The following is a 101232-nucleotide window of genomic DNA, read 5'->3' as shown; positions in this document are numbered from 1 at the left end:
CTGTGGCTGATGGAGAGACTGCAACAATTACTACCGCATTAGTTCCTACTTAACTACAACATATAGCACATTTAACTGTGGAACAAGGCAAAACAGTCTTCATTTAAATGTTGTGGAAGAAATGCAGAGATCTAAAGCCTCAAATTATAAGAAATGCTTATCTTACAACCTTTATTGACATTTTCTTCTGCGAACACACTGGCACGCATTAAAAATGAAATTCTGATACCCGCTCCCAAAAGAAAAGAAAATTCCAGAAGTCCCATTTTCCCCCTTCCCAGGCTCTGGAGGCTTTCCTGGAGCCAGCATAGGGGAAAGGGAAAAGCAAGTAGATATTGTAAATCCGAGGTCCCCAAACTTGGCAACCTGAAGACTTGTGGACTTCAACTCCCAGAATTCTCCAGCCAGCAAAGGGCAAAGGGGAAAGCAAGTAGATCAGAGGTTTTCAAACTTGGCAACTTGAAGACTTGTGGACTTCAACTCCCAGAATTCTCCAGCCAGCATAGGGCAAAGGGGAAAGCAAGTAGATCAGAGGTTTTCAAACGTTTGAAGACTTGTGAACTTCAACTCCCAGAATTCTCCAGCCAGCTTGCTGGAGAATTCTGGGAGTTGAAGTCCACAAGTCTTCAAATTGCCAAGTTTGGGGACCCCCTGGGCTGCACGCCTACTCGACCGTAAATCTGAGGGAATCTAGCCTGAATGCCCAACTGGCTAAAAAGGGATAATAGGACTGTGCAGAGCGCATGATTCCCAGGCCGCAGTTCCACAGGGGATGCTCTCAAGCAGTCGACGGAGCCAAGAGGCGAAAAATGAATGGGACTAGAGTAGGCGATACCATTTGCTTCCCCAGGAGGGTGTGGGAGAGACAAAGCGAGCTTCCTCCTCTCCCCCCCCCGGCTTCCCAGGTCAAGTGGTTCCGTCCAGGTGGCAGTCAGGAAACCGCTTCCAAAGCGGAGCTGAAACCGGGCGAGCCGAGCAGTTTCTCCGGCAGCTTAAAAGGTTGGGGGAGCACAGTTTATTATTATTATTATTATTTTCCCCCCCATCAATATCGTGAGCAGTTTCTCCCCCCCTTTCTCGAATGGTACCGGCTGTTTGCCGCAGGCAGAGCTTGCAGGGGGAATGAACCATTGTGCCCGGGGAGGAGGAATTGGATTAAGGCCACTTTTATTTCCTCTCCGAAAAGGGAAGGGATTACTAATCAATTAGAAGACTTTAAAAGAGAGAGTGGAACATAGGATGCATATCAAGGATTATATGTGATGGGGTGTGTGTGTGTGTATGTGTGCAATCCTCCGCGTCTCCCCCCCTCCCCTCTATGCTTTGATGCATTGATCCACTGCTGTCCGGGTTGATGGAATTGGTGCAAAGCTTTGTAATATAAAAACGCTGCAGAGAAACCTTCTTTCGCCGGGGTGGAAATCGGAATGGCTGACAGCTTCGCCGTTACCTCTCTAGCGCTATTAAAATAAAAAAAAAGACAGGCCTACAGGGGGTTGCAGAAGAATAGGTTTACGTTTCCCCCTTCTTTGAGGAATGGTACCGCCCAAGCTTTGTAAGGCGGAGGGGGGGAATGAATGGACGAAACCATTGGCGAGGGAGGAGCGGTGACTGGCACCGCCTGTATTGTTCCTGGACGAAGAAGTAGTAGTCCTTAGCGCTCTTCCTTAGTTTTAGCCCTCTGGATGCAGAGGGAGCCATCGGGGGTCCATTGTGGGATGTGCAGGGGAGGTGCGGGGCGGGATACCGAGTCCCTTGTTCTCTGCTTTGTCTCCCTAGGATCTGCAAGGGACCATGAGTGATGGTGACAAAAACCCCGCCAGCACCCCGACCCCGGTCATCGACGTCCAAGGGGATGGGCGATGGATGTCTTTGGTGAGCTGCCTGCTGAGCCGCAGGGATCTAGCTGAAAAGAGGGTCTTTGGGTGGAGGGATCCCCTCTCCGGAACGATCCCCTTTTATGCTGTTAAGTAACAATAGCAGTTAGACTTATATACCGCTTCATAGGGCTTTCAGCCCTCTCTAAGCGGTTTACAGAGTCAGCATATCGCCCCCAACAGTCTGGGTCCTCATTTCACCCACCTCGGAAGGATGGAAGGCTGAGTCAACCTTGAGCCGGTGAGATTTGAACCGCCGAACTGCAGATAGCAGTCAGTTGAAGTGGCCTGCAGTACTGCACTCTAACCACTGCGCCATCTCGGCTCGTTGGAAGGGACCTTAGCCACGATGTTTAAAAAGATGTGGAGACTCTAGATTACAGTGTTTCTCAACCTTGGCCACTTGAAGATGTCTGGACTTCAATTCCCAGAATTCCCCAGCCAGCGAATGCTGGCTGGGGAATTCTGGGAGTTGAAGTCCAGACATCTTCAAGTGGCCAAGGTTGAGAAACACTGTTCTAGAAAGAGTGCAGTGAAGAGCAACGAAGATGATTAGGGGACTGGAGGCTAAAACGTATGAAAAACGTTTGCAGGAACTGGGTATGTCTAGTTTAATGAAAAGAAGGACATGATGAAACTCAACTACTTTGGCCACCTAATGACAAGAAGGAAGGACTCCAGGGGTGGGTTTCAACCGGTTCGCGGCGGTCCCCGCGAACCAGTTGGTCGGCGAACCCTGAAGTAAGTAACCTCCAGGAATGGCGAAGGGCCCACACGCCCACCCGCGCTCCTTACCGGTCTTTGAAGGCTTCTACGCTTTCACGCAAGCACATGGCACCTACAGCGCCTTCGCGAGGCTCCGCGAGCAGCTGGATGGCACATACAGCACCTGCGCGAGGCTCCGCAAGCAGCTGGAGCATCGCGCAGGCACTAAGACGCATGCGCGAACTGCGCGCGTGCACGAGGACGCCGCCGGCCCCGTTCCAACCGAGCCGGTTGGAACGGGATTAGCAACCCACCCCTGAAGGACTCCCTGAGAAGAGCCTAATGTTGGGATTGATGGAGGGCAAAAGAAGAACGGGACAACAGAGAATGAGGTGGCTGGATGGAGTCACCGAAGAAGTCGGCGTGAGCTTCAATGGACTCCAGAGGATGGTAGAGGACAGGAAGGCCTCGAGGAACGTTGTCCATGGGGTCACGATGGATTGGACACGACTTCGCAACTAACAACAACAAAAAATATATATCTCAGGGGCTGCCACAAAGAAGAGGGAGTCAAGCTATTCTCCAAAGCACCAGAAGGCAGGACAAGAAGCAATGGGTGGAAACTAATCCAGGAGAGAAGCAACCTAGAACTTAGGAGAAATTTCCCGACAGTGAGAACAATTGGAACAGCTTGCTACCAGAACTTGTAAATGCTCCAGCAGTGGAAGTTTTTAAGAAGACTGTTTGTCTGAAATGGTATAGGGTTTCCTGCCTAAGCAGGGGGTTGGACTAGAAGACCTCCAACTCTGTTATTCTATTCTTTTCTTTGGAGGTCTTCTAGTCCAACCTGGCCTATACCATTTCATGCCACCCAATTGCTTCATAAAAACCTCCAGTAATGGAGCACCCTTCTGGGAGGCAAGTCGTTCCACCGATTTGTTTAACTCTGGGTGTACTCTCCCATGCTCGCTGGGGAATTCTGGGAGTGGAAGTCCACGAGTCTTAAAAGTTGCCAGGTTTGGAGACCTTTGATTTAAAGATTGAAAAAATGGTGGCCATTTTACCCTTGTAGACACAATTCACTAATTTCCACAAACAGCCAAAGGAGACTATCTCTATCTATCTATCTATCTATCTATCTATCTATCTATCTATCTATCTATCTATCTATCTATCTATCTATCTATCTATCTATCTATCTAATCTATATCTATCTAATCTATATCTATCTATCTATCTAATCTATCTATCTAATCTACATCTATCTATCTGTCTATCATCTATCTATCTATCTATCTATCTATCTATCTATCTATCTAATCTATCTAATCTATATCTATCTATCTAATCTGTCTGTCTATCATCTATCTATCTACCTACCTACCTACCTACCTACCTACCCATCTATCTATCTATCTATCTATCTATCTATCTATCTATCTATCTATCTATCTATCTATCTATCTATCTATCTATCTAATCTTTCTATCTATCTAATCTATCTATCTATCTAATCTATCTATCTAATCTATATCTATCTATCTAATCTATCTATCTAATCTATATCTATCTATCTATCTATCTGTCTATCTAATCTATATCTATCTATCTAATCTGTCTGTCTGTCTATCTATCTATCTATCTAATCTTTCTATCTATCTATCTATCTAATCTATCTATCTATCTAATCTATCTATCTAATCTATATCTATCTATCTATCTATCTATCTATCTAATCTATATCTATCTATCTATCTAATCTGTCTGTCTGTCTATCTATCTATCTATCTACCTACCTACCTACCTACCCATCTATCTATCTATCTATCTATCTATCTATCTATCTATCTATCTATCTATCTATCTATCTATCTATCTATCTATCTATCTATCTAACTATCTAACTATCTAACTATTTAACTATCTAACTATGTCTGTGTGTGTGTGTGAAATCTTGGGGTTAGCACTCGGAAATCTCCTGTCTCAATCCACTGAACTTTGCTTTGGATTCTAATTGTTGGGCTGTTCCTCTGCTGTCGCCCCCCCCCCCTTCCAGAAATGTAGCCTCTCATCAGCTTCCCCTCTAAAAAACTCACCAATTTTGTCTGCTTTCTGCAGCACCACCGTTTCATTGCCGACAGCAAAGACAAGGAACCTGAAGTCGTCTTCATTGGGGACTCCCTGGTGCAGCTGCTCCACCAGTTTGAGGTAAAATGTCTCGGAAAAAGAGTTTCTGGGGGGGGAAAAAATCACCAAATGGATCCCCCGGTTTTATCATCTGCTCATTGGCCTTTCTTTCTCTTCCCCCCCCCCCCCCCCAGATTTGGAGGGAGCTTTTCTCCCCGCTGCATGCCCTCAACTTTGGCATCGGGGGCGATGCCACCCAGCACGTGCTCTGGCGCCTGCAGAATGGAGAACTGCAGCACATCCGCCCAAAGGTAACAAGATGGCGGCTGACGAACTAGGCCGCAAGTTTAGTTTAGTTTATTGGTCTTGTATGCCGCCCACTCCCGAAGGACTCCGGGCGGCTTACAATAAACAGGGGCAGGGGATAAATAGACAAAAAAAAAATTTTTTTTTAAAACTTATATACCGCTTCATAGGCCTTTCAGCCCTCTCTAAGCGGTTTACAGAGAGTCAGCATATTGCCCCCAACAATCCGGGTCCTCATTTTACCCACCTCGGAAGGATGGAAGGCTGAGTCAACCCTGAGCCGGTGAGATTTGAACCGCTGAACTGCTGATCTAGCAGTAGCCTGCAGTGCTGCATTTAACCACTGCGCCACCTCGGCTCTTTAACAAAACAACAATTTAAAATACACAACATTCATAGTTACCGTGGGGCTGGATATTTCGACAGCCGCCTGGCCTGCCAGAGCAGCCAGGACTTAGTGGCTTTGTGGAAGGCCCGGAGAGTAGTAAGGGTCTGGATCTCCACGGGGAGCTCGTTCCAGAGGGCCGGAGCTGCAACAGAGAAGGCAAGCCCAGGATCGTCTCCCGAACCGTTCTGAAAAACGTTACTCGGGCCTGCTCCCCGTATATTTATTTATATACCGCCTTTATTGGTTTTATAGTTGAGGAGGGGAACATATTCAGCACACCTTCCTCTTTCTGTTTCCCCCCAACAATCCTGAGAGGTGGGTTGGGCCAAAGGTCCCCCTGTGGGCTTTCATGGGGAAGGCGGAACTAGAACTCACCATCTCCTGGTGATTGGCCCAAACTCACCCAGCCAGTTTTCATGGCAAAGGTGGAACTGGAACTCACCGTCTCCTGGTGATTGGCCCAAACTCACCCAGCTAGCTTTCATGGTGAAGGCGGAACTAGAATTCACCGTCTCCTGGTGATTGGCCCAAATTCACCCAGCTACCTTTCATGGTAAAGGTGGAACTAGAATTCACCGTCTCCTGGTGATTGGCCCAAATTCACCGAGCTAGTTTTCATGGCAAAGGTGGAACTAGAACTCACCATCTCCTGGTGATTGGTCCAAATTGACCCAGCTAGCTTTCATTGTGAAGGCGGAACTAGAACTCACCATCTCCTGGTGATAACTCATACAGCTAGCTTTCATGGCAAAGGTGGAACTGGAACTCACCGTCTCCTGGTGATTGGCCCAAATTCACCCAGCTACCTTTCATGGCGAAGGCGGAACTAGAACTCACCATCTCCTGGTGATTGGCCCAAATTCACCCAGCTACCTTTCATGGCGAAGGCGGAACTAGAACTCACCATCTCCTGGTGATTGGCCCAAAATCACCCAGCCAGAAATACAAAGAATGTATTCCATCAGAAAAGACTATTTTCTTAATGGAAGCATCAAATGGGAGTTAAAGAGAAGGGCAAGCTAAGGAACCCATGAGTTTATACAATCTGAAAAATATCCCAATTAAGGTTTCCCTCAGCCCCTTTAATTCTTCTGCTTAACAATTAGGGAAAACAAACTGCCTGAGATTGTCTGGGATTCATTGAACGTTTAAAGACCCGAAACTTATTTCTTAAAAACGTATTAGTTGTAAAAATGCTACACAGCACCTCTACCGCAGTGTGCTTCTCTATGGCTGGCTGCGGAATTCTGGGAATTGAAGTCCACACATCTTAAAAGTTGCCAAAGTTGGGAAAAGCTGCTCTCTCGGTTGTGCAGAGATTCTTCAAAATATACAAACCCCCCCAGAGCAGCATTCAATTTAGAATCGTTGAGGCTACTTTTCAAACTAAAGATCCAGAATGCCCACTTTTTATAGCACAGGTTTTTCCTGGGCACAAGAGATTTCCTGTGCTATGGTGCTAAATGGGTAGCTGTGCGTAAGCACCAACGTCATTCCTTACTTCCTTGACTGCCCAAGCAGTCAATACAATCAACAATGATTCTTTTCCCCCCATTTCTTCCAACGTTTTTTAGATTGTGGTACTCTGGGTGGGCACCAATAACCACGGACACACTGCGGAGCAAGTGGCTGCGGGCATAGAATCCATCGTGCGCGTCATCAATCAGCAACAACCGCAGGCCCGCGTGGTTGTATTGGTGAGTTCCGAGTCTGGCTCAGTCTGATGAAAACACCTTTTAAAAAAAAAAGCCACCTTCTCAACCAGGCTGGGTCCCTCTGCTGCTCTATAACATTAAGCCAGAATTTAATTAGCAATAGCAATAGCAGTTAGACTTCTATACCGCTTCATAGGGCTTTCAGCCCTCTCTAAGCGGTTTACAGAGTCAGCATATTGCCCCCACAGTCTGGGTCCTCATTTTACCCACCTCGGAAGGATGGAAGGCTGAGTCAACCTTGAGCCGGTGAGATTTGAACAGCCGAACTGCAGGACTGCAGTCAGCTGAAGTAGCCTGCAGTGCTGCATTTAACCACTGCGCCACCTCAGCTGTATTATAAGAGAGTTGGCAAAAGCAACTAGAATCATATGGCTTGCAAGATATGGCTGTCTTCATACACTATATTGCCAAAAGTATTCGCTCACCTGCCTTTGCTCGCATATGAACTTACTGTAGGTGACCTCCCATTCCTAATCCATAGGGTTCAGTATGACGTCAGTCCACCATTTGCAGCTATAACAGCTTCAACTCTTCTGGGAAGGCTGTCCACAAGGTTCAGGAGTGCGTTTATGGGACTTTTTGACCATTCTTCCAGAAGTGCATTTGTGAGGTCGCACACTGTTGTTGGAGGAGTTTACGTGGCCTACCATTTCGTGGCTGAGTTGCTGTCGTTCCCAAACACTTCCACGTTCTTATAATACAGCTGACAGTTGACGGTGGGATATTTAGGAGCGAGGGAATTTCACAACTGGATTTGTTGCATCCTGTCACAGTTCCACGCTGGGATTCCCTGAGCTCCTGAGAGCGACCCATCCTTTCACCAATGTTTGTAAAAACAGTCTGCATGCCTAGGTACTTGATTTTATACCCTTGTGGCCATGGAAGGGTGTGGAACACCTGATTCTGATTATTCGGATGGGTGAGCGAATACTTTTGGCAATATAGTGTTTTTATGAAGCTTATAGCTGTGGTCCTTGACTTATGGCCGTAATTGAGCCTGGTATTATAGTTCTAAGCCATGGCTGTCATTAAGTGGGTCACCATGCCACTTTTGCAGTGGTTATAAAGCAAACAACACAGTCGTTAAAATAAGCTATTTTCTTCAATGGGTGCATTTATTTATTTTTTGATGGGACATGGAATTAAATGCTAGAAACTGGCCAAAAAATTTGGAAAAAAATTGTAGCCACGCTGCAAACGGAAGCCAGTTGAGTATGTCTGTGTGTCTCCAGCAGAACTCCAAAATCAATTCTTTTAAGTAGTCCTGGGGAGAAGTGTCGAGACTTTGGTCGTTAAGCGAGGACGGTGTGGCCTAAATGAAGACTGCTTTCCCAGGTGCATGGAGCCCAGCTAGTGGCCGGTTCGCACATTGCATCAGTTTAGACACAAAACCCTTTGTGACTTTTAAGATTGTGGGGTTTTTTTTTCTGTATCCTGCACAGGGCTTGCTGCCACGGGGCAAAAACCCCAACCCGTTACGCGAAAAGAACAGGAGGGTGAACGAATTGCTGGAGAGTAAGATGCCGCTGCTACCCAACGCCTCCTTCCTCAATGTCGACCCGGGTTTTGTGCATTCAGACGGGACTATCAGTCACCATGATATGTACGACTACCTCCACCTGACCCGCAACGGCTATGCCAGACTCTGCCCCGGGCTGCACCGCTTGCTGCTCTGCCTTCTGGGAGAATGCCATGCTCAAACACCTTGAGGGATGCCCGTCAATCACACACACCCAAGAGGCTTGTTGTTGGTTTTGAGGGACTGCCGGAGGCTTAGAAGCTAAGATTGATGTTGGTTGCAGATTGGCTGTTTTCAACCATGCTGACTGTAAGGTAAGTGGACTCCAACTCCCAGAATTCCCCAGCCAGCACAGCTGGCTGGGGAATTCTGGGAATTGGAGTCCACCTGTCTTTAAAACTTGCCAAGGTTGAAAAAAAACCTCCTCCAGAGTGCCAAGTTTCCCACCCATCTGGCATTTGAAACTGGGTACTCCTTTACTAACTCCATAAGCCTCCGTGTGGGTCGTTTTCTTCCAAGGGGTTTGGGAAATGATTGGCACCGTGAGCTGCCCAAAAAATTTTTTTGGCACAAGTTAATGGGAACCTGTCTTTTTTTTTTTTAAGTAATAAAAATAACTTGAAGTTTCTGGGCAGAGGTTTGTGTTTCTTTTTACCTATTAGCTGAGTTTCAGACTAGGTAATTAATGCCCTTAATGGGGGGCGAGTCATTCGTCCCGTTTGGCTGGTCACCTGGCTTAAAGAAAAAAAAATAAGGTTTCCCGCGAAGACATTAGCAGCAATTTGCATGCAAAGTTCTTTACGTTTGTGGAGAAATCTGTTCTTGCTCTCTGCAAACGGCTTCCTGGCCTCTCCCTTTCTGAATTCCTTAAGTTTTATCTTCCTGAAGCTGAAAGAGAGGGACGGTGTATGGGGTTGGTTTTTTTTAGCCAGCTTTTATAGAGTACAAAGCTTATAGCTGTGCTGGGAGGACCTTGTAACATTTGCCTTCTCCTTCTCAGTTGAATTTTGGGGGAATAGAGGTAGTCCTCGGCTTACGAACACAACTGAGCTCATTTCTCTTGTTAAGTGAGACGTTTGTTCGTTCGTTTCAGGAGTGCGAAGATCTGTCCATGAATCTCAGAGACTCTGAGCCAAGGCTTTCCTTGCACAGCGCCTCATTTGGAAAATATTTCCATGGCAGCTTTCCAAGCTAGATAAGGCCTGTGGTCATAAATCCACCTTTGAAAGACTATTTTACCAGGCCTTGGCTGAATGTGAATGAGAGGAATTCACATTTAATAAAAGGGGTTTTGCTGGGACCACGACTCTGCTTTGTGCTTTTTGGGGAAGCCGAGGTCAGAACGGAAGAGTCACTGCGGAGAAAACGCAGGCAGAATGCCGAAGGAACTGAAATTCTCAGCACGAACTGAAATCCTACAACCAAACCAGATTGTTAAAGAGCTTTAATAGTATGTGAGGTGGGGCCACCCCAATACAGAAGGGGGTTACACATGGTCAACATGTGGCTGTGGCCACCAGGGCACTCGTACTCGGGAGGGGAGCCCGCCAGGCCAGCTCCCTCTCTCCCAAGACCCCACTTTTTAACTCCCGTCCCAGATTTAGGCTGTACCCACACACGAGAGTCCCTCTTCGTTCCTCTCTTTGCAAGGCGCTCTTGGCGAGACTCCGGAGAGCCCAGCCTTGCCCTGGATCGACTTTCCTCTCTCCTCCTTTTCTTTCCTTCTGGCTTCTCCAGTGACCCGAGCTTGCCGAAATGACCAAAGCGATCACCTGTCCCGGGAGGCCCAAGCCTCCATTCTTCCCACTGCAAGGATGGATGGAAAAGGCTCCTTTTTCCCCCTCCCCCCCCACCTCCCCTCCCCTCCCCCTGCCCCATGACTTGACACAGAAGCAACAAGTAGGTGGGATCTCCAAATACTTATAACATTATTCAAAGGAGATGACGTGTGTGTGTTGTGGGGAGGGAGGTGGGAGAGGAAATCAACACGAGGTCTGTCATTTTACAGGGGTGGGTTTGGTACGCCTGGGAGAGCCTTCTGGCGGAAGCCTCCCCCCTCCCTCTCCTCAGAGGTCTCCTGGCCTGTGTCCTGGAATGGTCAATAGGTCAGCACCACCGCTTGAGTTCTTTTGGGAGGAGGGAAGGTGCAGAGGGCCGCATCCATGTCGGATCCGAATGGCTGAAGAGGCCTGCAAGGAGCCCAGGCAGTGTCTACAGGTTGCGGAAGCTTCTCCCGTATAGTCACAGAAGAGAGCAGGTGAGGTTAGCAAAGGGAGGGGCACCGGTGAGGAGCAGGGCAAGGGGGTGGGGGGCTGGTAAAGCTCTGGGGCTCCCCCACCTTCCAGGCGGCGGCTTTTCTCGCTTGCTGTTGGGGGTGGCTCTTCATCTGCTGCTGGTGGGAGCAGCGGTGCTGCCGCCGGCCGTCCCTGGGGAAGACTGCTGGCTACAGTCCCAGCCAGCGGCTGTGGCGGAAGGGCTGGCTGCTGGGGGGGCAGCCTCTGTGCTCTGGGCGGAGTCTTGTGGGAGGCCCAGCTCCGCCAGCTGTCCCTCTGCGCTGCTGCCCCCCGCCACGCTGCCCGGGGTGCCTCCGGGTTCCGGCGTGCTGGGGGCTTGCTCCGTCGGAGTGGCTGCCTGCATAATCTTCTGCCTCACTTCCCGGATCTTCAGTTGTAAGCAGACCTTGGTGGGGAAAATGTCCGAGTAGCGGGCTTGGAAAGCTGCAGTGGCTTGGGCTGGAGAAAGGGGAGAGGGGGAAAAAGAAACAACAACTCAGGGAAGCGCAATAAAATTCAGAACAGGTGAGACAATGGCAAGGGAGCAGCTCCCTGCACAGAGGGTGCTCGACTTACGACAATTCAGTCCAATATTTCTGTTGCTAAGCAAGATGATAGTGGTTATGTGAGTTCTGCCCCATTTTACGACCTTTGTCACCACAGCAGTTAAGTGAATCACTGCAGTTGAGTTAGTTGAGTAACTAAATTAGTAACCCAGTTGTTAAATGAATCTGGCTTCCCCCACTGACAGATCCCAGCCCGCAGGTGCCACCAACACGAGTGACATCAAGCTGGTCATGCCTACCCCGCCCACACACACCATGGCCACAGCCACCTGCCCCCCACCCTACCCCGGTCAAACACAACCCAAATGCGGCCCTCAATGAAACTGAGTTTGATACTCCTGCTCTAGGAAATCCAGAGCCCATGGATGCTCAAGACAGCCATTCAGCTGGAAGTCAAAGAGGGCAAAGGCGGTGAATCGAGACTCAAAAGCCACAAAAATGACTCCTACCGGAAGGGAAGAAGCCATGATCCTGGAAGAGCTGCATGACTAAAGCTCTCCGCTGATCCAGGGTCCGTCGGAGTGAAGAGTAGGGCACCTTCTCATACTCCAGTTCCCCAAGGACGTCATCCGTATCTGTGCCTACAGAGAGATGGACGCTGCTAGGAGGAGGAGCCTGTAGAAACTGTACACTTGCCAATTCCTAAGGAACTCCATCCAGCAGCACCAAGGAGAAGGGCCTTCTCTGTGGGGGGACCCTCCCCGTGGAAATAACACTGCCCTCCCCACACCGCCCTTTGACACTCCTTCCAAAGGCCCTGAAGACAGGGCTCTGCCAATGGGCCTGGGGACCAGAGAATGGGATGGCCACTTGATGGGCTGTTTTGTTTGATTGTTGTTGTCAGAATATTCATGAACTGGAATAGGACACAGCAACAGGGCAGCCATTGGGGATTGGCTGGGACAGGACATGGTAACAAGGTCAGCCAGTGTATAGGCATGGCAACTGGGTCAGCCAATGGGAACTATTTGGTGACAAGAGAGCTGTGCCAGACGGCTCAGAGCCTGGGCGTGGCTTACCTATGTAGCTCGGAGTCTGTGCAAGAGAACTAATCTAGTCTGCTCTCTGAATTGAAGCTGGAAACCATGTTCTCTCCTCTGCCTGTGAACCAGCTCTTGGTATTGTATATTATTACTTCATGTGTTATTATGTACATAAAGAGAAGTTAATCAATCCTGCTGAATCAGTTATCTGTATGTGCTTTCTGGATTTGATTTCTGCAACAAACTCTTGACAATTGTAGCCAGGGGATGGGGGTGTTTTTTTATTGTTCTTATCTTGGGTTATTATCCTTGTAAGCTGCTGGGATCGCTTACACATTTTCTTAAATAAATTCCTTCATTGAGCGGAGACGGCCCTCCCTGGGCCGCCTTCTTCCCCCTTGGGCAGTGGATTCCCTCCAGCTTCCCTCTACCTGTTTTGTCAAAAGTAAAGATGTCCCCTTCACACTTGGCGCTCTTGGGAGTGTTGGGCTCCGAACTGCAACTGGAGCGACGCCGCATCTTCCGTTTGGGGGAGATGGGGTCTTCCGTGGAGGAGTCAAGATCTGGAAAAGGAACCCCAGGTTAGGCGGCAGAGACAGAGAGAGGCTCGCACTCCAGCAACCTACCCCATTCGCACGAAACTCAAGTTAAATCTGTCACGTCAGAAACATACTTTGGTGCTGCTTGTTTTTCACATTGCTGTACAAGAGGGATGGGGATAGTAAAGAAAGGGAGAATGATCCAGAAGCACGAGAGAGTATTTCCTGGTCCCAAATGCTGTGCCAAAAGCTACCCGAGACCCTCCCCATTCTCAGTGGAGAGCCAGTTTGATGAAGTGGTTAAGATGGTGGCCTAGAAATTAGTAGTAGATTGTGAGTTCTAGTCCTGGCTTAGGATAACTGGGTGGCTTTGGGCCAACCACCAGGAGGCAGTGAGTTCTAGACCAACCTCAGGCCTGGAAACTAACTGGGTGACCTTGTGCCAATCATTCCCTCTCTGCTCATCCAACCTCACAGAGTCATTGTTGTGGGGAAAATAGGGAGTAGGAAGGTGTGTTGGAGATGCTCACTGCCTTAAGGTATTTGTAAAAATAATAAAGGCAAGATACAAATACAATTAAGTGAACAAATTCCTGCACTACCCCAATCATGTGAACAAGAAACTTAGCCGTCTATTTCAGGTTAACTCAATCATTCCACTACGTTGTATTTTTTTTTAAAAAAAAAAACACTTTCAAATCACTTTGCAGTAAATCTAAGTCCTCGAGTTGTAGAGTTGCCTAGAACCTTGTCAGCCGCAGGACTAAAGACATCTGTCCTCTCTCCCAAGGCTCATCCACCTTCACGGGCTTCCCTGGCCGCCTCCTTCCCACTCACCGGTGGAGTTCTTGCGCTTCTTGCGGTAGCTACCCAGGATGGCCCGCGGAGAGGTGGCAAGGGACTGCAGCGTAGGGGAAGGCAAGACCTCTTCCGGCTTGAACTCGGGCAGCTCGGCGAAGCGCTCCTCAAAATCCACTTCGGAGAGAACCCTGCTGGGGCGAGAGGAGGAGGGGGGCAGGGAGGAGGTGTGGGTCAGGCAAGGCAAGGCAGATGGACGGCCTCCCCTCCCACAGAATCTCCCTTACTGCTTCCAAGCCAGCCTCCTGGGCATCCCTCCATGCGGCAGTGCTGCCCAATCACTCCAGGAATCCCTCTCGGGAAACGTCCTTTCTAAATAGAACTTATGAGCCGTGGTGGCGCAGTTGCAGGCTACTTCTGCTGGCTGCCGGCTGCCTGCAATCGGGCAGTTCGAATCTCACCCGGCTCAAGGTTGACTCAGCCTTCCGGGTCAAATGAGGACCTGAACTGTTAGGAGCAATAGGCTGACTCTGTAAACCGCTTAGAGAGGGCTATAAAGCGGTACTTGAGAGACCGCCTACTGCCAATTACCTCCACTAGGCCAATAAGATCCCATAGATTAGGCCTCCTCCGAATTCCATCAGCCGGCCAATGTCGACTGGCAACTACCCGGAGGAGAGCCTTCTCTGTGGCTGCTCCGACCCTCTGGAACGAACTCCCCGTGGAGATTCGTACCCTCACCACCCTCCAGACCTTCCGCAAGGCCCTCAGAACCTGGCTATCCCGACAGGCCTGGGGCTAAAGATTTCAACTCCACTCGAAGAGTATGACTGTTGTGCTCTTTTAATGATGTATTGTTTTCGTGTTTGTAACTTGTTTGTCCTCCCTCCCCCTGAATTGTGAGCCGCCCTGAGTCCCCTCAGGGAAAAGGGCGGCATACAAATAAAGTATCTATCTATCTATCTATCTTAAGTGCTATTGCTATTATACGGGTAACAGCCTCTATTCTGCAAGGAAATACGGCCCCTGGGACACAGTGGGGAGCTTGTTTCAGCGTGTTAAAAGGCGCTTCCAAGAAAGCCCGTGGATGCAGCCGAATTATGCGCCAATGTAAAAACTGCCCATGTTAGGGACCTTCCCAGTACTAGGTTGCTGCCCAGGCAATAATAGTCCAGTGGTTAAGGCACCAGGCTAGAGAGCGGAAGATTGTGACTTCTAGTCCGGCCTTCAGCCGTGAGAACCAGTCACTTTCTCAGTCCAACCCACCTCATAGGGTGGTGGTGGTGGTTGTGGGGAAAATTGGAGGAGGAGGAGGAGGAAGGAGTATTGTGTGTATTCATCACCTTGAGTTATTTACAAAAATACGAAAGTTGGTATACAAATCATAAAATAAATAAAAAATAAACAAAACAAAAATAAATAAATTAACATGTAGGAATGACTCTCTCTCTAAGTTTTTATATATCCCCCCCAGACTCTCTTCGCCTTTCCTCTGAGCCGACCTGGGCCTGTTCTCTGATGAAAAGGGATCATGTCTTGCAAATATTCTGTTGGTCTTGCACTGTGCAAGAGACTCGAAGCAGGGGTGTCTAAACTTGGGAACTTTTGAGACTTGTGGACTTCAACTCCCAGAATTCTGGGAGTTGAAGTCCACAAGTGTCAAAAGTTCCCAAGTTTGGGCACCCCTGCTTCTAAGGCTAGTGACGGAACTACGGACCATCCATAGAGGATTCGAGGAAGAGTTTTTAACAGGAGCTCACAGTTCATCCCCAAGGTCACTGTCATTTGAATTTAAGCAGAAGGCACTCTTAGAACCCCACCAAGCCTGGCCTGACTGGCCAATGAGGAGAGACGACACAGCTGGATGAGCTGCACCTTCTCTACAGCTGCAAATCACCACCAGGAGAAAATCACAAAGAAGCTCCCCCCCATAAGAAGAAGAAGAAGAAGAAGAAGAAGAAGAAGAAGAAGAAGAAGAAGAAGAAGAAGAAGAAGAAGAAGAAGAAGAAGAAGAAGAAGAAGAAGAAGAAGAAGAAGAAGAAGAAGAGGAGCAGCAGCACCGGGTGCTATTCCAAAAGCACCGGAATTACATTTAAAACAGTTAAAAATTGACAAAATCGCCATCAGTCAAATGCAAAAAGCCGCACTGCTTGGATCTGCACGCATATTACGAAAATACGTTACGACGTCCTAGGCCCCTGGGTGGGGCCCGACTAGTAACCAATGCCAAATCCGGCGAAACAACTGGCCGCTGTGATACAATTGTACAACAACAACAATAATAATAATAATAATGAAGTAATGGGAATCTTTAGGACTGTGGCCACAGACACTGTCCCCGCTCGCCTCCCCGTCACTCACTTGTCGACAGAATCGAAGGTTTTCTTCAGGGGGGGAGGCCGGACCTTCACTTTCTTCCCACCTGGACCCTCCTTAGGCTCCAGGGCGTCGGTCGTAGGGGCGGCTGCTGGGGGCAGAGTGGAAGCGCCGCTTCGGGAGCCCTCCCCGGCGTTTGACGGCATCGGACTCAGCGAAGAGGAGGAAGGGGGAGCGGCGGATGAAGCCGAAGCCTCAGGACGAGCCTCTGGGCCGGCTGTTCTCCAGTCAGGGGAGCCGGGGAATTTGGGGGCCTGGAAGAGGAGGACAAGGACAGAAGGTCTCGTGAGCGGCTTGGGAGAGAGGACTCCGGCTACGAGGAGGAACACAGCGGCAAGTGGGCGAGGCACAAACGGGAAGCGGATCCTCTTTTGATTCTTTTAAGAACCAGAGTATGACAGGATCCAATCCGGGTCTGCTACCGGGTTCCAGACTGGATCCTATATAACCTTGGGACATATATATTCGCCTTCGTTCATCGGGTAAAAGCAGGGGTGACATACACAAGGCCCATGCGCCAGATGCAGCCCACGATGGGGTCAGATCCAGCCAGCGGGGCCGCCTTAGAAAATGTAAGGGGTTGGCCTACGTGGCTTCAGCCCGGTCTACCCGATGCGAAGAGGCAACATCGGGCCAGCGTGGCTTCAGACCGGACTACCCAATGCAAAGAGGAAACATGCCAGCAGTTTGGGGAGTGGTGTCAAGCTCGCCACGCCCACCCAGTCAGCCACGCCCAGTGAGTGGTGTCAAGCTGGCCTGCCCACCCAGGCCCCCAAGGTCAACCACTGATGCAGCCCTCAATGAAATTGAGTTTGATGCCCCTGGGGTAAGATAATGCAGGAATTGGGAGGAGGCTTATTTGGACTGCAGCACATCACCCAAAATCAAACCCTCACCACCCTCCAGGCCTTCCGCAAAGCCCTTAAAACCTGGCTGTTCCGACAGGCCTGGGGCTAAAGAGTTTTTGCCCCCCTTCTCGAATGGTATGGTTGTTGTGTGTTTTTAAATTTTGTATTGTTACGTCTCGTCTTTTTATCCCCCCGTCTGTACCCCCTTCCCTGATTGAATTGTGAGCCACCCTGAGTCCCCTTCGGGGAAAAGGGCAGCATATAAATGAAATAAATCCAAATCCAATCCAAATCCAAAAGCCACCAATGTTCAAACGTGAAGGTAGACCTGGTTCCAGAGTTCCAATGGTGGCAAAGCATTCCCAGTGGTCACTTGATTGCATTTTGGGTGCCAGCAACTGGCTCCCCTGTGTGGTCAATTGTAGCATCGTAGGAGCCAGAAGTCGCAAAGATGACTTATGGAGAGAGGGGGAGAGGCCAGGCGGTGCCGGCCAGCTTCCTTACCGTTTCGGTCCCTTTGCTGCCTAACAGAGAGGCTGGTGGAGGCTCACGGGCAGCACCCTCTTCGCTGGACCCCACGGCCATCTCCCGCTGGCTCCAGGCAACTTCTGCAGCCGGGATCTCAGTTACTTGCGACGGCTGGGATGCCGGGGGTGATATTGGCTCCCAGCAATCGCGCTTCAACTCCTGAGCTTTGGCGGGACTCTTTTCGGCAGCACCCTGGCAGGCGGGGGAAGAGGGCGTGTCTTGGGGCCCTGCTTCCCGCGAAGGCCGTTCTAAGTGTTCGGTCTCCCGGTGATATCGCGCTGATGCTCCAGAGTCGTGCGGCTGCCCCGCAGGAGGCCGGACGGGGCCTGGTGAGGCAACGGCTTCGTAAGAACCAATGGGGATGTTCGCAATGGCAGCTTTGACTTTCTGGGGAGGCTTGAGTGGCGGGCGCTGGGGCCGAGTGGGCGTGGAAGGGATCACTTGTGGGGCTGGGAGGGAAGAACAGAAAAAGGTGATTGTGAGCAATGTAAGTTCAGTAGAGTCATCCTACTTACAATACAGGTAGTCCTGTGTTAGGAATATAATATAACGGTTGGGTTGGCAACATATAAATCATGTAACAATGCTATACCTGTTTCTTTAAATCATACTGTAAAATGTGATTGGTTGCTGTTTCCTCAATCGGCCATAAGAGGGAGCCAAAATGACTGTTAGCTCTCTCTGTTCGTTAGATGCTGGGCTGATCTGATCTGATCTGAGTGTTTTGGGGAGCTGGAATTGCCATGAGCTATTGTAAGTTTTGCAACTGTTAGCAAATTTTAAGTACTGAACTGATTATATGATACTGGACTATGTTATTTGGATTATCCCTTAACTGAAAGACATTGATGACTGGGTGTCTTATCCGTGTATGACTTGGCTGTTTGATGGACTCTGATACCTCTATTTTCACGAAAGTAAAAGCCTATTTAAACTCCGGTGTCTCTATATGTTGGTGTGTGTGTTCCCAACAACACTCTTATGCTTTTCTGAACATACTCGCTCTCCCAACGTTTCTGTCGCTAAGCAAGACACTTATTAGGGTGAGTTTTGCCCCATTTTAGCACCTTTCTTGCCACAGATGTTGTGAATCACTGCAGTTGCTAAGTTAGCAGTAGTAATAGCACTTAAGACTTACAAGCTGCTTCACAGTACAGCCCTCTCTAAGCGGTTTGCAGAGTCAGCCTCTTGCCCCCAACAATCTGGGTCCTCATTCTACCGACCTCGGAAGGACGGAAGGCTGAGTCAACCTTCAGACTGGTGAGATTCGAACTGCCAAATTGCAGGCAGAGGGCAGAAGTAGCCTGCAGGACGGCACTCTAACCACTGCGCAAGCTCAGCTCAGTGTTTACTTGAGAGTTGGTGTGATGTTAACCTTGGAGTTAGTAAGAACATGTCGTCCTTTTTCCTTTTCTTCATGACCAGCAAAAGCTAAAGGAGGGAGAGCTTCATCTGCCGTTTCAGAACAAGGTTCTTTTGGGTCGCTGTCTTCCTTTCCTCTCTTGAGAGACCGTGGCACGACAAAACCACAATCGACTAAAGGGCGCCTGATTAAACCGCGTCGCTGACGTCATCAACAGGGTGACAACAACGAGCGCGGAGAAAGAAGGGCGCTTTAAATAGCGCTTTGAAAGCAAGCCGATTCAAGTTAAGGTATGGGTTAGGTTTAGGGTTAGGTTAAGGGTTAGGATTAGGATTAGGTTTAGCGTTAGGTTAAGGGTTAGGTTTAGGGTTAGGTTTAGAGTTAGGTTAAGGTTTAGGTTTAGCATTTACAGCGTGCTTTTTTCTCCGCACTGTGATGACGTCAGCTACGCGGTTTCGTCGAGCGCCCTTTAGTCGAACGCGGTTTTGTGGTGGAACCCTGTGAGACGACCCCCCCCTCCCCACTGCTTCCTTTCCCCTTGTGACTCCGATCCCCATCGCGCACCCCATACCTGTGGAAATCAGGCTGTGGTTGGAAATCCCAGCGTTCTGGCTGGCGCTCCCCCCCTTGGGCAGAATGGCTGTGGGAGAAGAGACCGTGGTAGTGCCCGTGGCGGCCACTGAGTAGACCACGCTGTGACTAGCGGACTGGATAGGACTGGTCCCTGTGGGGGTGGGGTAGACAGCGGTGATGACCTGCCCTTGACCGGCACCGGAAACTGGGAGTTGAGGGCTCTGAAGTGGGGACACCCCCACTTGTCCCGAAGCCAGCACAGGATTATGACCTGAAGGAAACAGACCAAATGCAGGTTTCGGATCCTTGTCCTTGGAGGTTGGTTTCCTCCATGTTGTGTCTTCAGGCCTTTCCTCCAGTGTAGCCAAGCAGTCTGTGAGCTTGGCATTATGCTTGCTTTCCCCCCACAGCTGCCTCCCCGGCCTTACCTGAGAGCAGTGGCCCGATAGCTGTGAAACCCAGTGCCATGGGGGCAGGCCCCACTGGGGACTGGACGTAGGTGGCGGTAGGAGCAGCCGGGGGGATGCTGGGTTGAGAATGAGAAGTTGAGGTGCCCAGGGAGAGAGCATGCCCAGCTGCTGATTGCACATAGGTGATCCTGGAGGCAGAGGAAGAGAGAGGAAGGGAGGGAGAGGGAGAGAGACAGAGACAGAGAGACAGATAGAGATAGAGACAGAGACAGACAGAAAGACACAGAGAGAGAGACAGAGAGAGAGACAGAGAGAGACAGACAGAGAGAAAGACAGAGGGAGACAGACAGGAAGGGAGGGAGGCAGAGAGAGACAGAGGGAGAGAGACAGAGGGAGAGAGACAGAGAGAGACAGAGGCAGAGACACAGAGAGACAGGAAGGGAGGGTTATTTTATGACAGTGGCTTCAGGCACATATGTTCCCCATGCCTTGAAGATCCAGTGCTACAAACCAACACGGCATATTCCTACCTGGTCGAGGAGGAGGGCAACAGGACTTTCTGGGCCTGGCTCGGGGAACCAATGACAGCGGTGGCCATGGTGCCCTGGAGCGCAGCAGGGCTAAGTGGGGGCACCAAGGTGGCACTGCTCTGGGAAGAGGACTGAGGCTGGACAACTGGCACTGGAGTGAGCTGAATAATCTGAAAGGGCAGAAAGACTCTATTGGCATAGGGAGCCAAGAGGAACAGCAGGAGGTTTAGGCTGGAGGTGAAGCCCAGGTGCAAAATTATTATTATTGTTGTTGTTGCTATTCAGCAAAACCAGATTCAGACTCAACGTCATTTACCAAATCTGTCCTGTTGCGGTAAAGAAATTTAGCAAGCAATAGTATTCAAGTACAATTGGAAACAGACGACGGAGTCTGTTGCACGGGACACAACGTAGGATTTCAGGCTTTACTACAACAGGGAAGACAAGAGAGGAAGTATGCGCGGGCAGGAAATGGTGATCACCAGCAAAGAGGGACGGTGGTTCTCTTTAGCAATAGCACTTAAGACTTCTATACTGCTTCACGGTGGTTTAAGCGGTTTACAGAGTCAGGGTATATGGCCCCCAACAATCTGGGTCCTCATTCTACCGACCTCGGAAGGAAGGTTGAGTCAACCTTGAGCTGGTCAGAATTGAACTGCTGGCAGTCGGCAGAATTAGCCTGCAGAAGAGCATTCTAACCACTGTGCCACCAAGACTTCTTTAGGCATATGAAAGCCTTCACTGTTTCAGACCTGCTGAAGAATTGGGACTTTGGAGAAGCAAAACCTCCAAAACCTGATATAGGACCAAAGGGATGTTTTTGTTATTAAATCTCATTTTCCTCTGTTTCACAGTCCAGAGAGGCTGAGAGATTTGTTGCTAAAAAAGAAAGAAGCAAAACGAGGCACTCAGACTTCTAACAGCAGTCATGAAGAATACAGATTTTCCTATATGAGAAATTTCCAAATGTTTGTCGATTTGCAGGCTAATACATCTGGAGAACATCAGGCTGGGGGAGGAGACTCAACCTTGCTTTCTTTTCTTTCTTTTTTTCTGAGATCCCAGTTTTGCAGAATAGATGTGCAATATTTAACATTTACTAGCGGATAATCCGGCGTTGCCCAGGTATTTATAGACATCGAAGTTTTGTTTGACAGGGGGCCTTTCTTCCCCCTACTCCCATGCCCATCATTCCTGCCCTCTCCCTACCCCCTCCCATGCGCTCCTCTTTCCCGCCCTGTCTACAATCCTGGCACTTTGCCCCAAATCCATCAGGCACTTCCCCATTGGTCCACTGGAGGGCGAACGTCACGGCTAGCTTTCCAGAGGAAGCTTGCGAAGGAGCTGACATCACAAACAATTGCCACTCTAGGACGCAGCACTCGCTCTCCTTAACGGCCCAGGCGTTCCAGAGTTAGGCTGGAACACACACACACACACACACACACACACACACACACACACACACACAGGGATGCATTCCCCCCCACCCCCCAATATTTCTGGTTTCCACCAAAAAGCATCCACTGAGGAAAATGCACTTGTTTAATAACTGTGATATTCACTTAGCGACTGTCACAAAAAATACTGTAAATGGGTGTAGTTGTGCAGTGACCCAGTTAATGTTTATTACCTATGACTCTTAATTCCAGGATCAATTATGGTTGTAAGTTGAGAACTACATATATGTTTCTGAGGCTGCAGTTCTCTGTGTTTATCATTGAGAATTTCTTCTTCACTGCCCCTATGCTTTCTATTACCCTCATGAACCTGACCCTCGCCTACCTATTAGCACAGGGAATGTGCTTCAGATACTACCTGTCTAAAATGCAGCACAACAAACAATTTGTGCCCGCCCTGCACTTCCAACTTCTGTACTTTGCTGTATACAAAACTGTTTATTCGTGTTAGAAATTCTGTTTATATAAAGCACCCTAGAGCAAACAAAGTGTACAGTCACCATGTGTTTTACTGCTGAACTATTTTTACTGAAACAGGAAACTCTTCTTAGAACAAAAGAGCCTAGATTATATATCACAGATCCAAATCTGTAAACACTGCCATCCACTGGCTGAACGCTACTGTAGTTGCATAGAAATACATTTCCAAAAATGAAATTCAACAGCTCATCACTCCCTTTCTTCCACGCTGCCTCTTCTCCCTCCTTACCTCATCCTGTTTTGCAGATACTGACCTTGCTGGCTGGCTGACTTCCATTTTGCACCGGGACAGGGAAAGGCGGAGTAACCAGAGGCAGCTGGGCGGCTGAGGTGGTCCTTACTGTCACCTGGGAGGCTGCCATAGGCACCAAGACTTTGCCTTGCACCTGTAGCCCTGCGGGGGGCATCACCTGCCCAGACACCAGGTGGGCTGAATTGCTGGGAGACTGCGCCTGTACAGGGGACACGGACTGAACTGTGGGGAGAAGGGAGAAAGAGAGGGGGAAACATATTTATTTTACCGGATTTTTTTTCCTTTTAACGCACTCCAATTTGCGGGATACCACAGTGTAAAGACAAATTTAAACAAATTTAAAAATAAGATGGTTAAAAACAATACGCCACCCCAAAAAAAAAGTTAGTCCCAAGATGGACAAACTAAAAGATCTGGCAGAATGAAGTTATTTCACAGCCTTCAAGAGTTCAAAGCATTAAAATATTTTGCTTGGAAGGAACTCTGTGCGCAACCTTCGGTGGAGGCTGCCCGGGGTCAAAGAAATGTCACTGGACTCCATCTGGCCCATGAACCGCCAGTTACGTAATTGCAGCTGAAATGATGATGAGGCTACAGTTGTATGGGCAGTCCTCAACTTACAATTTCAAGTGAATCCCTTCTAAAAGTACAGGGGAAGGCCTGGACGTACCACAATTGGGCTGAAAATTCTTGTGGCTAAGCAGGGTATTTGTTAAGTGAATTCCGCCCCATTTTGTGGCTCTTTGAGTGTTTAAGGTTGCCGACCCTTGGTCTAGTCCCTAAAAAAAGCTGCCCAAGCTTTAGTTCCTTGAAAAGGTCCAGAATATTCAGGGGTGTCCAACTTGGCAATTTTAACACATATTTGATTTTGATTGATAGATTTTATTTCATTTATATGCCGCCCTTTTCCCCAAAGGGGACTCAGGGCGGCTCACAATTCAAATCAGGGAAGGGGGGTATAGACAGAAAATAAAAAGACAAAACATAATAATACATAATTTAAAAACACACAACAGTCATACCATTCGAGACGGGGGGCAACAGCTCTTTAGCCCCAGGCCTGTCGGAACAGCCAGGTTTTAAGGGCTTTGCGGAAGGCCTGGAGGGTGGTGAGGGTTCAAATCTCCACGGGGAGCTCGTTCCAGAGGGTCAGAGCAGCCACAGAGAAGGCTCTCCTCCGGGTAGTCGCCAGTCGGCATTGGCCGGCGGATGGAATTCGGAGGAGGCCTAATCTGTGGGATCTAATCGGTCTATTGGAGGCAATTGGCAGCAGGCGGTCTCTCAAGTACATATGGACTTCAATTCCCAGAATCCCCCAGCCAGCCATGGCTGGCGAATTCTGAGAACTGAAGTCCACAAGACTTGAAAGTCAGAGAGATTGGACCACCTCTGTTCTCAAGCTTACCTTTGGGTGCCGAGGACATGACGGTAACACTGTTGCTGTTGCTTCCCGGGGCGGGCTGGATGATGGGGATGGCTTGGGGGGCAGTGATGACTTTCCCGTTGGGGGGAGGCAGGGTGAAGTGAATGCTGGCGGCCGCGGGTGTGCCTGCTGCTGCTGGAATCTTCCCCCCGGCCACCTGAAGCTGCTGAGGCAAGGTAGGTAGGATGTACTGAACCTGAGTGATGCTCCCAGCTTTTCCTGCTGCGCCCGAAAAAATGCCTTGGGGCTGCAGGATGCTAAGTGGCACCGGCCCATTCTGTCCGGAGGGATTCTGGGTGATGAACTGGACAGAAGGCTGCTGGGCAATGGCCCCCGTTGGCAAAACAGTCACGGGGACGCCAGCTCCTCCGGCACCGCTGGCTTGGCTGTAACCTTGGGTTCCTACCAGGAGATTGGTCACGACACTTCCTTGGGTGGGAGGGCACTTCCCCACCGCAGCCAAGCTTTGGCCCAGAAGCGGTCCAGCGACTAAGTGAGGAGAGGTGGCTTGGATCCCAGCCATGGCAGAGGCCTGCGGCGTCTTTTTATCGGTGTAGAGCAAGCCGAGCCGGCCGACGGAAATCCCTTCGGCCTTCGCACTGCCGTCGGACGGCGGGGGGCTGACCAGCGGCAGCACCTCCCCCGTCGCCCGCAGGAAAGGTTTGCTGGCAATAGGTACAGGAGTGCTGCTAACGGGCTTGACCACGTTGGTGACCACGGTGGAGGCAGTCCGGACCAAGCTGGGCGATCCGCTGTAGCCGATCACCCCCATGCTCGGGGTGCTGAGGGATGGGGCGGTCACCAGCACGGTGCCAGTGGACAAGCGGGTCGAATCCGGAAGCACCAGCGTCTGCATCGCCCCGCTGGGCGGAGAGATGACGGAGTGGGCGGGGACAGAGAGGGGAGTTGTTCCGGCCTCAGGAGGCCCCTGGGGACCGCCCGCGCTGTCCACTCTCTTCCGCCTGTAGGGGGCAGCCGCTGGGTCAAAGCGGGCCTCCAAGCGCTTGGTTGGGGTGTTGTGGGGACGGAGCGCTCCGTGCGAGTCTTGGGACTTGAAGGTGCTGGGGGACATCTGGAAGGAACTGTAAGGTTTGGGTGGGGGCTGCTCCTCGTGACTGTGAGGGGGCGGTAGGGGTGGGGGCGGTGGGGGTGGCTCCAAGTCCAGAGGAGGGGGTGGGCGACATGGGGCGAAGGCGGCAGAAGAAGGAGGCAGGGCTGCTGACCGGATCACCGGGGCGAAGAGCTTCCGTCCAAAGTCCTACAAGCAAAGGGGAATGCTCTTAAAAACAGGGAAAATCCTTTCCATGATGTTCTGCCTGACAAAGACCAGCTTTGAAACTGATCAGGTCCCAGCTTGAGTCTCATCACGGCCCAGTGGTTAGAATGGAGTATTGCAAGCTAATTCTGCCGACTGCCGGCAGTTTGATTCTGACTGGCTCAATTTGACTCAGCCTTCCATCCTTCTGAGGTCGGTAAAAGGAGGACCCAGATTACTGGGGGACATAGGCTGACTTGGTAAACCGCTTAGAGAGGGCAGCAAAGCCCTGTGAAGTGGTATATAAGTCTAAGCGCTAGTGCTACCGAGATGAATTGGGGGCAAGACTTTCTCCCGCTTCAATCTATCAGATGCACGAGAACGACACGTGGGTTAATATAAGGTGATATGTTCCCAAACAGAGAGGCTCAAATAGAACTCCATAGTCAGAATGGCCTTTTCATGCCCCTGAGTTGTGATCCCTCCCCATTTCTGTATTACTGTTACTACTACATTCATGTGGGGCTCATCTCCCAATGCACTTTCGGGTTGAAAGGATTAGCCAGTGACATCACCGTTGCCCCCGGAAAATCCGAGGGGGGCTCCTTTCAAGTCCCTCTTATTTTCCCACCAAAGTGGTACCCGTTTATCTACTTGCATTTGCCTACTTTCAAAACTGCCCGGTGGGTAGGAGCTGGGATGGATTTCTGTACTTATCGGTGCACTTAAAAGCTTCTGCGCTAAGCCTGCCTCTTGCCACTCACACACCTTGGTGTCAGGTTCATCCCCTAAGGATCCTTCGCTATCGCTGTCCGTCACTCGCTCTTTGCACTTCAAGTCGACGTCAGCTGGGTTGAACCCATCTTCAGCTGCGGGAGGAAAGCAATGAGTCAGCAAGACACTGTCTCCCCAGCTCACTTCCCCTATGAAAACTCTCCAGGATGAGAGGCAGAGAGGGTGGCTGCCAGGAGATAGTGTTACTGCAGATCTGCTGACTGCAAAGGCAAGCTCAATAGAACAGGGATTCGGGAGGGAAGCATGCGTGTCCCAGGGCACATACCGTGTTTCCCGGAAAATAAGACCCTGTCTTATATATATTTTTTGCCACCAAAAAAGGCACTAGGTTTTATTTTCAGGAGGAGGGGGATGTCAGCCCCCGACTCACCTCACTTGCGTGCCTCGTCCCTGGCCTCCTTGTCGCTGTCAGATGCTTTCAGGAACTTCTTCAGCCAGCGAAGGCCTCTGCAGCCGATAACAGAGCTCCAGATGGAGCTGGAGATCTGTTATTGGCTTCAGAGGCCTGCAGGAAAGCCTTGCCGGCTGCAGAAGAAATGGGCCGAGGTACGAAAGGCCTTGCTACAACTGTTCGAAGGGCAGCTCCATCCCCCCCCCCCAAGCTTAATTTTTACCCGTGCACCCTGGAGTGGGCGGGGGTCTTAATTAGGGCTTATTTTGAGGGTAGGACTTATATGGGGTGCATGTCAGTGGTGGGTTCCTACCAGTTCGGCCCAGTTCGGCTGAACTGCTAGTGGTTTGGCGGCCTGGGTCACTAGAACTGGCAGCGACCCAGGCCTGCCACGCCCCTGAACTGGTTCTCCTCTGGCACCGCCACCTTGGTTTTTTTGCTTCTGCACATGCACAGAGGAATTTTAATTGCATTGCGCATGCACGGGGCGGTGCACCCACAAGTGAACCAGCAGTAGTGACTACCGGAACCCAGCCCTGGTGCACATTTAAACAAATCAAGCTAGGAGTTACTTTTGGGGTAGGACGGATTTTCAGGGAAACACGGTATTAGGAATCTTAGGTTTTTCTAAAGGAGGATTTCAGGTACTCAGCGGAACGGACTGGATCAAAGAACCGATTAAACGCAGGAAATGAAGGTGACAGTCGGCAAATAACTATGGGCAGAAGAAACCGTTGTAAAGGCAGAGGGGAAGCAGAAATGCCTGGTTCCTAACTGCCCAGCATCTAGCTTTGAAATGCTGCATTCAGACAGCTGTGGAGATTCTCAGTCATCCAGATCATGGTTAAAAAGTTGCTCAAGCAAACCAGCTCTTTAAAGTGGTTCACGTATTAAGAGTGTTAACAAGATGAAAATGTTCACAGAGGATCTTGGTGCTAAAAAAAAGAAGCACCTTTTAATTTCTAGCTATCGTTTGCAAATGTCAAAACTATGTAGCCAAGGCAATCCAAGGGGGCGCTAACATCTTCTATCCACCAGTATTTATTTTACCTCTCTCCCTGATCTCACCCTCTGTTCGTCTCTCTACTTGGCAGAATTAGATTTTTAGCTTCTGGAGAGCCATTTTTCAGAAATCAGCTACTCGTAATATAAAGCAGGCAAAGGGATTGAAGCCCTAAGAATCCCTTTAATTGCCCTCAGAGTCTCATCAGAATAGATAAAATTAAAAAGTACAGTTAAATCTTTGGATGAAAATAATCTTCAATTTATGACCATAATAAATCGCAAATCGTGTCAGTTAAGTGGATTTTATCATACAACCGACCCCGTTTGATGACATTTTTGCAGTGGTCATTCAATGAATCAACACGGTGGTGAAGTGAATTTGTGGTTGCTAAGGAAACCCATCATTCACAACGGCCCTCGGCACAAGAGCCGAGGTGGCGCAGTGGTTAGGGTGCAGTACTGCAGGCCACTTCAGCTGACTGCTATCTGCAGTTCGGCGGTTCAAATCTCACCGGCTCAAGATTTACTCAGCCTTCCATCCTTCCGAGGTGGGTGAAATGAGGACCACGACTGTGGGGGCAATATGCTGACTCTGTAAAACCGCTTAGAGAGGGCTGAAAGCCCTATGAAGCGGTATATAAGTCTAACTGCTATTGCTATTGTTGCCTTTTGCCAAAAATCAGAAATAAGCGCTAATTTCTGGTTAAAAAAAAAAACATTATAAATTGCAGCTACCTAGTTCTTTGAATCTGGATTGTACCCTTTTTGGGGTCTGTCGGAACTTCAGTCACTAAGTGAATGGTCGTAAGTTGTAGACTACCTGTATTGTGTATAGGGAATTTAAAGGGGCGTTTAAGAAATATTGAAGTCGTATTTCTTCAAACGATTGAAAGCCTCTCTCAAAATGTCCCCGGCTTCTGTTTCTTTCCTTTGACTCTCCTTGACCTGCAGGAGAGAGCTACCGGACTTCTGATTTAAGGTCAAAAGTGCAGGAGCAGTTCAGGTGTGTGGTCCTCACCAATGACATCATCGTCCCCTTCCTCCTCACAGATCACCATGCGCTCCTCGTCACTGGTCATGTCCTCACTGGTGGTGCGTTGAGAACGAGAGGCACGGGAGGAATGTGGGTGCAGGGAATGACGGGGACCCTCGCCTGGGGTTGCGAAGGGGGACCCTGAGGGGCCCAGCCCCCCATACTGACCCTTCCCGCTGGCATACGGAGACTGTCCCGAGCAAATCTGAAACACCAAGAGAGTCAACTGTTAAAGACACGGAGAGGCAACTTCTAATGGTCGGTGAAGACAATATCTTCGGGGGGGGGGGGGTGTTTGCACTCAGCGCACAGAACACCGATATGCCAAGCCCTATAAAGGGCTGCCAATTCGTTTCCAGGTACAATTGAAGTTCCAAGTAACAAGTAACGGGAGCTCACTCCATTACGCAGCGTCTCATCAGAATAGATAAAATTAAAAAATCGAACCACTGAACCACCAGATAGATCGATAGATCGATAGATCGATAGATCGATAGATCGATAGATCGATAGATCGATAGATCGATAGATCGATAGATCGATAGATCGATAGATCGATAGATAGATAGATGATGGATGGATAGATATAGATAGATAGATGAAAGATGGATGGATGGATGGATGGATGGATGGATGGATGGATGGATGGATGGATAGATAGATAGATAGATAGATAGATAGATAGATAGATAGATAGATAGATAGATAGATAGATAGATAGATAGATAGATAGATAGATAGATAGATGATGGATAGATATAGATAGATGAAAGATGGATGGATGGATGGATGATAGACAGATAGAAGAACAAAAGAAAGCCAACCTTTCTGATCGACAAGCAGAGAGAGAGAGAGAGAGAGAGAGAGGGAGAGAGAGAGAGAGGGATGGAGGAAGGGAGGGAGAGGATGCAATCTAAGGACATAATGGAAGACTGCAGATGGACAGAAATCTTAAATTATGATGGACAACCTGACATTCCAAGATCGCCTGCATTCCTTAAACCCCTTTTTTCTGAGCCTCCAGGAAACCCTCCAAAATAATGTTAGGTTTAATCAGTGAGGTTAAAGAGAAGAGTAGGCCAGTCTATATAATATCTAGGAAACCAATCCCAAATCATCCCAGAAGAATTTTCTTCGATTTCCCGTTGTGGTTCCTTTGCTGACTTACCTGGGTAAGCTCTTGCAACACCTGATTGTCCCGGTCACTGTCCATGCCATGCACACCACTGTGGGAAAAGGCCCGTGGGCGCTGAGCATCAGGTGCCGAGGACAGGATTCGCTCCCCGTGGCAGTGCCCAGATCCCATGACGCCTGCCTTAACATCTGGGCCCAGCAGCATTTCAGAAGCAACTGATGAAAGGAAAAGAGGAAAAAAGTAAGGAAAGTTTAGAGGCCACACACATGCCACAGGTGCCACTCAGAGCCCTCACGCCGGCCGTCGCCCCAGCCCAGCTCCACCGCACATGGGCACGCGCCACCCACGGGCCAGCTGGTCTGTGGGTGTCTGCCACGCATGCTTGTGGGGCGGGGCACATGCGGGGGGGATGCACACACACGTGTGGGTGGGGGAGGGGAACATGTGCAGGGGGTGCTTGCATTGCCTTTTGGGGCCTCGCACAGCATCCCCCGTGCCCCATTTTGACTTCCAGGTTGGTGCAGAGGTCCCTTCCAGGCCCAAAGCGATGTTGCAAAGGGAGTTGCGTGTGCATGCGCGGGGCAGGGCGCATGAGGAAGGTCGCATGCACATCCATGGGAGGGGGATGTCACAAGCACATTGCATTATGGGTGTAGGCGCGCATATGCGCTGTGTGTGCGTGTGTGCAGGCGTAATTTCTGCACACAACAACAAAAAGGATAGAGCAGGGGTAGTCAACCTTTTTATACCTACGGCCCACTTTTGTATCTCTGTTAGTTGTAAAATTTTCTAACCCTCCACCAGTTCCACAGTAATGGTGATTTTATGAAAACCTAATGAAAATGTTTTTAAATAATGCTATGATTTTTTTTTAAAGTCAATTAAATTTTAAAAAAGAAAAGTGCTTTAGTATCGGACAAAACCCCTACCGCCCACCATGAAAGCTGGAACGCCCACTAGTGGGTGGTAGGGACCAGGTTGACTACCACTGGTCTAGAGGAAGCCCACTAGCGCAGTGTTTTTCAACCTTGGCGACTTTAAGTCCTGTGGACTTCAACTCCCAGAATTCCCCAGCCAGCTCTGCTGGCTGGGGGATTCTGGGAGTTGAAGTCCACAGGACTTAAAGTCGCCAAGGTTGAAAAACACTGCACTAGCGGATGGCTGGTGGCATGAAAGGCGCTCACCTCCAGTAAGCGTTAACCGTACCTGTCTCCGACATGCTGCGTTCACGCATCTCCTTGGGGCAGCTGCCTGGCCCGGCAGTTTTGATATCCGAACTGGACTTCTTCCGATCTTTGTTACACCACTTCCAGTCGGGATGTGCTTTAAAATGGGCCTCCTTCACCTTGGGGTTGGGAGAAGACGAGGGAAGAAAACAGTGAGGAGAGAGAGAGAGAGAGAGGAAGACGGGGGAGAACGAGAGAGAGACTGCAAGTGGAGAGATTCCAGATGTTGGAGGGCTAAGCTGGGAAACCAGTCGTTGCTCCAGCTGCAGAGATTCCACACTGTGGAAGATTCTCAACCGCTGTGAAGCCACAACCTCCATAAATCCATATATCTGCGTAATTCCCATCAAGCTGCAAGGCTTCACCCAGTGTGAAGCCGGTTTCCTATCTAAACCGATGATGGTGTCAGGGTCCCAACTAAGACCCCCAAATGAAAGAAGACTCCGAGGCTTGAGGCTCCTCAAAGTTCCATTTGATTAGAGATATCATATTGGCACATCTGGGGAAACCCGAATCTGAAAGTTTCCAGGTTTTCCCCACTCAGTTGAAAGTTCCAGCACCCACACGGTCAAATCAGTCACTGTCCCAAAAGACATTCCTCCCAGTGGGGGTAAGTTGACCGTGACTCTCTGAGAAGGAATGTTATTTTGACTACAAAGCTCCCAGGCTCCATATAAACTCCCCCCCCCACCAGTCTCCCACAGTAAAATATTTGGCAGCCTTGAGGCCCACTGCAAAAGATGGGTTTCCAAGCGTGACAGACAGCCTTGCTGGCCAACATTGGGAGATCTCCTACGGCCAATTCTGAGATTTCACCGAAGCTTCATCTACACTCTGCCGTCGGAGATAAAAGTCATTGTTTAAAATTGCACAAAAGCCAGGATTTTCTGGGAACTGAGAAGTTCTGCTGAAATGCCGATATTGGATGATTCATTCAATCCGAGCTGTCATCGTATTTCCTGCCTTGCTTGGAAACGGGCTGCAGTCACTTCTCAGAGGCAGAACACCGGACAACACTGAGCCTGAATTACGCCAGCCTTGCCGGCTGAGCTAATAAGGCAATGGCACACGCCTAGCCAGGGCTCGGGACCCTTGACCTCACTTTCTGACCAAGGCTCGGTAGGAGGCCGTACCTGGAAGGCCAAGTCGTGATACTTCTGCTTCTCCTTGGGCCCCAAAGCGTACCACCACTCGCCCAGGATCTTGCTGACGGTACGGTTGTCTTGGTTGGGGTGCCGCTGGTGCACCAGGGCCCGGTGTCGTTTGCTGAATATCATGAAAGCATTCATTGGCCGCCGAATGTGGTCCTTTTCTCTCTGCCAAAAAAAGAGAAGAGAGGGAACGTAGGAAAAAGAGCCACGGTTACGTTACCCCCTGAAGGCGGACAAAATGAATATTTTTGATAGGACGCTTTCGCAAAGAAAAGCAAAGGGTGGCCGAAGACTCTTTTTTTTTTTCTTTCCTGGAATAGTTTCCCTACAAAGCGGGTGAAGGAGATGGAAAAGGAGAAGGGGGAAAAAGAAGAAAGCCCCCCCACCTTGTTTGGACTGCGGCCATCCTTCTCGGAAGAGGAATCGCGCTCTTTCGGCAGTGCGCTCAGAGATTGGGTGCGCCGCTTGCCTGGCAGTAGTGGGATTGAGATCTCAGAAGATGAAATGGATAGGAACCTAGGTATGAAAACATCAGGTGAAGGCCCAAAGGCAGCACCCCCATTTTCTGCCCCCCTATCCCAGAGACCTCCCAGCAGTCTTCAACACTTCTGGGCACCACACCCATTCCTTCCTTCCTTGATCCTTCCTTCCTTCTCTCTGATCCTTCCTTCTTTCTCTGATCCATCCTTCCTTTCCTAAGCCTTCCTTCCTTCTCTCTGATCCTTCCTTCTTCCTTCCTTCCCTGATCCTCCCTTCCTTCCTTCTTTCTCTGATCCATCCTTCCTTCCTTCCTTCTCTGATCCTTCCTTCTTTCTCTGATCCATCCTTCCTTCCCTGATCCTTCCTTCCTTCTCTCTGATCCTTCCTTCTTTCTCTGATCCATCCTTCCTTCCTTCCTTCTCTCTGATCCTTCCTTCTTTCTCTGATCCATCCTTCCTTCCCTGATCCTTCCTTCCTTCCTTCTCTCTGATCCTTCCTTCCCACATTACGAAGAAGGAGGCAGGGAAGGGGTCAATTTCTGTCGCAACCAGCACCTGGGCTTTTTTTGACCACACCCTCCATCCACTCCTGCTTCTATTTCCCCTGTGGCTTCCTTCCCGAGGTGTTCTCTCCTAGGCATGGCTCAATTTCATTCCCTCAAGGAGTTGCCTCTAGCGGCACGTCCAATTCCCACTACACTTCAAATCACAACCGGCAACCCTCCCGGAATCCAGCGGGAAAGGATCACCGTGAAAAACACGAACCGTGCGAAAAGGCTGCCAAATCGAACAGGAGAAAGTGCCGCTACGAAGGGTTGGTGTCCGAGCGGCCTAATGAGAGATGTTAACAACCCAAAAGAGGGACACTCACGCGTCGTCGTGGTCGCTCTCTGTCTCGCTGTCCAGGCGTGGGTGCCCTGGGAGGTCATCATCATGCTGAGGCGGACCTCCACTTCCCCCTGGAATCACCGTAGAAGGTTGGGCAACTGGAGTGGGGCTGTCCGGGTGCGAGGGGGTCGGCCTCCCTGCACTATCGGCCTCCGAAGACAACCCGGGGAGTTCGTGGGCCACCGCAGCCGATTCAGGAGGTTCTGAAAACATCAACGCCAAGGTTGGGATCAGGGAGCTGCTTCCACAGAGTTAGGGTTATCACAAAGCTTCCCTTGCTTGCTTGTGCAAGCAAAGGCGTCCCTTCACTCCCAGAGAGTCTGACGGTCCTCCTACTCAAAAGACTTTAGGGGGAAATCTGTGCAAACGCTCTCTTTGTTTTTTTCCCCCTTGGCCCACCTTACCTTTGTTCTGATTGGACGTGGACGGGTGACTGACAGGCTGCTGGCCTTCACTGGGCTGTACGGAGGAATCTGGCTGGCTGGGAGCCAGGAAGGGCACTAGTGAGTGCCATGGGAACACTGCCACAGATCGAGGCTCCACATTTGTCCACACTGGAGGGAAGTGGGGAGAAAAAAAACACACACACACACAAAGTTATTTCGTCAGGCCGGTAATTCGAAGAAAAGAGAGAATAGAAACAGAGCGAGGTTCGATGGCATGGCACAAACAGGAGGCCAGAACTGACGGGAGTTGGGTTACTAGGGAACTTGGACTAAGCTGCTTTCCCTTCCCTTTAAAACTTCCCCTCCTTTCCCTGGGCAGGGATGCCTTTGTTTTTCCTCTACAATTTTCGGTCCTGGTACTCGCAGTTTGTGCCATGCCTTATCACTAGTCACTTGAGTCCGTCCCCCCCATCCGTCCCCCCCAGGAAGGGGGCCAGGGGGAGATTTTCTTCTCCGCCTGCCAGGAAGCAACCATGGCCGTCCTCCGCCCTTCCCAGCTGGAAGCCAGGCAAAGGAATTTTACAGCTGCAGGAGGGGAAGGGGAGGGAGAGGCTGAGGGGCCCTGCTTGCTCAGACTCCCACGCTCACTTGGGGCAGCCAAGCCATTTGGCTTCCACCCAACTGGAAAGCTTGGGAGCATCCTCAGGAGATCACGCGGTGCTGGGCACAGATCGCCAAACACGACCGGACTCTATACGGGGGGGGGGGGCTTGGGGGAGTGGGCTCTTTTGTGCAGACAAGACAGGGGTGGTCAGATCCGACTTGCAGGCAATTTAGAGCCGAAATGAAGAACCTTGCCAATTCTCCTGCCCTCCCAGCGGTTCCTGCTGCCCCCATAATCAAGCCGAGCAACCCTTCCTTCTTGGGGTGTCCAGGAAAAGGCCAAGGCAAAGGGACAAATAAGACGGGCCTGAATACACATACACAAAAACACACACACACAGAGGTTACAACACCCTCAAAACCACATCTCACAACAGCCTCCCATTGCCAATAAGCAGCATTCCCTCGTCAATACAGACTTACTACGGTTCGTTTTAAGTGACCGTTCACAGTTACAACGGCCCCCGTGACCTTTTTTTTCCCCCAGAGTTACGGCCTTTGCAGCAAACCCCGCGGTCATGGGATCGAAACTCACGATACTTGGCCACCGGTTCATATTTTATGACCGTTGCTGTGTCCCGGGGATGATGGGATCCCCTTTTGCAACCTTCTGACCAGCAGTCAATGGGGAAGCCAGATTCATGCAACAACCCTGTTAGTAAGTTAACGGTTCCACCACAAAATCGCGGAGGACAAAATCGCGCTCGACGAAAGCGCGCATTTGACGTCATCACAGCGCGACAAAAACATGGCGCTGTGATCGAAAAATGTAAAAATAAAGCTAAAACGTTCCCCTAACCCCCCCAAACCTAACCCTAAACCTAACCCTAAACCTAATCCTAAATCTAACCCTAAATCTAACCCTAAACCTAACCGTTAATGTAACGAAAAACCTAACGCTAACCCTTAACCTAACGCTAAACCTAACGCTAACGCTCTAAACCTGACCCTAACCCTTAACCTAACCCTAACCCTTACCTTTATGTGAATCGGCTTGTTTTAATTTTAATTTTATTTCAATTTTTAATTGTTTTCGTCGCGCTGTGATGACGTCACATGCGCGCTTTCGTCGAGCGCGATTTTGTCCTCCACGCTTTTGACGGGTCACGAAGTTAACAACGGCAGTGAGTCACTTAAGAACGGTGGCTAGAGAGGTCACAAAAAATGGGGCAAAAACTCACTTTAACGGATGTCTTACGTAACACTTCAAACTCTGGGCTCCATTGTGGCTGTACGCCGAGGACTACCTGTGCTCTTAACTGTGAAACTACAGCTTAACACAGCAACAGGTGGGAACGGACCAGAGTTTTGCATGGGGGGGGGGGGGCAACAGACCATGACCGCAATGTTTACAAAACAACAACCCTTAACCCAACACTGATTGCACTGCAGCCTTTGCAGATCAGTCCTATTGATTTCAATCATCCAAAGCTATAAGAGCATTCAGTGTGATGGGCAGGAGCCACAAACTGGTCTCAATCATCCCAACGCAGGATTAACACAGGACTTGCCAGGAACACCCAGAGGTGGATAAAGGAAGATTCGGCAACCCTGAAACAACCACGTTTCGGCTACACTCTAGTCTAGGGAGTGAAGGGTGTCCCATTCCCAGAGACTGCACAAATGACTGAATGCACAACAACAAAAGAGAGAGAGAGAGAGAGAGAATAGTAAAAGGGATCGTTGGAAGGGTTAAAGGCCTCCCCAGCACAAGGACACCCCTGCCCTTAGCATTTCAGTCAATAGGAAGGTTAGGGACCGAACCCAAACCGCTTTGCGTGCGCAAAGAAGGCAGAGGTTCAGTCTTGGCATCCCCATTCAGAAGATGACGAAGAGAGATAATGGGGCAGATGATTTCTTAATTTGCCTGAGATATATACTAGTAAGCAGCTTGACGGCTGAAGGGGCTCAGATCACCTTTGCTACAGATCGCATCTGTAATTGGATTCCTGGGGAGGGGGGAAGGGTTAAAACCCCTTTGAAGTACTTTCAGAAGACTAAAACTTTGCTTTGGTGATTAAATGTGGGAGGGGGGAGAAGAAGGGGCTTGACTTTGCTCCCAGAGAGAAGCAGAAGACCTGCTCCAACAGGGCACACATTACCTACTAAACGAAATACCTCTTTTCCCCAACCTTCCTCTTCCCTCCCTTGTAGTCCCTAATGGATCGGCTGCACTGCTTCCCCCCCCCCTCCCCTCCCTGCACTTGCGAGTAAAGTTAACTCAATTATTAAAAGCACTGAGTGCATCGTGGTCGGGGACTCTGCCGGGAAGCGCTGGCTCAGTCGCTTCCTGTCCTCGGCTGGTGACCACATCCCTGTGCAGGAGGAGGAAGGATTAAAGGGGGAAGGAAGGAGGGGAGTAGAAACAAGGGCCAGAAACATTAAGAAACACCCCCACACACACACAACAAGATCTTAAATACAACAACCAGAGGCCATCAGCCGTCCTAGCACTACTCCCACCCACCCCAGCAAAGAATTAAGATTCAGCTTCCGAGATTGAAGCAGCATCAAACTACCAAAAACATGTGGCAAAAAATAACAATACTGCACACACTTGAAGCTATACAAGTTGAATACAAGATTTAAGAGTCTCTTCTACGTCTAGTCACCAGAAACAACTGCCCGAGTTTACAAACGCTGTGTTCACACACAAAGGAAGGGTCTAAAAAACGTGGATTCAAATCCCACTTATGTCACAATTTATATAACCGTTAACTCTATCCTGCAATCTACGGACACGTTTGATTTCTATAAAGAGGGGAAAAAAACAGCATCTAACACCGCATGTAAACAAACTGTACAAAATCAAAAGTACTGTGCGCTTTTGCGCTGGCCTTGTCCTGCCACTTCTCATCCCATCCACGAGGACGGACTATGAATGGCCATGTGCACAAACAGAACTGTCACTTCAGTTCACCCACTGCGCGTTTTAACAACATCCCGGACCACTGGAATTGAAGAACTTCTGTTAAATCAATCACATCTCCCACTCCAAAAAAACAAAAAAAAAAGTAAGTAAGTAAGTAAATCTGGGAAATTTCTGGGTAACAAGATCCCAATGTCCATCACGGGACAGCAAAAATAAGCCAAAACGTTACATCCAAAGCTCAAGTCTTTGTACCGAACGGATGAATTAGAAAAAACGGGAACCCCGGTGTAGGTTTATTAAGACTAGGATATTTTGAGGCTAATTCCCATTTCTTCTACTGCACGGGACTCAAACCCCAATCAGCACAAAATTAAATAGCAGACAAGCCAGGACCTGATACAACCAAGGTTAAAGGCCACCCCTTTTGGGGAGAGGGGGCTCTTACCACCGTCACATCACACCACTCATCGTTTCAACGGGATGCAGCTCAACTCAGGGATCGCCCTGCCCCTCTCGCCTCCCGCTCTCTCTCCATGCACAGACATATATATGTATATACATACACCCCACAAGGCACTAACCGAACATGCCTAACCCCCTGGATGGCAAAGGGGGCAACGTTGCCGGGGGTCTTTCGGTGGAGAACATCGCCAAGGCGCAAGATGACAGGGGGTGGTGGTCTCTCAGCGAGCCTGTCTGGAGACCATTCTCCCCACTCTCCCTCCCCAGGAATGAGGAGGAGGAGGCGTGGCCCAGGCAAATCACAGGCAGCTTCTGAGGTAGATTTGAAAGATGTGTGACGAGGTCAGCAGGTCGGTCCTCCTTCTCCTCGGGACCAGGGGCACGCTTTATCTGGATCCATGTGGAAAGCAGGCCCGTTGGAGGTCCACCTTTCTAAAGATCAGCCGCTGCTGCTGCTGCTACCATCACCACCACCACCACCACCATGCAATAAAAGAGCAGGAGGGGTGACCGCCGTCTTCTTCTTCTTCTCCTACGGCCTGTTCAGATGCTCCTGGCAGGTGCAGCGCCTCTGGGTCCCAGCCTGGCGGGCAGCGTGGGGTAAGTCAGAAGGCATATTTGGGGTGGGGAAGAAAAGGAGGCGACCAGGTGGTCGGGTGTGCAAGGGTGTGGGTGTGCAGGAGAGGAAGGTGTGTGCAAGCACAGGCAGCCCAAGTTTTCCAAAGGTCGGAAGAGGGGGGGGGCTGTGCCAAAGGACCGTCCAGCGGGGTGGGGAGGGCTTCCCTCTTCGTCCGCCCTCCCCAGGGGGGAAAAAAAGTGGGGGAAGGGGTAGTAAAAGGGAGCAGCGGCAGAGGGAAAAGCCGCCGCCGCCGCCGCTTCGCCTGTTCCGTCCCCCGCCAGCAGCAGCAGCAGAAGCAGCGACCGTAGCCGGGCAGGATTAAAGGGCGCGCGCAGGGAAAAGGGAGGAAAGCGCGCGGAGGGGTGGGGGGAAAGAGAGAGAGAGGGAGGAAGAGCGAGGGCTCCAAGTTGTCCGGCTGTTCCGTCCCTCCGCCGCCGCCCCTCCGCTTCCTCTTCTGGCTGGGCTGTCGGCTACAGGCGGGCGGTTGCTGGTGGCGGAGGGAGGGGGCGAGGAGGAGGAGGAGGAGGAGAGAGGAGGCTGTCGCTACCGCTCCGCCTGTCGCGCCGTCCCCTCCGGTTGTAACCAAACACCATTCACTGCCTTCTCCCGCCTTCCTTCCTCCTCCTCCTCCTCCTCCTTTCCTTTCCCCGCCGCTCTGGGCTACAAACAAGGGCGGCCCCCCGCCCTCACCCCTCCCTTCTCCTGGCTCGCCCTGCCTCATACACACACACACACACACATATACACAAACACACCAGGGCGCGCGCACCGCCAGCCCCGTCACGCATGCCCAATTAGCCCTCGGCAGGCCATTGGCTGCCTCCAACGTCGGGTCATTCACATGCAAATGAAGCACCCCCCCTTCCCCGTCCTCCCGGGTTTTTTTCTCTCTCTCCCCCCCCCGCCCGTCAACCCGCGCGCACCAGGCGGCCTCCCATTGGCCGCCGCTGGAATGTCAGTCATATGCAAAAAAAACCAGAGCGAGTCACGGGGACAAAGAGAAGCCTATTGGCTGCGGTTTACTCCAGCTCTTTCCCCCCCCTCCCCTTCGCTTTGGTCTTTTCTACTCTACCGCCTCGGGCTCGCTCGCTCGCTCCCTCGTCAGAACCCTGGGAGAGGGAGAGACCACGCCCGGCGGAGGGGGGGGAAGGAAAGGAATGGGCGAGGGAAAGATGACGCCTGAAAGAGGGGGGGGAAGAGGAGAAGAGGGAGGTGGCTAAGGGGAAAGGAGGGGCGGTGACAGCAAAAATAAAAAGGGGGGCAACGTGGGAAGGAGGGAGGCAGGGAGGGGGGTGCAGGAGGAGAGCAACGCGGGAGTGGCGAAGAAGGGGGGGCACAAGAGGAGGGGGACAAATTGGGGAGGGGGGGAGATTGGGGGGAAAACAGAGCAAGTTGCAGAAGAGAACAATTAACCGGAGTTTGCCTGCAGTAATTGTGCATCACTGGAGGCTTTGAAAGAAGCCACATCTGAAATTGCGTGGAGTTCTCCTGCTTGAGCAGGGGGTTGGACTAGAAGACCTCTAAGGTCCCTTCCAGCCCTATTCTGATTGGATTGGTTTGTAAAGCAGAACTGGGTGTGGGGGGGGTTGAATTGGAGTGAGGGTGGTTGTTTTTTTTTAAAGCCAGCCCTGGAAAAAGTTTCACACGGCTCCATCAACAATGGTGACTCGAAACAATACTTTTCTCTGGGCGGCCCAGAACGCTCGGACATTGAAGAATCCAGGAAGACCGGAGTTTGCGGGATATACGAAGCCGGCCTAAGATCGAGTCACAGTTTACACGAACCACCGAGACCACCTCGCCAACTTCCAAAACTTGACAGGTCGACATAATAGCAATAGCAATAGCAGTTAGACTTATATACCGCTTCATAGGGCTTTCAGCCCTCTCTAAGCGGTTTACAGAGTCAGCATATTGCCCCCAACAATCCGGGTCCTCATTTTACCCACCTCGGAAGGATGGAAGGTTGAGTCAACCCTGAGCCGGTGAGATTTGAACCGCCAAACTACAGAACTGCAGTCAGCTGAAGTAGCCTGCAGTGCTGCACTCTAACCACTGCGCCACCTCGGCTCTCTCACGACGAGCCCAACATTTCCTGTTGCTAAAGCAAGACAGCCCCCCGGCCATACGTTTTAACCCATTTTACGACCTTTGTTTCCACCGCTGTTAAGCAAATCACTGCGGCTTTTAAGTGCGTAACGGGGTGGTTAAACGAATCCGGCTTCCCCATTGACTTTGCTTGTCCGAAGGTCGCCAAAGGGGGTCGCCTCACCCCCATCTTGCAACAACCTCCGTGAACATGTGCGAGTTGTCTGAATTTTAAAGAGCCATCAGTGTGAAAAGTTCACTTTTTTTAGTGTCGTAACTTCAAACAGCCACTAAACGAAATGGTTGTAAGTTGAGGACTGCCTGTATCTGACCTGGGGGGGGGAAATATGCTTCCTGGGCCCCGTCCAGCTGAGGAAAATGCTAAGGGGAGGGAGGGGGGGAAGAGATGCATTCAATGGCATGGACAATATACACCACACATTCCTTCCTTTTCTCTTATGTGTTTCTGCATGTTAAAAGAATTTTCTGCCTCTCTTATCAGCTCATCACACATCTGAATAAAGGCTTGTTGAAGTTTACACACCTATGTTGAAGGTTGAGACCGGGGTCATCAGATCGGCTGACACCCAAGGCTGTCTGAACATGCTAAGGTGAGCGCCGGGCTGGCTGTCCACACACCCACACACCCCTGCAGGCCAGCCTCGTTATTTCACACCTGGCTTGGGCACAGATGTGTTCAGCCGGGCATGCAAAGGAAGGCAGAGACTCCGAAATGAGAAGCCCATTGTTGCGTGCACACCCGTAATGTGCCACTGAATGAGAGTCACTCCTGTTTCTCGCTGGCTGGTAGATACCGAAGCAGTTAGTGGCTGGCAGGCAGCCCAGCTGGGGATTAAAAGCTTGCAGCACAGCTGCATTCCTGGGATAATCTCCCTACCCTGGGGCAGGGTGGCGAGGAAGAGAAGTGCATGCAGGAGGGGAACGGGCGAATGTCTGAATGTCAGTGTGTCTGGACTGGGGTGTGTAGTTGTGTGATGCATGCCCCTCCCCGCCTCCTCCTCCTCCTCTTCCTCCACTTCGTGCTGCTCTCCCGATGACTCACCCTCGCCTCCTCCCTTAGCATCACAATCTCCTCCTGCACGAGGCCTGACTCAAAATACCGCTTCGGCTCATGTCTGGGGGTGGGTGGGATACAGCCAGTGTGTGTGTGTCCCCCCCCCATCCAGCGCCCAGCAGGCAGCCAATAGACAATGAGGTGAAGCGAGGAGACGCACAGGAACACCCCCACATACCCACTCGCTACATCTGGGCGCAAGGCCAGACTAGGCTGGGCCCTGGGCGAGAATCCCATTGTTAAAGGAGTGGGATGGAAGGGGGGGGGGGGAAGGGAGAGAGACACAAACACACCACTCCCAGCACGCACTGTACTATCTGCGGACACAATGAGGTAGAGTGGTCACGATTGTGGGGAGGGGAGGGGGGGGCAAGAGGACGACAACTATGCATAAAGGACAACGCCCACACTCGCTCACGCTCCACAAGGTACATCCACCCCACATGCTGGCAGCTCATGGAAACCTGAACTTCCTTCTCTTTCTTGCAAGATGGTCACACAATCAATCAACCCGTCGGTGGAGCAATCAGAATGCAGCTTGGGGGGACCTTGGAGGTCCTCCAGTCTAACCCCCTGGCTCAAGCAGGAGACCCTATATACATTTCAGACAAGGGCTTGTCCAGTCTTCCCTTAAAAACCCTCCAGTGACGAAGAAGCACCCACAACTTCTGGAGGCAAGCTGTTCCACTGGCTAATTATTCCCACCGCTAAGAAATTTCTCCTTAGTTCTCGGTTGCTTCTCCCCTTGATTCAACTCCTACCCTCAAAACGACGCTATAGGGCACTGCGCACCAGACACAAGAACAGGTTTCCCCCTGAACACAATCACTCTGCTAAACAACTAATTCCCTCAACACTGTCAAACTATGTACTGAGTCTGCATTATTACTATTAATCTTCTCATCCTCCCTATCACCCATCTCCTCCCACTTATGACTATGACTTTGTTGCTTGTATCCTTACAATTTCTATTGATCGTTTCCTAGTATGATTTGATTCGCTTATTTATACCCTATGACTATCATTCAGTGGTTAACCTTATGATTCTTGGCGAATGTATCTTGTCTTTTTAGGTACACTGAGAGCATCTGCACCAAAGACAAATTCCTTGTGTGTCCAGTCACTCTTGGCTAATAAAGAATTCTCTTCTCTATTATTCTATTCTATTCTATCCTATCCTATCCTATCCTGTCCTTTTCTATTCTATTCTATTCTATCCTATCCTATCCTATCCTGTCCTTTTCTTTTCTATTCTATCCTATCCTGTCCTTTTCTATTCTGTTCTATCCTATCCTGTCCTTTTCTATTCTGTTCTATCCTATCCTTTTCTATTCTATTCTATCCTATCCTTTTCTATTCTATTCTATTCTATCCTATCCTGTCCTTTTCTATTCTATTCTATCCTATCCTTTTCTATTCTATTCTATCCTATCCTGTCCTTTTCTATTCTATTCTATCCTATCCTATCCTGTCCTTTTCTGTTCTATTCTATCCTATCCTGTCCTTTTCTATTCTGTTCTATCCTATCCTGTCCTTTTCTATTCTGTTCTATCCTATCCTTTTCTATTCTATTCTATCCTATCCTTTTCTATTCTATTCTATCCTATCCTGTCCTTTTCTATTCTATTCTATCCTATCCTTTTCTATTCTATTCTATCCTATCCTGTCCTTTTCTATTCTATTCTATCCTATCCTTTTCTATCCTATCCTGTCCTTTTCTATTCTATTCTATCCTATCCTTTTCTATTCTATTCTATCCTATCCTTTTCTATTCTATTCTATTCTATCCTATCCTTTTCTATTCTATTCTATTCTATCCTATCCTTTTCTATTCTATTCTATCCTATCCTTTTCTATTCTATTCTATTCTATCCTATCCTTTTCTATTCTATTCTATCCTATCCTGTCCTTTTCTATTCTATTCTATCCTATCCTTTTCTATTCTATTCTATCCTATCCTGTCCTTTTCTATTCTATTCTATCCTATCCTTTTCTATTCTATTCTATCCTATCCTATCCTTTTCTATTCTATTCTATCCTATCCTGTCCTTTTCTATTCTATTCTATTCTATCCTATCCTGTCCTTTTCTATTCTATTCTATCCTATCCTGTCCTTTTCTATTCTATTCTATTCTATTCTATTCTATTCTATTCTATTCTATCCTATTCTAATTAGTTGCCACCCATTGCTTCTTGTCCTGCCTTCAGGTGCTTTGGAGAACAGGCTGTTTCTTCTTTGTGGCAGCCCTTCAAATATTGGAAGACTGCAATCATGTCACCCCCTCGTTCGTCTTTTCACACAACAGAGAAGCATACAGGTTAGCCTGCCTGTGTACGGCAAGATACCATAAACAGGTAGTCCTCAACCTATATCCATTCAGTTTTTGCAACACTGAAAAGTTACGATCGGTATTCGCATTTACAATTGTTGAGATATCGCCATGGTTGCATGATTAAAATTTGGACTTTTGGCAACTGGCATGTATTTATAACACTTGCAGTTCTTATGATTGCCACTTGCAGCCTTTCCCAAAAAGCAATGTCAAGGGGGGGAACCAGATGCGCTTAACGACTGCACGGTTCACTTAATGACTGCAGCGATTTGCTTAGCAACCAGGTCAAAAAGGTCTCATAGCACGACTCACATAGCAACCACGGCGTCGGAAATTCTGGTCGCAACTGTCACTGTAAATCGAGGACTACCTGTAAGTCGAGGGCAGAAATTCCACAGGGAATTTACAAGGGTCACCCGCACAATAAAACACACCAGACTTCCGTGATGCACAGAAACGCTTAACGTGTCTCCCGGGGAAGCTTCGTTTTGTTAGCCAAGTAGCATTTTCTAAATCAAAGGTACTCAGACTACGGCCCGCAGGCCGGATACGGCCCACCGAAGCCATTAATCCGCCCTACATGGAACCACCCCCATCATCCCACCTATCTGCCAGTTCTCCCCCCCCCCACACACACCTTCTGGAGACCAAAAAAACAGATAGGAAGGAGAGGAGAAAGGAGAGGAATAGGAGAAAGGGAAAGGCAGAGGAAGAATGGGAGGGAATGTAAGAGTAGGAAAGAGGGGAGGAATGGGAAGAAGAGGGGAAGGGTAAAGGGGAGGAAGGGGAAGGAGAGAAGGGAAAGGGGAGGAAGGAAGGAAGGAGAGAAGAAAGAGAAGAAAGGGGGGTAGGAAGGAGGGAGGGAAGGAGGGAAGGAAGGAGAGAAGAAAGGAGGGAAGGAAGGAGGGAAGGAGAAAAGAAGGAGAGAAGAAAGGAGAGAAGGAGAGAAGAAAGGAGGGAATGTAGGAGAGAAGGAAGGAGGAAAGGAAGGAGAGAAGGAGGGAAGGGGAAGGAGGGAGGGAAGGAAGGGGAGTAGGAGAGAAGAAACGAGGGAAGGAAAGAGGGAGGGAGGGAAGAAGAAGTAGGACCGTTGTAAGATAAGATGGATCTATGGGATGTTAAAAAAGCAATCTTCAAGTATATTGTCAACAGTAGGGAAAAATTGTTATAAATACATATTATTAATAACAAAAAAAAAACAGGCCCATTTTTGGCCACCCCAGCCTCCAAGGGGACACACACACACACACACACACACACACACACACACGTCCCTCACTCACGCACACCCAAGGCAGCTTTCCACCCCCAAGAGCATAACAAATTAAAGTTTAATTTGTGGGTATTTTTAATGGACTGCTAAATCGGCCACACCCACCCGGTCACATGCCACCTAGTCATGTCCACCCAGCCCGTCCAGCCCCCCCAATAGTCTGAGGGACCATGAATTGGCCCCCTGTTTAAAAAGTTTGAGGACCCCTGTTCTAAATGGTTCAAAGGAGGAGGATTTTCTGCCCCTCTCCGAGAAAAGCATTGCCCGAGGATAAGGAAGGGCCCTCCGTTGAGTTGTGTCCAGAGAGATGCTCGGGATGACAGATGGAGAAAGCAGCTAGGTGTGAATGAGCCAGAGCGAAGGCGGGAGGAACCAGTTTGGTCTTCTGGAGGATCTTTGCTAGAGAGCTATGTGCGAAGGCTGCCAAATTGCAGCTGGAGAAGTGTCACAGGCAAGTTGACACAACCTCATCCTCGGTCTCAGCAATGTGACCAAAAGTGGCTGGCTACGGTGTCCTCCTTCATTCATTATTTTAGTCTCAGGCCTGTTATTTATGTAACCTCTCCTCCCTCCACAGAAGTTCCAGGCCATCGAACTGGAATTATTCCAAGCTCTTCTGAATTTTAATCACATGAATACCATCTCCTTCCCTCTCTCTGTCTCGGTCTCTCTGTGTCTGTCTTCCTCTGTTTCTCTCTGTGTGTTTCTCTGTCTTTTCTCTCTGTCTTCCTGTCTCTGTCTCTGTCTTCTGTCTCTCTCTTGTGTCTTTGTCTTCTGTCTCTCTCTGTTTGTCTTCTCTCTCTTTGTCTTCCTCTCTCTGTCTTCTGTCTCTCTCGTGTCTTTGTCTTCTCTGTCTCTCTGTTTGTCTTCTGTCTCTCTCTCTCTTTCTCTCTATCTTCCTCTCTCTGCCTCTGTTTCTCTCTGTGTGTTTCTGTCTTCTCTCTCTCTGTGTCTTCCTCTCTCTGTCTTCTGTCTCTCTCTTGTGTCTTTGTCTTCTGTCTCTCTCACTCTGTCTCTCTCGCTCTGTCTCTCTCTGTTTGTCTTCTCTCTGTGTGTCTTCCTCTCTCTGTCTCTGTCTTCTGTCTCTCTCGTGTCTTTGTCTTCTCCGTCTCTCTCTGTTTGTCTTCTGTCTCTCCCTCTCTCTGTCTTCCTCTCTCTGTCTCTCTGTCTTCCTCTGTTTCGCTCTCTGTGTGTTCTTCTCTCCCTCTCTGTGCCTCCCTCTCTCTGTCTCTCTCTTCTGTCTCTCTCTCATGTCTTTGTCTTCTCTGTCTCTCTCGCTCTGTCTCTCTCTCTGTTTGTCTTCTCTCTCTGTCTGTTTCTCTGTCTTTCTCTGTGTCTTCCTCTCTCTGTGTCTCTCTGTGTGTGTCTTCCTGTCTCTGTCTGTTTCTCTCTCTCTGTCTCCCTCTGTCTGTTTCACTTTCTGTCTTCCTGTCTTCCTCTGTCTCTCTGTTTCTCTGTGTCTGTGTGTGTCTTACTTTGTCTCTCTCTGTCTCTGTTTCTGTCTTCCTCTCTCTGTCTCCTCACCCACACACATTTTCACTTTCTGAAGATGCAGGTAGGCCTCGACTTACAACTGAGCCCAACATTAATGTTCTTAAGTTGAGACCTCTGTTAAGTGAATTTTGCCCCAGTTTACAACCTTTCTTGCACCGGTTGTTCAGCGAACCAGTGCAATCGTTAAGTTAGTGACAAGATTGTTAAGTGAATCTGGCTTTGGTCATCAGAAGCAAAACTGATCACCTGACCCCAGGTCATTGCAACAGTTGTAAAGATGAGACAGTTGCCAAGCTTTTGACTTCTGATCACCTGACTATGGGGATGATGCAACGGTCGTTAAGTGTGAAAAATGTCTTCTGACCGACAAGCTCAGCGTCTTAGCCACTGAGCCACCGTGTCCCATGCTAGAAAAGTCATAACTGTGAAAAATGGTCATAAGTCACTTTTCTTCAGTGCTCGTAACTTCGAGCAGTCACTATAAATGAACTGTTGTAAGTCGAGAACTGCCTGTATTGTGATCAGGGACAGCAGAAGAACATTACCAAATACATAATCAAACTCTTTGATTAACTGGATTTAATGAAAAAGCAGTTCAACCCAGCTTTTCTCCTAGCCCCCCTCTGTTTTTGGGAGGGTGACCCCCCCTGGGCACGCCATTTAAAGATCAAGCGTGGCTATTGACCTTAATAATGTTGCCCAGGCTTGCTTTACAGTTACGACCGAACTGGGACTGATAACTTATTGCTCTCTTAACAACCCAGTGGCATAAAGAAGGATTTATTCTTGGCTTGTGATTTTTGACTTGCCAGGAAAGAACAAAACCAGAGACTTTTGATACAAGACCAAGTCAGAGGCTTCCAGCTGTCATCAAAGGCCAAGCCTCTTGTATTAATAATAATAGGTTTACATCGTCCCAAGAAGCCAGAATTCTAAAGAGGTTTGATTTAACATCACGTCCAAAGTATTTGTTACTTCGCTATTCGCTTTCTCCCTTCAGCCCCTCTGAATGCTGCCCCTGTTTTTATAGTCTCACATATTAATTAAATATGGAATCTTAATCACACGTTTCTTCCAAAATCATAGTCCTAATTCACTCCCAAGTTCTGAACCAGGAGAGAAAATTTAATGGGATGCATAAAAACAAAATAAGGCACTGGAGGAAACACAGGATGACATAGTTTTGGTGTCTTTTAATATTTTCAAATATCGCAAAATGGGATCGCTTGGCTACAGCTTTCTATAGTCGTCCTTGACTTACAACCGCAATGGGGGACCAAAGTTTCTCCGTTGCTAAGCAAGGGGATTACCAAGCGAGTCACACCCAATTTACTTTTTTGAGACGGTCATTAAGTGAATCGTGCAGTTGTTAAGCGAATCTGTATTCCCCCATTGACTGGGAAAGTCACAAACCATGATGCTATGAACCTGGGATGCTGTAACTGTCATATATATATACATATATACATATATAGCTGATAAAGGAGGAGAACCTTGTGGCTTAGTGGTTAACACATCTGCCTAAGATGTAATACAGCCCAGGTTCGAATCCCAGTAAGGGTATGGCTAGCTGATGAGAGCTAAATAGCTTGAAATAGATCTATACTAGTCTCCCTTTATTTATTTTTCAGCACAAATACAACACAAATGTAACAAAGGCAACAGTAAAAATATTGGGTTTCTGTCTGGATGGTCTCTTGTGACGAGCCGATAGAGAAAGGAAGCAGTAGGCTTCCTCCCATGTTTGGGCATACCAGGGGTTGTGACACTTACACACACACACACACACACACACACACACACACACACACACATATATATATATATATATACATACATACATACATACATATATACCGGTTGCTGGGTGCCCAAATGTTGGTCATATGACCGTGGGGCTGTTGTGACCCTTTTAAGTGGGAGGACCAGGGGAGAAATCCTCCCAGTTCAGCCCAGTTCAGCCAAACCAGTAGGGATGATTGTCATGGGTTCTGTGAACAGGTAGTAAAAAAAAAAAAAAAGCTTCCGAGGATTGCATGGATTGAACCTTCCCCCCCCCTTTTCTTTTTAAAAACTTTTTTAATCTGCTTATTCACCGGAACCAGCAGGAAAAAAAATGTTTTAAAAAGTTGGCCACACCCACAGTCACATGACCACCACCACCAAGCCACGCCCACAGAACCGGTGGCCAAAAAAAATTAGATTTCACCACTGGGAAGGACCAGCTGCAAGTCACTTTTTCCAGTGCTGCTGTTAATGTCAAATGGCCATTAAAGAAATCATTGTAAGTCGAGGACTACCTTTAACTGGGTGTTCTGAACCAGTTCCCTCAAACCCAACAAACCCTCGGAAGTGAACTCAAAAGATTCCTTTATTAGGAGTGTCGGCAAAAAGTTTCTCGATGCAGGCTAACAAGTCCATCTGGCAAGGGAGATGCATAGTTGCCTGCCACATCTATTCATCTCCGCCCCGTGCCTTTTATCCCCAGAGTTAGGGTGGGGCTTCACTAGCAGCGGTGGCTCTTCCGTCCCGAGGACCGGCCCATAGATTTCCACTGTTCTCCTCTCCTCTGCCTTCTAAGCATCCATGCATCAGGCACTGGACCCAGCTGTTCCTCCTCTTCCTCATCTTCCTCATCAGCCACCTCCTGACCTGGGGGCTGTTGTCTCTCCACCTAAGGGCTGACGGACAGCTCAGGCTCCACCTCTGCCTCTCTCTCTCTCTCTCTCTCTCTGCCAGCTCAATTCTTCCCCCTCAGAGCTCTCAGATTGCCTTGATGCTGACTCTGATCCTCACATCTTCTCCTCCTCTGATTCGGCTGCTGGAGGAAGTGGCAGCCAACAAGCCACAATACTGGGTTAGTCATACAAGGCATGGAACTCCATCCGGGGACATTAAATCAGGGTGCACAAGGGCCCCTAAATTGATTCCCAATTGCTACCCCTTGTGAGAAATAAACACAGGCAAAAATTGTGTGCAGCCCATATGCAGGAAACGCATCTTTGTTATGGACACTAAGTTGAGTCCATTCCACATGTGGATGTGGTAATGTCAGCTGGTACATTTGCAGTGTCTTTCCCAAAATCAAGCCCGCTCCCCTTGCGTTGGAAGCCACAGGCGACCATATAGAATGCCGCCCCCCCCCCTTCCCGACACAAAATCTGGATCAGATCCCTCCCATCAATGATAAAAATAGAGACGGGTCTCCGAGCAGCCGGGAGACGGTAGTCTTGGTTACCAGTTGCCGGGTGACAGCAACCTGCATATGTGATGCTTGAAGGGGGGGGGGACCAACCTTAGGAATCAGTAAAGCACACGCTGTACAATTCCTTCGCTTTTAAGCTTCTCCCCAACTATGTGCCCCCTTCCTGAGCACATCAGAGGCGTCCTCTGCACACACGCATGCACAACAGTGTGTAAAACCTGGATGTCCTTGGAGTAGTGTTTGTCAACCTTGGGCCGTTGGAAGATGTGTGGACTCCAACTCCCAGAATTCCCCAGCCAGCTCTGGGAGTTGAAGTCCACACATCTTTCAGCGGCCCAAGGTTGACAAACACTGCCTTAATAATTATATACAACCTTCTCGCTCCAAATAATCCACTAATTAAAGATCTGGATTCAGAGTTCCTGAAGAGCACGATTGAAGAAAGCCAGATAAATGGTGAACATGCTGTATCATATCCCATTCCAAATATCTATCTATCTATCATCTATCACTCTCTCTCTCTCTCTATCTTCTATATCTACCTACCTACCTACCTACTTACCTATCTATCTACTATCTATATACTGTATGTCTATCTATCTATCTCTATCTATCTACCTACTTACCTACCTACCGTATCTATCTCTCTATCTATCTATTGTATCTATCTATCTATTGTATCTCTATCTATCTATCTATCTTCTATACCTACCTACCTATCTACCTACCTACCTATCTACTATCTATCTACTGTATCTGACTATCTATCTATCTCTATCTATCTTCTATATCTACCTACCTACCTACCTACCTATCTGTCATCTATCTTCTATCTCTCTATTTTCTATATCGACCTACCTACCTACCTACCTATCTGTCATCTATCTTCTATCTCTCTATTTTCTATATCGACCTACCTACCTACCTACCAACCTACCTATCTACTATCTATTTATCTACTGTATCTGTCTATCTATCTCTGTCTATCTATCTATCTATCTACCTACCTTACCTACCTAACTACCTAACTACCTACCTACCTAATCTATCTATCTATCTATCTATCTATCTATCTATCTATCTATCTATCTATCTATCTATCTATCTATCTATCTATCTATCTATCTATCTATCTATCTATCTATCATCTCCTGATCTGGTGTGTTACACGTGAAGCTTGTTAAGAGGAATAGCTTTTGATAAGATTGGGGCCAAATCTAAGGACCCTCAACCCCTTGGGGGATTGCCAGATGACTGTTTGGAGAACAAGCTGTGGTCAACCTCACAGCATCGAACATCTGGAGGACATCAGTGGCTGGGCAAGCTTAAGCCAATGATCAACTCCCTGCAGAATTCTTGCCTTTTGGGGAGCATTTTATATGTGCAGGGAGGCAAGCCGCACCCGTTGTTAGAAAGGCTCCCCTTGTTTTTTATCATTGTTTTCGGTGGCTTATCCTGTTGGGCAAGCAATGGCCAGCTTTCCAAAACAAGCTCATGTATGAACAAATTCCGTTTTGCAGGTAGGTAGTCCTCAACTTAGGACCGTGATTGAGCCCCAAATTTCTGTGGCTAACTGATATGTTTGTTAAGTGAGTCCCCCCTCCCCTTTCTTGCTACGGCGGTGAAGTGAATCGCTGCAGTTGATAAGCAAGTAACCCAGTTGTTAAGTGAATCTGGTTTCCCAGTTGACTTTGCTGGTCAGTAGGTCGCAAAAGGGGACCACGTGACCCTGGGACACAGCAATGGTCATTAAGTATGAACCAGTGGCCGAGCCTCTGAATTTTGATCACATGGGGATGCTAAGTGTAAAGGTTCCCCTGCACATGCATGCTAGTCATTCCCGACTCTAGGGGGCGGTGCTCGTCTCCGTTTCAAAGCCGAAGAACCAGCGCTGTCCAAAGATGTCTCCGGGGGTCGTGTGGCCGACATGAGTAAACACCGAAAGCACACTAAACACTGTTCCCTTCCCACCAAAGGTGGTTCCTATTTTCCTACTTGCAATTTTTACGTGCTTTCGAACTGCTAGGTTGGCAGAAGCTGAGACAAGTAACGGAAGCTCACTCCGTTACGCGGCGCTAGGGATTCGAACCGCCGAACTGCCAACCTTTCTGATCGACAAGCTCAGCGTCTTCGCCACTTGAGCCAACGCGTCCCACGCTACAAAGATCATAATGGTGAAAAATGGCCACAAGTCACTTTTTTCCTGTGCTGTAACTTTGAACGGTCCGTCAAGGGTCTGTTATAAGTCGAGGATGACCTGTAGAGCTAAAATGTAGAACTGTGCACACACACACGCACAAATACACACACACACACACACACAGCTGGCAAACAGGTTTGGCTTTGTTTCAGCCACTGAAGTCAGAATAGGGAAAGCGGTTGTAAGTCCTGGAGCTGCACCAAGCGAAGGGGAGAATAGATAGGTGAGCTTGATCCTCCAGGAACCCTTAGCTACATAAACGCTTCCTCATGACTTCATTGCACCACTCTGGGCACAATCACGTGTCCTATGTGATGCTCCAGCTGGCTTAAACTCAAATGCAGCAGCCCACGTATACCAGGCTTATTTTTTTTTTCATTTTTAAAAAGAGGCAATACCAGAAAAGGTACTTTTATAATATCCAGCCCTTACAGGAAGCCAAACCTATCATGCTGCTGGCAAGACTCAAGCGTCATGTTGTTCCCGCAGGGGATTGAATAGATAAATGTACTGCAATCAACCCCTATGCCGCCCCCCCCCACCCGCCATCCACGCACCCCCAATACAGACAGATGGAAACGTCCCCTCCTTTTCCAATTAAAAAGAAGAAGACAGTATACATTCATTTCTCAGTTCTGGTCTTTTAACAGATCACTATCACAAGGTGGCGCAGTGGTTAAATGCAGCACTGCAGGCTACTGCTAGATCAGCAGTTCAGCGGTTCAAATCTCACCGGCTCAGGGTTGACTCAGCCTTCCATCCTTCCGAGGTGGGTAAAATGAGGACCCAGATTGTTGGGGGCAATATCCTGCCTCTCTGTAAACCGCTTAGAGAGGCCTGAAAGGCCTATGAAGCGGTATATAAGTCTACTGCTATTGCTATATTGCTATTGCTATTGCTATTGCTATTCCTTGATGCTTTCCCCCACCCCCCAGCCCACCCCCCAAAAAAGAGGGGCCAATGCAGAAGAGGGCAACCTTTTGATCTCCAGAAACCACATGAAAAGAGTTTGAAAACCGAAGGGCTGCAGCCGAATGTGGCTGTGTAACACATGTTGGCACGCCTGGGCTTTTATTTTATTTTTTGCTTTCTTCTTTTGCTTTAAAAAAAAAAACTTTTAAACTTTCAAGCCTGTCTGTTGGAATGTTTACATTATTTATTTCTGGCCTCAAAAAAAAAAGGGGGGGGGGAGGGAATTATGGCACTTTTTTTTTTTTTTTACAGCAGCGGTCAGAAAGGAGCTCCAGATGCTGCAAAAAAAAGGAGGGGAGGGGGGAGGGAATTGGGAACCCCCCCAGCAAAGGATACGATCGCTTTTCCTTGCTGGTTAACAGGAAGCAGATCAAAGCAGGGGTGGTTTTGGAGGGGGCTTTTATACTGCTCTCATCTGGTTCCCTTCAACATTGGAGATCACAGCTTTATATAAGTTCTAATAAGCATTAAAGAGTTGATGAGTACTGCTCATCTCTGGGGTATGTTTTCTCTCTCTCCCTTTTTTCCTTCTCTCTCTCTCTCTCTTCCTCCTTTCTCTCTCTGTGTCTTTCTTCTTTCCTTCCTTTCTTCCTTCTCTCTTTCTTCCTCCCTTTTTCTTTCTCTCTTTCTGTCTTTCTTGCTTCCTTCCTTTCTTCTCTCTTTCTGTGTCTTTCTTCCTTCCCTTCCTTCTTTCCTTCTCTCTTGCTCTGTCTTTCTTCCTTCTGGCTTCTGGCTTTCTCTCCCTCTCTCCTCCTTCCTTTTCTCTGTCTTTCTTCCTTCCTTCTCTCTCTCTTTCTGTGTCTTCCTTCTTTCTTTCTGTGTGTGTCTTTCTTTCCTTCCTTTCTTCCCTCTTTCTTTCTTGCTTCCTTTCTTCCTTCTCTTTCTTCCTCCCTTTTTCTTTCTGTCTCTCTTTCTGTCTTTCTTCTTCCTTCTTTCCTTCTCTCTTGCTCTGCCTTTCTTCCTTCTGGCTTCTGGCTTTCTCTCCCTCTCTCCTCCTTCCTTTTCTCTGTCTTCCTTCCTTCCTTCCTTCTCTCTCTCTCTCTTTCTGTGTATTTCTTCCTTCCTTCTTTCTCTGTCTTCCTTCCTTCTCTCTCTCTCTTTATTCCTTTCTTCTTCCTCTCTCTCTTTCTGTGTTTCTTCCTTTCTTTCTATCTTCTCTCTGTTTTTCTTTCTTCCTTTCTTCCTTTCATTTCCCTCCTCCCTCCTCCCTCCCCCCCCTCTCTCCCCCTGCTCTCTTGACTTTCCAGTCTCTGTTGACTTTTGGCAATTGCCTGGACTACTCCCTGCAATTATTTTGGCAAGATTTCAGAAGTGCCACTGACTCCTTCCTAGACTGAGAAAAGATAATTACCTTTCATGCCTAAGGCGGGACTAGAACTCAGTGTCTCCTGGCGACTGGCCCAAAGTTACCCTGATGGCTTTCATGCCTAAGGCAGGACTGGAACTCACCGTCTCCCGGTGATTGGGCCGAAGTCACCCTGCTGGCTGTGTGTTTAAGGTGGCACTAGAACTCACGGTTTCCCAGTTTCTAGTCTGGCACCTCAACCAAAGTGGCAGCATCATATTGCCCAAAGATTTTCTGTGCTGGATAAGACAAAGATATTGACTAGCCACCCTGTGAATGGCCTGGAAGAAAATTCTAAAAGATCCAAGCAGCTTCCACTTCATAAATACTTTTCCCGGGCAAAGAGAATTCAATTCCTCTTCACCTCTGGCAAAGGGCTATTTACAGGTTTTCCTTGTTCACCTATGGCAAATATTGAACCAAGTGGGTTTCCTTGGCCCTTCATTAACCAGCCAAGCATTAACCAGCATGGATGCCCTCTTCATTTTGCTGCCTAACTGGAACTATGCAAATGGATATGGGGTCACCCAGCATGTTCACTGCCACTCTGATCTCCTTCAAGCGTCCGTAGAGAAGCAAGGAAGTCAACCTGGGAAGCTAACAAAACCATCCCAAGACATTCGTTTCCAATATGATGTATGTATGTATGTGTGTGTGTATGTGTGTGTGTATGTGTGTATGTATGTATGTATGTATATGTATGTATGTATTTATCAGCACAAATAAAAAACACAAATATAACAAAGGCAGCAGTAAAAATATTGGGTTTCTGTCGTGATGGACTCTTGTGACGAGCCGATTGACAGATGATGGAAGCAGTTGGCTTCCTCCCATAATTGGGGCTTACCAGGGGTTGTGACTCTAAATATATACCTTCTTCCCTGGCTTCAGCTGATAAGGAGGAGACCTGTGGCTTAATGGCTAAATCATTTGCCTAAGATGCAATACAGCACAGGTTCGAATCCCAGTAAGGGTATGGCTAGCTGATGAGAGCTAAATAGCTTGAAATAGATCTATACTAGTCTCCCTTTATTTATTTATCAGCACAAATATAACATATATATACATACATACATACACACTGTATTTTCAAATCTTGGCATGAAAATTTTTGCCTCTGTCACCTCTGGAAGCCAGAAGGAGCCTGTTTGGTCCTGCTTCCAATCTGTTGTGGCCCGCCAGCAGAGCTGGCAGCAGATTCAGACAGTGAGGAGGTTGGGGAGGAACATGGGCCAGTCCTGGAGTCTGGGGAAGGCTAGGACGAGGGCTTTGTGTTGGAGGCAGAGAGGGGGCCAGAGCCATATGCCAGTTATCAGCTGCCTTCAGAGTCAGACATCAGTGAGGCAGAAGAACAGCTGGAGCCTGTTCCCAGTGTAGGCATGTGCAGAGTTGCCAGACAAAGAGAACAGCTAAGGAACAGGGGTCGACTTGGGAGTAAGGCCACAGGTGGATGATGAATGGCTCCTCCCAGAGGAAATAAAAGAGGAGCGAAAGGGGAGTGGAGTTTGCAGGAGATCATTTGTTCGCTTCATTGGTTGGTGACTCTCCGAGGCTCCTTGCCAAGTTTTGCAGAGATCGGCCTGGCAGCTCTCCAAGCCAGATAAGGTCTGTGACTGTAAATCCTCCCAAGCCAGATAAGGCCTGTGTCTGTAAATCCTCCCTCGAAAGACTTTGCTGGATGCGAAGGAGCAGAATCCCCAGTCAATTAATAAAAGGGTTTTTTTGTCGGGACCAGGAGTTTGCTTCATGCTCTTGGGAAGCCTCGGTCAGAACATAATCATAACTTAAAGAGCCAAAGATACAATTCCAACTTCAGCTCTGCAGACGCTGATACTACACCTATCAAATGGGTTTAGGGTATTATGGGAGACGGATAGGAGCCAGCTCAAGTCAAGAGTCCCCCTGACAGAAGAATTAAAACGCTCTCGCTAAACAGTAACATTAACAAAAAGTCCGTCCTGCTAAAAGCAAGCCAAGTGAGGGACTGGGAGCTATGAAATCATGAAGGAGAGGCCCATCAAAAGACCATTCTGCACACAACATATAGCTGGAATCTCCAGTGGGTAGAGCCACAGAGGGATGACTTCACACTCAGCTTCCCGGAACCATCTGGAAGCTATTCTCAGAAGCAGATGGATGATGGATGGCAAAGGCTTGTCATCAGAAGCACTCTCAAAAAGACAATGGAATTTGCCCCCATAAGCACCTTTCACAGCTAATATCAATATTCTCTCCTCTACCTGGCCTTCCCTTTTTCCACCAGACGGAGGAGGACAAAGCCAGGGAGGAAAAGAACTCCCAATAAATAACCCTAATATCACAACTTCTGCCAGTGTAGCAACCGTAGAGACCCAAGGTTTGGGGGTTTTTTTAAAAGGAAAAAACTGGGGTTTTTTCCCCCCGCAGCATTTTTCCTCTTGTCAATGTGCTTATTCTCACAATTTTATTTTATTTTCTTAGGGAAAAAAACGAGCCTTTTTTCAAACAGCTCTCCAAGATCAAATCCACTAAGGAAAACCAGACTTTTTTTTAAAAATAAAAAATAAAAAGGTTAATAGCCTGCCGAGACCAATAGAGAAGGAATGCAGAAGTGCAAATTCTATTTTGGTTCCAGAAAAAAAGAGAGGCTTCCCTCCCTTGGAGCAGATGGCTTCTCTTTCGGGCTTGTGCAAAGAAAAATCAGCCCAGCTTCTCCTGCCACTGGCACCAGCCCACTCATTTTGCCAGCATGGATTCCTGGTCACCTAGGACTACCCGAGCAAGGTTCGGTTTTGGACGAGTTCTTTAGACAAGCCTCGTGCCAAGAGGGAAAAAGAATAGCAATAGCAGACTTATATACCGCTTCATAGGGCTTTCAGCCCTCTCTAAGCGGTTTTACAGAGTCAGCATATTGCCCCCAACAACAATCCGGGTCCTCATTTTACCCACCTCGGAAGGATGGAAGGCTGAGTCAACCCTGAGCCGGTGAGATTTGAACAGCCGAACGGCAGAACTGCAGTCAGCTGAAGTAGCCTGCAGTGCTGCACTCTAACCACTGCGCCACCTCGGCTCTTAAAAGGGGGTTGTCAGAACTGCTCGGGATTCTGGACCTGGAAGACGGAAACTCAAAAACAGGCATTTGCGCTGGGACTCCTCCAAGTTCTCCTCCCCCCCTCCTTTACTCCTCCAGGCCCTGCCCCTCCCCTCGGAATGGGGCAATTTGCCCCGGCCAACTCACTACAGCCAACTTGCCATGGCCAACTCGTCGTGAGATAATTTAACAATTCAACTTAATGATAAATCCAAAATGTTTTTTTTCCATGTTTTAATTGCTGTCGTTCCCGTTTGATGTTCTTCCTCCTTTTTGCATCCTTTCTTTAATGATTTCCTTCCACCGTTTCTTTGATATTAACTGTAATGATATCTGTGTAATAATACTGTGATATTACTGCAACCTATGGTGAGTTGGCCAAGTCAAGTTGGCTGGTTGCAAATCGCCATAGAGCCCACCCACACGCACCCCTTGCCACAGAGCCACTAAGGCAGAGGTGTCCAAACTTGGGAACTTTTAAGACTTGTGGACTTCAACTCCCAGAATTCCCCAGCCAGATGGCTGGGGAATTCTGGGAGTTGAAGTCCACAAGTCTTAAAGTTCCCAAGTTTCGACACCCCTGCGCTAAGGCTAAGCAGCATGGGTTGAACACTGCTTCAGGGGTTGGGAAAAGTGAAATAAACACAGAGAGGCGAAAAAGCGACGATACCTGAAGACAGAACCAAAGAGAATCGAGAAAGCCCCAAAGCTTACCTGTGCCAGGTCTTCCCATGATGATCTCCTTCTTAGGGGTAGGATGGCTGGTGTACTCTCCGGGGACAAGGACAGGCAGGAGGGCAGCTGGGGAAGGATGGAAGGCCACAGGTTGAAATGGGGAGGACACGCTGAAGACGGGCGGGGCTTGTTCAGGGAGAGATACCACACTCGGCTGGCTGGATGGCAGAGTTCGGCCCACATTGATGGGCACCGGCATTTGCAACTGCCCTTTGCCCGACAGGTGTTCCTTGGAGCCGGCTTTCCCCATCCTTGGGCTGCCCCCTCGGCTCTCCAGCGGCTTCTCCGTGAACTTGGAAGGCAGCGGGACGTCGGGGTTGCGCACAATCACGGGGGAGTCTCTCTGCACCGCAGGAACCCTCCTCACGGTGGGACTTGGGTCGGAGGTCAGTCCAGTTGGCGGGGGCACCAGCAAGAGCGGAGAGGCCTGCTGGGAGCGCGAGGAAAAGGGCCCAGCGCCCGCAGGCGACACGGCCCGGAAGCCAGCCGGAGTGGAAGGGGTAGGGGTGTGGGAAATGGATTCCACGCCCGAGTCAAGACTGTCGTTCTTGTGGAAGTCAGCCGCCGAGCTGGTGCTGCTGTGGTGCGACTCGGCTTTCCGCTTACTGGGACTCATTGGCACGGTGAAGGTAAGGTTGGTCTGGAAGCTGATGCCCGAATGATGGCGCTCCCGGGAGGTGGCGTGGTGCAACATCTCAGGGCTCAGCACGGCACCCCCGAGTCCCTTTGGGGTGCTGGCACTCACGTGGCGGCTGCGAGCGGCAGCCCGCTGGATTACGGGTGAGGCGTTAATGGGGCTGAAATTGGCTGGACGGAAGCCAAAGAGAGGGGAAGGGGACGGAGAGGGGGCGGGGGAGAATGGGGACTGGTTGGAGACTGGCGAGAAAGATGGGGTGCCCGAACGGGAGCTGCCCAGGGACACCAGCATGACGGCAGCTTCGCACTCGTCAAACTCAAAGCGCGACAAATCGGCAGGAGCCACCAGCCGAGGCCGCGAGTCTCCTCGGGCGCTGCTGGCTTCACTGTCCCGCGACGTCTCGTCCCAGTCAAATTCGGCACTGCCTTCCCGCAGACCACTAGCTCGGCCTTCCGAGAGGCTTTCCATTTCCTTGGTGCGCATGGAGAGGTGACGTGAGCAGTAACCCCGTCGTTGGGACTCCTTCATGCAGCCGTCTCGTGAGCAGAGTCGCCGCCATTGTTTCCCGTTGAACTTCTTGCGGATGCCGTTGGGGGTGCACACCACGTCCCCTTTCTTGTACTTCTGCTGGGCGGCGGTGAGGGGCGTACGGGAGCGAGAGGACCCCGGCGTGCTGCACTTATCCACGGACATCACGCTGCTGCTGCGGCTTCCGCTCGCTTCCGGACTCAGCAAAGGCGATCGCTGCTCAGGAAGGCGAGGGAAGGCTGGCGACTTTGGGGGGGACAGGATCTGGGGTGGCACCACCACGGACTTCTCCTCTGCCCGGACCCCAGCACTGATCTTGGATACTTCAGCATCTTCGGGCTGCTTGGACTCGGGGCACGAGTGGGCCAGAGCAACTTCCTCTGGCTCTGGCAATGGAGGCATTGTTTCGGGTGGCTTGTTGTCTTCAGAAGGATTGTCACAATGCCACGGGGAGCGCAGGAGGCGCAGGGCCGAGCGGGGTACCCAGGCGAAGTCTTTGCGAGCGGCACTGGCAGTTCCCGGGAGAACCACTGGATGGGTGAATCGCACTTTGTAAGAAGCAGGTTTGACACTGACTTCCACCACCGTGCCTTCCTGGTACGCGGTCTCCTCGGGGTCCACACAAGCACAGACTGGGGTGCCCACAGCCAAAGCTCCAGGGGGAGGGGTAGCGTCCAGCACAATATCCACCGCAGCGGATCCCAGAGCCCTTTCGTAATACGCCGTGACCCGGTCCCCCACAAACTGCACCCCCAAGTCCTGCCCTCGTCTGACCTGCTTCACAATGGCTGGCTGGAAGAGCCCGTCCCGCTGAGCCAGCACCCGCTGGGAGCGCAGCTGGCGCAGGTCGTACACGCTGGAGGGTGTCGGCCACATGTTCCCCAACCCCTTGTCGTTCTCGTCTGCGGAATGTTCGCTGGCTGTGTCCGTGCTGGAAGAAGGGCAGCGCCGAGGCTCATCCACCAAGGTGGCGGCTACGTTCTCGTTGCCGTTCGATTCTTCACCCCCGGGGTACTTCCGGCATGGCGCCCGCGACTTAAAAGTAGCCGTCTTGCGGTTTAAGGAGGCTTCTGTCCCGCAGGCCTCGGGCCCCGCCTGTGTTTCCCCTTCGGGCAGTTTGTAAGGGTCATCGTGAACTCCGGCCAAGTCCCGCAAGCTGGGGTCCATCTGTACTTGCAGGCGCCGGGCACCCACAAATGCTGGGGGTTGATCGGGCGCCTCCTCTTCTGCTGCTTCTTCGAGCGCGGGGCTCTCGTCGATGGCAGTCTTGCGCTTCTGAGTTTTGGCCCGGGTGGAGGGTGGAGAGCGGCTGCCGCTGCTGTTACCGGAAGAGGAGGAAGAGGAGGAACTGGCAGCCTTTCTCACTGGTTTCATCTTCCTCCCAGGCTGGGCATAGATTCAGGGAGCTGAGAGGAAACAGACAAGAAGGAGGTTACCGGGCCATCCTCCCTTCTACCACTCCCCTGTAATCGGATTTCTCCAACCATCAACTTAATCCTCCGAGCTCAAGAAGTCTGAAATTTTGGTTTTAAAAGGGGACCGCCTATCACATGTTTTGAAATGTGAACGAAATAACTTTCCTGCTGGAGCCATGAACTACTCATTAATAAACACCTACCGTACTTTCTCGGCTGTTGCTCACTTCTGAGGACTCGAGGCCTGTTGGCGTTTTTGTCTGGGCTTCCCTTCCCCATTATTCTTGTCCAATTCCTTATCCTGAACTCTCTAACTCCAAACTGTAAGAAGGCCTCTCAATCCCAGCCTGGGAGCTGGAAATAAATAAGCCAGCAGATTTTTTAACAAGCTGCCCATTATATGTATGTACAAAAAGACATTATGCAAATATATCTATAGGTAGGTAGGCAAAGTGGTTTTTTAAAATGTAAACCCCCCTCCTAAGGGGGAGGAGGGGTATCTAGGCACTTGGCTGGAACAAGCGAAGAATTAATTTAAAATAAATATTGGATTTGTATATAAATCTTGGAGATCTATATATGCGCGCATACAACACACACATACACACACACACACACACACACACACACACACACACACACACCAGTTATATTTTGTTCAACATCAGGAGTTCCAGCACTTTTAATATTAGATCCCAATTCAGTGTCAATGTGATTCTAGGTGAGATTAGGTTGTTAGGTTCAAAATATCCCAATGATGTGGATTTAGTGTCTATTTAGCTTTTTCTGGGGACAAACCATGACTTATAGCTTAGCATGACATATGCACCCATCCACTGCAGCTTATTGCATCACGAGTAAAGCAAACCATGGCTTGGTTCGGTATGAGATATGAAGCCAGTCTTTAACCTGCATTTTGATTCGTGTGTGTGTAGGAACAAATGTGATCCTTAACACTGGTGATTCTGCTGAAGGACATTCCTGGACTTCAGTGAAGTCCGAGAGAGTGAATTGCTTTTTCAAACATTAATTATAATATACCTAAATATTATTAGAGGGTCTGTTTGGTCTAGTGGGTAAGGCACCAGGCTAGGAACTAGGAGGTGGTGAGTTCTAGTCTGACCTTAGGCATGAAAGCTGGCTGGGTGACTTTGGGCTAGTCCCCACTCTCTCAAGCCAACCCACCTCACAGGGTTGTTGTTGTCGTGGGGGAAATAGGAGGAGGAATAGGAGGATGTGTTCGTCGCCTTGATTTGTTCGTCAAGATAATCGAGGTGAGATGCCAATAAACCAACAGCTCAAAAACAAGCCATTTTCACCACCCTTTAATAAAGCTCCTTGACTTGAGGCTCTCTCATTCATTCCCCCACCAACCTTGGCCCGATTGAGAAGAGTCTAAATTTTATAGGTTTAAGCTCAGGCAGCATCGGAGGAAACTTAACTCAAATTCTGATAGTAAATGATGGCCGGGAAGTGAAAACGGAATTGTTTGGAGGGCTCCCAAAGAGTCCTCCTGAATTCCTATCTCCCTTTGCTGGCCAGAGAGAGGAGGAGGAGGAGGATGCAAAGGAATGCAGAATGGTCGCCACCCATCCGCTAACTTAGTCAAGAAGAGACGGGAGGCCAAATTTTTCTGTCTCCCCCTCCCCAGCCTACCAAAAGAAAGGGCCAAGGAGGGGAAGGGGGGGAGAGAAAGACACCAGTCTTCCTGGGAAAAGGCAATCTAAGCATCCCCTGTATAAGATCCATAATATAATCCCTTCCTCCTTCCAGGTTGCAAACATCAAACATTTAAGAAGAGGAAGGACCACCGATGTGGGGGCTAAGCTTCCAATCAGTTCACGGTCTCCTTGCCCCCCCCTCCTCTTCCTTGGGGTACCCAGCCTGAGCCTTGCCTTTCTTTAAAGCCACAGAATTCTGCGTATGCTTAGAGGCATTCTTTCTCCATGACATCACATCTTCTTGGCATCTACTTCAGATTCCTTGCAACTCAGCCCGGGAGGAGGTTTGCAAACAATCCAGCTCCGGCTACGTTCCTCATCACAGGACTCCCCCAGCCCCAAATACTATTCTCTACCCCACCCCCACCCCCCCGTTGGAAAACCTCTTCGAAAGGGATATTTCCCACAGAGTCCCCCTCTGATCCTTGCTCCCCAAGTTAGCTTGTGCCATCTTTCCTCCTTCCCTTCACCCCCTTCTCTTTGAAAAGCCAACCCTCCATCCCTTCCTCCTCCTCTTCCTCCTTCTCCTGCAGGTGACCTTGCTCACTTCCCCCATCCCCCCCCCACCCTTAATGCTCCCCAAAATCTGCGATCCTTCTCTTGGATCTTATGGATCTCTCCTCTTCCCCCCCACCCTCCCCATTCTGCACTTCGGGAAGACCCTCCCATATTATGCAACAACTCCTGTACTTACCAGCCTCTCCGTCCCACTCCTGCTTACAAGGCAGGCACCGGCCAAGCTTGCCTGTCAATCCCTCTCTCTCTCTCTTTCTCTATCCCATAATAACTGGTATTGGGTCTCAGCTTGGAACCTTGCCTCCTCGGTGGCATCCCATAATAAACATGCCTGCGCTCGCTCGCTTCCCCCCCCCTTCTCTCTCTCTCACGCACACACATACCAACAGACAGCAAGCCAGCCCCTGCATTCTGATTGGGGGGGGAGGCAAAGTTGGGGCGCTCCTGGATTCTCCCCCCCACCCCACTTTTCCCCCTGTCCCAGCTCTGCAGGTTCTCTCTGGGGCGAACCATTAAAACTTGGGGGGTGGGAAAGAAGTGGGGAATGCCACGGGTTCCAGAGTTGATACCTCCCCAACATAATTGGGAAGGGGATCAATAAAGTTGGCTCTTCCTACTTTGAAGGTTCCGGGGTGCAGATGTTTCCTTCTGCAGATCTTCCCCTTCTCCTCCCCCCGCTCCCCGCCTTGGGTGGGGGGGTGCTAAAGTTGGCACCTCCTAGCCCCCCCTTACCTGAACGATCCCCCTTTTTCCAGAATGCCTCTCCAGGAAATCTTGGAACAGTTCGATTTCTTTCCCTTTCCCCCCCCCTCTTTCCCCCCCCTCGATGGTCCAGCCCGAGCCCCTCTCGGCCCCTCCGAGCCCCTTTTACTCCAACAGACAAAATGGTGAATGAATCTGGACCAGCTGGAAGAGCCGTCCAATCAGAGGCCACAACTCCCTGACAGATTTTCGCCGTGGCCAACGGTTCCTCGGGGCAGGCTTCGCTTGCCCCGCCTCCCACAACAGGCAGCAAGCGCCGCCTATCAGCGCGGCAGAGGGAGGGCAGCATCGTTCAAAGGGCTCCTGCCCCTCCCTTGAGAGGAGCACTTACAGTAACCTGTGAAAAGGCGACTTCGGGAAGGAGGGGAAGGCACTTAACATACAGTAGCCAATAGGAATGAAGAAGGTGGAGCCAGAAGGCAAGACTTGTTTACCTGGCGCAAGGCGAACAGGAAGAAGGCGCCCTACTCTAAGCCTCATGGGACATGTAGTCCCTCCGAGGGCTCTCCTCTACCCGATTAAGCAGTCCTGCTCTCTCAGAAGAACTTTTAATTCCCAGAAAGTACCGCGAAACAAGGCTGGGCGAAGGGGAAAGAGAGAGCCCTGAGTCTGTGGGGCTTGTAATTATCCTTCCCTAGCGGCACTGAGGAAAGAAGAGACACCAAATCCCATGCCGCACCAGGACACAAAATCGCCCCGTCTTCGAAACCCTGGGCGCGCAAAGCCTCATGGCCTTAGTGGTCCCGGACCCCCATCAAGTGTTCAGAGAAGAAACCAGGAAGTTCTCCTAGACGGACGAACAACTCCCAAGGTGCAGCGCGCGCCGCCGCTCTTCCAAAGGCGGCGACGCCGGATTAGTTCAGGCGAGCGAACGCCTCCGGGAGCGGCGCCGAACAACAGGGGAAGTGGAAGAGTGCGAGAGCGAAAAGACTAGCACACCCGTCATGCTTTGAGGAAACGGAGCGCCTGGCGGACGTGCCCAAGACGCCGGCGCGCGGGCTCCATGGGAGTTGTAGTCCGCAGCGGCGACCCTTCCTTCCGATATCCTGGGGAGTCCCCTGTGGAAAAACTACCGCTCCCGTCAGGCTGTGCAGGTTAATTCGACGGCGCCCCCCTCCCCCCTGCAGGACTGCAAAGTACAACTCCTGAGGTGAAGGAAGGTAGACTTCGCTCCCCTCAGGAATCCCCTCACTGGAGGGCTCCTTTGAATCCGATTTGCATGTCATTAGCATATTCATCAACTTACCGGGGGTCCGCTCTGGGCCTGTCTTGTTGTCCCGGCCGGGCCTCTCGCGCTTCCTCTCAGCAACAGAGGAGCCACCGCCGACAACGCCGCGACCAATCAGCGGCCGGACCGGGAATTTCCCCCTTCCCCACGTGGGGATGGGAGGGGCGGGACCGAAAAGCAGCCAATCCTGACCTGGGGCGGCCGAAGAATGAAGTCATCACGGCGCGGTTCTATTGGTCGCCCTCGCGAAGGCTGGCCAACCAATCCGAAGACGCTTGCAACAGGACAAGAACGGGCGAGAATTCGGGAGTTGAGTGTATTTTGGCAACGTGGGAATCCGGCCGATCTTGGGAGTTGGGGAGGGGGGGGTGTTTCTCGCGCACGTGTGCATGCGTTGTATTTCTGCACCTCTTTTATTTTTCTTATTTGCCTAAAAAGTTAACGGGTGCAGTGCTCATATGTCGGTGTAACATCATGTTCTATGTTGTTGTTAGTTGCGAAGTCGTGTCCGATCCATCGCGACCCCATGGACCACGTTCCTCCAGGCCTTCCTGTCCTCCACCATCCTCTGGAGTCCATTGAAGCTCATGCCGACTGCTTCCCTGACTTCATCCAGCCATCTCCTTCCGTGTCGTTCTCAACCCACAGCCATTCATTTAGCGATAGTTCAAAGGTGCACTGAGTAATGTGATTTATGCCGGTCCCCCCGCTTGTGACCCTCGCGAAATCCCCGTGGTAGCATGATCCAAATTCAGGTGCTTGGCAACTGGCATGTACTTATGACAGTTGCAGAGTCCCAGGATCATGTGGTCACCAGGCCTTCCTGTCCTCTACCAATTTAAGTCAATTAAATCAATCAATTTAAGTTCATGCCGACTGCTTCAGTGACTCCATCCAGCCATCTCCTTCTCTGTCATCCCCTTCTTCTTTTGCCCTCAATCTTTCCCAGCATGAGGCTCTTCTCCAGGGAGTCCTTCTTCCTTCTCATTAGGTGGCCAAAGTACTTGAGTTTCCTCTTCAGGGTCTGGCCTTCTAAAGAGCAGTCAGGGTTGACCTCCTCTAGGACTGACCGGTTGGATGGCCTTGCAGTCCAAGGGACTCAATGCAGGAGTTTTCTCCAGCACCAGAGTTCAAAGGCTTCCATTCTTTGGTGCTCAGCCTCCCTTATGGTCCAACTTTCACAGCCATCCATTGCAACTGGGAAAACCATCGCCTGGACTATACGCACTTTTATTTATTGGCAGGATGGTTTTAAAAAAATGTATATAGTCAAGGCTATGGTTTTAATGTTACATACATATATAGAAATGTGTGCTAGTTATTATTTCTTTGGGTTTAGGGATTTCTTTATTATGTATTCTCTATTTTGGGGGGAGGGCTGCGCCCAGGGAGGCTCATCCAATTTCATCGTACACATGTTGTGCATTGACAATAAAGGTTTGATTTGATTCATTCAGTCCAGGGTTGTTCGCATAGGGCGATCAAGGTAAAAACGTTGCCCGAAAGATGGTATGTCCGGGCCATGCCCTGCCCCACCCTGCTCTGCCCTGTCCTGCTCTTACAGGAGTGGTGCCATGCGGGATTTTGGAAGACAACACAATTCCCACGGAGTTCTGGGACTTGCAGGAAGAGAGAGGGAAAGTCCCAGGCCTTGTATCTCTTTTAACGTTTGAGCTGCATTCAGATAGAGCAGGGGGGTCCCAACAACAGCAACTTTTAAGACTTGTTGACTTCAACTCCCAGAATTCTCCTTGCTAGCGGGTCTAAAAAGGTCTTAAAAGTCACCAAGGTTGGATACCCTGGTATAGAGGAATGGATGAATATGCCCCAGCCAATCTAAGTAAAATACTTACATTGGGTGCATTTATATCCCACCTTCAACTCCCAATAATTCTCTATGCCTCCTGGAGAATTCTGGGAGTTGAAGTCTACATGTCTTAAAGTCACCAAGGTTGGACAATTCTATAGAGAAATAGAATATATCCCAGCAATTATAATTAAAATACATTTATAGGTTGCATTTATATCCCAGCTTTCCGCTATCCTTCCCTCAGTCTGCCACCTATTATAAGTATCCACCCGTTTCCTCTGAGATCTGAGCACATGGCTTTGATCCTTTCGTTCCATCCTCACAACCACCCTGGGAGGTAGGTTAGGAGAGCAAGTGGGGACTATTTGCAGAGCTACCCTTGGGGGGTAGGGGTGGGATATGTGGCTTTCCTTCCATTACTGATCATCTTAAAATTCTAGCCATTAGTGGGAGGCACAGGTTTTTGCTAGAAATGTTGCAAGTGTGTATGTGTGTAATTGCAGTGCATCGTGGAAAAGGAAGCCATAGTCTGTTCGATCAAGGCATGGAATTAAGGTGTGGCACAGAGGTGCACAGAAGCCTGATCAGGAGACCTGGGATTTTTCCAAATGCTGGGGTGGGGTGGGGTGGGGGTGAGTTGTTGGTGCAGCCCTACAACTAGGATTTGAGGCTGCTTCTTTCAGGCATCGTAGCACAGTCCCTCTGAGCACATAGAGTGGCCTATTCCCACCACCACCACCACCTCCTCCTTGCCTTCAGGGATCCTGTGTAAAGCTTTTGCCAAATGACTGGAGGGCAAAATGCTACTTAGTATTTGTAGTGAATCCTCTTTGTTGCAAACAAAAGGCTTTGAAGTCGGGTACAAAGTTCTCAGCCAAGTTCTGAAAAACTGCGATTCCGCAGGTTGTTTTCTGCCCTGGGAAGCAACAGCAAAGGGACACAGCTCCACAGCTTTCGGCAGCTCCAAGGGGGCTCCAAGCACATTTGCACTACTTAGGTGACCCTGAGGACACAGGCGAACCTCCAAGCGGCCTCAACGACTCTCTCAAACAGGGATCGGCAACCTTAAACACTCAAAGAACCACAAAAGTCCTAACCGGAAGCTCCTCATTCAATTCCGGAGCCTACCGGAAGTCCGGTTCCCCCACCATAGAGTCTCCTCCTAGCATGGCATCCTTTTTCCTCTAACCGAAAGCCCTATCAATTGTGGAGCCGACCGGAAAACCCGCCCCTTGTCATAGGGCCGTGATGACGAACCCGTGGCATGCATGCCACAGGTGGCACGCATAGCCATATTTCCTGGCACGCCGGCCATCAGTTCCAGCTGATTTTTGCCCTTCTGGAGGGCCCAGCGAGGCCGTTTTCACCCTCCCCAGGCTTCAGGAAAGCCTCTGGAGCCTGGGAAGAGGTTGTGCATGCATGGGCGGGGAGGACGCATACCCGCGCAATTTTGGCATGCCGTAAGAAAAAGGGTCGTCATCACTGCCATAGAGTCTCCTCCTGGTGCATCCTGTTTCCTCTCCCCAATCGGAAGCTCCTCTCAAAATTGTGGTGCCAACTGGTGACAGGGAGCTGCAGCAGAGGGATGAAAAAGCCCACATGCGGCTCCAGAGCCACAGGTGGCTCTAAAAGGAAGCTGACCAGCTGTCTCCAAGGGATATAAATCCTTCCATTCCTCAACATCCAGTCAGAGCTGATGAAGCATCTTGGATGAGAAGCGAAACGTTTTCAAAGAGAAAAACGAAGTCTGATTGCCTCTTGAAAGCTTTGGGACAACCATGACCTGGAGGACTGAGAACCTCCATAGACCATGATCCCAGGAGTCAGCAAGGCGGGGAAACATACTCCCTGTAGTAAATTTCTTTGTGGGTTAAGGTGCGGTGTATGTAGAACCCGTCTGGAAACAGCTAGATGTGGCCATTCTTTACTAGCTGGAGGCTACATTTTTGGGAAGGGAAGAAACCATAATGAAGTAAGTACCGTACGTGTAGTAACCACAACTGGGACCGGAATATTTAAACATGGTAGTCATTAAGTCAGACAAGAGATGGCCTTGATTTGCAACCTTCCCCACTGACGTTGTTTTGTCAGAAGGCAGCTGAGGAGGTTGCAGATGGAGAACATGTGACCCTGGGAGGCTGAACCATCGCAGATACAAGTCGAGTACCCGGATTGTGGTCACATGGTTGTGGGGAATGCTGCAATGCAGTGATGGGATTCAGCCGGTTCGCACCTATTCGAGAGAACCGGTTAGTAACTTTCTAAGCAGTTTGGAGAACCAGTTATTGGAAGAAATCTTATTTTATTTTTTCCCCACTTTACAGGGCTAATCCTATAAGGAAGGCAGGAAGGAAACATTCTGGTGTTCTTTCTAGCCTCATCTTTATTGCCCTGCTTATAGTAACTGCCTCTCCGGTTAACCCTTATTACGTTGTAGCAATAGCAATAGCAATAGCAGTTAGACTTATATACCGCTTCATAGGGCTTTCAGCCCTCTCTAAGCGGTTTACAGAGTCAGCATATTGCCCCCAACAACAATCCGGGTCCTCATTTTACCCACCTCGGAAGGATGGAAGGCTGAGTCAAACTTGAGCCGGTGAGATTTGAACAGCCGAACTGCAGAACTGCAGTCAGCTGAAGTAGCCTGCAGTGCTGCATTTAACCACTGCACCACCTCGGCTCTAAGATGAAGACAGCTAAGATGAAGCGCCCATCGATGTGAGTTTGCTACAGCCACATTGTCACATGACCACCGAGCTATGCCTACCCAGCTGATCATTATGGCAGAGAACTGGTTGTTAAATTATTTGAATCCCACCACTGCTGCAATGGTTGTAAGTGTGAGGTCATAAGTAACTTTGTTAATGCCATTGTAACATTAAAGAGTTGTTGAATGAACAATTGTAAGTAGAGGACCACTTTAATAAAGTGGAGTAAGTGAGGAAACGTCACATCATCTAAGCCAGTTTTTCTGGGTTATTTCTCTGGGGTTGGAGTAGCAGTTTATATTCTTTGATTAAGTCGAAGGTGCTGCCTTCAGGTAGGTCCTGCCTCCAAATTTTGGAAACCCACCTGGCATTGTGATCAGAAGGCAAAAATGAAACTCAGAGGCCATTATAGAAGGAGGGCTGCGTTAGTTTATGGTGGCAAAACATCTGACGGAATCTCGTAACATATTTCCACAGGGTTGGTTTTTTATTTATTAAAAGGCATGCAGATAGTCCTCGACTTACAACAGTTCATTTAGTGAGTCTTCAAAGTTACGACGGCACTGAAAAAAACGTGACTTAGGACTTTCAATCAGGGACTTTGCAGTGTCCCTGAGACCAGCAAGGCTTTGACTTCCTGGTCACCATCTCTCCGGGACTGTTTAGGTCCTGCTGGACCGTCCAGGGGCAAAAGTGTCATCGGTGGGCTCGGATAGTCAAGCCCACACAATGTATCATCGTGACGTTGACTCCTCCTCTCCTTGAAATTCAAATTTTAACACTATTGATTCTGTGGGCGTAGCTTGGTGGGCGTGGCAGGGGAAGGATACTGCAAGATCCCCATTCCCTCCCAATCAGCTGGGACTCGGGAGGCAGATAATAGAAGGGGGCGGGGCCAGCCAGAGGTGGCATTTGCCAGTTCTCCGAACTGCTCAAAATTTCCACTACTGGTTCTCCGGCCGGATTTCACCCTGCTTTAGTACCTTTTTTTCACACCTACAACCATTGCAGCTTCCCCATGGTCACGTGACTAAAATTCAGCCGCTTGGCAAGGGACTCATATTTATGACGGTTGCAGGGTCCTGAGGTCACATGATCCCCTTGGGAGACCTTCTGACGAGCAAAGTCAATGGGGAAGCCAGATACCCCTAGCAGCCGTGTTACTAAAGGACGGCCTTGATTCCCTCAACTGTGGCAAGGAAGGTCGTAAAATTCACTTTAACCACTTGTCTCAACTTAGCAACGGAAATGTTGGGCTCGGTTGTGGTTGTAAATCAAGAACTGCCTCTACCATTTTAAATAAAACAGGTTAGTTTGAAACAAGTTCCAACGCTCGGTTTTGAGTTTTTGAAGGCTAGCTCTAGGCAGGGGTCGGCAACCTTAAACACTCAAAGAGCCACAAAGGTCCTAACCGGAAGCCCCCCCCCCTTCAATTCTGGAGCCGACCGGAAGTCCGGTTCCCCCATCATAGAGTTTCCTCTGAGCATGGCGTCCTTTTTCCTCTGCTGACCAGAAGTCCGGTCCCCCCATAATAGAGTCTCCTCCTAGCGCTGCATCCTTTTTCCTCTACCTGTCCTAACCGAAAGCCCTATCGATTGTGGAGCCGACTGGCAGCAGGGAGCCGCAGCACAGGGATGAAAGAGCCACATGCGGCTCCAGAGCCAACCCCTGCTCTAGGGGCTCACAGTTTCAACCCCAAGCTGAATTCAGACACGAGTTTTATTTTCCGGTATCCGTTCTGTTTCTTAAGTGTGGGTAGTTATGGAAACTTTCCTTGCAAACTGAATTGCAGCTTTTTGTGCACACCCAAAACTCCTTTGTTCACAAGCCTCTCAGGTGACCAAGAGTCTAGACATGTACAGACTGATCCACCCCTGTATGCCTTTTGGTTCGGCTTGGCTGCAAACAACTGGGGGGGGGTAATATATATCTTGAAAGATTTGAAAGAATGTGGCGCTTTAAAAAACACTGTTGATGCAGTCAGAGCCATAGATGCAAAAGAAAACATAAGGATTACTGTGTCCCCGGCTCTGTTAAAAGTTGCTGTTTCGGCTTGCACAGCTTTGGAGGAGGCTGTGCACAGTGTTTGTTTAAGAGATATATCACCGGATCATTGTCAATAGGCAAAGGTCAAGATGTATGGTAATAAAAGGCACTTTACCTTTCTTAACAATGAATCATTTGTATGCACTGTTTGCTGTGTGAAGTCAGGTTTTCTTTTCTTTTTTTAAATAAATCATGCCACAGTCGGAAAGGTGAGGTGGATCCTGCGATGTGGATGTGTAGACAATACCTGGATCGGTGTAAAATACCTTGCACATCACTGAGCATCAATCCTCCCATCTTAAATTTAGGATGTATGTCCTCTCTTGGTTGAAATCAAATGTATTGATTTTGAGTTGAAATGGAAATTGAAATCGAATATCTGGGGCGGGGGGGGGGATTCACGTTCTCAAATGCCTGCAGGCAGGCTCTCTTCTTATGACTACAGTTGAGTCAATTTGCTAAGCAAGACCGTTGTTAAATGAGTCGCGCCCAATTTTATGCTCCCTTTTTTGGGGCCATGGTTGTCAAGCGAATAGCACAATTGTTAAGCGAATCCAGATTCCCAATTTGTTTGTCGATCACATGACCCCCGAGACGCTGCAACCAGGGTGGGCTGCTGGGGGTTCGCACGAGTTTAGGAGAACCTCTAGCTAAGATTCTGTATAGTTTGGAGAACCCCCCCCCCAAATCCCACTCGTGGCTGGCCTCGCCCACACGCCTTCCCCTCCTAGGAGTCCCCACACAGCCTATTTTGGATGCAGGTAAGTGCAGGGCACATACAGAGACTCGTGTGTGTGTGTGTGTGTGTGAAAAACAGACCTACCGGAAGTTTGGGAAGGCCCATTTCCCGCCTCCAGAGGGCCTCCGGAGCTTGGAGAGGCCGTTTTCGCCCTCCCGGGGGCCAAAAAGGCCCCTCCCACCATGGTGCAGGAGGCCGACTAGGCCACGCCCACCATGGCCGCACCTCCTAAGTGCGAGGACCAGATGTGTGTCACTTTTTCCCAGGGCTGTCGTAACCTCAAACAGTTGCTAAACGAACGACAGTAGGTCACGGCCTTCCTGTAAACAATTTCTAAAATGTTGGGGGTGGGGTTTCCCTTGAAATTAGGAGACAATCAACAGAATTGCTACCAATGCCTGGAAACAATGGTTCACCGACAAAACCGCGAAGCCCTTTACCGCGCCGACATAACCGCGGAGGGCAAATCCGCGCCTTCCGAAGCGCTCAGCAAAATGCGACCCTAGCGTGCCGACTTCTGTACTACATTTTACTGTCTGTAATTGATATATTTATTCCATTTGATGCAACAAAATAAACTTTTACTAGCATTCAAAAGCTAACCCTAACGCTAAACCTAAACCTAACCCTAAACATAATGCTAACCCTAAACCTAACCCTAAACCTAAACCTAACCCTAACCCTAACCCTAAACCTAACCCTAACCATAACCCTAAACCGAACCCTAAACCTAACCCTAAACCTAACCCTAAACCGAACCCTAAACCTAACCCTAAACCTAAACCTAAACCTAACCCTAAACCTAAACCTAAACCTAACCCTAAACCTAACCTTAAACCTAACCTTAACCCTAAACCTAACCTTAAACCTAACCTTAAACCTAACCCTAAACCTAACCCTAAACCTAACCCTAAACCTAAATCTAACCCTAAGCCTAACCTTAAACCTAACCCTAAACCTAACCCTAACCCTAACCCTAACCCTAACCCTAACCCTAACCCTTACCTTAACTTAAATCGGCTTTCTGTCGCCGCGCTGTTGTAAAGCGCCCTTTTGTCGCCGCGCTATTGTTGGCGCGGTGATGACATCGCGGTTTTAGCTATGCGGTTTTGTCGGTGCGCTTTTATCGTGCGCGCTTTTGTCAGGTCACGGGAAACAATACCTCCCCCCCCCCTTCATCACTTCTGGGTCTTGGCAGATGCCCAACCTTGCTGCATTCCAGAACTTGTCCTGCAACCTCCTCCCGTAATTTTCCCCAACAAACTCTTATTGATGCTGTAAATGGCCGTCCCCGGGATGAAGAATGCAGCCTTTATTTTAGAAACTCGGTTCCATTTATATCATATTTTCCACTTTGCTTTCTTTTGTGATTTTTATTTTTTTGACCTTCCTCTCTCCTCCCCCCCCCCCATCCCAAGCTGGAAGGAAGGGAAGAAAAGAAAAAACATGGCACGCGAAGTCTCTCCTGACAAAGAAGCAGAGGTGGGATTTGTGCCATGTTGAGCCAAGATTCGAATCTTGCTTTCCTTTTATTGGCAAAACAGGATTGTTTTCTCTTTGTCTCCACGCTGGCTGAAGGGAAGTTCACGAAAAATATATACAGTTCTCACATTGGGAATCAGCTGTGGCCAAAGCCCAGCGTTTGTGGCTAAGGGATTAAAAAAGACTCTTGTCAAAAAGATTCTGTCAAATCAATCCGGTGGCACCTTTTCCTGTGAACACATTTTATTTAAAAAGCAGAAACCTCTACAGCAGTGTTTCTCAACCTTGGCCACTTTAAGTCCTGTGGACTTCCGTGGCACGACAAAACCGCGCTCGACTAAAGTGCGCCCGATTAAACTGTGTCGCTGACGTCATCAGCAGGGCGACAACAGCGAGCGCGGAGAAAGAAGGGCGCTTTAAATAGCGCTTTGAAAGCAAGCCGATTCAAGTTAAGGTAAGGGTTAGGGTTAGAGTTAGGGTTAGGGTTAGGGTTAGGGTTAGGGTTAGGGTTAGGTTAAGGGTTAGGATTAGGATTAGGATTAGGATTAGGTTAAGGGTTAGGGTTAGGGTTAGGTTTAGGGTTAGGTTAAGGGTTAGGTTAAGGGTAAGGTTTAGGATTAGGTTTAGGGGGGTTAGGTTTAGGTTTAGGGATTAATTTTAGGTTTAGCGTTTACAGCGTGCTTTTTTCTCCACGCTGTTGTCGCGCTGTGATGATGTCAGCTACGCGGTTTCATCGAGCGCCCTTTAGTCGAACGCGGTTTTGTGGTGGAACCGTGGACTTCAACTCCCAGAATCCCCCAGCCAGCAGAGAAACACTGCTCTACAGGGTCCGGCTTTAGAGAAACAGGCTAGGCCAGTGATGGCGATCCTTTTCAGCACCGAGTGCCCAGCAATGGCCAGCTGGTCTTTGTATGCACCGGAGGACTGAAAACCTGAAGACCAGCGCATGGCTGGCGCATGCATGCCTGTTTGTTGGCTGTTTTTTTTTCCAGGCTGTTTTTGGCCCCAAAACAGCTTGAAAATGGCCTGAAAAACCCCACCAAAATTCCTGAAAATGGCCCGAGAACGGCCCCAAAAAGACCTGTTTTGCCTGCCAGACTTTCCCATACAAATCAATTATGTCTGCTTATTTTGACTAGCTTACGTTCACTCCTTTCAAATGGATTCGGATCATCCATCAATACTTGACAATGACCTCCTGTGAACGTATGAAGCCAGCCAGACTCTAATAATCACAACAAGGCGGGTCGTGACAATCGATTATATCCAAGGCAGGCAAAACCTTGATACTAGCAGGCAGCAAGAGCCTGCGGCTAAATTACTGTGATAATTTATAAAACAGAATCGCTTCACTATTGGAAGGTTCCCCCCGTGTCTGGTGGGGGGAAAAACAGTGACATCCAGGGAGATTCAGGGAGAAGGAAAAGAACATGTGAAAGGGTTGTCTCCAAAGGTGATTTTTCAAGAGGCTTTCAAGACTTTCTGGTTTTGCTTTGAAGACGTTTCTCTCCTCATCCAAGAAGCTTCTTCACCTTCTTCTTGGACTTTCTGGTTTTGCTTTGAAGACGTTTCTCTTCTCATCCAAGAAGCTTCTCCAGCTCTGAAGAAGCTTCTTGGATGAGAAGCGACAAGTAAACCAGAAAGTCCAAGGGCAGCTGTACTTTCTGGTTTTGCTTTGAAGATGTTTCTCTTCTCATCCAAGAAGCTTCTTCAGCAATTCCACCACAAATGCGCAAACGACAAAAGCGCGACTCACTAAACCGCGGTGACAAAACCACGCCGACAAAACCGCGCGACGAAGGAGCGACGAATGAGCCCTGAAGCGCGCCGACAACAGCGCGCCGACAGAAGCGCGCTGTAGCCTAACCCAAAACCTAACCCAAAACCTAACCCAAAACCTAACCCTAAACCTAACCCTAAAACTAACCCTAAACCTAACCCTAAACCTAACCCTAAACCTAACCCTAACCCTAACCCTAACCCTAACCCTAAACCTAAACCTAACCCTAAACCTAACCCTAACCCTAACCCTAAACCTAAACCTAAACCTAACCCTAACCCTAACCCTAACCCTAACCCTAACCCTAAACCTTACCTTAACTTAAATCGCACTTCTGTCGGCGCGCTGTTGTCGGCGCGCTGTTGTCGGCGCGCTGTTGTCGACACGCTTTTGACATCGCGGTTTTAGCGCCGTGATTTTGTCAGCGCACTTATGACGTTCGCGCTTTTGTCGGGTCACGTCTTCAGCTTCTTCTTGGACTTTCTGGTTTTGCTTTGAAGACGTTTCTCTCCTCATCCAAGAAGCTTCTCCAGCTCTGAAGAAGCTTCTTGGATGAGAAGTGAAACATCTTCAAAGAAAAACCTGAAAGTCCAGCTGCCCCTTGGAAAAAAAAAAGCACCTTTGGGACAATCCCAACCTGGATGACTGAGAATCTCCATAGACGTAGGAAAGGGTCATTCCGCCCCTCCACCCTTCCCAAAGCTTGAGAAAGCCTCTGACTCCACCCACCCTGGGCATAAAGTCCAAGATGGCTACATTCACACAACCCCCTTCCGTATTAACCCAATTGCAGACAGTCTATAGAGATTCTCAGTCATCCCGGTCATGGTTGTCCCAAAGATGCTTTTTCCAGGAGGCAACTTGGACCTTCTTGTTTTTTCTTTTGAAGATGTTTTGCTTCTCATCCAAGAAGCTTCTTCAGCTCTGGCTGGATTTTGGGGAAGGGAAGGATTTCTATTTTTTTGCAGACAGCCAGTCATTGGCTTGGAGAGCCGAGGTGGCGCAGTGGTTAAATGCAGCACTGCAGGCTACTTCAGCTGACTGCAGTTCAGCTGTTCAAATCTCACCGGCTCAGGGTTGACTCAGCCTTCCATCCTTTCGAGGTGGGTAAAATGAGGACCCGGATTGTTGGGGGCGATATGCTGACTCTGTAAACCACTTAGAGAGGGCTGAAAGCCCTATGAAGCGGTATATAAGTCTAACTGCTATTTGCATCCAGTGGTGAATTATTATTTTTTTACTAGTGGTTCTGTAGGCGCTTGGTGGGCATGGCAAGGGAAGGATACTGCAAAATCTCCATTCCTACCCCACTCTGGGGCCAGCCAGGTATTTGCCAGTTCCCCCAACTATTCAAAATTTCTGCTACCGGTTCTCCAGGACCTGTCAGAACCTGCTGAATTTCACCCCTGTTTGCGTCCTTTAAGAGGGTCTTTAAAGCACTTGGATGTTTATCGGCGTCCTCAGGGTCCCCTGAGCGGTGTTCCGGGAAGAATCTCTTTGCCGGGAGAAGCTAAACGTCTTCAAAAGGAAAAAAACAACAACAAGAAAGTCCAGTTGCCTCCAAACACCTTTGGAACCCCCCGATTTCAGGGTCCGCAGAACCCCACGGACCGGACTCCATCTCCTGAGCTTGGCTGGGGGGTGCAGCAGCTGCAAAGAGCGCCTATTTCGGCGGAGACTCGCGCACCAAGCGCGGCTCTGGCTCAGCGCTTCTTCGGGCTAATTGCTGGCCGGCAGGAGGCGCCGCGAAGCCAGCGCACCGGCTGCAAGCAAAGCAAAGCAAAGCAAGCAAAGCTGCCTTGGTTGGTTGGCTGGGAAAAGCAGCGAGCGGGGCAGGCGAGCCGACGGGAGCCGTTTTGCTGGGCTGCGTGCGAGCTGCGGAGCCGGCCCGGGCTTGCGTTCCCCGCGCCCCTCGCCCGGGGCAAAAGCAAGGAGGGTGATGCCAACTGGCAGGCTCCCCAGGGCGGCGGCAGCAGCGGCGGCGGCGGCGACGGCAGGGAGGGAAGATTTCACAGCAGCTGTTTTTAGTGCCTGCTGCTAATTCAGCCGCAGGAACAAACTTTTGGCTATTTCGGCAACGGCAGGAGTCACAAGGCGCCCGGCCGGCCCTCCTGTCTAAGTTTAAGCCTCCTCCGCCAACTCCTTCTTTTCCTCCTTCCCTTCTTCCCTAAAGTCGACCCCGCCCTGGAGCTAAATATAATCGCCTTCCCTTCCTCTCCCTGCCTCTTGTCTGGACTTTGCCCGGCTGGCCGGTCCCCCCGAGTCGCCTTTCGGAGCTCGCCGGGGGCCAGAGAGTGGGGGGAGGTCGAGGTTCCCAATTGAGGGGAGAGGGAGTCCTCTGAAACAGGGGCAAACTCCCCCCCCGCGCTTTCCTCGCGACCCCCGCCTCTTCTTTGCTCTGTAAGTGCCTTTTATGATGTTTTCGTTTTCTTCGTCCCTTTTTTGGGGCGGGGGGCGGGTTTGGGGGGTCTCTTGGAGCAATTTTTGGGGTTTCCTTCCCTCTGCTTTTTGGGGGGAGGTCCTGGATGAAAAACCCTTCTTTTTTGGGGTAGGGGGAAGCTGCGAAAGGGGCTTCAAACAGAGGGAGGGCATGGATGTACTTTTGATGCTTGTGGTTGGGGTGGGCAGGGAAGTCAAAACTGCTTCTGTAAAGGATATTAGAAGGGCGACAACGATCGCCCTTCTACTCTCCTAGCCCAATTTGTCCCCGAAACCCATAGTTTCAAAGCAGGAATAGAATTAAACTTCTTTGAAAAGAGTTTTTGGCTTTCCTTTCTTAAAGTCCCTTCATCCCGCCTCTTTTCGTCACCCTTCGGACCACTTAAGGAACTGGGTGAGGGAAAAGGAAGGCAAAGAAAAAAATATATATTTAAGGGATCCCTTTTTAAATCTGGACGTGTGCGCCGAGCCAAAGCTGTTTTTACTCTTTGCCTGGTGAAGTGGGTTGAGTTTAAAAAAAGAAGGCGCCTGAAACTTCATATGTGCCACATCTGTCAGGAGAGCATCTTTCTTCTTCATCTGTTTTAGAGCTAATAAAAAAATCTCACGCTTGCCTGGAAGGAAGATTTATTTTCTTCTGATTTTTATCGCAGATTGGGCAGGAGGCTTTGTACCTTAAACACAGTGTGCGTGCATAACTTCCCTACAGCCACTCAGTAAGTAACCGTGGGCGTATCTAGACATCAGAATAACAATATTGGAAGGGACCTTGGAGGTCTTCTAGTCCAACCCCCTGGCCAAGCAGGAGGACCTCTATCATTCCAGGCAAATGGTTGTCCAGTCTCTTCTTACAAAACCTCCAGTGATAAGAGCACCCATAACTTCTGGAGGCAAGTTGTTCCACTGATTAATTGTTCCGGTTTTCAGGAAATTTCTCCTTCGTTCGAAGTTGCTTCTCTCCTTGATTAGTTTCCATCCATTGCTTCTTGTTCTACCCTCAGGTGCCTTGGAGAATAGCTTGACTCCCTCTTCTTTATGCCAGCCCTAAAGATATTAGAACAGTGTTTCTCAACCTTGGCAACTTGAAGATGTCTGGACTTTAAGTCCCAGAATTCCCCAGCCAGCGAATGCTGTTGAAAGGATCCAGGAGCTGATTTTTCTGAACTTAAACCTTTGCACACCTCCTCAGAAGTCAGTCTCATTGAAGTCAATGGGTGTTTCCCCAGCTCTGTTTCAAATATTTTTATTTTACCTTTTTTACTTATTAAATTTGAAAAGTGGAAAGAAGGACTCAGGGTGATATGAGAGCCATGTTCTAATACAGTGTTTCTCAACCTTGGCAACTTGAAGATGTCTGGACTTCAAGTCCCAGAATTCCCCAGCCAGCATTCGCTGAAGAAGTCCAGACATCTTCAAGTTGCCAAGGTTAACACACCAATGGGGAAACATCCATTGACTTCAATGAGACTGACTTCTGAGGAGGTGCGCAAAGGTTTAAGTCCTGAAAAATCAGCTCCTGGATCCTTTCAACGGCTCTAAGCGGCCAGTCTCTTGAGAATAAGCACACCTGCATTTCAGGAAGTCTGCCTCAGTTTCTCCCATCTTCTACTGGTAGGACATCGCTAGAATCCAGGCTGTAAGCAATTCCCTGCCCCACTCGGATGCTCCACAGATGTGCTGGAGGACAACCAGAATCCTCCAAAAGGAGCTGAACACATCTGGAAGTTGAGCTCGTTCATTATGAGAAGAGATTTTTTTATGGTTTGTATGGAATGAATTCAGTTGGTCAGCCAGGAGTCGTGTATGAAAGGAAGTGCTAAGATTTTTGAGCTACGAAATACAGGTAATCCTCACCTTACAACTATTCATTTAGTGACTGTCCGAAGTTACGACGGCACTGAAAAAAGTGACTGACAGCTGGTTTTCACACTTACAACCATTCACACTTAACAACCATGGCCGTACGCTCAAAATTTGCACACTTGGCAACTGGCATGTATTTATGACGGATGCCATATGCTGAGGTCATGTGATTCCGTTTTGTGACTGTCTGACAAAGTCAATGGGGAAACTTGATTTACTTAAGAAACGTATTACTAACTGAACAGCTGCAGTGATGCACTTAACAACGGTGGCACAAAAGGTTGTAAAGTGAGGCAAAATTCAATTAACAGCTGTCTTGCTTAGCAGCAGAAATTCTAGGCTGGGTTGTGGTCGTATGTTGAGAATTGCCTGTACAAGGAGAGCTAAATCATTTACAGGCAGCCTTTGACTTACAAGAGTTCATTTAGTATCCATTCAAAGTTACAACGGCACCGAAAAGCAGTAACTCGGGACCATTTTTGACACTTAGCGTCCCCGCGATCATCTGATTTACATTTGGTTAAATTGGCAATTAGCAATAGCAATAGCAGTTAAACTTATATACCGCTTCATAGGGCTTTCAGCCCTCTCTAAGCGGTTTACAGAGTCAGCATATCGCCCCCCCACAATCCGGGTCCTCATTTCACCCACCTCGGAAGGATGGAAGGCTGAGTCAACCCTGAGCCGGTGAGATTTGAACCGCTGAACTGCAGATAGCAGTCAGCTGAAGTGGCCTGCAGTACTGCACCCTAACCACTGTGCCACCTCGGCTTCTTTGACTCACATTTATGATGGTCGCAGTGCTTCGGGGTCATGTGATTCCCCTTTTGCGACCCACCGGCAAGCAAAATCAATGGGGAAGCCGGATCCACTTAACCACCGTGTCACTCATGTAACTACTGCAGTGATTCACTTAAGAACTGTGGCAAGAAAAGTCGTAAAATGGGGCAAAACTCACTTAAGAGATTTCTCACCCAGCAACCTAAAGCCTGTAGGCTACAACAGTTGTAACTGTGGAAAAATGTGGAAAAAGTCACCTTTTTTTAGTGCCGTTGTAACTTTGGATGGTCAGTAAAGGAACTGTTTTAAATTGAGGACCTCCTACATTATCTTCTCCTCAGAGTTTCTCAACTTCAGTAACTTTAAGATGGGTGGACTTCAACTCCCAGAATTTCCCAGCCAGCTAGTTTTCATGGGATGGGATGGGATGGAATAGGGATAGGATAGAGATAGGATAGGATAGGATAGGATAGGATAGGATAGGATAGGATAGGATAGGATAGGATAGGATAGGATAGGGCAGGACAGAATGTAGAGTAGAACAGAACAGAATGTGGAGTGGAGTGGAGTGGAATGGAGTAGAGTAGAGTAGAATAGAATGTAGAGTAGAATAGAATAGAATGTAGAATAGAGTAGAATTAGGATAGGATAGGATAGGATAGGATAGAATGTGGAGTGGAGTAGAGTAGAATAGAATAGAATGTAGAATAGAGTAGAGTAGAATAGAATGTAGAATAGAATAGAATAGAATAGAATGTGGAGTGGAGTAGAGTAGAGAAGAGTAGAATAAGAATAGAAATAGAATAGAATAGAATGTAGAGTGGAGTGGGGTGGAGTAGAATAGAATAGAACAGAATGTAGAGTGGAGTGGAGTAGAATAAGAATAAGAATAAGAATAGAATAGAATAGAATGTGGAGTGGAGTGGGGTGGAGTAGAGTAGAATAGAATGTAGAATAGAGTAGAATAGAATGTAGAGTAGAATAGAATAGAATGTAGAATAGAATAGAATAAGAATAGAATAGAACGTAGAGTGGAGTGGTATAGAGTAGAGTAGATTATAGAGTAGAATAGAATAGAATGTGGTGTGGAGTAGAGTAGAGTAGAATAAGAATAGGATAGAATAGAATAGAATGTAGAGTGGAGTGGAATGGAGTAGAGTAGAATAGAATGTAGAATAGAGTAGAGTAGAGTAGAGTAGAATGTAGAGTAGAATAGAATAGAATAGCATAGCATAGAATGTAGAGTGGAGTGGAGTAGAGTATACTAGAATGTAGAGTATAGTAGAATAGAGTAGAGTGGAGTGGAGTGGAATGGAATGGAATGTAGAGTGGAGTAGAGTAGAGTACAATGTAGAATAGAGTAGAGTAGAGGAGTAGAATGTAGAATAGAATGTAGAATAGAATAGAATAGAATAGAAGGTAGAGTGAAGTAGAGTAGAGTAGAATAGAATAGAATAGAATAGAATAGAATAGAATAGAATAGAATAGAATAGAATAGAAATCCTAGGGCTGGAAGGGGCCTATTATAATTATTTTTCCTCACCTTTGGTAACTTGAAGGTGCTGGCTGGGGAATTCTGAGAGTTGAAGTCCACCCCATCTTAAAAAGTTGGTTTGGATGAAACGGATGCAGTTTGGAATCTTCACCTGGGAAGCCCACGCGTGCACACAAACGCACACAGAACAGGGTTGCAGAATCCGCTGGTTGGCTTCCAAGCCAGCCTATAAATGAGGAGAGGGCGCTTCAAAGCGGCAGCGGGACGCTGGCCCGCTGTCACCCCACCCTCCCGCCATGTGCACAAGACCTGCCTGGCCGCAAACTTCCCACCAGATAATTATAGAGAGAATAATGCTGCATTATTTATAAAGCTGACTATTTATAACGCCGGCCCAGAAGATGTGGCACCAGACCTCGGTGGCGGTGGATTGGCCTTCAGAAGGATGACCCCCACTCACACACACACACACACACACACACACACACACACACACACACACACCACCCCCACCCTCCCCAGGCTCAAGGGCAGAATGGGGCAGGCGAGGTCTCTAAAAGGGGACTTGAACAGGATTTTTCCCTTGTTATGAAAGGCTGCACGAAATTTAAAAAAAAAAAATTTCAAAGGAACCAGAGGTCAACATTTGCAGGGGGACGAAGGGGGAGAGGGATGGATGTGTGGAGTGGGGGTCTTCCATTGCTGGTCCTTGTATAGTCTCTCTCCCCTCCCCACTCTCCCCTAAATACACGGATTCCCCCCCCCCTCTTTTCATTCCATTCTCCCCAAGTTGTCACTTTTCGTGCCTGGGGAGATGGTTTCCATATTTTGGCTTGCTTCCCCCCCCCAGCAGATTTGGTGGCCAGGGGTCAGTGGCAGGGGCAGGGGCAGGACCCAGCATTCCCACATTCTCTTTAAACAGGTGCCGGAGCACAAACATCAGTTAACCCTTCAGATGCTGGGCCTCAGAGCCTCCCCTCCCCTTCTCTTTGTTCCTAGAGAGGAATTTGCACTGGGAAGGTTTCCTTTCCAGAGACCCACAGAGACCAAAAAGAAAAAAGAAAAAGGGTTTCAAAATGAAAGAAGATAGGTAGCCCACCACTTAAAAACCCTGTTCAAAGTTACAATGGTACAGGTAGTCCTCGGCTTACGACAGTTCATTTAGTGAACGTTCAAAGTTACGGTGACATAGGGCCATTTATCACACTTAGGACCAGAGGTGATATCCAGCCAGTTCTGACAGGTTCTGAAGAACCAGTAGCGGAAATTTTGAGTAGTTTGCAAAACCGGCAAATAGGCTGGCCACGCCCCGGCTGCCTCCCAGATGATGATCTTTTGTTTCCCTGAACAGGAGAATGGAACTGGAAAGCATGAGGCTCTTCTCCAGGGAGTCCTTCTTCCTTCTCATTAGGTGGCCAAAGTCTTTGAGTTTCCTCTTCAGGGTCTGGCCTTCCAAAGAGCAGTCAGGGTTGATCTCCTCTAGGACTGACCGGTTGGATCGCCTTACAGTCCAAGGGACTCAATGCAGGAGTCTTCTCCAGCACTATAGTTCAAAGGCCTCCATTCTTTGGTGCTCAGCCTTCCTTATGGTCCCAGCCATCCATTGCAACTGGAAAAAAACCATAGCCTTGACTATGCACACTTTGGTTGGCAGGGTGATGTCTCTGCTTTTTAGGATGCTGTCTAGATTTGTCCCCTTTTAATTTCTCCCAACCCTACCTCATCACAAAGATGCGTATCTATCTTTGTGGGCTGGGAAGAAGAGAGGGATGAGTGCAGTAAGAGATCAGTTGTTTATTTCTAGAGATTGATGTACTTGACTTGAGCTGCGCTGTGAGACTTGCCAGCTTTCCTCGCCCAGCTGTCGGTCGCTTGAAATCCCCCCCCCCCCCCACTTCTCCAACCTGCTGCCCTCCAGTTGTGTCCTGGCCTAAAATTCCTGCCATTCCGAAGTCAGCAGGATTGCAGAAGGCTGCAAATTACAATCCATCTGTAGGATACGTCTCTTCTAAAGGGTGAGATAACATACAATATATATGGGCCAGGGACTATATATGGTGTGTGTGTGTGAGGGGTGTGTGTAACACGATCCTCTTTTGCCACCTTCTGGCGCGCAAAGTCAACAGGGAAGACAGATTCGCTTAACAACTGGATGACTCACTTATCAACCACAGGGATCCACTGAGTAACGGTGACACGAAATGTCGAAAGGGGGGGCCGAACTCGCTTAACCCACAAAAAGTTTGGGCCCAGTCGTGGTCGTAAGTTGAGGACTAGCTTTTCTTGGCGAAGGAGAATCCTTTGCAGCTCTTCCATGTTTTGCCAGCTCGGGGGTCAATTGCAAATTGACGTTACGGGCAAAGATTTCCAGGACCAAAGAATAAATGCTGGTGGTAGAAAGAGGAATGCTTTTCCTCTAGGGGCCCCGGCTGTAATAGGCGGAATAAAAGGAAGGTATTGTGTGTCCTTATCGAAGGTCGGTGGTCGCTTATTAAAAGGCGACGAGTAGGAAGAGCAATGGACTCAGCGTTCCAGGGGGCGATTTTGAGAGTCGGAGCAAACCTCGTTGACTTTTTTTTCCCCCCTGCTAAGATGACGTCCTCTTTCCCCCATCTTTTTTGGCAATCGCAGGTAGTCCTCGACTTACAACTGTTCCAGTGGTGGGATTCAAATAATTTAACAACCGGTTCCCTACCCTAATGGCTTCTTCCAAAAAATCAGTTCACCAAACTTCTCAGAAAGTTAACAACAGGTTCTCCCCGAAGTGGTGCAAATTGGCTGAATCCCACCACTGGACCCTTTAGTAGTTATTTAGTAGTTATGAAGTAGTTATTTAGTAATAGCAATAGCAATAGCAATAGCAGTTAGACTTATATACCGCTTCATAGGGCTTTCAGCCCTCTCTAAGCGGTTTACAGAGTCAGCATATTGCCCCCAACAATCCGGGTCCTCATTTTACCCACCTCGGAAGGATGGAAGGCTGAGTCAACCCTGAGCCGGTGAGATTTGAACCGCTGAACTGCTGAACTAGCAGTCAGCTGAAGTGGCCTGCAGTACTGCACTCTACCCACTGCGCCACCTCGGCTCACTAGTAGTAGTTATGAAGTTATTATGGTGCTAGGGGAAAAAATGACTTATGACCTGTTCTCACACTTAGGACCATCCTAGCATCCCTGGGGTCGCATGGTTCAAAATTTGGGCACTTGGCAACTGGCGTGTACGTACGATGGTTCAAATTTCCTAGTGTCACGTTTATAGCATTGGATCGGAATAGAGTTGTAAGGAAAGATATAAATCTGGCAGAGGGTTGCAGGAAGCCTTTGCGGGTGAAAATGGAGCTCGGGAGCCCGTTTTAGCTGGCAGAGCTCTCTGGCCACCACAGGCGCTCCCAACACAAGTGGCATTGAACTGGCATGCCCTGATGCGGCCCTCAATGCAATCCAGTCTGACATCCCTGCTTTAAAAGGACGCAAATTCCCAAGGAAACATAAACAGAGATCTGAAAGAGACACCTACAATACAGAGGTGGGTTCCTACCAATTCGCACCTATTCGGTAGAACCGGTTCATCAAATCTACCAAACCAGTTAGAAGAGGTTCCACCAGTGGACCCAGAAAGCAGGCCTCACCTACAGAAGAGGTTCCAAAATTTTTTGAAACCCACCACTGACACACACACACACACACACACACACACACACACAGAAAGACAGACAGACAGACAGACAGACAGACAGACAGACATAGAGAGAGAGAGAAAGAGAAAGAGAAAGAAAGGAAGAAATAAAGAAAAAAGGAAAAAGAAAGAAAATGAGTGAGAGATATGAAAGAAAAAAAGAAAAAAGGGACAGAGAGACAAAAGGAAGGAGAGAGAGAAAGAGAGAGAGAGAGAGAAAGAAAGAAAACACATGGCCAGCAAGCCACTCCCCACCAGGTCACATGGCCAGCAAGCCACTCCCATAAAGGAGGCCACACCCACAGAGTAGGTTCCAAATTTTTTTGAAACCCACCACTGTTACAATAATAGAAAAGAAAGAGAGAGGGAGAGAGGAGGAGAGAATGAAAGGAAGATGGGGGGAAAGAAGAAAGAGGTAAGGAGAAGAGGATGGAAAGGAGAAGGGGAGAGGGTAGAAAGGGGAAGAGGAAGAGTAGGAGTAGGAGAAAGGTAAGGGAAGAAGGAAGGGGAAGGAGAGGAGGAAGGAAGGAAGTAGGGAAGGGAGGGAGGGAGAAAGAAAGGGAAAATAAGGTGGTGTAACAGGAGGAAGGGATGGTAAACAAAGCAACACAAACTGTATATTATAACCTATTAGATAAAATAATAAATGTATAAGAAAGAAGAATAACAACTATGTGGATGTATACTTGAAATGGTATGTAAGAGAACAAAAAATTTAAAAAAGTTTCTGGGAGGAAAAAATAAAAAGGATGCAGAGGAACAGCTCCCTGCAAGGATATATCCATCCTTCCATTTCCCCATGAAGAAGCTTTTTGGAGGAGAAGCAAAACGCCTTTAAAGGAAAAATCGAGGAAGTCCAGTTGCCACCTGAAAAAGCACCTTTGGATGTGATTCTCAAGCGATTTCAGGAGTTTTATGATTGGTCATTCGGCTGGGCATCGCAGGGAGATGACAACTACAGACCTAAAACATAAATTGTGTTTCCCCTCCTTTTTTCCCCCTCCCCGGCAGTGGAATGCATTGTGGATGTCGATTGCCAGACACGAAACGGGATGGAGCCGTGGCGGACTGGAGAGCAGGTGAGTGGCGCCTTAAATACCTCCCTGCCCTTTAGACCTGCTTGTTAGGCCCCGCTTCCTCTCGCCCGAGGAGGCTTTGCACAGGTGTGTGTGCCCGCAGAGGCAGTGTGTCTTTCTGAGCATGCATGCTCCAGGCTGCCTCAGGTGTTCCTAGCACTGTAATTAATAAAGTTAGGAATAATTTAGGCTCGCTCCCTAGCCACTACGGCCTCCCACGCTTCCACGCGTAGTTACAGAGCTTCTAATTTTAGTGCTCGCTGTTTCAAAGAGCCCGTCTCCAGGGATGGTCCAGGCCCTTAGTTTGACCTGGAAGGGATACTGAAGGAATAAAGGATGGGGGCTGGGGGGGGCAGAATAGAGGACAGTCCCCCCCCAAAAAAAATTCCTGCTTCAGACGATCCATTCATATTTGGGCCTTCTCCTCCTATCTTGCAAAGTACAGGTATCTTGCTTCCCTGAAAATAAGACCTCCCCGGATAATAAGCCCAATCGGACTTTTGGGCGCATGCACTAAAGCCCTCCCCTCCAAAAATAAGCCCTCCCCGAAAATATGACAACACAACAGCAGCCATGAAGTGACCACACTCGCCGCCTCCTGCACCTTAGAAATAATAAGACCTCCCCGAAAATAAGGCCCAGCACTTATTTCGGGGTCAAAAGAAAATAAGACCCTGTCTTATTTTCGGGGAAACACGGTAATCGTCAACTTGCGATCATGTTAGAGCCAAAAAATTATCCTGCTAAGTGAGACCTTTGTTAAATAACCTTTGTTTGCCGCAGTTGCTCAGTGAATCACTGCCGTTGTTAAGTTTTAGTGACACGGTTGTTAAGTGAGCCTGGCTCCCCCATTGACTCCACCTGTCGGAAAGTCGCAAAAAGGGGATTGCGTGACTCAGTCATAAATATGAGCCGCTTGCCAAGACTTCTGAATTTCAATCCTCTGATGCTGCAACCGTCGTAAATTGTGCGAAAAACCAGTTGTAAGTCCCCTTTCTTTGTGCCGTTCTAACTGCAAGTGGTCACTAAATGAACTGTTGTAAGTCAAGGACCATGCTGGCTGGGGAATTCTGGGAGTGGGAAGTCCACCCAGCTTAAAGTTGCCAAGGTTGAGAAACACGGCATTAGAAGACACGGCTAATTAAGAAGGTGTCAATACTTCCCCGAATGTTGAATTGTTGCATCAGTCAGTTACATGCAAACACACACACATACACACACACACATATATATATGCAGATAGGCACACACACATTTACAAGGCAGCTTCTCTAAGGCGCAAAAGTCACTTGTGTCTAAATGAGGCAATCGAAAACAAACATCTCTGTAATTACCCCCTTGAGATTGGGGTGCAGCTCCAAGGCCTGGAGAAGAGAGAAAAGTCCCCATGGAGATGTGTGGGGCAATGATGACTGCACACACATACCACATATACAGCCCGAACCTATTGTTGCATTTTGATCGAGGGCAGTAATGGCTAATCTTTTCGTCGCAGAGTGCTGAAAGCGCTTGTTTCAGAAGTGGGTTCCTACCAGTTCGCACCTATTCAGTAGAACCGGTTCGTCAAATCTACCGAACCGGTTAGAAGAGGTTCCACCAGTGGACCAGGAAAGCAGTCCACACCTACAGAAGAGGTTCCAAACTTTTTTGAAACCCACCACTGGTTTGTTTGCACCCTTAATGCAATGTGCGCCCCCATGTGCCCTGCCCCCATGTGCATGACTCCACACAAACACCCCCCATGCATGAGCATGCAATCCCCGTGTGTGCCCTGCCCCTGTGGATGGGTGTGCACGACCCCGCACATACAAGCCGTCATCGCACATGCGCATACGTCTCCCAAATGCCCCCTGCCCCCTCCCCACATGCACAGCAGACCCCTGAAAACCAGCTGGCTGCGGGAGGCGTGCGCCCATGCGCGGCGAAGCTGAGCTGGGGCGATGGCTCATGTGCCCGCAGAGAGGGATCTGTGTGCCACCTGTGGCATGTGTGCCATCAGTTCGCCATCACGGATCTACCCTGTTTCCCTGAAAATAAGACCTCCCTAGATAATAAGCCCAATCGGGCTTTTAGTGCATGCGCTAAAATAAGCCCTCTCCCTAAAATAAGCCCTCCCTGAAAATATTGCAACAGAGCAGTAGTCATGAGATGACCATGCTCGCCGCCTCCTGCACCTCAAAAATAATAAGACCTCCTTGAAAATAAGGCCAAGTGCTTATTTCAGGAGTCAAAAGAAAATAAGACCCTGTCTTATTTTCGGGAAAACATGGTAGAGGAACAGAATTCATGTTTCCTATTGATCAACCTGCCACTAGTGCATAGGGGCGACTTTGACCCAAAGGTCCTGCCCTTAAAGATGGTAGCCCGGCTCACAGTGATCGAAAAAGAGTGCTCCCCTGCATTTCCATGAACCGCTGCTTGGCATCTTCGTTAGCGTCATGCAGACTAAGCGAAGTATTTCATGGCTTGTCAGGACTTGATTCCTGATCAGCTGCTATGCTAACGTGCTTTACAGTATAAAACCCAATAAGCTACGATTCGTAAGCCACCAGCTCAGCGGTGGGTTTGCAGGCGGTACGCTCTGGTACGCGCGAACCGGCGCCTGCCGGAAGTAGCAGCCACCGTACCGGAACGGTGCTTTGGAGGCAGTGGGTGGGATTCAATTTTTTTTACTACCGGTTCTGTGGTCGTGGTGAGCGTGGCTTGGGGGCCGTGGCAGGGGAAGGACACTGCAAAATCCACATTTCCTCCCGATCAGATGGGACTCAGGAGGCAGAGAATAGATGCGGGCATGGCCAGCCAGAGATGTTATTTACCGGTTCTCCGAACTACTCAAAATTCCCGCTACCGGTTCTCCAGAACTGGTCAGAACCTGCTGAATACCACCTCTGTTTGGAGGGCCCACCCACCCTCGTTCCTTACCTGTATTTGAAGGAAACGGGCCATCAGCCGGCCAATGTCGACTGGCAACTACCCGGAGGAGAGCCTTCTCGGTGGCTGCTCCGACCCTCTGGAACGAACTCCCCGTGGAGATTCGTATCCTCATCACCCTCCAGGCCTTCCGCGTAGCCCTTAAAACCTGGCTGTCCCGACAGGCCTGGGGCTAAAGACTTCAACCCCACTCGAATGGTATGACTGTGGTGTTTTCTTTTAACGGTGTATTGTCTTCATGTTTGTAACTTGTTTATTCTCCCCTCCCCCTGAATTGTGAGCCGCCCTGAGTCCCCTCAGGGAAAAGGGCGGCATACAAATAAAGTAAAATCAAAATCAAAAAATCAAAATCAAATCTGAGCCTGCGGTGGCTCCCATTGCAGTGTACCAGTTGCAACAGGAGCCAAAACCCACCACTGCACCTGCTACACATCTAACGTTGGCTGGGAAAGCAAGCCTCAAGCCAGGATGATCATACAGCAAACCTTTCCCGGTGCTGCATTTTAGCACAGGCACAACTCCCTAACCCTACAACAACTTACTGGTTTATGTGGAAAGTGACATTATCCTCTCGGCAGTAGCTTCCCACCCGACTAACAACGCAAGGGTCATGGAAGAAGCCGTTTTTGATACCTCGGGTTAGCCTGTGGAATTCATTGCCTCATGATGCTTTGAGGGTCACGAGCTAGCCGAGCTTGGGGAGGGGAGGGGGAGAGCATGCAGATTAATTTTAATTCAATTGACTGGTGGCGGTGAGTGGACCTTATTGGTTTGAATGGTGGAAAACTGCAGAGAGATTTGGGGCGGCAGAATGACGTTTCTGCTGCGTTCCTGGAGAGTTTTAAGGGGTTACCTTCATAGGAGGGAAAACCAAACACACACAAATTCTAAGACACACACACACACACACCGATTTTCACTTGCCTTCCTTAATTATACGGAATTGTTATACTGAACTTCCTTATACTGAATTAGATCAGATGTCGCATTTGGGTAATGAAAACAAAATGTGCCATCTTTAAAGTCCCTCCCTTTGCTTGAATTTTGCAGCTAAGCCAGAATTGACAATTCTTAGAAGTCCCAGTTTGACTGAGAACGTTTCTCTTCTCCTTTACTGAATTCACACATCACGCTGAACCATAGCTTAACCACAACCAGTCGCGTGGCTCTTACGATGCTGAAAAAGTCCTAATTTCTAAAACCATTCTAGAGAAAAACACGTCATAATTTTCAGAGGCAGTTTGACCACAACTCCCAGGATTACTAGCTATTTGGACCATAGTTTCCGAAACGATTGGAGTTTATATTTGCAAGATATTCAGAGAAAGTTAGATTAGCCAATTTAGCCAACTGTGGTACTTTTACTCTTCGTTGGAAGTCTTCCTAGCTTGCAGTGCTGAAGCTGGGGTTAGAGAAGATTAGCTATGTAGGTTGTAAGGGACGCGGTGGCTCGGTGGCTAAGACGTTGAGCTCGTCAATCAGAAAAGTCGGCAGTTCAGCAGTTCGAATCCCTAGAGCTGCGTAACAGAGTGAGCTCCCGTGACTCGTCCCAGCTTCTGCCAACCTAGCAGTTCGGAAGCATGTAAAAAATGCAAGTAGAAAAATAGGAACCACCTTTGGTGGGAAGGGAACAGCGCTCCCTGCGCCTTTAGCATTTAGTCATGCTGGCACATGACCATGGAGACGTCTTTGGACAGTGCTGGGTCTTCGGCTTTGAAACGGAGGTGAGCACTGCCCCCTAGAGTCGGGAACGACTAGCACATATGTGCAGGGGAACCTTACGTTGACAATCTATGGAGGGTCCCCAATTCACCAATAGAGGATAGCAATAGCACTTAGACTTATATACCGCTTCACAGTGCTTTACGGCCCTCTCTGAGTGGTTTACAATGTCAGCATATTGCCCCCAACATATTGGGTCCTCATTTTACCAATGTCGGAAGGAGGGAAGTCAACCGTTACTGGTAAGGATCGAACTCCTAGTTGTGAGCAGAGTTAGCCTGCAATGCTGCATTCTAACCACTGCGCCACCACGGCTCGTAGGATAGCCATGTTCGCAGCAAACACTTAAGCTGACCTGTTGCAAACCTAGCAGCTACTTTCACACAGTATACGGAAAGGTTTCATGGAAGGGTTAGTGGTTTAGTACGAACCCAGATCACTGAGTTACTTTTATCTTTCAGCATACAGTACCAAAACCAGAAACGGGTTGATTCTTCATTAAACAGGGCAAGCATGTCGTGAGGACACAATTTATAAGTATCATGACTGTTAGCTGCAGTTCGGCGGTTCAAATCTCACCGGCTCAAAGGTTGACTCAGCCTTCCATCCTTCCGAGGTGGGTAAGATGAGGACCCAGATTGTTGGGGGCGGTACACTGACTCTGTACACCGCTTAGAGAGGGCTGAAAGCCCTATGAAACGGTATATAAGTCTAACTGCTATTGCTATTGCTAAGGGCGGATTGTAGTTAAGAGCAAGCAGGTTTGGGATGTTATTTCACAGTAATGGACCAGGAAATAGCGCAGAAATCTACTTCCAGCGGCAGTAGTATAATGGCCTGATGATATATTCCACAGTAGAAGAGATTACGAATCCTGTGCAAATTGAATTTGTAGCGGGCTTGTTCATTAAGGAAATCGTCAGCCTTTTTGCTAATGTTAAACTCGCGTTTTTTTTTTTCAACTCCCGAGTGACTGCTTACGCAGGCATGCCTACAAAACGTATTTACTTAAGAAAAGGCAAAATCTCGGCGGTTTAAAATGACAGCTTAAATAAACACGAGATGCTCGCACCTGCAATCCTCAGGCAGGGCGGGAACTTGTTCGGTTGCCGTCTTAATCCAACCCTTTAGTTAAACAGAAGGAAAAGCAGGCAAATCCCGGCATTGGAGGCATGATGTGGCATGCATCCTTTTTTGGTTCGAGAGCACGGATCAGTCCCAGCGCGGTCGCCAGAGGGATGAGAGGAGGATTGGCCAACGACTTGCTTAATAACAGAAATCCAATTGTAGTCGTAAGTTGGGAACTGCCTGTAACTGAAATGAAAAAAAAAAAAGTTAAAATCGGAAGATTGGGAGCAAGAATAGGAATCTTGTTTTCAAGGTTTCGGTGGCCAACATCCCCAATTTTTAAAATCTATCTTAAGATTTGTGGGTTTTCTCATCTCTTCTCTGCAAGAAGGACACTGTTGAAATTGAAGAGGTACAGTTGATTCTCGACGTACGACTAGAAATGAGCCCAAAATTGTTTGTAGCTGAGAAAGTTGTGAAGTGAGCTTTGCCCCTTCCTTGCCCTAGTTGTTAAGTGAATCGCTGCAGTTGTTAAAAGGGTCACACGGTTGTAAGCGAATTTGGCTTCCCCATTGTCTTTGCTTGTCCACAAGTCGCAAAAGGGGGTCGTGTGACCCAGAGAGGCTGCAGCCGTCATAAATAGGAGCAGGTTGCTAAGCCTCTGGATTTTGATCACATGACCACAATGGCCACGAATGTGAAAAACGGTCATAAATCACTTTTTTTTCCAGTGCCATTGTAAATTGGATTGGTCATTAAATGAACTGTTGTTAAGTCCAGGACCACTTGTACCAGTGATGGCGAACCTTGTCAGCACTGGAGTGCCCAAAGTGGAATGTGCATGCATGCGCGTGGGGCGGAGCGCTGAAGGCCGGAGACCAGCTGGCTGGTGCACGCATGCCAGTTTTTTGCCTGTTTTGGGCCGTTTTGGAGGCCGTTTCCAGGCTGTTTTTCAGGCCATTTTCAGGCCATTTTGGGGGGTGTTTTCAGGCTGTTTTTCAGGGCATTTTAAGGCCATTTTGGAGGCTGTTTTCAGGCTGTTTTTCAGACCATTTTAAGGCCATTTTGGAGGCTGTTTTCAGGGTGTTTTTCAGGCCATTTAAGGCCATTTTGGAGGCTGTTTTCAGGGTGTTTTTTGGGCCATTTTGGAGGCCGTTTTCAGGGCCATTTTAAGGCCATTTTGGGACTGTTTTCAGGGTGTTTTTCAGGCCATTTTAAGGGCCCTTTTCAGGGTGTTTTTTGGGCCATTTTAAGGCTATTTTGGGGCCATTTTCAGGCTGTTTTTCAGGCCACTTTAAGGCTATTTGGGGCCATTTTCAGGCTGTTTTTCGGGCCATTTTAAGGCCATTTTTGTGGCTGTTTTCAGGCACTTTTCCGGCACTCCAGCACCTGCGAAGAGCAGCTGGTGATGGTACGTGTGCCCACAGAGTGGGCTCTGTATGTCACCTTTGCAGTGGTGAGTTGCAGGCGGTACACTGCGGTACAGGGGTACCGGTGCCTGCCTGAAGCACCGGGTACCATGCTCGGGAGGGGCCGCCCGCCCGCCCGTTGTCCTTACCTGTATTTCGGTGCTTCAATGCACGGCGCATACGGCTCCTGCGTGATGCTCCGCTGAGCAGCTGGAGCATTGCAGAGGCTCGTGGAGGTGTCACAGGTGGGTAGGACGCATACACGCACTGCGTACATATGTACGTGCGCTGCGCGCATTCATGTGGTGGACACCGGGTCCCATTGCACCATACTGGTTGCAACGGGATCTGGAATCCACCACTGCACCTCCGGCACATGTGCCATAGGTTTTCCATCATGGGCCGATACTGTAATCCAAGCTACAGGCTTGTATAGAATGTAAGAGACATTGAAAGTTACCCCAGAATTCTAGGACAATTTAGGCTAAACCAAGCTTTAAAAACTTTATTGCTTTCAGGAAATCCCCCTTTTTCCACTCATTTTTCTGCCAAGAAACACTGACTGGTTGTTTCCCATGGAAACCCAACGTGTTGCAACAGATTCTGGGGACAAATTCTAAAGAATCTGCGATGTGGCAGCATCCTAAAGTCGTCCAGTCTTCTCACGCAGCTGCGAATTGTGACGGATTGGTGGACAAACTTCTGCTTCTTCTTCCTTTTTTTCTCCTTTTTTGGAAAAAAAAATCTGTCTTTTATTACTGACCTTCTCCTTGGGAAGATAAGTTTCCATGGAAATCCATGACTCAAGAGCCACTGAACTGGAATATCAAATCGAAGAGACAAAAGACCGTATTCTTCAGAGTTGGCATCATTTGGTTCCTAGCCTCTTCTAACCTTGGTCCTCCAGAGATAGCGGGTTTCAACTTCGGTCCTCACGGAGGTTAGAGAACGATGGAGCTTGGAGTTTAATGCATTTGGAGAGCGTCAGGTTGGGAAGACTTAAGAAGGTGGCCTGTGCTCCTTTGGATGGCTCTCAAAAATATGTTAGATTCGCAATGCTAATCCATAATGTAGTTTGGTTTCAGCTTTCTAGATTTCAGCTTGACAGACATTGGGGCATGGAAATCATGGTTTATGGTTTACCGATGTGTGGAAACTCAACGGTTCCACCACAAAACCGCGGACGACAAAATCGCGGTCGACGAAAGCGCGTATGTGACGTCATCACAGCGCGACGAAAAAGATCGAAAAATGTAAAAATAAAGCGAAAACCTTACCCTAACCCCCCCAAACCTAACCCTAAACCTAACCCTAAACCTAACCCTTAACCTAACCCTAAACCTAACCCTAAACCTAACCCTTAACCTAACGCTAAACCTAACGCTAACCCTTAACCTAACACTAAACGTAACGCTAACGCTCTAAACCTAACCCTAACCCTTAACCTAACCCTAACACTAACCCTTAACCTAACACTTACCTTTATGTGAATCGGCTTGCTGTAATTTAATTTTTATTTCAATTTTTCGATCTTTTTCGTCGCGCTGTGATGACATCACAGACGCGATTTCGTCGACCGCGCTTTTGTGGAACGCGGTTTTGACGGGCCACGAACTCAACCAGTAGGGTTTTGTTTCACACTTTGACATTGTGTGACATTAGTCCTGTACAAACTGGCACACTTTTAGCATGGGTTCCTACTAGGCTGGGTGACCATGGGGAGCCCTTAAAACCAGGGTGGGCAACTGTGGCCCGTTTACATCCTGTGGACTTCAACTCCCACAATTCCTATGCCAGTCATGCTGGCTCAGGAATTCTGGGAATTGAAGTCCACAGGTTGCAAAGGGGGCATAGTTGCCCACCTGTGCCTTAGATCGAAGATGTCAAACCATGGCAACTTTGAAGACTTTTGAATTTCAACTCTGGTTGGGGAATTCTGGGAGTTGAAGTCCACAGATTGTAAAGTTTTGCCAAGGTTGGACACTCCCTGCCATGGATGCTCCTGAAGATATTCCTTCAACTGAGCCCAACATTTCTCTGGTTAAGTGAGACAATGCTTAAGTTTTGCCCCATTTTATGACCTCCATTGCCACAGTGGTTAAGTGAATCACTGCCGTTGATAAGTAATTAACCCGGTTGTTAATTGAATCGAGCTTCCCTCTTGACTTTGCTCATCAAAAGGTCAGAAAACAGGGTCACATGACTCAGGACGCCGCAATCATCATAAATATGAGTTGCCAAGGGTCTGAATTTTAATCATGTTGAGGACGGGGAGGCCCCAAATGTGATAAAATGTTCATAAATCCCTTTTTTCAGTGCCATTTTGACTTTGAACAGTCACTAAACTGTTGTAAGTCGAGGACCACCCTTAAATGGAAATTTCACATGAACTGCCAAACCTTTCCACCAGGTTTTGGTTAGCAGGCTGATCATGAGAGATCAAGGTTTTAATACTATACTCCACTGCCAGATTGAACATATCACCTTCTCGGCATTTGGGCCCCGTAGGTAAGAGAATCCAAATGTTGGTTGATTATCTTGGCAATAGGCAAGGTTTGATTAAAACCAGACTGGCACTGTGGTTCCATTAGTTGTTTGCTTATTGCTTTTGCAGCTATTTTTCCCTGCTGCAAGAAATCACCCATTTCACAACAGCCTGGGGATCAATGTAACGTTCCCGTGGTTCATCCATGAGGCCAATGTGGAGAAAAGACAGGACACGACCTTTCTCGGGATGGAGCGACCCAGATTGGGGGTCTGAGAGCCCCTTTTATTGAGATAGGACAAAGGCAGGAGGAGCAATAGCATGTGATGAAAAACAGCCTGTAAAAGTACAATTTCTAATCTACTGCTCAGTCTATATATGGTCAAATCCTGGGCGTCATTGGTAGGGCACATCTCAGGATGTTATGTTATGAACTATCAGGATGTTATGGCGTTTTAGGAGTTTGTTTTCTCCTGTGTGGTTCAGCGTGGCTCTGCATGCCCTGATATGAACTGGGTCAAGGGTGTCCCACACCTACACAAGGAACTATATTACAACAGATCAATTGGGTGGGGGTCAGTGAGGAATCTGGCTCCAGGATTTTGGGGGTTTTTTTTGGTGCGGGGAGAATTAATGCATGTCAATCAGTCATATTTACCTGCAGATCAAGGGTATGATGTGTTTAGGATTCTGGGCATTTCTGGGTTATTTTTCAGTTGGCACCCTCCAGGCTGTTCTTCTCTGGATGCCCTCAGAGTATATAATTTTTGAACTTTTAGCTTATATATACCCTTTTGAAGCAGTCAAAACTGCTTTTTTTTTTAATGGTTTCACATTATTCCACAGAGTTCATAGCAGTGTTTCTGAAGCTTGGCAACTGTCAGATGGGTGGACTTCAACTCCCAGAATTCCCCAGCCAGCTTATGCTATAGCTGGGCAATTCTGGGAGTTGAAACTCTATCCCCCTTAAAAATGGCTGAGCTTGAGCCACACTGATTTATAGGGCAGAACCTGTTTACTAAGAGAACATTTGTAGCTTAGGGTTGAGCTGGGGGGGTCTTTGGGGCTTGGTGGTTTTCTTGCCGACGTCTCATTACCGAACTAGATAACATCATCAGTGCTCTCAGCAAACCCTACTCCCTTGTGGCACTGACGATGCTACCTAGTTTGGTAATGAAATGTCTGCAAGAAAACAACCAAGCTCAGATTCAGAGGCCAGGTATGTTTTACCGGCGGAAAAAGTGCCTATTCTGGGCCCATTATAATTTTGACTGTTCATTAAGCAACTAGGTGGTAGGCCAAAAACTACCTGTACATGTGATTTAGCTCTCTTTGTGAATCCAGTTATACTCTTCAAGGCAATGCGTGTTTGCAGCAAATTTCCTGTATATCCAACAAGGGATAGTCCAGAGGCCGGCCCCCATAATCACCACAAGATTAATGGTTTATTGGGTGCGGCTTTTCAGGAGATATGCAAATAAATCAAAAGAGTGCAGTGGCGTCCAAATCCGCAGAAAGTTTTAAAACTACCACTACCTGATATTTATTTGTTAAATATATGCATAGAATTCTAGTCGAAGGTTCCCAGAGATGTTATGTAGGTCCTTGTTGTTGAATCTGGTGCTTTCCCAATGTGTTCGGATTAATCCCAGTTTTGAGGAAGTGTAAACTGGCCCTTCCTTCTTCCTTTCTCTTTCTTTAGTCATTTTACTTCCCTTCAAATCCTCTTCTGGAACTTTACAGTAACCTCTCTTCAAAAAAAATTCCACTTCCTTTTACACAGTTTCATACCATGACTATTTACTCTGGGGAGGGCGGGTGAAAAGGATGATTAAATTTGTAAAAAAAAAAAAAAAAAACTATTTGAGATGTCTGGGAAGACTTCATCACAAGGCATTGGACTTATTAGGATGAGGGAGGGAGGGAGGGAGGGAGGAAACTAAAAAGGAAGAAAATACCAGAAGGAAGGAAGGAAGGAAGGAAGGAAGGAAGGAAGGAAGGAAGGAAGGAAGGAAGAGACAGTAAAGAGGGGGGAGGGAAGGAAGGAAAAGACAGGAAGGAAGGAAGGAAGGAAGGAAGGAAGGAAGGAAGGAAGGAAGGAAAAGAGTAAAGAGGGGGAGGGAAGGAAGGAAAAGAAAGGAAGGAAGGAAGGAAAATAAAAAGTAAGAAAATACCAGAAGGAAGGAAGGAAAAGACAGTAAGGAAAGAAGGAAGGAAGGAAAAGAGTAAAGAGGGGGAGGGAAGGAAGGAAAAGAAAGGAAGGAAGGAAGGAAGGAAGGAAGGAAGGAAGGAAGGAAGGAAGGAAAAGAGTAAAGAGGGGGGAGGGAAGGAAAAGAGTAAAGAGGGGGGAGGGAAGGAAGGAAAAGACAGGAAGGAAGGAAGGAAAATAAAAAGTAAGAAAATACCAGAAGGAAGGAAGGAAAAGACAGGAAGGAAGGAAGGAAGGAAGGAAGGAAGGAAGGAAGGAAAATAAAAAGGAAGAAAATGCCAGAAAGAAGGAAGAAAAAGACAGTAAAGAGGGGGAGGGAAGGAAGGAAAAGACAGGAAGGAAGGAAGGAAGGAAGGAAGGAAGGAAGGAAGGAAGGAAGGAAGGAAGGAAGGAAGGAAGGAAGGAAGGATCATAATCCTAAAGACTGAAAATCTGGTCTTTTCAACTGAGACATTTAAATGGAATCTGAGAATGGTGGGATTCTACCTGGCTGATACCTCTGGGGATCCCTGCTAGGAAGGATAGGAAGCCCCCTCCCCTCCCCTGCCATATTCAAGAGCCCCATTTCCACGAGCCCAAAGGAGACCCGTGGATGCAAATGGCACCTGAGGCAGGTGAGGTTCACTGTTCACACCCAGCATCAGGCTGTGATGTGGTTTGCTTTCACGTTGGCTAAGCGTGCCTTATAAACCAAACCAGTGTGATTTGTAAACTGTGGTTGATGCCTTCTTGGGTCACGAGCAAAGCCAGTTGTGAGTGAATCACTCTTCTCACTTTTGTGCAGCAAGTGACAGTTGCTAAAATCCAGTTGCCTTCCTTGCTGCTGTTCGGAATTCCCCCTCTGACTTTCTGGTAGTCAACACTTCCTGCCTGTCTGTCTTCCTTCCTTCCTTTTATTTATTTACTTACGCCAATGTTTCTCAACCTTGGCTAGTGGAAGCTGGTGGACTTCAACTCCCAGAAATTCTGGGAGTTGAAGTCCACCCAGTTTCACTTTCTATAGCTGCCCATCTCAATTCGGTGACTCTGGGCAGCTGGCAATTCTACCATTATAGCTTAAGATTCCCCTTGCACATATGTGCTAGTTGTTCCCGACTCTAGGGGGCAGTGCTCATCTCCGTTTCAAAGCCGAACAGCCAGAACTGTCTGAAGGCGTCTCTGTGGCCATGTGGCCAGTATGATTCAACACCGAAGGCGCATGGAACGCTGTTCCCTTCCCACCAAAGGTGGTTCCTATTTTTCTACTTGCATTTTTATAAGCTTTCGAACTGCTAGGTTGGCAGAAGCTGGGACAAGTCACGGGAGCTCCCTCCGTTATGCGGCGCTTAGGGATTTGAACCGGCGACCTTCCTGATCGACAAGCGCAACGTCTTAGCCACTGAGCCACCGCACCCCTTTCTACAACTATAAAACAATTCAAACCATTTAAAAAAAAACCCAAACTCTAAAAACTTCCCAAAATACCTACACGTGGAATTAACTAACTAACACTAAAGCCAAGAAACGGAGGCCCTTCACACATTCCGAGCCGAAAGCTTTGGTTACACAGCCAAGTTTTTTTAAGCCTTACGAAAGGCTCAGATCCCAGGAGATCCAGGGATGCAGATTTAGGGATCCAGGATTAGTCCCCCAAATTTAGGGAGTAGGTTCTCCCCCCCCCTCCCCAATTGCAAGTCCTCCACAGGCTCCCATTTCTGTGGGTGCAGCACTGCAGCTGCAAGATAATTTTTGTGCTCTGGGCTGCTGTTCTCTCTCTCAGGGATTTCTCAGCTAGCTTCCCCCCCCCCTCCTCCTCCATCCTAGCTGTGATCATTGTCTCTCTCACAGGGCAGCATGGAATCTTCCACACTCCCCAACGTGCCTGGACAGAGATCCCACCCCGTTTGCATTCTTTCAAATTTGCTGCTGCCTGCTGTATGCCCCGTGGCCCGGGAACAAACAACTGCTCTGCTCCCATCCTCTCATACGCCGAGTTTTCTCAGGATCCTGGCGAGCCCCGGGGTGAGTTCCACCCGGTGTTTTGCCGGAATCGGCCCATTTGGCCTCCCGCACAGAAGCAGCATCCTAAACAATTTTTTGTTTTGGCCTTTTTTTGGCAAGACGTTCACCCCAAGTTAGCAGGACTTTTTATTTTTTTTGTTTTAAAAAAAAAAAGATTTGTGCTTATAGGCCAAGTGGAAATTCAGTTCTTCTTCTTCTGCTTTCCGGTAACGTGGATTTGGATGAAGGCTTTGCAGAAACCGCTGGGATGAAAAGGCGGGATGGAGGCCTAGTTGGGCGCGCTCAGCCGGCGTGGTCCAGCCTGGCGGTTCGGTTGTGTTCAGCAAGCCCGAGCGATCGGCCTCGTTCGACAACTGCAAACCGAGTCAGAATGTTTTCAGTACATTCTGTAAGCTTTCCAGAGAGTTTGAGCTATAGGGCAGAATAGAAAATATGTGTATATGTAGTAATAACGTTGCAGATAAAAGGGCATTTTTTTTCCTGACAAAGGGGGAAAAATGGTAGTTTTATTGGTACT

General features: G+C 48.7%; 2 protein-coding genes across 6 annotated transcripts; one reads left to right on the top strand and one right to left on the bottom strand.

Annotated features, from left to right (window-relative positions):
* The first annotated feature begins 906 nt into the window (after nt 1-906).
* On the top strand, nt 907-9265 carry PAFAH1B3 (platelet activating factor acetylhydrolase 1b catalytic subunit 3). 4 transcript variants are annotated; one of them, XM_087727492.1, is made up of 6 exons: nt 907-999; nt 1780-1875; nt 4701-4790; nt 4904-5020; nt 6978-7100; nt 8561-9265. In XM_087727492.1, the coding sequence occupies exons 2-6, from the start codon at nt 1795-1797 to the stop codon at nt 8825-8827; spliced, it is 678 nt and encodes a 225-aa protein (XP_087583618.1). In that variant the 5' UTR covers nt 907-999; nt 1780-1794; the 3' UTR covers nt 8828-9265. The 4 variants fall into 4 exon arrangements, with proteins under 4 accessions (XP_087583618.1, XP_087583621.1, XP_087583620.1 ...); XM_087727494.1 differs by lacking the exon at nt 907-999 and adding an exon at nt 1246-1267; XM_087727493.1 differs by lacking the exon at nt 907-999 and adding an exon at nt 1602-1644.
* A 798-nt stretch (nt 9266-10063) lies between these two features.
* On the bottom strand, nt 10064-65115 carry CIC (capicua transcriptional repressor). 2 transcript variants are annotated; one of them, XM_087727718.1, is made up of 21 exons: nt 65016-65115; nt 58170-60761; nt 33803-33952; nt 33382-33601; nt 32418-32547; nt 32014-32196; nt 30861-30999; nt 29688-29869; nt 28505-28724; nt 26064-26164; nt 24023-25298; nt 22619-22839; nt 20425-20594; nt 19913-20082; nt 19483-19755; nt 17525-17997; nt 16158-16426; nt 13836-13987; nt 12891-13022; nt 11926-12057; nt 10064-11369 (listed from the first exon to the last, which is right to left on the bottom strand). In XM_087727718.1, exons 2-21 carry the CDS (start codon nt 60727-60729, stop codon nt 11020-11022), a joined length of 7503 nt encoding a protein of 2500 aa, XP_087583844.1. In that variant the 5' UTR covers nt 60730-60761; nt 65016-65115; the 3' UTR covers nt 10064-11019. The 2 variants fall into 2 exon arrangements, with proteins under 2 accessions (XP_087583844.1, XP_087583845.1); XM_087727719.1 differs by lacking the exon at nt 65016-65115 and adding an exon at nt 63740-63808.
* Between the last annotated feature and the right edge of the window lie 36117 nt (nt 65116-101232).

Source organism: Thamnophis sirtalis, unplaced genomic scaffold, assembly GCF_051295495.1.
Source record: "Thamnophis sirtalis isolate CommonGarterSnake01/CBP01778 unplaced genomic scaffold, rThaSir2_p1.2 scaffold_13, whole genome shotgun sequence".
Lineage (NCBI taxonomy): Eukaryota > Metazoa > Chordata > Lepidosauria > Squamata > Natricidae > Thamnophis > Thamnophis sirtalis.
This window is presented reverse-complemented; position numbering and strand designations above follow the sequence as displayed.

Bases quoted from the DNA above. Each gene is read 5' to 3' on its own strand.
- PAFAH1B3 (XM_087727492.1), top strand. From the start codon at position 1,795: ATGAGTGATGGTGACAAAAACCCCGCCAGCACCCCGACCCCGGTCATC. The intron at 4,791-4,903 runs GTAAAATGTCTC...CCCCCCCCCCAG, and splicing joins AGCTGCTCCACCAGTTTGAG to ATTTGGAGGGAGCTTTTCTC. The intron at 5,021-6,977 runs GTAACAAGATGG...AACGTTTTTTAG, and splicing joins TGCAGCACATCCGCCCAAAG to ATTGTGGTACTCTGGGTGGG.
- CIC (XM_087727718.1), bottom strand. From the start codon at position 60,729: ATGAAACCAGTGAGAAAGGCTGCCAGTTCCTCCTCTTCCTCCTCTTCC. The intron at 20,595-22,618 runs GTCAGTATCTGC...CTGCCCTTTCAG, and splicing joins GAAGTCAGCCAGCCAGCAAG to ATTATTCAGCTCACTCCAGT. The intron at 19,756-19,912 runs GTAAGGCCGGGG...TGTTTCCTTCAG, and splicing joins TATCGGGCCACTGCTCTCAG to GTCATAATCCTGTGCTGGCT.